This window comes from Cebus imitator, unplaced genomic scaffold (genome assembly GCF_001604975.1).
Source record: "Cebus imitator isolate Cc_AM_T3 unplaced genomic scaffold, Cebus_imitator-1.0 Scaffold78, whole genome shotgun sequence".
Lineage (NCBI taxonomy): Eukaryota > Metazoa > Chordata > Mammalia > Primates > Cebidae > Cebus > Cebus imitator.
The window spans coordinates 5,172,160-5,316,338 of NW_016107393.1; the positions used below are offsets into that span (position 1 = coordinate 5,172,160).

At 35.7% G+C, this 144,179-nt stretch overlaps 2 protein-coding genes, 1 long non-coding RNA gene and 1 pseudogene across 8 annotated transcripts in view; 2 read left to right on the top strand and 2 right to left on the bottom strand.

The window, feature by feature from the left end:
• Window positions 1-33,184: 33,184 nt before the first annotated feature.
• LOC119471905 lies at window positions 33,185-51,016 on the bottom strand. Of its 3 annotated transcripts, XR_005201007.1 has the most exons (4): window positions 50,887-51,016; window positions 49,686-49,800; window positions 42,033-42,213; window positions 33,185-33,555 (listed from the first exon to the last, which is right to left on the bottom strand). It is a non-coding gene; the product is annotated as an uncharacterized LOC119471905 (long non-coding RNA). The 3 variants fall into 3 exon arrangements; XR_005201006.1 differs by lacking the exon at window positions 33,185-33,555 and having other exon boundaries at window positions 41,976-42,213; XR_005201005.1 differs by lacking the exons at window positions 33,185-33,555; window positions 42,033-42,213 and having other exon boundaries at window positions 49,040-49,800.
• A 1,428-nt stretch (window positions 51,017-52,444) lies between these two features.
• ITPRID2 (ITPR interacting domain containing 2) lies at window positions 52,445-89,865 on the top strand. Of its 3 annotated transcripts, XM_017532756.2 has the most exons (18): window positions 52,445-53,001; window positions 53,340-53,385; window positions 56,704-56,753; window positions 57,586-57,642; window positions 59,555-59,594; window positions 59,681-59,779; window positions 61,329-61,537; window positions 62,391-63,091; window positions 70,553-70,625; window positions 74,134-74,222; window positions 75,496-76,710; window positions 78,941-79,018; window positions 79,098-79,225; window positions 79,614-79,764; window positions 80,913-80,978; window positions 81,953-82,417; window positions 87,863-87,980; window positions 88,959-89,865. In XM_017532756.2, the coding sequence occupies exons 1-17, from the start codon at window positions 52,791-52,793 to the stop codon at window positions 87,965-87,967; spliced, it is 3,783 nt and encodes a 1,260-aa protein (XP_017388245.1). In that variant the 5' UTR covers window positions 52,445-52,790; the 3' UTR covers window positions 87,968-87,980; window positions 88,959-89,865. The 3 variants fall into 3 exon arrangements, with proteins under 3 accessions (XP_017388245.1, XP_017388246.1, XP_037595979.1); XM_017532757.2 differs by lacking the exon at window positions 87,863-87,980; XM_037740051.1 differs by lacking the exons at window positions 52,445-53,001; window positions 53,340-53,385; window positions 56,704-56,753 and adding an exon at window positions 57,207-57,296 and having other exon boundaries at window positions 88,959-89,451.
• Window positions 89,866-118,084: 28,219 nt separating this feature from the next.
• Window positions 118,085-119,433, bottom strand: LOC108307306 (annotated as a pseudogene).
• A 22,032-nt stretch (window positions 119,434-141,465) lies between these two features.
• The window catches only part of PPP1R1C (protein phosphatase 1 regulatory inhibitor subunit 1C), a 142,140-nt gene continuing 139,426 nt past the window's right edge, over window positions 141,466-144,179 (top strand). For both annotated transcript variants that reach the window (XM_017532759.2, XM_037740052.1), the window contains exons 1-2: window positions 141,466-141,971; window positions 143,608-143,668. In XM_017532759.2, coding sequence (XP_017388248.1) covers window positions 141,891-141,971; window positions 143,608-143,668 — 142 coding nt within the window. In that variant the 5' untranslated portion in view covers window positions 141,466-141,890. The remainder of the gene's footprint in view (window positions 141,972-143,607; window positions 143,669-144,179) is intronic.

Below are 144,179 nucleotides of genomic sequence, written 5' to 3' on the forward strand. Positions count from 1 at the left end.
AGCAAAATATGATACTAAAATGCCCAATACCAGGACAATATCACACACCACTGGTTTGCTAAAACTACCTTTTACTTTTCCAATATGTTTCTGCAAAAACAGATGCAACTATTTGGGATTGGGGTTTTAAGTGAAGAATATGCTACAAGGAAATGAGAAGGTATGTCGATAGATGTTCTTAGCAAAGAGGCAATTGGCCTCAGCAGTCTATTAATTAAAAATGCTTTCCAGAATGAACAAACAAATCTGACTTTCTTGATGAGTTATTACTAGGTTCCTTTTAGCTCTTAAAACATTTTCTTTACTCTGTGTTTAATGACAAATGTGGGCCAATTGCTGTGAGTTAATTGAAAAGGATTGTTTTCTAGTTGCCAAGAAACAGTGCTTTCTTACATTATGCAGGCCATTATGTGCACAGATCAAGCTTCCTGATTTTTCTTTTAGGGTTTGAGAATATAGGCTGCTGTGATTTAGTTGTCCCTTGAGAAGAGGAGAGCAAATCAAGAAGGCTTTGGGGAGTGTTGTTCTATTTCAATTTACCAGGTAGGATTTGGATTTAAAAGTGCTACCTTCTTTCTCTGCTTAACTTTTCCTAAATCACTTAAATGCTTTTATCTTGAGTGAATGAGTAGATCTAAAATGATGATATTACTTGACATAGTTTCATGTAAGATCACGCCAAATTGATTTTTTTTTCCAGTTGAAGATGTGAGAAAAAAGAAAGAGGTAGAAATAATAACAGACATCTGTGAGACTGGCTCTCGAGCTTGTTCTTCATTTCAGAGTAGTAAATATATGTAAAATTTCAAATCTTGTTTGACTGGTTCCAATTACAAAATGGGCTTTATAGCTTAACTTCAAAAAGATTAGTTGATCTTGTATCTAAGTATAATTTGGTTACTTCTTTCTCTTAAAAAAAACACACCTATATATATTTTCAGCTTTTTTCCCCCTCTTTCGGTGACTTATTTTCTTGATGATTTTTCCGTAACAATGAAGGTAAAATCAGGGTCCTTGCACTTAATGGAGTATACTAAAAGGTATGATACAAACCAAAAAAGTCATTTGTCATCCTCAGGAAGAAAAACAGCATTTCCTTTTCTTTTCTCTGTCTTTTACTTTGGTTCATTTGCATCGAAAGAAAAACAGCATTTCTTGATTCAAAGTTAGTAGCTTCCAGGCTCACAAATGCAGTGCTCACTGTGTATAATGTGGGGCAAGGTTTGAAAAAGACTCTGTGAGTTAAATTTGTTGGGTCAAAGCATCATCCCAATCTTGAATTCATGCTTTCCTAGGTTTAGGTTGAACTCTGCAAGCTCACGTAAACTTAGCATCACAGAGTTTACGCTGATTGCACGTTGAAAACAGGTCTTGCCAACTTTGCAGATGATCCTAGTTGAATGCTGTTACTGATCCTTTATTTCAAAGATTTTACCTCATGTATTGCATACTTCTGGGTTTCTTTAGGAACATATTTCCTTTAAAAGGAAGATCATCAAAATGGATACAAGTCAGGTCAAATATCTGTTGTCTCACTAGGTAAGTTTCCCTTTGTGCAGGGTTTGAGGCCACCTAAGTATAAAAATGACCTGTGTAATGAGAACTCTAATGCTGGAAAGAAATGATTGCAGCATGCCTTTATCTGATAGTATGATTTGGATTTTCCACATGTGAACCAACACTTTGGTAAGGAAACTATTATGTGAAATAATGTCAATGAAGTGAGAGTTGAATATGAACATGCAATCCATTCGTTTATTTTTAACTCTTCAAACTGGAGTCTCCTTTCTTGAATTCCTATTCCTATTTATGTTTTAATTAAAGACTCACAGGATCATCAGCTGTCACAAATACATTACACTGCATTTTTAATTCATGTAATAGTAAAATTGAAGTAGCTCACTTAAATAAATTCATAGTTTATGGCTATGTATACTTGGTGTGACATTACCATTTTTAGTTTTTGTTGGGATTGTGCATTTCTTTCCAAGTAAGATGGAATTAAACAATTCTGTTGCAGTTTACATTCTTCTCTTCACTTTTTTTCCGGCCAATAAGGGCTCTTTGTCCTGAAAATGTACTCTTGATATTATTGGTACTATGGTGCTCAAAATATCTATGCTGGTAAAAATTTTTACTTAGTCTTCTTTTTTTTCTTTTTTTTTTTTTGCCAGTGCTAGAGCAAGGTGACATGTGATTGTGTGGGATGGGTGGAGTGGTGTGAACATCAGCCTGAGACAGTATTTGTAAGTAGATTTCTTCCCATAGCTAGCACACTGCTTCTTCTTTGCCGGTATAGCAGAGTGATTGTGACATTAATAAAATACCTACATAGGAAATAATTTGTAGTGCAACAAAAAATCTTGATTTCACCTCTGAGAATTTTTTGTTTAATAAATATTAACTGATATTGACTTGCTTCTCTGTGGATTAAAAATTTTGTAAAAAGAATAATGTCCATCTAGGTTGGGATGGAAATTAGGCTATTAAATTTTTGTTCATCCTTAAGGAGATACTGAATTGCATTCATTGGTATTTTGTAGAACATAGTGACCGATATCCCATAAAATCATAAGGGCATTTATTGCTTATTGAATCTAATGGCTTTAAAACTTTATTTTGAGGAGCCTTAGACATCCCCAAAAGCATTATAACAAATATGGATGTATAGAAGAGGGGGGAATGGTCAGCTCTTGGTGTAAAGCAAATAAGCCATATTTCAACAGCCCACGGTTTTTAAGTTTGTCTGCAAGAACACAGATAGCCTAAGAAGCGTTGTCAACTCATTCAGTTGTCATTTACTCATCAAATACACTGGATTCACTCTATAGCATTACTCTGATCAACCATTCAAGAAATCCAGTCATGTATGAGGTTAAGTTGACATATCTCATTTATTGTGAACTCAAGATGCTTTTTGATAACTAGTTATCAGGCACTTGGCATTTCTTTCATTGATCTAGAACTTAAAATTATTTCAGGGATCCTTACTAAGTAGTTTATAAATTTTTTAAAAAGTCAATCTTCTTTTTTTTTTTTTTTAGTAGATACAGGGTCTGGATATGTAGCCCAGGCTGGTCTTAAACACCTGGCCTCAAGCAGTTCTGCTTGGGTCTCCCAAAGTGTTTGCTTACAGGCATGAGCCACTATGCCCAGCCTATGGTACCTCTTTTGAACATCATTTCAAAGATTTCTGAAAACACTATTGTGCTTTTGATTGCTAATTTCCCTCATCATCTTTTGGGATGAAATTTTCCTAAGTTTAGAAATTCAGAATAATATATATCTTAATAAAGTGTTTTCTTATTATCTAGTTTCCTAAAATTGTTCTCTTTATAATATTAGATCATTCACCTACATGAAGTAGATATAGGCAAAGTATTCCAGCAATTTTAATTGTTCTATTTTTTATATAAACACAATTACTACCAACCTTCAATCTTGCTCTGATAACCATAGGGACATTCCTTTCCTTTTGCCTTAAAATTTTTGTTATACTGAATTTTAACCCTTTCCTCAACTGCTGTGGTGTTATTTTTGAACCACTCTCATATGTTCCTATTTCCATGTTTTCTGTAGACATTTCTAAAACCTGAGAGTGCTTGCTCTCTCTTTCTCTTCCCTTTGAGTAGTTCTCAGTTTGGCAATGTGTGAAGATGTTTTTTCTTTTGGTTGTCACAACAGAGGAGGCAGAGCACTCCTGGCATCTCATAGGTAGAGGCCAAGCAGGCTGAACATCCTACAGTGCATGGGACACTTTCCTACAACAAAGTAAAGTGTTCAATTTCAAATGTCAATAAGAAATATCTTATAGTGGCTAAACACATAATTATGGGTCAGAATTTTTGTTTTGAGAACATCTTGAAGTCCCATGTAACTTTATTCCTTTTATTCATAATATCGGCCTATAAGATCACACCTATTTGTTAATTGAACTTTCTGGAATCTGCTTATTCAAGATCTAGGAATCATGATCCGACTGGATTATCCAGTTTTCCCTTCCTTGATTATTACCAGTACTAAAATGACAATGGTCACATTATCTTTATGCTGTGCATATAACTAAATAGTGCTTTGTCTGAATGACTTGTGGATTATTTCCCTCATTGCTTCTAAAAGCAATGGATAAAGAAGGATTCATTAAAGCAAGACAATAATCATCTGTTGAATCATTGTGCGCCTGGATTTCCATGCCCAAATCATTTTTTAGTTGTCATTTACTCATTCTACAGATATTTCATTCTATAGCATAACCATTTGTTCATTCTACAGATATTTCATTCTATAGAATAATCATTTGCTCATTCTACAGATACGTAATTCTATAGAATAATCATTTGCTCATTCTACAGATATTTATTGAGCACATATAAAACGTTAGGATTACAGGTGTAAGACACCTTGACCAGCCTTGTTTACTTAATATATGCAGAAATGCATGCATCCTCCTGTTAAATGTTCTACTAATGCGTTAAAATATGAGGAAAAATTTGATGCTCTAAAATTTTCAGCTTGTAAAGCTATCATTTAAAATAATCATTTACTTACTGCAATTTTATTTACCAAAAGATGATTCCTTTTCTCTTCGAATTAGAAATAAATTGAATCTTGCTCACTAAGAGTTTATTGGCATACAAAATTCCAAAGAAACAATATAAATGACTATAGAAAATCTTTAAAATTTGTGTGAGTATATTTTTGGACTTTATTGAAAAAGAGGGACATTCAAATACTTTTCCTTATAATTTTCCAGTGATTTAATTTTATCTTAAAAGTCTTAGCAGTAACTGACAGATTACAATGAAATAACCTTTGTTATACAAGCAAAACAAAGAGGAGTTATTTGTTCTATCAAGTCCAGGCTTTGCCATTCATTAGCACTCCGAATGTGGGTAAGTTAGTCTTCATGATTCTAGATTTCTTCTACTGTGAACTGGGTAAAAATATTTATCTCACAGTGTCATTATGGAAACTAAATGCAACAATATAGTTTAGTGCTTGTCACAGAGAAATTATGCAATGACGTGAAGTTCCCCTTTCTTCATAACTTTAGGCCTAGGCTATCACAATTCATAGAAAGATTTTTAAAGGACCCTTAAAGATCATCCAGTGCACCACACGTGATGCTTGCATAATTTAATGTTCCCCTGATAAATGGCTTATACTTTATTAGCTTTAATAAAATAAAAGTGTTTACCCCCTAAGGAAACAGACATTTATAAATATTATGTTGAAACTTATGAAATTGCTACTTCTGTAAGCCACAACAGCCCAATATTGACCATATGAGTCAACCCAATAAATATAGCATAGCCAATCCTATTTCTGCAAATAATTCTCTATTATGATAGACTGACGTGCATTTATAAGGCTATAATGTAGATACAGTTCTATCAGCTGTAAAAACCTAAAAAGACATGACTAGGGAGAGACAGAATAGTCATTAAGGCTTAGAGCAGAGGTTAACAAACTGCAGTCTATGGGCCAAATCCAGTCCACTAACTGTTTTTATATAGCCTGTGAGGTAAGAATTGTTTTTACATTTTTAGACAGTTGAAAAAAAAAAGAAGGACAATACTTTGCAAAACATAGAAATTATATGAAATTTAAATTTCTGTGTCTATAAATGAAGCTTTATTGGAACAGAGCCATATGCCTGCATTTACATATGATCTAAGTCTGCTTTTGTGCTGCAGACACAGAGTTAAATAGTTAAGATGGAGACTTTATTGTTTATAAGCCTAAAATATTTACTACCTCACCCTTTACAGCAAAGGTTTCTTGACCCTGCCCTAAAGTCAGACTGCCTCTTTCAAATGCCAGTGCCAACACTTCTGGGCTGTGTTATTTAGTTAAATTACTTAACTTTTCTGGGCCTCAGTTACACATTTTAAGATGATCGTAACAATAGTTCCTACCTCAAGGATAATTGTAACTGCCTAGTATATCATAAGTACCCTTTAAATATTACTATAATTATTAATATTATTCTGGGGTACCACTGTAAATGATTTTTGAAAAGCCCTTAGACTGTAGTCCAGCTTCTGTAGTCCAACTGTCGTATCGCCATATTATGACATGAAGTCCAAACAACAGTCACCAACATTCTGTGAACTTTAATAGTAAAATGTAACCACTTGCTCACATAAATGATTTTAATATTTACATCTCATTCATACCAAATGGATCATTTCAAGTTAAAAATATTTAAGCTTCTAAATGTGCAATTGCTAAGCTGCAAAGTAGGGGCTGTTTTCTCCATGGGACAATGAACATCTGTTGAAACAATTTGTCCAACGGAGCATTTGCCTCTGCTGGCCTTTTCTTCTTTCTTTCTTTTCTTTCTTTTTTTTTTTTTTTCTGAAATGGAAAAAGGATCATTGTTTAACTTCAACTCTTCTAAACCAAGAAACAGTTTCTCTTGGGACTAGATGTTTCTAGGATTTGAAAAAGTAAAGAGACCTCAGCTTTTTATTTATTTTATCTTATTTTCCAGTAAGGGTAAGTGGAGTTTTACTTAGAATGCATATTCCTTTTTCCCTTTAATTTCAATATTGTTTGAAAGACCACAGGCCTTTCTAGATGATCTCTGCAGCACTTTCTAAATCTGAGAGTCAGGTTTTAAATTAGAAAGCCTTTTGAGAAATAGCTCAGATCTATTATTTTTTGTATGCAAAGTCAGAGAGGTTTGGAGGGAAGATGATCCAAAATCTTGAAAATAAAATAAAATCCTCCAAAGCTAACATCTAATAGCATCCCAGAGATAATGGATGGGTAAGTAGAACTGCTGATAAACTTCAAGTCCACTACTTATCAGTCAGGTTTCTTCTCCAGCTTTTCTATGTTGATTTCCCCAGGGAAAGTTGAAGAGAGGACACTTAAGGCATTCAGCTTTATAATGCATACTTAAGAAGTCAGTTGAATAATAACAACTAGAAGTCTTTGGGTAAGCCAGTTTGAATTAAAGATGCTTTTCCTTTTGTTTCCTTGCTTTAAAGCAGGGGTTCTTGGTCTTTGGAGGTTACAACAGCAGTGAGTCATATCCAAAATGAGGAAAGGAAAGTGTTATCAAATTTCATGTTGATCCATAAGAAGGAACATAAAGTGTTATTCACAGTGTTGGTAGGGGCCATAAAGGAGAGAGCCAGGAATTAAATATTTGAGCATTTAAAATTTCTATTTGCTATAAAAAAAAACTGATGAACTTTGTTATTTCCAAATAGAATAAATTTTATAATATATAAATTATTTCTGATTTTTAAATATTCTACCTAGTACTTTTTGCTGATAAAATTGTCAAGTATGTAAATCGAAAAATGTATAGCTACCAAGTCCAAAATATTTTGCCACTTGATTTGTATTTTGTTAGTCAATTAAAATCTTTAGCATTCTTTGTTACAGAAGCTTAAGATGCTTGCAGGGTGGAGGGAAATTTTCCTCTGAGTGAACTGTTAGAATCTTTTGGATGATAGTCAAACACTTCTGAATTTCCTTCACCATTTTTAGCTCCTTTTGGCATCACGTATTTCAAGCATGCCTCTGGAATGTCAAGAAGATGCCATTATTTTAAATGTTGTGTTTTAATATAATGTCAAGCTAAATTTGTTCCTAAAGAATTCAGAAATAAAGGTAGAGTACTTTTTTCCTATTTTTAGCAAAATGGAAAACTTCAAAGACCGAATGGAGCCTTTGATCAATCTCCTACCTGTAAAAGTAGATTAGAAAATAATTTTTATCCTCTGGCCACGGGCAATACAGATTTATGTGTGGTAGGAAAACGAACTGAGTCAAAGGGAAACTAGAAGCTACACCTTTCACTTAAATTATCAAATGGTCCAAATATATGGCTCAAAGTCAATCGAGTTGTTCTGTCCTGATATTGGTTTTGAGTGTTCTTCATTGAAATCTTTTAGAAGAATAAGTTTGGTAATACTTTGGCATAAACTTCCTATGGTTATTTCTGAAGTTAAATATACCTACAATCCAAAATTCTATCATTACTGGCTACTGTAATTCTCTTAGCCATACATGTGAAGTTTGTTGTGCTGACACCGGTAGGCACAGGGAAAGAAAGAGCCAGGAGGGACCTCATTAAATCATCTAGTTCATACCAAAATCATTCAAAACTGAGTCAAAGGTTTCCAAATAATTTGTTACAACTGCAATTGCAATATAACTAGGCCTGTAACAATAAAAAAGGCTTGCTTACCTTTCTGATCAAGAATCATTACAATATCAAACAAAAGATGAATTCTTTCCTAAGAAGCTTATGACTAATTCAGGTCTCTACAAGCACTCCAGAAACAAGATTCTTTTTTGGTTACCAAGATCATAATAAGTGTGATTTTGGCCCAAAGGCTTAAAAAGCAAAGCACATATGATGTGTCTCACTTGTTCTGTGGGCTATTTCTCTTTTCATTCCTGTGCTTTAGATTTTTTTCTACCTTTGTTATACTGAGAAACAACAAGTATTTTTAGCTGCCTTACCTGAATTAATCTCTTGTAGGGCTGACATATTTGAACTAGCAACAACAAGTATTTAACAGAGAAAACTCTCCCTGCTCTTAATTTCCAGCTCCTATCCCACTATATTTAACTTTGTGACTTTGTGGAAGTCATTTAAATTCTCTGGATCTCAGTTTCTCATTCTGTATAAAGTAAGAGAATGAATCTAGATGACTAAAAGAATCTCTTTTAGCTCTCACAGACTATACTCCAGTCTAACATAAAGCTAAATTGAAACAATTCTGTGACCTTTATCAGGAAGAAAGGACAGTGGGAGGGAGACATGTTAGGAATTTTCTCTCATTTCTCCCACTCACACAACTGCTGCTGCAAAGGGCTCAAGTTGGCGACCCCAAATTTTATTAGTTATGTTAATTATTTGCATAGTTTCATGCAAAATTTATATATTTGAAGCTGAAGGGGAGAGAGATTCTAAGCTGTAATCTTTAATTTTTAAAAAAAATTTTTGACGAATTTTAAGGCTTGAAACTCCAAAAAAGTTCAAAATACTCACATTCTAATAATAAAATATTCCTAAAGATGTACTTTTAATGAGTTTATTCCATGCACAGAAACAAATAGTTTTTTTCTCCTAGAGTCTGACTCCTTATTGTAGCTTTGAGTGGGGAGAGAGAAGGAGAAAGTTTTATTCATGAATTTCCTATTGTTCCTTTTGAAATTTTCTCAAATGACAGATACATCCAGAGAGAACCATGGCTATAAGAAAACTGCTGGAGAGATCTGATAATTGTAAAATAAGCAATTTCAGTCAGACAGTGTAATTAACAGACTGGGTATAGGAAAAGGAGCTAGTTATGTTTCATTTCCTGAATTTTTATGTCTAAAAACAGAAATGTTTTGTCCACTTCCCATTTTGTAAAGCTATTGCAAAAATTTCCTGCCATCACAATGTTAGAGATAGTGCATTTTATTGAAAAGTTGTATGTGAAAAGCCTACTAAATTTATGCCAATGTGTCACTGTAGACATGGTTTATCATAAATAATCAAGTAGTATATCTTGTTTTTTTGTTCTTAGAGACAGGATCTTAGATGTTGCCATGTTGCCCAGGGTGGTCTCAAACTAGAAGCATATCTTTTCTATTAGATGATGTATGAACCAGTCTTAGTGACAAGTTAAATAATCTTTCAAAGACAAAAAAAATTTTTCATTTTAACTACCACCTGCTTAGAATGTCAGGCTGGTAAAGGTACTTTAGTGACACTATTGAGTATTGTTTCTCATTGCAAGTAATTGTACATGCCAGATAGTAGATGTAAGAAGAGTCAGTGACCAATTACGATGCTCAAATTTGTATTTTCCTGTCACAACTAAAAAAAGGAAATGAATTTAATTTTAAAATTTCCACAGAATCTATAAAACCTAATTTATGTAAAGTTAAAAATAGATCCATATTATGAAATCAAAATAATGTAAATAGTTGTATTCATTTTAATGGAAGAATATACAAATCCAGAGGAGACTCTGAACCAAGCACCTACAGCTCTTTCACTTTAAAAACCCTGCATTTTCCAGTTTATTTTCAAGGTTGATTCTATTAGATCTTATTTGAAAATCAAAAGTAGCCTACAGATTTAATTGATCTCAACAGGGGGAGAAAATGATCTAATTTTTCATTAGAGTTCCTGTGGTAACCACAGAGAGAGCCAATAACTTGGTAAATACATTTATGTCTCTATGGGCCTGTGAAAATCAGAATGAAGAACATGATTGTATAAAGGATTAACCCATAAGGATAATTTCCAAGTACATTATTTATTTTCTAAACTGCCCTGCTTCAAGGAAGCCTCATTAGAGAATAATTTGAACAATAAGCAAACAAGCTTTAAAAGATTAGATAAAACATTTTAATATATTTTTCTGAAACAATCTATTTCACAGGCTCAGTACGCATTCCAGGTAGAAAGACACTAGCTTTATACTGAATTTAGGCTTTTTCATGAAATCAGAAGTCTTAATTAAGAAAATTCTACCTAATGCTGAAGCACTAAGAAGAGATTCATAAGATTAACAATTTTCCAATATTATCTCTACTCCAGACAATATTACTTTGTTGTGTTCCAACACTCAGCTCTTCTATCATTTAACTGGTACATTTCATACATGATACAGATCATAACTCTTTTAATACTCTGAATCATTAGATATTTGTCCCAGATAATCGACATTTAGAAATAGAGGAGTACTTTCATTTTTACACAGAAATGAAGAATACAGAAATTTAGAAGTTAGAATTCTTAAGAAAGATAATTGAAAAGATTCTGTTAGATGTTTATCCATGTATTGGCTGTCTTGGTGGCTCTAATCGTCCAGCTTGCTCAGAGTTTTATAGCCCTATAATAGTAGAATAAAAAGGACCCCACTTTTGCCCCTACCCTGGGTCTCATGAATAGTGTGAAACACATCATTTTCTTGTTTCCCCTGCTGCCATCCTCACCCCCCATTTCACTTCTTATTGCTATCCCCTTCTATCCATTCTGCATGGACCCAGATGTGAAACATATGGGTTTTCACTTATTTCCATAAAACACATTCACAGCTGGCAGTTGGGTTGAAGACTTGTTGTGTGTCTTGGAATACAAGGGTATTATATTCATAGCACAGCACTGCCCATAGCATTAACCTAAGTATCAAACATCCCTGTTTCTTCAGCGGAACTGGCCACCAGCCAGTCCATTTTCTCAGGACCTGGCTCTGGATGTCTTGCTGGGGCCATCTTCCTCACCTTCTATCATCTCCCACTGCTTTCCCTAGTCTTGGAACACTTGACCCATTGATCTCTAGCTGAAGCAAAACATTCTTATTTTATTATGCAAGCAATATAATGTTATTTATCAAATTACTAGCTCATCTTACACAACTTCCAAACGTAGAACCAAAGATGGCTCACCAAGTTGTTTTTGCTAAACCAGAAGGTTTTTCCATGAGAAATTCTTTCACCTGCTTTTAATCTGTTTGCCACCTCCTGTCTATCACCAGACCCACACAGATCCCAACACAAGGTTTTATAGCACATTCTACCTGTTGAAGGCCATTCAGCCAGCAAAAATTTAGACTTTGAAGGACACTTGGAAGAGACCTGGGATTCATTCCCATTACTTTCTGACCATAGCCAACCCCAAGCCCTGTTGATTCTACAGTACTTGAAATACTTCGCTGTCCTTTGCTGCTACCCTAGTTTAAGCCAGTATTATCTCTTCACCAGGATTAGTGCAACAGCCTCCCAACCTATTTTTGGGAGAAAAAAAAAAAAAAAAAACTTTTCCTCTACCAATTTTGTTGGTTGGTAGTGGTTGGGAGGTGTGGGAGAAGCTGAAAATTAATTGACAATGACAGATTAAATGGAGAAAAGTTTATTTTCCCATGCATGAGGGAGCACCCCATAAGAAGTGACTCTGTAAACAGCTAGGGGTAGGGGTTTATACACTAACTTAATAAAGGGAGAGTTTAGAGTTTCAAATAACAGGGGTTTTAATTAGGATTTTTTAAACTTTGTTTTTTGGAATGTCCCAGTGCTGAAGGCTCAAGTGCTTCTCTTACTAGATACCACCCAGGAAGGGTGATTTGTGCCAGCTGACTCTACTTTTGTCAGATAAGGGAAGTTTACATAAGATTTTTTTTCTGTATTTGTTATAGCTCAGGCATTTTCACTTTGAAGAAATCTTCATATTATTTTGGTGGGTTGCTGGTCCCTGCACCATCTCCCTACTTCCAGTCTTATTCCCCACAAATCCGTTCTCCACATTGCAGCCAGAATGACATTTCTGAAACACCTGATCATGGCACTCTCCTTCTTAAAAACACTTCAATGGCTTTTCACTGCCAAGGATTATGATTTATAATCCTAGATTTACCAACTTGCCTAATAAAGCTTAAAGAACAAAAGGCTAAAATTGTATAAATCTAGCCTAGTTGGCTAAAGTTGATTTATGTGGCAGGAGAGGTAAGACAAGGTGGATAAATTATGATATACAAAACGTTAGTCTTTAGTGCCATCCCACATTTGTATTATTCCGATTTTATTTCTGAAAATCACTGCTTTGGGCTATCTGCCAGGTATTATTTTTTTCTCTTTCCTTAAATTTTAATTAGCACTTCATTCCTTCAGGGCCTTATCAAAATGCCTGGCTAAGTTCATAAGCTTATTCTTATGAGTGTTAATAAGTTAATGTACTATGAATTTCCACATGCAGTGTTTCTATTTCACCAAGGCCCTTTATGACTTACTCCACAGGGTGACTGTAAAAGGCATTTCAGCCCCTGCAGCAAAATAGTGAGAAGAAAATTTGGGCAATAGGAGAAAAATGTGAGCACCTTTTAAATTAGAGGCTTTCTGCACTGCCTATGAATATAACTGGTCCTGGAGGGAAGAATTCTATTGCCTTAGTATAATCTGAGCCCCTCTAGGAGAACAGCTCATGCTCTTCTATGTAGGACAACTTCAGTGACTATAGTGATATTTTGCTAAGCATCTTTGATTTCTGCTTGAATTGACCATATATTTTTTAATAGCTTTATTTAGATACAATTTACATGCCCTAAAATTTGCACATTTAAAATGTACATTTCAATATTTTTTTGTATATTGACAGAGTTGTGCAGCCATCATGACTATCTAATTTTCAAATATTCTCATCATCCCAAAAAGAAGCCCTATACTCATTAGCAGTCATCCTCTATTTCTGCTTCCATTACCCCAGCCCAGCACTGGGCAACAACTAGTCTATTTTCTGGCTCTATAGATTTCCCCACTCTGAATTCTTCATATAAATAGGCTAATATAATATGTAATATTTCTTTTGTGACTAGCTTCTTTCATCTAGCATAGTTTTTCAAGGTTCATCCATGTTGAGCATGTATTAACATTTCATTCCTTTTTATTGCCAAATAATATTTTATCATAAGAATATACCACTATTGTTTATTCATTATCAGTTACTGGACATTTGGTTGTTTCCACTTTTTGGCTATTATGAGTAATGCTGCTATGAATATTTATATACAAGCTTTTTACAAACATGTGGACATGATTTCAGTTCTCTCGTGTATATACCTAGTTGTGGAATTGCTAAGTCATATGGTAATTCTATGTTTAACATTTTGAGGAACTGCCAAATTGTTTTCAAACCCTTATACATTGCTGATGGGTATGAACTGGTGTTCACATACCCATCAGCAATGTATAAGGGTTCCAATTTCTCTGCATCCTCACCAATGCTTATTATTGCTATCCTAGTGGGTATAAAGTGGTATCTCATTATAGTTTTGATTTGCATGTCCCTAATAACTAATAAGATTGATCATATTTTCATGTGCTTTTGGCCATTTGTATATCTTCTTCAGAGAAATGCCTATTAAAATCCTTTCCCAGTTTTTATTTTCTACAAAATTATATAGTTACAAGTTCTTTATATATTCTAAATACAAGTCCCTTGTCAAACACATGACTTGCAAATATTGTTTCCTATTCTGTGAGCTGTCTTCCTTTCTTGTTGTTGTTTTTTGGAACATAAAACTTTCTAATATTGAAGAAGTCCAATTTATCTATTTTTTTGTTGCTTTTTAATTTGGAGTCAGATCTAAGAAACCATTGCCTAACCCAATGTCATATTTACTCATGCTTTCTTCTATGAGTTTTATAATTTTAACTTTTACTTTACTTCTATGATCCATTTTGAATCCATGTTTGTATAGAGTGTGAGGTAGGGGTCTACCTTAATTCTTTTGTATGTAGATATTCAGTTGTCCTAGTACTATATTTTGAAATTAACTGTGGTTTTAAACCACTAGCAAGGAAGCTATAACTTTACTAATTATGTTAGTTATCTGTCTGAGTATCCTAGCAAGCAAATTCAATTCTGAGGGCTTTATGTTTCAAATTTGTTTTGTATATTTGTACACATTGTATACTGTTCTTGCTTTTGAATATTGTGTGGGTATTGTTCTTTTAAATATCCCAGATGTTTGGACGCATTTCTTACCTCCAAATATTTTTTACTATATTTAAGGTGAAAATGGGTGAGAATTTTCAAAAGGAATTTAATCTTGACCTACACAGAACTTGGCAATTCATCCATTTATTCCCTTCACACTTACTGAGGAACCACTATGTGCTAGGTATAGAATACTGAGGATATAGTAATCAACAAAACATAGTCCCTGTCCTCACAGTACAGTTTGTAAAGAGAAGGGGTAAAAAATTTATGAAAATAGGTATATAATCAGTCAGATATTAATATGTGCTATAAAGAAAATAAAAGAGTAAGAGGATAGAAAGTGATACAGAAAGGGGTTACTAGTTTATGTAGAGTGGTCAGAGAGGATCTCTTTGGTGAAGGTAACAAGTTCCTGAAGACTTCAGGAACTAGTTATAGTATAGCAGATTTGTTTTTATTTATTTATGATAAATAAATCTTTATGTTATCTATAAATAGCATAGAATTTATATAAATCTTAAATATAAATTTATATAAATAGATGTATATAAAAAGTTACCTTTCTTTAGGTAAATAGATAACTATTTAGACTATAACTATTAATATAGCAGATATACTAAAAAAAAGTATATCATACAATGGGAACAGCAAGTGCTGAGATCTGAGATTGAGAGTGCTTGGTTCAGCTCAATTTTTTCCCCTATTTCTAACACAAATGGTATAATTTCCATACTAACTCCATTTACTACAGTTTCTTTTCAAAAAGATTTTGCCATAATAGATTATAAATTGTATCATACCTAAGATTTATTTAATGTTTCAAAATTCAATACATTTACAAACTAAAACAACTAACAAAACAAAATATTTTACTATGATACATTTTGCATCCTTGCAGAAGCACTATTTATGATGTAACTTCAATCCAATTCAACAAACTTTATTGAGTGCCTATGGTGATATTTCCCAAGTCATAATCTGTGGATCATATTGTGGTTTATAACTTCCACTAGAGACTTAACAATGGTTTAGGTAATTAGGGATAGTCAGGACCTAGTAATTTATAATAGCTAGATTTATATTTTAACAATGCAGAATGTAGTCAACATTGTCACTGGAATGACTTAATTCCAAGGAGCTATATGTTGAGGAATCTGTATGATTTATAAAATCTACCTTGAGCATCATCAGTTATCACACACTGGGTGTGTACAGTGGGATCGGTTCATCACTTATGCCATATATGGCTCTGGTGATTCAATGACACACTGAAGTACATGTTGGAAATCAGTTGTTGTTGCCTATGTACTATATTCCCACTAAATATTAATATCCAAAGAAAAAATCTACTTGCTACAAAAAAGTTCAGTGCATTTTACAGCCATTACTGTCTTCATTAGTCATTACTTTTCAGGAACAATACCCTGAAAATCCATGTCCCACTTTTCTCTGTTCATCCTTGCCCATTTGTGATCTCTATTTTAGATTACTTTGGGCAGCTGGCTAATCTTCTGTGGCCTAGATATGTCAAAGCAAGATGATATAATACCGTCCACATGTAGACTCAAATATTCCAAGGTTTCCCCAAATCTTCACATTTACTACATGATCCTAGGTGCACTCAGACTTGCTCTATTTTGGCAGCTAAAGCAAACATCCCTTAGTTTCAATGTTTCCAAGCAGTAGTTGGTCTATGATTGAGGCATATACACAGTAAAAAAAAGTTAAATTAAAAAATCAAAATGCAATTATGGAATGCCCTCTTGCCTTTACACCAAATATATTCAATTCTTATCTACTGCTGATGGTAAAATAATCCTTCCTGACCCTGTTTTCACATTAAGACTCTTTTATCAACTAGCATTTGTTATGTTCTATTTTCCACATTAAGTTGTGTATGTGTCCTTTGACTGCCATGATCTAGAAGCATATTTGTATTCTGCCTGTAAAGGGTTCTCAAAAAGTATTTACTAATTTATTATTACTATGCTTAGAAGTATTAGGGAGATAAATAGTACAATGATCCCATTGGTTTCAACTTTGTTTCTGTTTTGGGTTTTGGTTTTGGTTGTTTAATTGGTAAGATTTGGGTTTTGTTTCTTTTTTTTTTTTTTTTTTTTTTTTTTTTTTTTCTTGTTTTATCCACCTTCTAATCAGAAATAGAACTCAACTTAAAAAAAGATTGTCTTGAGTCCTAATTGCTGTTTTCTTTAAATGTGGCTGAAGTGACAGTCTTTAAAGGGTGTTCCAGATTTAAGCTTTGCCAAGTAAGGAAGGTGGAGCTGGTGTGGGAATGAGGCTTTGTTTAATCAGATTGTATAATATTTTGCTGAGACATGTTGGGGAAAGCAAACCAATGTGATGTGGACTTAGTATGAAATCACAGTCTGAAACTCACCTTATAAAATATAGAGAACTTTTGCCATTCTCTTATGAAATTATACAGCAGTAATGCTAGGAAAATGAACTGTTGATTTAATATATACATACAAGCCTCTCCCTAACATTTGTGGGACTAGAAAAAAGAGTACAAATAGAGGCCCACATACAATATGCTGAGTTATAAATCCTACTAAATATCTTTAATAAAGTGTGTTCTATCCTCCTACCTTAGAAAATATACCTAAAGGCAAGGTTCAAATTTAAAATTCTTTGATTCCTTATAGCTTTATGTTGAAGAAGTAGAGATGCCGGATGATCCTGCTCTACAGCACATAGCCCAAGCCCCTCCTTGCACCTGTTCCCACCACCATCTCCCACAACCAGTTCCTCCTTGCTAGATGAGAAGTCTTAAGAGTATGCATGAAGCCACTTCTGCCGACATATCCAAGCTCCATCCCGACTCCCTAAAAACAGCTGCCACTTGGGCATTCCTCAGGCCTAGAAGTGTTTCATACCCATGGGACAATCCATTCCAGGAACAGACCTGTGGAAGAAGCTGAAGCAGATGCATGGCCATATGTGGGTGGGGAATAAAATTCAGGGATTTCAAGTAACTACAGAAAGCAAAGCAGAGGTTATGGCTCAAGCTATGGGTGGGTACGATCCTTTGATTCCAAGATTCTTTGTCCTGGTCTAGGAACTGTAGCCAGAGGAAGGACAAAGAGATTCTCTGAAGCATGAGGCCCACAACAAAGACCCTCTTGCCTTGGATAAAGAGTCACACTCTGTAGTGTGTGTGTGTGTGTGTGTGTGTGTGTGTGTAAACTCACATATGTATATCAACGATGACAAGCCCTGTATAATCATGTATTGATTATCTTATCTAAGGGAGAGCTATAATGTTATAAATGATCCAAAAGAGTAATACAACACATTTGTAATTGGGTATACTACAATGATTAGTTGATAGTAGATGTAGAAATACTTCCTTTTACTTTTCAAAAAAGACTGAAACCCCTGCTCAGAAAAGTTTGGAAAGCTACAAAGTTTCCCTAATTTATACACTGAAGTATCAACTTCATCTTGTGCTATCCCTTGATGCACTGCACTGCCCTACCTGAATAAGGCACATTTCTGCTGAGCAGTATAGCAAAAAGCTGACTTGGGGATGACCACTTCAGCTAGGTTTCTCCTCTCTCACTGGTGGCTTCACATTCTCTTCGAGTGTCCTTGCTCTTCTTGTATGCATGCTGGAGGGGGTTCTCTTAAAAGTTCATAACACTTTAATCCCCTAAGCCGCCAACTACCTTTGGCAAAGGAGAGAATTGAAGCTCAATCTTCAGTCTTTTGAATAAAAAATATTGAAGGCTTAACTATATTTACTTTTGAGATGGGTTGATATAGAGAGAAGATAATTAGAAAAATGGAGCATATGAATATGAAACAATTACTTTATTATGTGTGAATGTGAAGTGTTTTTTTAATTTGTACTTTAGGTTCTGGGGTACATGTGCAGATCATGCAGGATTGTTGCATAAGTACATACATGGCAATGTGGTTTGCTGCTTCCATCTCCCCTCACCTATATCTCATATTTCTCCCTATGTTATCCCTCCTCAACCTCCCCACCCGCTGCTGTCCCTCCCCTAGCCCTCCCCAACAGACCCCAGTGTGTGATGCTCCCCTCCCTGCATCCATGTGTTCTTATTGTTCAACACCCGCCTATGAGTGAGAACATGCAGTGCTGATTTTCTGTTCTTGTGTCAGTTTGCTGAGAATGATGGTTTCCAGATTCATCCATGTCTCTACAAAGGACATGAACTCATGGTTTTTTATGGCTGCATAGTATTCCATGGTGTATATGTGTCACATTTTCCTTGTCCAGTCTATCATCAATGAGCATTTGGATTGGTTCCAGGTCTTTGCAATTGTAAACAGTGCCACAATGAACATACATGTGCATGTGCCTTTATAATAGAACAATTTATAATCCTTTGGGTATATACCCAGTAATGGGATTGCTGGGTCAAATGAAATTTCTATTTCTAGGTCCTTGAGGAATCACCACACTGTTTTCCACAATGGTTGAAATAATTTACACTGCCACCAACAGTGTAAAAGTGTTCCTTTTTCTCCATATCCTCTCCAGCATCTGTTGTCTCCTGATTTTTTAATGATCACCATTCTAACTGGCATGAGATGGTATCTCAATGTGGTTTTGATTTGCATTTCTCTAATGGTCAGTGATGATGAGTATTTTTTCATGTTTCTTGGCCTCATATATGTCTTCTTTTGAAACGTGTCTGTTCATATCCTTTGCACACTTTTGAATGGGGTTTTTTTTTCTTGTATAGCTTAGTTCTTTGTAGATTCTGGATATTAGCCCTTTGTCAGATGGGTATATTGCAAAAACTTTTTACCATTCTGTTGGTTGCCAGTTCACTCTAATGGTTGTTTTTTGGGCTGTACAGAAGCTCTGGATTTAATTAGATCCTATTTGTCTATTTTGGCTTTTGTTGCCAATGCTTTTGGTGTTTTAGTCATGAAGTCCTTGCCTATGCCTATGTCCTGAATGGTTTTGCCTAGGTTTTCTTCTAGGGTTTTTACGGTGTTAGGTCTTATGTTTAAATCTTTAATCCATCTGGAGTTAATTTTAGTGTAAGGTGTTAGGAAGGGTTCTAGTTTCTGCTTTCTGCATATGGCTAGCCAGTTTTCCCAACACCATTTATTAAACAGGAAATCCTTTCCCCATTGCTTCTTTTTGTCAGGTTTGTCAAAGATCAGATGGTTGTAGATGTGTGGTGTTGCCTCCGAGGCCTCTGTTCTGTTCCGTTAGTCTATATCTCTGTTTTGGTACCAACACCATGCTATTTTGATTACTGTAGCCTTGTAGTATAGTTTGAAGTCAGGTAGTGTGATGCCTCCAGCTTTGTTCTTTTTGCTTAGGATTGTCTTGGCTATGCTGGCTCTCTTTTGGTTCCATATGAAGTTTAAGGTGGTTTTTTTCCAGTTCTGTGAAGAGGGTCGTTGGTAGCTTGATGGGGACAGCATTGAATCTATAAATTACTTTGGGCAGTATGGCCATTTTCACAATATTAATTCTTCCTAACCATGAGCATGGAATGTTTTTCCATCTGTTTGTGTCCTCTAATTCTTTGAACAGTGGTTTGTAGTTCTCCTTGAAGAGGCCCTTTACATCCTTTGTTAGTTGTGTTAGTTGTATTCCTAGGTACTTTATTTTCTTTGTATCAATTGTGACTGGGAGTTCACTCTTGATTTGGCTCTCTGTTAGTCTGTTATTGGTGTATAACTGACTAATGGTGTAAGCACTGGTGTAATGCTTGTGATTTCTGCACATTGATTTTGTATCCTGAGACTTTGCTGAAGTTGCTTATCAGTTTCAGGGGATTTTGGGCTGAGACAATGGGGTCTTCTAAATATACAATCATGTCGTCTGCAAATAGAGACAATTTGACTTCCTCCTTTCCTAATTGAATACCCTTTATTTATTTTTCTTGCCTGATTGCTCTGGCTAGAACTTCCAATACTATATTGAATAGGAGTGGTGAGAGAGGACATCTTTGTCTAGTGCCAGATTTCAAAGGGAATGCTTCCAGTTTTTTCTCATTCAGTATGATATTGGCTGTGGGTTTGTCATAAATAGCTTTTATTGTTTTGAGATACGTTCCATCGATACCTACTTTATTGAGAGTTTTTAGCATAAAGGGCTGTTGAATTTTGTTGAAGGCCTTCTCTGCATCTATTGAGATAATCATGTGGTTTTTGACTTTGGTTCTGTTTATGTGGTGGATTATGTTTATAGACTTGCATATGTTGAACCAGGCTTGCATCCCCGGGATGAAGCCTACTTGATCGTGATGGATAAGCTTTTTGATGAGCTTTTGCAATCAGTTTGCTAGTATTTTATTGAAGATTTTTGCATCTATGTTCATCATGAATATTGGCCTGAAAAGAATATTGGTTCTTTTTTGTTGCATCTTTGCCAGATTTTGGTATCAGGATGATGCTGGTCTCATAAAATGATCTGGGAAGGAATTCCTCTTTTTGTATTGTTTGGAATAGTTTTGGAAGGAGTGGTACCAGTTCCTCTTTAAATGTGAAGTTTTTAAAGAGATAATGTTTTAGCTATAAATACAGACATATTTCAGGAGCAGAGAAGTCAAAGACGAGTGTGGGGCATAGGAGAAGCTATCAAGGTACATCAAATGCAGTAAAGTAATTCTTAATAAAATGGTAGCAGATATCTAAGCAAATATTACAAATACATGTATGTGAACTATTCTGCTATAATGCTATATTTAAAAGTCAGATAACTTGAAATGGTGAATTTAATATGTCGTGATCTGATTTGCCAGAATTTGCAATGAGACAAGGTATTTTACTAATATTTTAAGTGATCCACATCCTGGATTATGATGGTTACATTTTTGGGTTTCCTTATTGCCTAATCATGTTCTCAAATATTTTATTACTCTGTGAAGAAGAAAGTGGTTAATATAAATAAACAGAGCAAGTAAGCAAGATTGCAAGCTCCCTGAGGACAAAGATGTACTATTTGCTTACCACCCTATTTCCAGTAACCTAGAACAGCTTATATGTAGTAGGGTTCTCAGTAAGTATTTGTTGGTTAACAAAAGAATAATATAAATAATAAGAGAATAATATAACTAATGGAAATAATTTATATCAAGTGCCCACTCTGGCCTGAGAAATAGTATTTTAGTTGGATAGTGGTAGGTTGATTAGTGTTTTCTGTACTGTATGGCATTGAATCTTCTGGCACAGATGAAGAAAATGAGGTTCAATGAGGTTGTATATCTTTCCCAAGATAACACAGCTTGTGAAATGATGGACTCACCTATAAATATCATAAGTGATCAAATATTAATCTTGATATAATTGATTAATATAATCATCAAATATGTGAATGGAAATAAATAAGAGCAGTTTATAATAATTAAACAGCAGTTATAATATATATATATAAAACAGTTATAATATTTAGTCTTACAAATTTAAATCTTGTTAGTTATAACTGTCACATCAAGAGCATAACAGGTATATATAGCCAGTCACTTCTTTCAAAGCTGGAAGCTTGGAAATAGGGACTATTAAAATAGGGAAGTCAGCAATATGGGATCTAAAATCACAAAACTCTGTGCTCTAGGTTGTCCTTGTTCCTCTGACTCAGTGAGAGCAGAATTCCCTTTTCTAGTAGTAGTTAGTGGTCAAGGGCCTATCATGACCATGCATGGTGGGAAGAACGAAGTAGGGTAGAAACCAAATGGCTTCTGCCCTTTGCTGTCACTTGTTCTCCTGAACCTTTCTTTCCAACTCACTGCCTTCCTGGACTCTGGGCTTTGGTTACTCAGAACAATGGTGCTTGCCAGCTTGCAGTTGGCCTTACCTGACTTTCCTGGACTCCAGCCTGAAGTATAACAACTTCTTGCCCCTCCCAGCCTTGTCTCTGCCTCCCATAGCCTTCCCGAGTCTCAGTCAGTAACTGCCAGAACCTACCTGGCTAGTTAGACTTGTATGCATTTTGTCTTATTCTGGGTAACCTCATAACCACCTAAGAAGTGAATTGCATAAAACCATAGCAATTCTTAATGGAAAATAAATTAGCTCTTATTCTAAACTATATTCTCTGTTACTATAATATAGTACTTATATGGTCTTTTCTCTATTCATAAAGGCCTGAAAGATAAATCTTTAAGGATATAATGAGTTTCTAGTGACCATTTTTGTTCATCTGCAGGTATCTGGCAGTTGCAAAAAGGCTGGAGTGTGTTTTTGTATGTGTGATTTGGGTTACTTCGAGTTGTTTTGCTAAGGTGTTGTTAATGTTAGTTAGAGCTGAAATAAAATTGTCTTGCAAAAAACAAAATGATGCCTTAACTGTAAATACTGATCAAACCAAATAAATTCACATCATATGCTGTTCCTACCATAAGCAACAAGTACTTTACATGGGATTACATAGTGACTACTAGGGTTGAAAATGCTTAATAATATCACATATTTTTAATATCTTTAGGAGATTGTTTTATTCACCAAGGGCAGAGACAGAGTTCAAGAAGAGGGAAAGAGAAAGAGAGAAAATGTTAACTGACCTTATCTAAAAAGAACTGAGCTAGTGTTATCTATACTGTTTCACTATAAAATGATGTGTCTTCAAAAAAAGTCTGTTCTTCAATGTGAATTGTATTATCATAAAAACCTTTTCAAAGTCCTAATGGGAAAGGTTATCATAGTGTGTTCTCATTTCTAACCTGAGAAACTAAAGAATAGCTAGATAAAATCTGGGAAGTTCTTCAACTGAACTAATTTGCTTAACATCTGATATTAAATATTTGATTAAAATTTTGCTTCCCAAAACTCAGTTTGGAATTGTAGATAATGTTAATTTCAGAATGTCTCAGAGTAAAGGTATTTTTATGTTGTCACTAGATTGGCCTGTATAGAAAAAAAATATATATGTATATGTAAATTTTACATATAATATATATATAATTTATAGTTATATATTATATATAAATATGTAAAGATATATAAAATAAATATATATACATTAGAGTATGTCTGATGTCTGAGCTAAAACTGTTGCATCTGTAAGTTTTGTGAATTCATTTGAAGATGCAATGACATATAAAATGAGCAATGGAATGGGAATAAGAATTCCACTGGCTTCTGGTTCTATTAGATTTGTCAATAACTAGTTTGGTGAGCTTGAACACGTCATTTAATCTCTACTGGCCTTAAAATTTTTCTTTGTAAATGAGGGACCGAGCTTTGATCTCTAACGTCAGTTAAAGCTATGGAATCATGTGACTTTTCCAGAAGTTTCTTTCAAAATACACATTGCTTATTCATTTATATCTGAGCCTATCTTAAAGGTTTTATTGGACTTTATCCAATCATAGCTTCAGCAAACAATACTGCCACAGAAGGGCTACTTGCGTCACTTGGTTTTATTTTTTCACACTCAAACAATACCTGGCAAACAAAAAAAGGTTTCTGAATTGTGATTGGCACAATGATACATGGTCAGCTGCACTGAGAATTTAGGCAAACTATATACATACAGTACAGAAATGAAGGTGAGGGCTGATGTGCAGTTACTTGCATTTGTGAACCAAACAAATGTTGTAAATTGTGAGGGTGAGATGAATGCCAAAACCCAGCAATTTCACTCCTCTCCTGCTCATTTGGCTTTTCCACTAGAATGCACACATATGCAGCAACTTGTTCTGGCTGTCTCTCCTAGATCTTCCAATGAATGTATCATCATAGTCCAGACTTATTGTTTGCACTCCCTTATTTCTGTGACATTCTACAACCTTCTGCCCCTGCTCTCCTTTTCATATCTTACATTTAGTTATACTACAAACATATTCCTAAATCTTTTGGTCTTCTGTATTGGATCTCACTTCCTTTGCATTTTCTCAACTTCAGTTGTCCCTAATATGTGCATAGCTCCGTAATAGACTTTATCTTTGATCACTCTTTTTCTTTTTTTTTTTTTATTATTTGATCACTCTTATATAGTTTAAAACTAACTGTTCACTGGCTAAATTCTTATTAATTTATTTATTCAATAGACAAGAGTTATACTATGAAAGGATTATTTTAGGTAAAATAAGGTGCTTGAGGGACTGCTTTTTCAATGTCACCTTTCAAGAAACAAGTGGTATATGATGTATGCGAATTCTTGCTGGATGTTTAGAAGGCATTCACAATTTTGCATAGAACTAAATTAGATATCCTATTTTTATTTTTTGAAACAGGGCCTCACTCTGCCACCCAGGCTGGAGTGTTGTGGCATGATCATGGCTCTGTGCAGCCTCAGCCTCCCAGGCTCAAGCGATCCTCCCACCTCAGCCTCCCAAGTAGCTGTGAATACAGGCATGTGCCACCACACCTGACTAATTTTAAATTTTTTTGTGGAGATATGGCCCCACTATGTTGTCCAGGCTAGTCTCTTCAAACTCCTGTGCTCAAGCAATCCTCCCATCTCAGCCTCCCAAAATACTGGGATTACAAGTATGAGCCACTGTGCCTGGCCCCCAGTATTTTTAGAAAGTCAGTAACTCATGGTCTTTAATGATTTAGAAGTTATTTAGAAGAAAGAGAATTCAAGAATAAGACTTTTGGGGCTTTAGAATGTATTAATTTCTATTTCAAAGAAATCTTGCTATTGTTTATAAAATATAAGATGCTGAGGTACTGCCATTACATGAAACATGACTATAGTCAAATTATTATTCCTCTTATTTTCCAGCACCCTAAACTCCTTTCCACACCTGTGGTCCAAATCAGGATTCCTCATCTCTGTTCATGATAATCATCATTACTGGGGTCACCCAGCCTTAAAATATTAATGAAGCCCATGGGTCTTCCCTTTCCTTCTTCCCCATACTCCGGTATCTTGTCAGACATCAAATTCTATACATTCTTGCTTCATATTATCTTTCAAAAGCACCCTTTGTATTCCCTTCTGCCCCAACCCAAGTCAATGTTCTCACACTCTGCATCTGCAATACTGCAACAGTCTTTTAGCTGCAGTCTAAATTCCTTAACTTCCTTCTAAATTCCTACTGAAACCCTCCAGTTGAATCTTTGTAAAGCATTTTACCCAACTCATTGTCATCAGTAGCTCTCCAATGACTACAGAATAAAGTCTAAATACCTCACTTTTAAGACCTATCACAAACTAATCTTTTCAAGAAAAGTTCAACTGGTATGTTTAGAAAAAGGAGAGAGATTGTTCATAACTGAGAACTTAATGTAAGGTAAGTTTTGATTTTTAGTGTAGTTTATTTGCCTAATCTCCTATCTAAAATGAAAATATAATAACTGTGAAAATAGATTTTTTTAAGCAAATAAATTGACAAAAGGAACAAGAATGCAGAAAACAGGGGGATCTAGGATTCCTGTCTAAGCGAACTTGGGGGCCTCCTAGATACCACCAGGATGCTTTAGAAGCTTAAGGAAGTAATATATTGAATGAGAGCATTTAGTATCAAGGTTAGATGAGAAGTGAAGCAAGTATTTAATGTGTTTATATATTGAAGCCTATGAGAAAGACTTATAGGCTAAAGTAAGAAAATTATAACTATTCTAGATATTTGATATCTTTCCTTAATTTTGAATGAGGCACTTTAAAACATATTTTAAGAAGGAATTATACTTAGTAAGATCCTTTCTGAATCCATACAACTTACTAAATAGCGAGAAAAAAAGTACTGCCTCATAAAACCTTCTGAAAGCTGAAAATACATGAAAATAAAGATCCTCAAATATAACATCCTTATTTTATCTAGTAGAACTAGTAGCTCAATCCAATTATTTGAACAACACTCTAAAAGTTATGCAACAAAGTGAAATGCAGTATAGAACTTATGAGTGCTCTGGAATTAGACTGTCTGGTTTCATATCCTAGTTATGTCCTTATTAGCTGTGTATCCTTGGACAAGCTACTTAATCTTTCTGTGTTTTATAAAATATGGGTAATAACACTACATACTTCATAAAGTTTTGCTGAGCAATAAATGAGATCATGCATGCAAGGTGCTTAGAAAAGGCACCAAGTACATATTTGGGTACTTATTAACAATCCTACAAGGTAAGCAGTGTTATACTTATTTTACAGATAGGAGCCAAGCCATGGAGAGATTGAGACTTGCCCAAGATAATACTACTACTAAGTGCTCTGCCTCCACAAGGAGATACAATAATGGATAAGACACAGGCCCTGCCTTCACGGATAACACTTTAAATAGAGAAAAAAAACAAGAAGTGAATGGAGAATTCTGTATAGGTGTTCTGGGAGCACTGGTAATGAGGCATTTAATCCAGCATTGAAGGGCTGGAAATGGCTTATGTAGAGTTTTGCAAGTAAACCAGGTCTTGAAATGAGTGTAGGAATTAGGTCATGGGTTTGGGTGGAGTAGAAAGTATCCTAAGCAGAAGAAATGTCAGGCAAAGGCATGGAGAGGATGCTGTACATGCAAAGGGGCAAAGGCTATAAGAGGGCACGGGACAGTAATGCTTGCAATAGCTCAGGGAGGCTGGAATATGGAATTTGGCATAGGGCTGAGGACTAATTTCAAAGGGATAAGGTTAAAGAAGTTCTCTTTCACCAACCATGGAAATACAAGTCAAGGAGAAGAGTACAAATGCATGTACACAAGGATGTATACTCTGGAGCCAAATAATCAGTATCCTTAGATGTATAGGCTGGTGCTCAGAGATATTGAGGCATAGGCTAAAGTCCTTTTAAATATAATGTATGCCACAGATTTGAGGAAGTCAAACATTGGTATTGGTAATATATACTTCAAACAAGTCTATTGGTAATATATACTTCACAGGAAAAATAACTTCATTAGCAACTGAGAGAACTATTCCCTACTTTCTGCTTCTAGGTATCCTTTCCTGAGGAAACTAAGCTATTATATATTCAAATTCTTATATTTCTAACAGAAAAGCATCTTTCTGACTTGTGTGAAAAATATTATTTGTAGTGTTTTACTCTAACCTTTATCATAGCAGTAGATCAACAAAGTTACGCCTAGTAACCAAGTTACACTCAGTGCTCATAGATGCGCTATAGAGGAGTGTTGAATTAAGCATCTACTCCTAAATACATATTACCTCAAGATATATTAACAGTGGGTTTCAACCATTGTGGAAAGCAGTATGGTGACTGGGCTAAAAGCAAAACTACCATTCGACCCAGCAATCCCATTCCTGGGTATATATCCAGAAGATTATAAATTATTCTCCCATAAAGGCACATGTACATAAATGTTCACTGCACCTCTATTCACAGTAACAGAGACATGGAATCAACCTAAATGCCCATCGATGACAGAACAGATAAAGAAAATGTGACACATATACAACACAGAATACTATGCAGCCAAAGAAGAGCAAGATCATGTCTTTTGCAGGAATATGGATGAAGCTGAAGGCTATTATCCCTTGCAGGCTAAGGCAGGAACAGAAAACCAAAGACTGCATATTCTCATTTATAAGTGGGAACTAAATGATAAGAACTTATGAACACAAAGAAGGAAACAACAGATACTGGGGTCTCCTTGAAGGGGTAGGGAAAGAGGAGGGAGAGGAGCAGAAAAGATAACTATTGGGTACTGGGCTTAATACTTGAGTGATGAAATAATGTATACGACAAATGCCCATGACACATGTGTACCTGTGTAACACATCTTCATTATGTACCCTAAAAGCTAAAATAAAAGTTTAAAAAAGTGGGTTTCACTAGTCACTGCAAGTTTACTATTGAAAACATTTATCAAGAAGTAATTAAAATATAAAATGAGTTGGGCACCTTAAAAATTTCAACATAGTAATTTTTAGCTATGAAAGACAAACTTGTACATAGAAAAAGTAGTTCATCTAATGCCTCCCTGTATAGTTTGTGAAAAAGTTATTTGTATGGTGCCAGAATGTTGAGAAATCATATGTTAACAATATTAATATCAGAGTCAGTGAAACTTTTTGTGATATCATCTTTAACTCAACCAATAAAGTGTGTGCTAAGTGCCAGGGACTAGGGATACTGTGAGTAATATATACTTGTCCCTACAAAGAACTCATTTTATATGGATTAAAAACAGAAATATTCACAACGTAATATAGTAAGTACAAAAATAGAAATATGCATCAAATTCATATAAGACTTGAGAATCAAGAGGGGATATCCCAATCCTGAGGAAAAAAATGATATATTAAGCAATTTTGTGTTTCTTTCCTCCAGTAACTAAATGTGGGAGGGTTGAATCATTTTATGTAGGTCAGAAAAACATCTGATTAGCACTAACTTGTCTAGGGTTTGCTCCTAATTCAAATAAGTGATAAATTTACTGGAATTGTTAGTTCCCTTGTCTTTTAAAACACTCTGGTCTCCCTTATAAGCGCTTTAAAAATGCAAATCTTGTAATGTGCACCTGGTTAATTAGAAATGTTTCCTTAGATTATGTAACATATAAAGTATTTTTTAAAGCCATGTCACTAGCTAACATGTGAGTGCTCCTAAGGACACTGAGTGTGGATATCATAATTTATATAAAGATTCCTCTGAGACTGAAAGCTATAAAACACATTTTTCTCTTTTTTATTTTTATTTTGCTTTCTGCAATTTCAGTTACAAGTCTGTATTTCTCTAAAAATGTGAAGGAATTTTTTGTTGTTGTTGCCTTTAAAGCAGGAAAGTTTTAATGAATCTGTGAGCTAGTTGATGTAACCTGAATTATTTAATTTATAACGGATAAAGCATATTTTTTAATCTGAACAGTCTATACATTATGTATTTTAATGTATATAACTAGCTTGGATCCGAGCTTATATTTCCCCATATACACAGAGAAGTTCTTGTTTAGTATCTCCTTGACTTTTCCATGAAAAGTTGGCCTCAGCTTCCATTGTCAATGAAGCTGTTAATTTCTTTTGGCTGTTACAAACAAAGTAAGCATCACTTCTTCAACTTGTTTCCTTCTTTCCCAAGTTTCTCTTCCTCAATAATCACATGGCAGTAATGCTGATTTTAATATCAATCAGAAGTATTATTGAATATGGGTCATCTATTTTATTTTAAAAACTAGTTTCTGCCTATTTTTTAAGCTGTAGAAAAGAAACAGTGCCAGTTCCACGTAGTTAAACACACCATGTTGAAATGTACCAAATTAATTTTAAACTAATATCCTAGTTATGATAGAACTAACCATAATAGAGAGTCACAAATATTTCCAGGCCTCCCCACATGTTAGAAACATAAAATAATTTTCATCTATTGTAATATTTAAAAAGGCATCCTAGTATATTTGAAGGTAAGTAATACCCATTTTACATATTATTTGACTATTTCATATTTGTAATCAGAATCACAGTTCATATATAAATGAAATGCTTCCAGTTTTAAAGTGCTTGTATTTGCTTGCTTCTCATAATCCTCATAGTAACTCTAGAGTGGGAAGTGTTTTTCAATCATCTTTGTTAATCAGCAAAAATAAAAAATGGTTGTATGTTTACAATAGCAGTCAGCAAACTATAGCCTGAAGGCCAAATCTAATCTACCTGTTTTTGAAAATAAAGTTTTATTGAAAGACAGTCCCATGTTCATTCATTTACATATTGCATTTGGCTGCTTTTGTGCTATTATGGCAGAATTGTGTATTTGTAATTTAGATTAGAAGGCCATAAAGTCTACTAAGGCCTGGAAATCTATTAAGACTATAAAACTAAGACATAGGCCAAGACGTCTACTAAGGTCATTAGGCCTACAAAGTTCCTACCTGACCTCTTATGAAACAAAAAATTTCTGACCCTATTCCACAGATATTTGTTCTTAAGAACTGTATTTTAAGAAATCAATTTAAAATTATTTTTCTCACTTTATGATGTCAAAATTTATAATGTGCCATGCTATATGTACATTTTCTATGAGAAATCTGCATACTGCAAGAGAGGAAATACAATTTTATAGTGATTAATGTTGATATTTTACAATAGAGGTATATCAAATAATGCATGTTAACAAAATAATTAGAAGAATTTTGGTTTGTTGGTAATGATATGACTAGCATGAAGTACTCCAAAAAAGTCTCATTGTAGAGTGAAACTAATACGGTTCTAATTTAGTATGACTTGCAATTCCATTCATATAGATACTTTAAGTTAGCTTGCACTAAGCTTGTTCTTCATAGAAATAATTACAAACAGTTCTTGTAGCCTTAGACTATGCAGTAAGGCTGATTTAGCCTTACTTTTGGGCATCTTTTTATTTCAGGAGGTTTTAAACTTGAACACAAATATCTAGCTCTTACTTTAGAAACATCATATTCAGACTAGATGTGCTACACTTCTATGATATATAAAATTTTATCAATGATAATAAATTCTTACCAGTTGAACATAAAATGAACTGAATCTATATTTGCTAGTAGGGACACATAATAATTTCAAATTATGAGGTTTGCCTCTTGCCTTTCTCCCCTTAAAATACTTAACTTTGGAGAAATTGGAAGAAACAGACTTTTCTTTACTATTACTAAAATTATGAGGAACATTTGATTTAGCGCATAAAGAACTGATATAGATAAACAGTACACAGAAGTATGGTAAAGTTAGATTTTCAAAAAATGAACTACAACATTTTAACCACCAGGACACTTTTTTTCTTGGTTTTTATTTTGATGTATTTGAGTTATTTAAAAATACTGGGTTCTTTTCCTTAAAGCCACAAAGTCAACATCTTTCTAAAAAGGAATACATAACCAATTTTCAACTTTTTTTTTCATGGTCTTTCTATTCTTGTGGGCCTTATCACTAGCAATTATATATTCAAGTGTTTATGGGTACTATCTATTCAAGAAACTTATTATCTGTAGTATCTTCTGAGCATCACCTTTAATTTACTCATTTTTTTCCTTATAACTTTCAGATTAATTAAGCCAAATAAAAACATTGATGAACTACTAAATCCAAGGCACTGACAGAGTTTGAGAGAAAATCTTACTTGACATTCTCCATTGTTTGATGCTAAGTAGTCCTCTCTCAAGAAATGGTCAATTGAGACAGAGCTGAATGTAGCCAAAATAAAAACATTACATCTTATTTGTCCTAGTTGCACTCCTGCTTATGCCTCAATGTATTCAATAACTTTATAGTTTCCTCTAAAAATAAACATACTTTCATAATAGACAGAAAAGCCCCATACGTCCCTTTCTTATCTAGCTTCTTCACCTTTTCCTTCCCCTTCAGACTTTCCCTAATCAAAATCATCCTTCCTGCCAAACATTTTTTTTTTTTTTTAATTACAGTGCTTTTAAAGCTGGTTGATGTTAGCTGTATGGGAAGGAGGGACAGTAAATGTGACCAGGAATTCCTTATTGCTTTTCCAGGCAAAAAAGTTCCCCTTTGATTCACCTCAGACCTCAAATGTGTTTTCACATTCAAAAAAGTGATACTAAAGCAATGCCTTTATAATTAAGATGATAATTGGCTTATACCGCACTTCCTTATCATTATAAGGAAGTCCTTATTAGTGTGCAACTTTCTGGGTATCAAATTTAGTACTCAATTCATATTAAGTTAGGTAAATCATCTTGTATGAATGGTAACACAACATTTTATTGAATGGGAAAAATGTACATGAACTGAATATTATTTTAAATTATTATTTGTAATTGACACAGAATTGTACATATTTATGGGCTAAGTGTGATATTTCAACACATGTATACAATGTGTAATGATCAAATCAGAGTAGTTAGCATATTTCTTATTTCAAATAAGTATCTTTTCTTTGAGTTGAGAACATTCAAAAAAACGAAATTCTAAATATTCTCAATTTAAGCATATTTAAATTATTTATATAACTTTTTAATAGTAAGGGCACTATGGTGAAAAAAATTTTCACTAAATTTTGTAAGTTATACATACAATTTATTTCTAAAGTTTAATTCATTAGAAATGACTTTAACAATAAATGTTTATAAAATTATATGCATACACACATATACGCAAATACATACATACACATAGAAGAACTGTCTTTTCTATTGAGATTTTCATGTTATAAATCTATTTTGTAAACTAGAATATTTTGGTAAAAAGACTAACAGCAGTATCAACAGTTGTGATCAAGCCAAATAAGGCACTTTTTTATTGATACCTAAGTCAAGTTGATCTGATGAGAAAACCAGGCATTCTAAAAAATTTACAGATGTTGGCAGTCACATTAAAGTATGCTGCAGTTAAAAGCAGCAACCGTTTATTTAACAGGTTGCCTGAATCAAGAGGAACTTACTACATTTTGCCTGCCTTTTTTTCTCCATTTACAAATGAACCCGTCCACCATAGAAATAGTTTTTAAATATAGCCAAGCTGAAATTTTGGCTGAAATTTCACCACTACATTTTATTAACTGGAGTGGCAGTACTTTTTAGTGGTATTTGCCTGACACTGGGTTTGTGTATTTCTTCACACATTCTGTTAAGTGAACACATGCCAAAGCAAATATCTGAATGATATTTATACCAGATTGTTTCTATGTAGGAACACTATGTTACACTGCTTGCATCCTTGAAGTAATACAGAAGATTAGAAGTTGTGAATATTGAATACAAACTTTGGTTACTTAAAAAAATGCTACCTTAAAGTAGAATTCTTAAAACTGAAATTTACTTTTAAAAGGTAATCCGCAAACCAGAATGCAAATGAAACACAATTGTTCAAACTGTTAATCAATCCTAGATTCTTTTATCCAACATCATAAAACAATTTTTTCTAAGGAAACATAAAAAATTATTCGCCTAATACAACAACAAAACATTGAAATGGCATAGTCATGGACATTTTTTTTTAATTGTCTTGACTACTGCTTGCATTATAAAGCTTTTTAGTTTCTGTGTATTACCGCTGACAGCCAAGTTTATTGTTTTTAAGGTTGAGGAAAGAGATTTGCTCAACCCTGCACAGACAGAGAGTGGCAGAGCCAAGACCAAGGTTTCTGCCATTTCTACAAAGTGTCTCTAGAATTCCCTGGAGCAACCAGAGGAGCTACCTAAGGAAGGGTCAAGCAGGCAATTCCTCACCTCTTACCTCACACACTGCAGGCTCTTTAGCAAGGGTTTCTCAATTGGCATCTCTTCTACATGTGTGAAATTCTTCCACATGTGAGTAAGAATGAGTTTGAGAAAAAGAAATCCTTGTAAAAACCAATTTTTAAAACCACTGTACTACCACCTGCACTATGGAGAAAAAAGACTGTCATGGAGACCTAAATCTGAAATGATGTCACTATTGGTAACTCGCATGAGAAATGCCTAGAAATTGTTCTCCAGAGTAAGAGGAAAGGAGTCCTGCATGTATTTTTTAAAACAAGTAAAACTTTGTTTTTTTCTTTCTTATTTTTTGGTCATTAACTTTAGTGTTTCTGGCAATTCAGATTCACAGTATGAATAATGAATAAACATACTTTGGTAGAGAAATTTCTAGTATGTTTCAGAATGCAAGGGCAGATGGAGGCTATAGCAGAGCATTAAGAATAAACCAGTGAGTTAGTAGTCAGAACAATGGAATGCTAAACTCACATACTGAGAGTAGAACACCATATGGACTGGAAAACTCAGACAGAGCTTTCTGGAAAAGGTAGATGTTGAGAGGCTCAAGCAAGAGAGGAAGAGAAGCAACAGGGATGAAGTGGGGGAGGGGCAGGGAGCACGTTCACTTAAGAGAAAGAAGACAGATTCGAATGGAGAAAAGTGTTTCTGTAAGTGGATGGGCTTGAATTCATACATGAGGTCATATTGAAGAAGGACTTTTTTAGTCCTTTGTGTGTGTGTGTGTGTGTGTGTGTGTGTGTGTGTGCGCGCGCACGCGTGTTTGTTTGTGTGACAGAGTCTCATTCTGTCTCCCAGGCTGGAATGCAGTGGTGCATAAATTGAGGTATTTTGCTTATGGTAAGCTGTATTAGTCAGAGAAATGCTATTTGAAGTAAAACAGTCTTTCTTAGGGTAGTATAGAAATATTACTTGACTATATTAGAAAAACAATGGATATTACCAAAGGTTTGAATTAAATGATGCGGGAGAGATATTCTTTTCCATTTTTCAGTTTTATTTCTGTTTTGTTGTTGTTTTTATGCAAGACATAGAGACAAAATTTTACCTAGTATGAATAAATAAGAAAAAGAGAATCACTGAACTGGAAATATCTTTCCAAGGTAAATTTAATGAATGATGCTTAGAGTTTATTGTGTGATTATTAATTTTTAAGGGGGAGCAAATCCATTATTTTTAAAGAAGTAACAGATCTTGATATATAGGCTAAAATGAATTCCAAACAAAAATCATCCTACAAAAAGATTTGTCTTCTAAATGTATTTCTCCCACTGTCAATGTTTTTAGACCAGCTAACTAAAATGTTAAATATTTCTGTGTCTCCTTCCTTTTTCTTCTCTCAAGTTAACTGTTCTTTGGGGTATGCGTGTTTGCATGCATGTATGTACCATGTTTTTTGTTTGTTTGTTTCTATGTTCTGATACAGAGGATATTATTTTTTTTCTAAGGAGCAATTTTTTTGTTCTTTTTGGGACTCACTTGGTTTTTCTGAATGAACACTAAAATATGCTTGTTGGGGGGTGTATAAGAGATGTCTGTCAAGAAGTATGTTTAAGTAAGAACAGTGGTAATTGGACAGCATTTTAACATGAATGTTTTCTATAATGTAACTGCAATATTTCTGTTTTTCCTAGCTATGCAAACTTGAAAGGCAAGCTGAATTTAAGTAAGATTGTGTTAGGAGACAGAAGAGTGATGAGGTAGGTAGAGAGATCAGAGCAGAATTTGAGGAGTGCTGCTATGTCAGATGACAACGTGTACTGTAAACTTCTTGGTGTTCGCTCCTTCCATTTCCCACTCCTGGAAACATTAGTAAAACTGATTTTACTTGTTCTGGTTTCGTGAGTCTTGATCTGCCTTAATAATGAGCATGGGGGAAAGAGCAGAGAGAGGTTTCTTGTGTGGGGTGGGCATCCACCTCTGGGCCACTCATAAGCACACATGTGCACACATACTCACAGATATGCACACATGCACACAAATGTATATCATCATTTGTGATATACATTTGTATAAGCTCTGTAAGCTTAAGCCATTTTCCCCACTGACCATGGGAAGTCACTTCATGTAAAACTTCCTCTGTTCTAAAATCACTGTAGTTGATACCGATGATAGAATTTAAAGAGTATTCAAAAACCTGGTTTTGGCTTCTGGTAAATCTTTGGAAATAGATGGAAAATGTCAACTTCTATTGCTTCCAGGGCCACACAGCCTGTAAAATTATCTAAATATTTTCCATTGTTTATCTTGTTTTATTTTGCCTGAGATTACTTTGTTCTTTTGGGATATTAACAGGCAAAACTATAAACTTATGTGGATAAAAGATTACATTCTTTTACTAATAACTCAAGAAACACCAGGTTGAAGTTACTGAATTACTGCTTTTCATGATGGTGGTGTTATAAGTATTGTCCTGTTAATTCTTAAAACAAGTAGCTACTGTCAAAAAACCTTTTATCATATAATTAATTTTAATATTGGATAATCTCTGCGGTATGGCTTAATCGTTAGGTGCTTTGCCAAGTAAGAAAGTATCTGCCCCACCTTTACATCTTTATATCATATCGTACATTGTCCTATAGTAACAATAATATTTTCTAAACTACAATAGATCTTAGAAATCACCCAATCCAGCCAAACCATACAGATGAATACATAAACATGTTAGGTACTTTGCAGAAATAATCTTTATGAGGTGATACACAAAGACATAAAATTATGAATTCTTAAAAGATAGATGTATCTTATATTGAACAGCCTTCACAGAGACTTTTTGAAAATACAAACTAGAATCTCTAAGCTGATACTTAGGGATGAATGATATGTTATTATCATACTCAATGTGAAAGATGATAGAACTCTAGCAGTAAGTACACTTAGGGCTGTAAGTAACAGTAAATGCAGAAAGAACTGGCTTGACAGCAAAGAAAATTTGCCCAATATTAATGAAAATGTTTTGAGTTAGACAGTCCCAGATTTGGCTAATACAGCAACTCAATTACTTATTCTTTGAGTTAGAGTCTTTCTTTCTCATTTTTTATCCCTAGCATCTAGAATTGCCAGATTAAATACAGTACATACATCACTGAAATCTTAATTTTGGAAAAACAATGCATATTTTTAAAGGCACATCCCATGCAATACTATTTGTTATTTGAAATAGGTATTTAACTGGATGCCCTGCATTTCTGTTTTCCAAATCTGGGAACCTTGTCAGCATATTGGTTTATCTTCTCAGGCTAGCCTTTCTCGTGGTCACAGGATGGCTGCCATAGCTCTTAGTATTATGTGCAGATGCCAATATCCACTGGCATAAAAGTGATTCTTTTGATAAAGAAGAAAGTGGAGGAGTGGTGGTTTGATAGCTAACCAACAATATAAATCACCAAGGCAAATCTGACTTTTTGTTGATTAAAACATAGTTTCTGCCAATATTAAGTAAGTAGTTCTGTAACAGGATGTAATTTACCCTGCCTTCTGATTCAAGGACAGAAAGTTATCGACTGTCATATTTATGCAGAAGTTTCTGGCCTTTATTTTTCTTCTGTGAAAATGTATACTTTATTTTGAGACTCTGTTACAGCTGAGAAATTGCATTACCACTAAATCTGAAATAATTTTTACTGAGACTGAAATGAGGGAAGGAGATGGCTCATTTGCAGTTTCCCCTTTCTCTCAATATTCCCGAGGCACATAGTAAGTAGTTTTCTATGTTCACCACCATTCTTTTCTTCTCCCTTATGTTAGCTGTTCACATTATCCTATCCAAATTCCACCTTAATTTTTCATGTTCCCTTCCTGCTTCCACTAATCCTCCTTTTAAAATGTGTCTTTATCTTCAGGCCTCTATTTGTACTTAAGTGATAATGGTTTTAAATGGGCTAGACAAACTAATCTGTGTTAATATTGCTATATTCATATGACTGTGTTAATATTTACTTTGCTAATGTGTTGGACCTCTGGGGTAATTTAAGCCTTTTATCATTTCAAATGTTCAGCCCCTTTAAAAAGCTCTTCAGGAATGCTGCCAGTTTGGGCACCTCAGTGGCACAGCACTTTTGGCTTCCCCAACATGCTCAGAGAGGTAGGTGGCTAAAAGAAAGAGTGGCCTGTATGACTGCCGTCTGCAGTCTGTTCATCATGGCTATCTGGTCTCTTAACTTACTCTGTCTTTGATCATTCTCTCATCAGACTCATTGCAATCCACTGGTCTCTGAAGTCCTTTTCTCCACCCCTTCCTGTCTCATCCTGAGTGATTCATACGTGACTTCAGTATTTATAGGGATGCCCCACCCAACACCCTAGACTCATCATTTCTTGACCTCCTCTTCTACAAGGGCCTTTAATGCCTTTGGACTTCAGTGTTCTGCCAGTGCCACACCCCAGTGCTACCTAGTCATCCAGCAATTCTTCACCTCCCACAATTACACTTCAACATCATGTTGTTACAATCTGAGCTCCTGCCCCTTTCAACTATCTTGCTGCCCCTCACTTCTAACAAAGTGGCCCACTGACCTCATAAGGAATTTAAAACCTTAGGAAAATAGCAAAGAATCAAGTCTTTAAGCCTTTCTACAAGCCCGCATGCTTCCCTCCTGCCCTCTCTCTTCCAACTAGTCTGCATTCTGTGGATTATCTCAACAACTAAGCCCTCATTTTCCTTCATATTTCAAACTTCTATCACACTCAACCTCTAAATTCCTATCTTGGATGAATCTTAAACATTGGTCTTTTGAAATTCAACACCTATATACCTAAACCTGGTAAATAAAGTCATATCACTGCCAGGTGAGCCTTTTCAAATGCTGAAATATTAGGAGGTAGCATTGCAAAATGGTTCAGAGCATGAAGCTCAGTTCCTGGCTCCTCCACTTACTAGCTGTCTGCCTTTGAGAAAATAGCAATGACCACTTTGTGCCTGATTTTCATCTGCAAAAGGAGAATAATAATTGAAAGCATCTCACAGGTATGTTACTATGAGCAAGCGAGCTAATCTTTACAGGTGCTTAACTGTTGAATAAATGAATATTTGACTTCTCCCTTGTAGTTTTATTTCCATATTGAATAACAGCTATTCAAAATCTTTACCCTTTTAAATTATCCAAATAGCTCAGGCTCCATCACTTCAGCAGATTATCTGGCCTAGTTCTTACAGTACATATAGGACATTAGGTGTGAATGCCTTTATATTATCTCCCCCTGAAATTTTAAGTACACTGGTGCATTTATACCTCCTTTCCATCTAAGAGAAAGAAATAACCTTCTAAGATTAATTTTTCTCTTCTTCTCAAGATCTTATCTTTTCAAATATCTAATCTTTCTTTTTCTTTCTTTCCTTCTTTCTTTCTTCCTGTCTTTTGCTAATAAGCATGTTATTCCCATGTATCCGTGACAAATAAAAAAATCATTTTTCAATCATACATTTCTTTTAGCTATTTTCCTATTTCTATCCTTCCTTTTATCATATATGTGTATATATGTGTTTGTGTATGTATATATGTGTGTATACACATACACACACACACACATATATATATGCATGTCTACATTTACTGTTTCTACCTTACCTCTCTCATTACTGTATTAATGAGAAATTATAGTACTTGTAAGAAGGCCTAACACTACAACTAACTGGTAATTAACTCAGAAGTGTCAAAACTTTAGAATTTTGCTTTTTTCTCAGGCTTAGCCAAGCATAGACATCTGTGATTCTGAATAGCCACATATTTGTATAATGACTTTCCTGCTCTTTTGTTCTATGTTAGCCAATTAATTGTTTTATTTTGAATACCACTGCTATTTCCTATTTCTCTCTCCTAAAAGGAACCAGCCAACAGATTCCCACTCTAATCAAGGCATCCTTCTTCATGATTTCACCACAATTATTGTTAAAGTCAGCAATAACATCTCTATATTGCCAAATCCAGAGGTTAATTCTCAGTGCACATTTTAACTTCTCAGGAAGATGGTGGAGTTGATCATTTCCTTCTCTTTAAAACCTTTTTGTACAGTCACCTTCTGGACACCACTTTCTCTTGGTTCTCTTCCTACCTAACTAGTTGATTTTTCTCAGCCTCCTTTGCTGGGATCTTCTCATTTATCTACCTCTAAATTGTGGAGTATACAAGATCCTTGGACATCTCTTCTTTTCATTCTTCACCAACACCCCCCTCAACCCCAGTGGCCCCAACTAGTTTTCAGCTTTAGATACCCTCTATATGCTTATGACTCCTTAATTTATATTCCAGTCCAAAATTTTGCTCATAACTCTGTATTTGTATCCAAGTGCTTAATCAGTATCAGTATCACTACTTGAATATCTAACAGGCTTTTCAAACTTAACAGTCAACAAACTTTTTTTTCCCCTAAAACTGCTCCACCGGAAGTCTTCACCATCTCTTCTTACTCTAGTCTTCTAGTTGGTCATCTAAAAAAAAATTCTTTGTTTTCCTTTTTCTTTCTTTGACATACCACCTTGCAAGGATAAACAAATCCTATTGACTTTATCTTCATAATCCTCATCAGTTATCATCATTTCCGTAACTCCCACTCTGGTACAATCCTAGTTTATTTCATAATTCTCTTTTTTCTCTACCTCTATCTCTACTCCATTAGTCTATTTTACACACAGTATTTTTAGTCTTTTACAATGTAAGTCAGATCATGGCATCCCTCTGCTAAATATCCCAAATGATCTCTGTTTTTTCAAGTGGTTCTCTTCTCCCTTGCTTACCTCCTACCACTCTCTCCTCATCCAAGAAGAGTGTATGAACGTGAGAGAGAGCTCTTCTCAGAAACGGAACAATAAAGCTCGTAGAAGAATAACAGCCAATGGAGGAGAAAGAGAATAGGAGAATCAGAAAATGTAAGGTCAAGAAAGAAATTAGATAAGTAGTCAATCCTACCAAAAGCTATAAGAATAATTATAAAATCCACTGGATTTGGTGTTTTAGAGGTCATTGATGATTATTGCCTCAGTAGGTTTGGAATAGCTTACTTGGAAAATAGGAATAGGGCTGACCAAGAACATATAGAAACATGGCTTCTGGCATTAATGGTTCAAAACACACACACACACTCTCTCTCTCTCTGTATATATATAAATATAAATATATATATAGATTCCATCTATATGCTTATGATTCCTTAATTTCTCTCTCTATATATATTTAAACCAAACTTTTACCCAGAGTTTCATCTCTGAGTGGCATTTCTGAATGCCTGGGGCTACATTTCCATCTGCATGTATTATAAGCACATCATAACAAATATGTCCAGTAATTAACTAATTTTCCTTCTTGTATTTTATTCTCCTTACTATCAAACAAATTAACCCCAAATACCCAATCCTTGTAAATTGTCTAGCATGTAGAATTACATGACTACCTACCCATTGACCTAAAGGAGAAAACAAATCTTAGGGGTCATTCTAGTTCTTCCTCATCACCCATTTTAATCTGTCAAATCTCACTGCAGCTTCTGTCTCCACTGAGTCTTTATCAACCTCCCTCCTTCTCCATACTAATAAGCTTCCTAACTAGTTCTCTTGTCTGAGGACTTCCCTTGTCTTACTCCTTCAATTATTCAGTTGCTAATTATCTTTCTATAAAACACTTTAGTTACAAACTGCAGGCTGCTTTCTACTTCCTACTGGTAATAAAACAATCCCTTAGAATAGTGCACTAAGATCTTGGAACCTGGTTCTCACCTACCATTCCAACCTCAACTTATGACAGTTTGCCACTTGTCTTAGTATAATCAAACACTACATGAAATTAAGTGCATGCTTCTGTACATTTTAGCACTATAGTATGATATGTCATGTTTTCAATATTGTTTGATTCACTTCTATTGTATTCTTTCCAGGCCCCTAACTACAGTAGTTCAATCACATGTGGTGACAGCCTTTGGCATAGCTATGACCAGAGGAAACATCACTTTCTGCTAGCCCTCACTTAGCCATTTTATAGATAGTAGGGGTGAGGAGTGGCATGGTGTGGCTGTGGTTAAGGGAGGAGTGAACCAACTCTGATGCAGCCTATTATGCTGGTGCCCACAGTGCAGATGTGGGTAAAATTTACTACAGATTTTCCACACAATTTATGACAGTTCCCCATTTGATTAGTATAATCAAACATTGCATGGAGTGATGCACATACTTCTGCACATTCTTCCTGCTTTTGGAATAAGTAACTAGAGCTTTCAAAGTTCAAATAACTTTTCACCCCTAAATTGCAAATACAATTTCAAAAAGTTTGAAAAAGAAAAAAAGCCAGCCATAGTTTGCCATTCAACAGAACGTATTTGTTCTTTTCTCTTCTAACATTCTTCTATGAATATACACATTTGTATGGTAAATATAAAATTTAGCATAATTTTCTCATATGTTATTTAGCTATTCCTTGTCACTTTGCAAAAAAAGGAACATCAAAAGTAACAAAATATTATTTTGAGAAAAGAAGAAAGAATAAAACAAGGATGGGGACCAAAAAAGATATATGAGTAAGGTTTAAGATGTCTACCATGATGACCTACTCATTAGATGAGCTCCACATTTGGGTCTCAATTTCTCCAGCAGTCAATGTGAAAACAGAAACTTTGTTATCCAATACCCAGTATCCATGTGATGTAAAAAAAATGTCCTGGTAATTTCGCTCATTCTTGGAACAAATATTGTCAAAAGAAATGTCTCTTGAGGTCCTCCTAAAGAGAATACAGGGTGACATACCATCAACGTTCAGGTAGATAGATTCCTTCTTAGAGATAGTAATTTTATTTCATGTCTTTGCTCATGTTGATAATCAGAACAGGCAAGTGCCATTGCACAAATCAAAGAATGACTTTTGTAAAAACCACCTTCTGGAAAATCATTTAATACTATTAAGGCACTCACCTCTTATAGTTATAATAGTAGCTGAATTGCTATCCTTTAGAAAAATGTTCTGAATATTATTTTTCTTAAACATAGAGTTTTAAATGGTTTTAATATTTCCTACATCAAATCTTAAAACTCCAGGTTTTATATCTGGCAGTTGATGCTTCCTCGGAAGGCCAGAGTTTAGGTTGAGAAGCAGAAATCCTCACTTTCTGATTATGGTTCCCTTTAAGGAAGCCTTCTAAGAATGCGGCTGGGCAGAGATGTTACAGTCTTGGGCTTTTTTCTCTTGTGGAGAACAGGATGTCATCCTAAGAGGGCTAAAACACAAGCTGAATAACATACTCAGGTTCATAGAGGTTCTATTGCCAGTCTTGAGTCTTCTCCAGAAATGTGGCTAGATAGCGCTATAAATTTTGGACCTGAAGTATCAGCTTCACTGAGGAATGTTAATAATGCATACTGGTAAGAAACTTGGATGCTAAAATCTTTATTTTTCCATTTTTTGAGCATTTGAGAAGGTTTGTTAAGATAAAAGCAGTTTTAAAAATCTTGGCTTTATGTTTGTAGGGCTGTTCAGATAACTTGTTCATATGAAAGGAACATCCTTCTGACTACAACCTAGATTTGATTTATCTCACACATACATTTTCTCTGCTGAAATGCATGTAACTTTAGATACATGGTGACATTTTAAACATATTTTAAAAACACTATACATATCTCAAGGCAGATATAATCATCTGACGGGAATGGTGCAGGTCTAGTGCAGTGCCTTCCAGAGATTCCCAGAGGGGAACAGGATGATTACTTGACTCTTAAATGGCTATATCTCTACATGAAGTGGAAGATTTTTCAAAGAACCTACTTATGAATAAAGGCTTGTGGTATTGCATAGTACTGCGTGGAAAATCTGGGGTAAATTTTACCTACATTTCCACTGTGGGCACAAGCATAATAGGCTACATCAGAGTTAGTTCACTCCTCCCTTAACCACAGCCACACCATGCCACCCCTCACCCCTATCATCTTTAAAATGGCTATCTGAGGTCTAGCAGAAAATGATATTTCTTCTGGTTTAAAATCTGGTCAGAGCTACTCCAAAGGCCATCACATGTGATTTAACTAGTATAGTCAGGGGCCTGGAAAGAGTACAGTAGGAAGGAATCTTTCAAATGATATTCAAAAGCTGACATATCATACTATACTGCTAGGTTGTCTGCAAAATTTATTTTTTAATGGCTACAAAATATTTCATAGAGCATCTATATCATAATGTAACTACACCTTATCTTATTTATTTTGATTTTTATTATATAAATAAGACTAGAATGAACATTTTTACTCACAACTTTTTCCTTCTACTATATGAGCCACACTAAAGGTTGGAACATAATTTATGGTAATACAAAAAGCACAAACTAGCTGTTTCATATTAGGAAGATAAAAGGCAAAATCAGAAAGTAACAGGAAAGGAAAAAGGTGAAGGAATGAAGAAGAGGAAGAAAAGGAGGAGGAAGAATGAGATGAGCACCCAGAAAGGCTTCCATTGTAGGAAGGAATGGCAGCACAAGCCTGTTTTGGTCATTATCGTAACACAGAGCCTTCACAGTATCTGGCATATTCAATAAACATTTGTTGAATGAATGAGCGAAAAATGAAAAATATAAATGACATATATCCAGTGAGCAGAACTATGTTCATGTTGGCATCCCATCAGTTCATAGCTAGATTTGGACCCGTGTGAAAATGCTTATACGAGGTTCCTAATTTCTTTTAATTTGTCAAGGAGAAAGTAGAGACATGTCCTACTTGCATTTAACCAGAACTTTCCTGATCACAAACCAACAGATAATCCTAAGTCTCCTAAAAAACATTTTGAGTGATTGTTGAACATATTCTGAGAGTATGTGCTTGGTATAAATGATTTTGGTTTATAATATCATTTATTTCTAGATTAATGCTTTAAAATGTATTCATTTTATCTGCAATGTCTTTGTTCTTATCAGGTTTCTGTAAAAAATATATATATATATATATATATGAGAGAAACGTTTATGATATACACTAGTATGTTCACGTTAAGGTGTTGACATTTTTATATAATTGTGCATCATTTAGTGACTGGGATACGTTCTGCAGATGTATCCTTAGGCGATTTTGCCTTTGTGTGAAAATCATAGGGGGTTCTTATACAAACCTAGATGATAAAGTGTATTGCTCTGAGGCTACAAACGTGTACAGTATGTTACTCTACTGGATACTGTAGGCAATAGTAACTTAGAGGCAAGTATTTGTATATGTAAACATTGAAAAGGTACAGTTAAACTTCCATATTATAATCTTAGGGACCACCATTATACGAGTCCATCATTGAACAAGACGTTGTTATGTGGCATATGACTCTAATTGCTGCCCACACCTTCCTGATGAAAGTATTGTGTGGTGGAGTGGGAAGCACACTGAACTGATGATGTGGATTCTTGCTCCTAATTCTCTCACTAACTAGTTGGCTGACCTCAGGCAGGCTGCTTAAAGTTTCAAGCTCAGTTTTCCTTCTCTGTAAAATGGAGTTGTAAGGGGCCATAAAATGGAGTTGTAGGAGGCCAACCCCGTTCCTAAGATTCCATTCACTTGTGGGTCACATTGACACTCTGCCCATCAGCTATAAGTAAAGAATCCTTTCAGTATGATGAGATTAAGTGACTGCTAATACTTCTCTAACAGTGGGCTTGAAATACTATGAGACAGTTGCACATGGGAGGTGGCAGCAATGGGCTTTAGGGGTAAAGTCCTGGTTCTTCTCTGCCACTTAGTAGCTTTAACGTTTCAGAGGCTCAGTTTTCTTATGTATAAAGTGAGAATAATACAAACACATGTAGTTTTTTTATTAAATGAGACAGTGTAAATCCAGCCCAAAATACCACGTCTGACACGATGGAAGTGCTCAGGCAAAAACATCCATTTCTAACACTGTTATTTACTTGGCTCCACTGAAATAATTGCTCTTCTAGTAGTACTTCTCCAAACTGATTATCAGTAGTATTGTAATTACAGTATTTAAAGGATTTTAAGGTGCCAACTTGAGCTGGCTTGTTTAAAAATAATTGGAAAGACGTGGGCTCAGGGGATCTTTAACAATTAAGCAAAAACAATCTGTGTGCTGACCTTTACCCTGTGGTTCTTTTATTTAATAACAGTCTATTAATACACAAAGCTTTAGTTCTTTAATACTAATGTAATCCAAGCCAAATATGCTACCTAATAGCTATAATAAATTTACTTGTCCCAAAGAAATTTTGATGAAAATTTGCTTCACTTTTCAGTTTGTTTTGAAACAAGATTATGGAGAAGCTCTTATTTTGAGTTCCTATCAATAAATATTAAGTCCCCTTAGTTTTTGATCATATGTAGATTGCATTAAATAAAAATAAATGAGATAAAATAATTCCTAGATTGGTGAGAGAATTTTTGAAGGCTGTATAAGTTATTTTATAATTTAAAAACAATTACTTAACCATAAAAGAAAAGGGAAGGAAAAAAAAGTCCCCAAAATGTAGGAAACCAGAGTACTTGCTTTGCTGTTAATTATAGCAGGAAATATCTGTCTGTTTATTATGACCCTGTACTTCCATAGTCACATTAATTTACAAACAGTTTTCATTCCCTTTACCAACAATCGTCAGCCTGCCTTATGGAAACTGATCATTTGCAAGGGAGTTCAAGGAGATTACTTGCATAATTAAATGAGTAGTAACTGGCTTGTTCCCACAACCTCAGGGTGGATCATTTGTAAACAGGCAACATTTCTAACTGCAGGACCCTCTATAGCACCTGTTAATTGACTCACAATAATCTTCTGGGTCAACCTACGTTAAAGTATTTGAGGACTCCCAAATTTTATAGCAAGTGTCCTATGTTCCCATTATGTGTTTAAGGATTTTTTCTTAATGATTCTAGGTTTCTTTCCATTCATGAGATGTGAGCCTCAACTGATCTGTAGCAGGTTGTAGAAAAGTAATCACTTGTATTTCTGCTAGAAAGTTATATGCAGGATACAGGATAAGTCATATGTTCCATAGACAAGTAAGAATCTACATGGATACATAAGTCTGTAATAACCTGTGTGTTAAATATCTAAAATTCAACAAGCCATGGTATAGACTTTTATTAATTATAATAATTCAATTTTTAAAGTTTCTTAAAAACTAGCTTATTATTTTCTGTCTCCATAGCTCTGTCTCCTTTTGTATTTTATTTGATTAATTCTGAGACCTCTTTTAAAAGCAATTTGAAAGGATTGCATATTGCATTTATATAACATTTTCTAATGGCCTGAAGTCACTATTAGTCAAATATTACTTTAACAAAAAGAATGGGGTTATTAAATATGTATATTTTATAGTTTCTGAATTAGAGACAAAAAGGGGGGCATAAACTGTTGCTAAGCTCTTATATGTTTGCTTACCATCACAGTGTTAAATGGAGAGTCTTTGTTTTGAAGTCCTACCTGCTTAAGCTAGTATTTTTTAGTTGGTGATGGGATTTGGTGGAGTTCAATGTAAAGAAATAGCCAAAACTGGTTTACCAGAATCCTATCTGAGTCTGGCAGAAGACCTGTTCTCTCCCCATTTTGTCCACCCTCAAACTTGCCAAGTCTTGTTCGCTTTGGCTTTATTTTTAAAATGCATTTCTGGTGAGTGAGGAAAGGTTTTGTACTGTGTTTTCAATGACTCACCCAAAATAACTCCATTCAACTTGTAAACGGTCCTGTTCTGAATGCAGATTGTATTTGTCCTGAGATGGGCATAAAGGAGCTGCAGAAGGGAGATTAGAGAAGGGAAACGTGCTGGGAGAGGCCGGTAGAGTCTATATTTATTCAGGTTCAGGCACATACCACACTTATTTCTTTTTTCAAAGACGTGTGTGTGTGTGTATGCTAAAGAACCGTTATAAGGTGCGTACCATTTAAAGCTCTCAAAAATACGTCAGTATTAGATAGATGGATGGTTCATCTAGTCATGAGCCTTCCTTTTCCTGGTCTGCATAAAATATAGACAGAGAGATTTATATGAAAATATATAATTTCAAATATATGCAGAGTGAGCTGTAATTTCTTTTTAAATTCTAAATGGCTCCAAAGAGAAAGTAATCATATACATAAACAAAAAAGCTAGAATATAATCTTAAATATTGAAGAGAAATTGACTATATAATAGGACAGTGCTAACACTGGGAAACTCACTAATGAGATCCTCTTGTTCAGTAACGTAGAAAAATTCTTAATATCATCTGGCATGGGTATAGACTGTGCATTTGATATGGACAGATATATCTTTTTAAAAGCTTTTATGATTCAAACCGTCAGATAACTTTTGAAAGCAACATTTTAGGACAGGGCTGAGAAGAAAATGTAAAAGGATTGATTCAAACTTGAGAATTAGGCTTCACAGATAGAAAGCAAAATGTTTGTAATTCATGTGTAACTATGTTCAGTTAAAAGGTTTTCAAAACCTCCTTTGAGTTGTTTTATGAATTTGTGAAACAGACCAAATAGTCTATTCTGTTACATAATCTTGCTTCACTTCATTGTTGATTAAGAATGGATGAGCCATTCGTACCTGTTGCTCAGAAACACCAGAGAATTGAGCCACTAAAAAGAAAACAAACTGGCCACAAGGTTTCACTGAGAAAAGAATAAACTTAGCATTATGTGGCAAACTGAATAAATGGTGATCTGAGAATGTGTGATAAATCTGACAAGCCTTTAACATGTACAAAATCAGAAAGTATGTAAACTGATAACTTCCCAGATTGTATAAATAACTTGCAAGGCAAAATTCTAGTGGTATTAACATCTGCTTCTCCTCCTTATATGTACTTGGGAAAATAAGAGAAATCAAAATAATGGACTATTCTACATATTAATGCTTCCTTATGAGGAAAAGTAATCTAAAAATCCTTGGATTTTTGCTAATGTGGGAGAACTCTAAGAACAATCGAAAGGTTTATAGGCTTTAAACATGCAATTTTATTGCCTTAACATAAGATACAATAACCAGAAATACTATAGTCAGAAATACTCTAATAATTAATAATGGCTTCAATAATAGAGGAATATATCAATGACCCCATTTCATTCAGACTAACCAGCGTTCCTCATAGTTCAATTACATGATTTGTAAATAAGTCTCTGAAAATTTTTAAGTGTTTACTCTTATTTATTATTTTTCTTTTGTTCTTTTTTATGCTGTTGCAAATCCCTGGAAATGTTAATGGATACACTGAGGGGCCCAAAAAGATTTCCTGTTGATATGAATTTTAGAACTATTGGATTTAAAAAAATAATTTAAAAAAAAACGGCCGGGCGCGGTGGCTCACGCCTGTAATCCCAGCACTTTGGGAGGCCGAGGCGGGTGGATCACGAGGTCAAGAGATCGAGACCATCCTGGTCAACATGGTGAAACCCCGTCTCTACTGAAAATACAAAAATTCAGCTGGGCATGGTGGCGCGTGCCTGTAATCCCAGCTACTCAGGAGGCTGAGGCAGGAGAATTGCCTGAACCCAGGAGGCGGAGGTTGCGGTGAGCCGAGATCGCGCCATTGCACTCCAGCCTGGGTAACAAGAGCGAAACTCCGTCTCAAAAAAAAAAAAAAAAAACAAGTTTTGAAGACTTCACAAGTCTTTAACATTCATTGTGACTGCGCTGGGGTGGAGGAAGGGGGTGGATATAATATGAAGTGTTTTCCATTCTTATTTTACATAGAATTTTTTTTAATCCAGGCAATACTATCAAAATATAAAATGCTACTCTGTTCATTTAACCTGAAATTCTACTTACCTTATACCTCTGAGCCCCCTTTTGTCTTAACCAAAGGTAAGAATTTGAAGAAATAATTGCACCTCTACCACTCTCTAATCAGATTCTAGATAATTAAGATTTTGATGCACAAAATAAAATTTTTGATTATGTAAATATTGAAGAAACAATACCATAACTAGAACCAAAATGGCTTAGCCTACTCAATAGTAAATCTTGTTTTATAATTTTAAATATCTAGAGTAATTAAACCAAGAACAATGTTTCCCTTATGATTTAAGCTTTTTCATATAAAACTGCCTGATTTAACCAAAGTATGTTTTCTGTCCTTTCCTGAACTTATGCCAATTTTTAAATACACCTGCACAAACATAATGCTAGATGCCATTTACTAGTATGAGAATTATTCCCACATATGAAATTGATTTATTTTTGCTTTCTGCAACATAATAATTCTAATAGCTATACTGAGCACCTACATTATTTCATGTGAGATTCACATCAATTTGGGAAGGTAGTTATCATGATTGCTATTTCAAAGACGAGAAAAGTCATGGACCAGGGTTATTAGCTGTCTTGCCTTATACCATACAGCTAGAAAAAGAGGGAAACATTTCAAACTTCAGTCTAACACCAAAGACCACATTGTTTCCACTATGTCATGCTGGATGGAATTATCCACATTTAATGTAAATTTATTTCTTTTTCCACCTTGCAATCATCAGTGATTCAGACAATACTCCGTAGCCCTTTGCAATATGTATTTGCAGTTGATCTATAATATAGTACTTGTTTGGAAAAAAATCCTTGAAGAAGCAAACATGTAGACTTTCCTCATGGGAAGTATTCATTATAGAATAAATGAAATACATTGGGCATTTTTAAAAACTCTGTAAAAGTTGACAAAACAATGAAAAAAACCTTACTTTTCAAGACAATAGCATGCTATTTCAAGGATTTCCTTCTCTATAATTCTATGCCATTAACATATTCCATTACAAAATGCCATGTAGAAGAAAACATACATTTGAGCTACTGGAGACTCATAATGTATATATTCTGTTACCTGCTTGTATTTTTTCCCCCTTATTATTTGACTCTGGTTGTTTGACTTTTTTAAAACTACAGTTCATTATTGCCTGTCATGATAATTATTTATTGTTGTCATCTGAAAGTGTATTTAAACAACTGCAAAATTAAATATAAGCATTATAGAAATAATATAAAGCAAATAAAAAATCAATTTAAGTGTCTCTTTGAAGAACATAAAAAAACAGAAACTACCTCAAGAAGACTCATTATCCCTTGTGGGATCAGCATTTAAAAGTGTAAGGGGTGCAAGAAGAATGCTGAAGAATGTTCTGTCATCTCTCACAGTTTACAATCTGGCTAGTAAGCCAAACATACCTTCCAGGGCCAGTCATATTATTTACTGTACAATTCAGTCCTCAAATAAATGATGTAGACATGCTGTTGTATGTCAGGTCCCTGTGGGAGAGATGTGACCAGAAGTGGTGGAATGGAGGAGTCAAAAAGTTTTGGCTTAGCTAGATTTGGAAAGTCATGAAGGTGCTGGATAGAAAGAACAGGAATGAGTTAAGAAGCAAAGACAGAGTAGGCAACAGCGATTACATATGATAGAATTGAAGCTGGGAGCAGCAGAGGGACAGGGTGGGTTACATGAGAACCCTAGATAAAACTGTGAAGGCAGTGTATTTGGTGGCACTTGATCGGCCCTTTCAATGCCTCTTCCTAGGTAGCTTCTTTTTTCACTTTTTTTCATCTTCCACACAGGCAGCGAGACTCTGGCCTATTTCGGAGAGCCATTAAACTGTTAGCGGGATCCTACTACAGGACCTTGGAAGGCTGAGAAGTCCTATAGTTTCAAAGAAAAGATTTGCTAGTAGTGAAATTTCAAGCCATAGAGGTATTAGCATCACTGTTCTAACTCCCCTGAAATTTGGCAATACATATTTAAGGCTCAGCAGAATATTTTGATGGTTCTGGAAAGCTAGTCTGGATTTTGGATTTGATCTTGGGGATATTAATAAACCATTAGAAGTTGCTGACTTTGGTTCAGCCAAGAGAGGGATGTCCTGGGAATTGTAAATCTGGAGCAATGCACTAGAAAGGAGATAGGAAAGAATGAAGGCAGGAAAATCAGTGTGCTATTTTAGTAGTCTATGACTTATGTGTAAATGCCTGGACAAAAACTAGGCACTATTTCATCTTCAGAGCATTCTTCATTCCAAATTCTCCAAAAGTTATGGTTTCCGGTAGCTATCAATGACAATGCACCTAGTTACCTTGTAATTCGAATGCTTCCATTAGGAATTTTACTATGCTCTTGAATTTAACTTCAAATAAAAAATAATTCCTTCCTTAAAATATTACGTCTATGCAAAATATTCTTTTCAATCAGGTTAATATTTTAAAAAGTGTTCTAACTTGTTCTCCAGCTCATAGCCAAGTACAATAAAATACTGGAAGCCTTACTTAGATGTACAGTTTAGATGTAACATCTAGGGGGACATTGTTGCTTGATATGCCCTTCACATTGCGTCCCATTTTGGATAGAATTTGAGGCTCTTTGCTAATGAGAATTTAAACATAAGAAAAGGGAATGTCGAAGCTGGCCTTAGAAACAGTTCTGAACCCTGACATCATTTGTTTCTTGCAGCATGCTGTCTCACCAAAATCCAAGCAACTATCTCCACATAGTCCCAATTATTCTTTCCTCTATTCTCCCTCACGTTAAGTCCAACCTCAGTGTGAAATTTCCAGCTTAAATATCCTTTCACAATTCATTTTCATTCATAACACAACCACAATAAATAACTTTAAGTGTGAAAGTAGCACTCCAGGAAGCCTGGTCTTTTGCAGTTTTGACATTTTGGCAGCACCAATCAAGCACCTCTCTTTCCGTCCTTACCCCAATTCCTTGGACACTAAATAGTCTATATTCAGGCGATTCTTCCAACTCTACGTTTCAGGGCGCCCAAGCAGACACTTGTTTTCTCGCGGGGGCGTTTTTTGAGACTTGGCCTCCCCACTTTCTTTCTATTTTGGGGTGAGGGAGGAGGAGTTGAGAGAAGGAAAGATTATTAACAAACAAATCTCTCCCATTCCGCGGGCAGCAAGAGTGGGCTGGCCCGCTCGGCTCGGCGCTGGGCGCGCCCCGCCCCGCCGCGCCCCGCGCGCCCCCGGCCGGAAGGGGGCGTGGGCCGCCGCCGAGGGAAGGCGCGCAGACGCGCAGCTGCCGGCCAGCTCGGGGAGCGTCAGGCTGGGGGTGGGGAGCAGGGAGCTTGCCGGCGCTCGGCTCCCAGCCGCGCTCCCTCGGGCCACTCGCGCTCCCGCGCCGCGCCCCGCCGGCTTCATGTGAAGCGCCGGCCCTCCGCCCCTTCCCTCCCCTTCCTTCCCTCCCTCCCTCCCTGTCCCCTCCTCCTCCTCCTCCTCCTCGAGCGCCCGCTCCTGCTCCCCGGGGCCCCCTGCCCGGCCGGGCGCTGACAGCAAGGGCGGGGGTCCCCGCCGCCGCCGTGTCTCGCGCAGGGTCCGGCTGGGGTAGCGGAGCCCCCCGTGCGGCCATGGACCGGCCCCTGACCGGGTCGGCGGAGGCGGAGGAGGAACTGGAGTGGCAAGTGGCGAGTCGCAGGAGGAAGGCCTGGGCCAAGTGCCGCAGCTCCTGGCAAGCGTCGGAGACGGAGGATCTGTCCACAGAAGCGACGACGCAGGACGAGGACGAGGACGAGGAGGAGGACCTCCCCGGCGCGCAGCTGCCGGCCCCGGCGGGAAGAGGTCGGTGCGCCCCGCCGGGCTGCGGTGGGAGGCTGGCGGGCTGGGGAGAGCCTCGTGCGCCCTGGCTCCTGCCGTACGTTCTGGGAGAGCCTCAGGCACTGTAGGCCGAGGGGAGAGGGGACACTTCCGACCTTGAAACGCGCGCGCTGGACGAGGCGTTCCCAGCGTCAACAGAGACCACTGGGTGCCATCCCATTTCTCTGCCAAGGGACACTGAGACGTGTCGCTTAGGCTGCATTTGCCGTGGTAGATTTTCCTATTTGGGAGGGTCCAGGGTGACCCCGCCGTCGGAGGGCTCCTGGTCCGTAACGTGCTGTCCCCTCGCTCTACCCCTCCAGGAAACGTGCCCAACGAGAAGATCGCGATATGGCTCAAGGACTGCCGGTGAGTGCTCCCCCTGCCGCCCGCGTCCCGGGGGAGATCCGTGCGGACTGGACGCTCGAGCAGAGCCACTCGTGCCTCGTCCCTGTGGGTCCCGCGACCGTTGTAAGATACAAACCGGAAAGTGAGCCGACGGATAGCTTCCTCCTCTAAGTGATTAGAAATGGAAGTGCTGTGACCGCTGATTATTTGGTAACCGTGTTGACTTTACAGTTAGGGCTTCAGCTGCCCGCGAATGGTGTCAGCATCAGAGATCAGAAATCCAAAACAGATAATCATGCCATATTGTTTGTTCTGTTTTTATTTGAAAGAATTCTCACATTTCACAGGATATTTTATTTTGCTTTAGTTTTGACATCTGTACAACTGGCACGGAATCATTTTCCTTTCAAATGTGTTTTAGACGAGTTTAATTTACCTAACTACACTAAATGGGCTTTAATTTTATTTCTGTTTGGGGAGCTATTAAAACTAGCTAACTTTGTACTTGTAGTTTACCTCTTGAACATGGAGTTGTCAGATGGCACTGGAATTCTCAGGGAATAGAACTTTAAAAGCATTCAGACTGCATAAATCTGTTTAATTACATGCTTTGGCAACTGGTACAAAAATGTTTGATAAAATACAGAGGAGATGAATCACATCGCAAGTAAATCTGACTACCGCAAAATGTGCTAATCAAGAATGTAGCGTTTAAACTTTCGTTGGTGTTCGCTGTTGAGCATATTTTTGCCTTCCCAGTTTAGGCTTTCTTAATATTTTCTTCAAGTGCTAGAGTTAGGATCGTTTGTTTTGTTTTGTTGTGGAAAGTGATTCTTAATATATGCCAGTTTGCCTGTAAACACAGAATATTGGCTACCATGATATTAATGCCCTGTTTTGATTAATCAAGTGGAACCTGTTGAACACTCTTCATTACAGAACTCGTACCCTTTATTGAAAGAGGCATAGACCCTTCTGAAACATTGTGAAATATATGGAATAACTTCTCTTTAAAGATGCACAGAGGCAAATAAATACACTGCTTGAAGTCCTTGTACCCCATATTTAGAATCTAGCTGTAAATCAATCTCCTGGTTTTCAGAGAAACCTTAGATATTAGGTACTTCACTCAAAGTATGGATCAATAAATTGTATTAATATACTACTGTTTCATTTAATTGTCAAATACCAAAATAGTCTACAATTTAAACGTTTGAAATTTAAATATACATGTTCAGGACCTTTTGGGAGAGATCTGATGATACCAGTATCTTTCAAGTTTCCTCTTAGAAATGTGTCTAAGAAGTTGTTTTGTTACTTTTACTCAAGTCTTTTAAAGCCTCCCGTAAATACAGTATTGGCTTACTTTAGGTTTCTTAAAATAGGCTTAGCATTACAAATACATTTATAGTGTTTCATTGTTTAAATTCAAGTGCATATTCAAGAGAATTTTAAAAATTAGGAACAAGAGAATTACGCTATATTTTAATGAGGTATAGGACTTAAAATTGTGTAAGAGATCGTATCAAGTAGACAGTAAATAAGTGCTTTTTTTTTGAGATAAATGCAGTAGGTGAATGTTGACTTTCCCCAGGACACAGTCAATCCCTGACAATTTCAGAAGTTTTGTTGCCAATACTGATTTATATGGGCAGATTCTGTAGTCTGCTGCCCTTTCTCTCATGGATTTCCTTCTTGTTCTTAAAATTGCACGTATTTACACAAGAGTGGCATTCATTTGTATCCAGGAAAGCTAGAACAAGTAGTCTTTTAACGCTGGCTGTATTATCACAGCTTTGACTTAGGATATGTTGCAACTGTATTTTTATCTTAAATAACAACTCAAGTTTCTTCCCAGAGTTGGTCATCTATGTATTTTGTTTATTATGTACAAATGGCCTGACCATAGTATTTTACTCACTTGATAAGTTCTCAGATAGTCTTTGTTTTTTAGTGTGGTCCATATCCTGAATAAAGATACCATGTTTTCTTTTCTTAAGGGGAGTCTATTTTGATAACCATTTGTGGGGGGGGGGGAGAACTAAATAAAAACTTATTGAATTAACAATTAAGAAATGATAGAGATTTTGATAGAATTTGGAAGGGAGCAAATATAAAAGTGAGATATTTATTTTTGAAGGAGAATTCCTGTTATTCTGCTTATTTGCCATTTTCTGTAGCGCATAGACCAGTAAAGACATCTGTGGACAAAGTAAAACAATGTTTACTTCTAAGAAAGTAGCCTTCAGGGAAGAATGGTTTCTTAAAGACATTCATTAGAATTTTATTAAAATATATACAAAAATCAGCTTAAAGATTTTATTAATATATTTATGGTAATTGCTTGTGATTTCTTTTACATTTCAAAAGCACTGATTTTTAAAGAGCTGCCGTTGCTTGTGTGCTTGTGGAAAGTTCTAACATTTAATCAGCATTTCAGTAACGTTTCTTTGAAACTGATATTTTCATGATTGATCCCATGTCTCGTGAATTTTTAACAGATATGAATTGTTACTGAAGAAAGGTTTGTATCACAAAACAGACCTTCCAAAATAAAACAATGTGTTTCTTACTGTAACTTAGTTTTGAGAGAATTGTGTTTATTTTTGTATTTGAAAAAAAGATATTTCTGTCATCTGTATTTGAACTACAAGAATGAAAAAACTTTAGCAATGGCTAATCTTAATGATGATTCTTAAGTCAACTTTTTAGTAATTTTCAAAGTAAAATGAAGAATATATGTATTTTTTAGCTTGAAAACAAAGCAAATCATAAGCCTCTACATTTATATAAAGAAAAAGATAGTTGGGGTAAGGGAGGCACTAGGTGATACTTTGAAATGCTAGTGATAGATTAACAGACGAGGTTTAAGGAAACTGTTGAGCCTTATTTCCAACTATTCTTTACTTTTTAATTTTATTAAGTTAAAGTTATCTATGACTGAAGATTTGTATTCTTCTAATCGTGTTTTCTTTTTTGATGGAGGGGGTTGAGAGCAACAGACATTTTCTTAATGCTTTTATTGTCAGTCATTCTCTCTCTTTTTTGCAAAGAAAAATGCCAATTCACATCATTTGTCATTGCCATTCTTGCTCCTAATTATTGGCACATCAGACATGATTAAATCATTCCTGCTGAACTGACTTGATGACAGGTATTTGCTTAGTTAGTGAATATTACTTAACGTAACCCACTTGCATTCCTTGTCTGTTTTAGGGGGAGAGTTTTAACTGTGATTAGAAGCTTATTTAGCTAGAACTCTTTAAGTAAGGCTGTGTAATGACAACTTTCCAGACAGCCTTTCACAAGACTAAGGCTAGTATGTTTATATGGTTTCAGTACACCTTTGGGAGCCTCGCTGGATGAACAAAGCAGCAATACACTCAAGGGTAAGAGAAGGTTGCCTTTCTAAATCTGTTCTTTATGACAGTTCTGCTTCTTTGTTCTCTGGGTAAAAGTATATATATGAGTTGTGAAAGTGATATTCATGGTTGTAATATATGCTGTTCTGAGCTAGAAGCCAAAGGGAGAAACTTTGTTATAAACTGTAAAACAGTAGTGTGTTTAAGCAAATTGCCTAGCCTTTTCACAAGGTGAAACTTACATCTTTATTGTCCAGTTAGATATTATAAAGACTAATTAATTATAAAAATATGTTATGCAAATATAAGGAAAATACTTATTGAGTGAACAAAAGTTGAGTCAATTTTAGTGCAGCATTTCTTTGCTTACATTAACTGAAATTGCCACACCTGAAATTTTACCACCTGTTCAAAACAGAATTCTAAAGTTCAAAGTACAACAGGCGTGTGCAGGTAGAGGCAAGGCATATAAAAAGCATTTACAGTGTCAGGAAAATCCAGCTCCTGACTTTATATAAGATGGGTAAGAAGAATATTTGCTCCAGGATCTGCTTTTCCATGAAACTCTTGGTATGTAGTCTAATTGAACATCTTCAAAAATCTAAGTTTGAAACAGCCTTTAGATTGGCTTCTGAGAACTTTATGTTGCTGGAAATGTGGTTTCTTTATGTTAAAATAAAAGCTTTTACCTGCTTCTTGAAGTTATATAATCAGAATAATGTCTGAGTACATTCAAGTCTGAAACGTTTTACCGTATAAGATATTTTGCTTGGTGAATTTGTTTTAACTAAAGCAGTGTTTTTATATGAGAGTCAAGAGGAAAAGAATACCAGGATGAGTTTTCAAATGTTTCTTTCAGGTGTGCTTGTGAGAAATGGAGGAAGTTTTGAAGATGATTTGTCATTGGGAGCTGAAGGTATGTTTGTTTGGAAGAACTGTGTTTTTATATAGTTTTTAAATTTAAAAAAATGAGAAAGTTCAACGCTTTCAGGTTTATGATCCTCAAGCTAAATTTAAAGGTCTTGAAAATGGCTCAGGCACATTTCACATTACCTTTCTATGTTAGTAACTAGTCATAGTCTGTAGGATACATATAGGGATGACTCTGAAAAACCATTGTGAAGTGTTCATCTGTCTTCCTTGGACTAAATGCTTAAAGGAACAGTTTGTAACAAACTATGGTAATATAACTGAGGGAAGAATTGTCCTGTAGAAGGAAGGACACTTAAATATTTACACATGGGAAAACGAAATTGAAGCTTATTTTTAGCACAAAATAGACTTATGTCATACTTACAGCTGCAGCTTGTCTTTCTCTTTGTATTGATGTATCTCCTGCCTTTTCCCCTTTTTTCTGATTTTTAGAAGATTAAAGGAGAAAGACAAAATAGCAGAGTTAATAGAATTTTATTAGAAATGATGCTGGTGTTTATTCCAGAAAGCATTAGATTTTAAAAAAGTGTGTTGTGCTATTTAAAACATTTTTACAGGTTATATAATGTTTTCCAGTAGATTTGTAATAAAGCTTTATCATATATACAATTAAAGATTTTAAATTATTGGTATTTTAAAAGATATTTTGTAGCTCATTGATCAAACTGAATAGATTATTCATAGCTGTATAGTTCAGTTACTTATGTGTACTTTTTTTTTAAAAAAAGCAAGGATTTTAAAAAATCTTTAAAAGTTATAAGTTGATGAATAGTGAATTTAAACATTGAATTTAATATCCTTGGTTTTTTGCTCTTTAAATGCATCTGTAAGGTAAATTACTTATTTAGAACCTTCTAATATTTAAAACTCTGAAACGTGAATATATTAGTTTTTATTATTTCTGTTTGTACATTTTCAGACTCTATAAAGAGCTTAAAGTTACTGCTTTCCAGTCAGTACAATGGAACATGTTGTCAATCCCTTATTAAAATGTACTTTAATATTATTTTAACTAGTAGTTTTGATATTTGCCTTGGTAGTTTGATAATATTGAATGATTTTTTTTGGAAAACCAGAACCTAAAAAGGAGTCTTATAAAAGAGTAAAGCTCTTATGTTGTTTTACTGAAAATTATTTCAAGGCTATTTCCATTAATTAAATAATTACTGAGTGCTATGAGTGAGGCACCTTTCTGGTGGAGGTGCAAAGAAACAAAATAGCATGACTTTACAGGTCGGAAATGAAAAGCGGTTGAAGTATGCTGAAATGGATATGTTTATAATTAAATTTCTTTGTATTTGTCTATAAAGGTTAAATGATGCAAATTTAACTCTAAACATTAACACTTATCTGTTTAGAACTTTAAACTAAAGTTCTGTTATAAAGTTGAAAAGGCAATTTTTAAAAGAAAATTTATGTTGAAATAAGTAGTTTTTAAGTTGTATGTGTGAAAAATCAGTTATAACCTTAAAAAAATCCACATTAGAAATTGACGTATACTATTGCCACACTTAAATCATGTTTTCCTCTTAAGATAGTCTTCATTAATAGCTTTTAAATGTAATAATTAGCACCACATATATGCTACATAACTTCCTCATTACTTATTTTTAACCGGTTAAAGAAACTTAATTGGTTACCTATACATTTTTTTTTATTTTAAGTGCTAAGGAGAGCATTTAGTTTTATGTTGCCAAAACAGCCCTTCAAAAGCTCTTGGCCCTGTTCTTATCTATCTGTATATCACTTTTCATACTGCAGATGTAATGGACCAAGATTAGTGTTTAATATATTAGGCATTTAATTGTAATATTGTAGGTAATTTGATTTTTTGATAATTGTATCATAGTATAGTCCTACTAACAATTGTGCTCAACATTTATTCTTATTTGTAGCCAACCACCTCCATGAAAGTGATGCTCCAATTGAAAACTGGTATGTAGCTCTTTTGTTCTATTCCTTTTAAAAAATGAAGACCATTAATGAAAATAAAGTTTTATATAATCTGATTTTTTTTATAGCAATAATATCTTGGCCAAAGAGAGAAGACTACAGTTTCATCAGAAAGGGAGAAGTATGAATTCCACTGGATCTGGGAAAAGTAGTGGGACAGTCTCAAGGTAACTTATTCTGAAATTGTTGGAATTACATTGTGTTACAGATGAGGTACCTACTCTTACCATTTTTTTCAATCTTGGATTTGACCTTGATAGAATGAAATCATAAACTACACAAGAAGAGTGTTTCCTGGAGCAGCGCAACTGATAGGAGCTTCTTTTTCTTGTTTTGTTTTGTTTTGTTTTGAGATTGAAAAAAAGCAACAAGTAGGTTTTTAATGCTGCTGGAATCCATAAATGAGTATTTTGAGCCTCTCAACAATCTGAAAGAGGAACTCCATAGTGGAGTAACTTCTAGTTGCAGAGAACCAAAATTCATTCTGTTAAGGACTTGAGTTAACTCTGAGTTAACAAAAATCAGAATAAATTTTTCTAAGTTACAGCTTGATATTTAAGCAGAATTTTTTTCAACATAGTAAACCAAAGATTTTTCAAATATGTAGTATAGCCAGGCACAGTGGCTCACACTTGTAATCCCAGCACTTTGGAAGGCCAAGGTGGGTGGATTACTTGAGCTCAGGAATTCAAGACCAGCCTGAGCAATATGGCAAAATGCTGTCTTCACAAAAAATGCAAAAATTAGCTGGATGTGGTGTGGTCCACCTGTACTCCCAGCCACTTGGGAGTCTAAAGTGGGAGAATCACTTGTACCCAGTGAGCTGTAATTGTGCCACTCCATTTCAACCAGGGTAACAGTGAGATGCTCTTTCAAGACACACACAGACACACACACACATACACACATACACACACAGAGTATATTAAAATACATTGGTACATGTGCCTGTGGAAACCAGTTTAGACTGTTATCCAAGTTATATTATTAAGATTTAAGCATTTTCTTTGAAAGAAATTGAAATGTCTCTCTGTTGAAGTTCCATCTCCAACTTTCCTGTTTTCTTCAGTGAGTCTTAGAAAACTTGGATTATCACTGGTATGAGAGAGAAGGGATACTAAATGTTTAATTCCCAATAGAATTACAGTAGTTACCTTTGTGTAACCCATACACTCTGTATCTTACTCCTCCTACTTCCTGAGTGGAAGTAGCTGGAGAGAAGTTGAAAGTAAGCTCCTCCCTCACTTCTCTGAAGTCAGCTTGTTACCTGTATTGTCCCTCCTAGCACTGTTGCCACTCCTAGGACAAGAATAGCAGAAAAGCTGAAGTTTTACAGAATGGCCCTCAGATCCTTTTCATTTCTTCTTTAATCTGTTTATTCCTTATTCTCCATCATCTGTCCTCTACTTGTTTTAGCTGCTTTACAGGAAATCTCTTAAAATGACAAAAAAAATAAGGTGAGGAGTCATGTAGGGAATCTCTGAATGTGTTCTTTGGGGTTAGCTCTGTTCTGCAATTCTAGCAACTTGAGACAATGAATCCTTTATAATAGCTGTTTATTCCTTAGTACACATGTGTAAACATGGTAAAATAAATAATGATTTAAGAGCTGAGAAAAAAGATTTTATCACAGGAAATCAATAGTATGTATTTATTTATAATGTGTGGACTATCATTTTATATTTTCATGTTTCCTTTTTGCCCCTTTTTTTGTAGTGTTTCAGAATTGTTGGAACTTTATGAGGAAGATCCTGAAGAAATTCTTTACAATCTTGGATTTGGACGTGATGAACCAGATATTGCTTCTAAAATTCCTTCCAGATTTTTTAATTCATCATCCTTTGCCAAAGGGATAGATATTAAAGTATTTTTGAGTGCTCAAATGCAACGGATGGAAGTAGAAAACCCAAATTATGCTTTAACAAGTAAGGTTTTTAAGTGTTAGCATATTATTTTCTTAAATTATAGCATCTACAACAAGATGATCTCATTCTAAGCCTTCATTTCAGGAATAGCACTGGAAAGTAAAGAGATTAATCAGCACAAAAGCTATTTTTACATATTAAAATTTAAGCTATTTTATTACTCTATTTATGGTGGTTAGTTCACTTATTTTTCCCTTCCTCCCAATTCTTGACTCAAGTTTTACCATAACTTACTTGCAGAACCTTATCCTTATCTACAGATTGCTTTTGCTCAAGAAGAAAAGAAGTAGGGGAGGAGCCTTGTTATTCTTAAATGAAGTCAGTCAATTTCAGGAACTAGTCTGGCTAATTTGATCAGTTTAACTCATATCTTTGCTTATTTTCTTTCTATTAGCCAAAAGTTCCCAAAATAGGATTCCCTGCATTGTTCATGGATTAGTTTTAAGAGATTAATAAATCCCTCCCCCTGCAAATTAGGTATAAAATATATCCTTACTATTTTCTTAGGAGAATTTTGAAAGAGTCTTAATGGAGTTCCAGAGTTAAGAATAGAATCACAGCTGTGGATCCAATAGCTAGTTCTTTCTGTTTTATTCAGTGTTGCTATTATGCTTTGTGCTTATTTCTGTTTTTTAAAAATATAAATGCTAGTACTTAGGGTAAAAATCCTGCTCCGTCGAACCCAATAAATGTAGAGAAGGTTTAAGTGTTAGATAAGGAAAAAATAGGGTTTTATAATCTTTGTGATCTAAGTGACATTTTTGAAATTCTGAACAATATATACATTTAATACATGTATATATGTATATATAAACATAAACATACATATAAATAATATTCTTTCTTTTGGTAGGCCGTTTTCGTCAAATTGAAGTGCTTACTACTGTGGCCAATGCATTTTCTTCTTTATATTCACAAGTCTCTGGGACTCCCCTGCAGAGAATTGGAAGTATGTCCTCAGTGACCTCTAACAAGGAGACAGACTCACCTCCACCTTTAACTCGAAGTAACACTGCAAATCGTTTAATGAAAACACTATCAAAACTAAATTTATGTGTTGATAAAACAGAGAAAGGAGAAGGTAGTAGCCCTGCTCCGGCAGCTGATAAGGGAAAGATTCTAAATGTTTCAGTGATTGAAGAAAGTGGCAATAAAAATGATCAAAAGTCTCAAAAAATTATAAAGAAGAAAGAGTCATCTTCTATGTTGGCTACAGTTAAAGAAGAAGTCTCGGGTAGTTCAGCAACTGTTATGGAGAATGCTGATAGTGATAGAATTTCTCATGAAGCAAATAGTAATTTTAACCAAGAAACTGAAAATGAACAAAGTAAAGAAACTCCAAGTTATGAGAATAAGCTGGGTGAGGAATCTGATATTACAGAATCCAAATTAGGTAGTGATTTCAACATATCCAGCCTTAGTGAGCTGGAAAATAGCAGTGAGCTGAAAAGTGTGCATATATCTGCACCTGAAAAAGAGCCATGTGCACCACTGACAATTCCGTCCATAAGAAATATAATGACACAGCAGAAGGACTCCTTCGAAATGGAAGAGGTAAGTAAAAAATTACTAAAACTGTTTTCAAGTTGCAAACGAGAAAAAAAAAAAAAAAGGTACCAAAATGCTTTTAAAATGGGAGGTAGCTAATAGATTTACACTAGAAAAATTTATCCTAATTTTGACTTTGCAAGTTTATGTTTCACAAACCAGGAATTGGTCTCAGGATTATGTGATGTCGAGGTAATGGGACAGTTCAGCAGCAACTCCAGATACTCATCCACTAGCTGATATTTGAGCCTTAACCTCTTTTTCTCTCTCAAGGGTAAGATGTTGATGCTCAAGAAAGCCCTGAGAGAGTATATTTAAATTCAAAGCAATATTGCATAATAGTTAAAAACGCATGCTTTGAAATCAAACAGGGGTGTGAGTTCTGTCTGCCACTGAATTGCTGTGTGCCTTTAGGCAAGCTTTTCTTAACATATCTCAGTGGTAAGGATATGTGAAGAACGCTTTGGGGATAGGTATTGGTATATGACTGGAAAGAACATGAAGATACTACATACCTGCATGGGGAGGATAGGGACCCTTGAACGAGGAGGTTTGAAAGGCCACTGAATAGGGTTTCTGCAAGCCCAGAAGACCAACGTTTGGTTATTTTGTTTGTGTCCAGTGATGATATACCTGCTAGTTAACATAAATTTTGGATTGGACAAGATAAAGATACTTATTTTGAATGAGGTTCAGCTAAAACTGCTTCTGAATAGTAGAAACTGATACTTTTGTGTTGAAGTTATATATAGCTTGGGGCAGGAAGACTGACGTTTATCAGGCATCTACCCTGTGCTGGGTACTGTTCTTGGCTCTTGAAGTACTTCATTGCAGTCTGTGAGGCATGTAGTAGTGGTCTCATTTTCCACGAGTAAAGTGCGGCATATGTGTGCTGGTGAAAAGTTGTGGCTATAAATTATGTAATGTGCAATTTGTCTTTTGTGATTTATTGCATTAGATTCGTTTTAGTAATAGTTCACAGTAGTGTTGACATTACACACCATTATTTTAGGGAATTAGAAAATGAGATGATTGATTCAGCTCATAAATGTCCTCTTAGGTGAGTCTCTCTCTCCCACATTAGTGAAGATTTTTCATTTTTTGCAAAATTTCAGTTAATGATACGGATTTGTACCTTTTTGTGGTTAATACTTTAATTACAACTGAATAGTGAAATAAAAAGTGAGTAGGAGCAGCACCTTGGAATGTTTTACATTTTCTTTTGAGCTTTTTTCCTTTTATTTCTTTATATAGATAGATAGATAGATTTTTTTTTTTCTATGTTTACCTCCTGATGTAGTTTATTTCTCATCATAGTGAGTGTGGAAGATGACTACTTTGTGATGACCACATTAAAACCTCGGTTCTATTTCACTCCGATTCCTTTTTGACTTTGTTCTGGTCTAAACTTGTTCCAGCACTCATAATTAAAGTGTAAATTTTTGCCTACCATTAGGGCTCCTCTTCTATGATAATTATATATGTCAGTTAATTTCCTTGTTTAATACAATAGCAGGGCATAAAGATCTATACAAATTATGTTAGGTAATTTCATATCTAATATTGGTGACTCTGAATGAACAACACTCATATTTTCAAATAAGTCACTCTTCAAAGAAGTCAAGGAAGTTTCTTTTTAATTTCTGAAACTCCTGAAGTCTAAACTATAGTTTGTTAGTGTTTAAAATTTTTTAAGATAGCATATACAAAAAGTTTTTAAAACACTTACATGAAGTGCTAGATGTACTTTTGTGGCAAGTTAATTTTTAATTATAGGCTGAGTTTTTTTGCCCCCTCTACTGGCAAAAAAAGGTTAATGAAGAAAGTAATGTGGCATTGATGTGAACATTTTTTTGAAGCATAAGATTACATGCATTGGTGGTTGAAAAATAATGGAAGATTTTTTTTTTTCCAAAAAAATATATGGTCGACCACAGCTACATTGTAAATATGGGGAATTTTAAAGAAAATAATGTATCTTCAGATACATTTAAAATACGGATAAAAACCTCCTGGAATTGTGTTTTCATCCCTTAGGGAACTTTAAACAGAGCTTGTAGAACAATGGATAAAGAAAGGAAATAATGTGTTACTTTAATTTCCTCTTCTCCCAAGCATTTGAATCATATTGACAAATAAAGAGAACAATCTTGTTGAAGCTGACTTTTAGATCCTATTCAGTGTAGTTTGTTACTATTTTTCTTTGGGGCCTGTTTCCACTGAGGTTTGGTTCCTGCTGGGAACCTTCTTGCTGTGAAAACAATGAGTAAATACGAGTTAGAGCGCTGTCTCTCTCTCAGTAAATCAGTTCTCAGATTATCTGAGCATGAGCTGCTTTGGGAAGCTAGGAAGGAGAAAATGTTGTAGACATGTTGACTGCATGAAGCTGCCTAATCCATCTGAGACAGGAGGTAAGATCCCACAGTCACCAGCAGCAAAGAGACAAAATACTTAAGTGTAAAGAGCGCTAAATAGATGATGAGACTGATCCTGGCGTGGTACAATGTGAGTTTCTATTTCTTATGTTAGAAAAAGAAAAGGCCAGAGACTACTTTCGCTTAAAAGTCAACTTGCCTTATAAAGTGTCTTGTAGACTATTTAAAATAGTTATAAATGTTTATAACTATTTTTTTTCTTTTCTTTTTTCTTTCTTTTTTTTTTTTTTTTTTTTTTTTTTTTTTTTTTTTTTTTTTTTTGAGACAGAGTCTTTCTCTGTCACCCAGGCAGGAGTGCAAAAGTGCGATCTCGGCTCACTGCAGCCTCCACCTCCTGGGTTCATGCAATTCACCTGCCTCAGCCTCCCAAGTAGCTGGGATTACAGGCACACACCACCACAGCCAGCTGATTTTTTGTATTTTTAGTAGGGAAGAGATTTCATTGTGTTGGCCATGCTAGTCTCGAACTCCTGACCTCGTGATCCACCTACCTTGGCCTCCCAAAGTGTTGGGATTACAGGTGTGAGCCACCGAGCCCAGCCTATAACTATTTATAAAAAGTTGTAAAACCCTATCTTGAATTTCTAATTCTTCCAAATGATTTGTTTCGTTAATTCTTGTGTTCTTCTTGAATGGCTTATTTTGAATACATCATGGTAACTCTCTGAAGCCATAGATTAGTAGTATGAATGATTGACAAGTTAAACCAAAATGATTCTTCTCAAGCAGATGTTCATCTTTTTAGGTGTAAAGGAAAAACTTAAGAAGAAGAAGACCTTTTATCTCTGTATTTCTGTAAGCAGTTTATTGTGTGGTCTTCTTGCCCTATAAATGAATTTTTAATTAAATATAACCATTATTGGATATATACATAATCTTTTTAAGCTACTGATGTGTGAGTAATTGTTTCTAGTCCTGTCTTCATACTAATTATTGATTTAACTAATATATCTCACTACTCATTTTTACTTGTTAGGTTTTAGGATTTTTCTATGTTTATTGGTCTGAGTTAACCCCACATCAGTCAGATATTTGACAGATAGTTAAGTTGTTCTTTTGGCCTTTCAAATTTAACTGTATGTTTTTTTAAGATAAGTCTGCCCTAGCATATAAACTCTAACATATGACATGTACAGATGTCTGCTACTCCAAAGTCCAATTAACCCTGTTTTGTTATGTGATACTTACCTAAAAAACCTGTTAATTTTTATTTTAAAAAGATTTACCTGACATTAAAAATAAATGATACTTTTTGTGTATGTGTAAAACTCGAGAGTATTTTTTTAAATAAACATTAGCAAGTAATTTATAGAATCATAAACTAGTACGAAAAGAGATCTTTTAATTCATTTACTAGTTTCTTCCCTTTACAAATGAGGAAGCATCCTCTCCATCATTTGATACTGTTTTATAGAAGTGGTTCTTCATCATCTTTCTGAGGGCTATAATATTCCATTTGATATCAGTGCATCACAGGGGGAAGGAGCACAGCGAGTGTCAGTGTAGGTTGGCAGAGGAGGATCTCTTGTACATTCTTACTACTTTACCGTTTCAAAGTACTTTGACTTACAGTCACATTCGATCACTCCAAGGACCTGTGAAGTAGAAATTTTAATTTTAATTTTGCAATTAAAGTTAATTTCAATTTTGAGGCTGGGCATGGTGGTTCGCACCTGTAATCCCAGCACTTTGTGGGGGCTGAGGCAGGAGGATCACTTGAGCCCAGAAGTTTGAGACCAGCCTGGGCAACATAGCAAGACTTGTCTCTACAAATGGTTTCACAGTTAACTGGGCATGGTGGTGCATGTCCGTGGCCCCAGCTTCTCTGGAGGCTGAGGTGGGAGAATTGCTGGAACCCCGGCAGTTGAGGCTGTAGTGAGCCATGATTCCACCACTGCACTCCAGCCTGGGCACAGAACGATACCTTGTTTCAAAAAATAAAATAAAAAAGAGAAAAAAAAATGGATAATTATTGCAGATAATTGTCAGAGGCCATTAGCCAGTAAGTGGCATGAATAAAACTTGAATTCAGGTTCCTTTTAACTATACCATACAATTTGCTAAAGGTCAGATGTATGGTCAGCCATCATACAAGAACTCATCCTCTGATGTGCAGCACCATGCTATGACTTTGGAAAAATAATGGTTTCCTTTGACATTTTTTGAGCTGTCATTAGAAATTAGACAGAATTATAATTTCTAAAGCTCTAGTTTTGATTTTCTTTGAAAACCATTTTTATATACAATGTTTATACAATGACAACAGCTATACAGTCTTTTTAAACTTTAGAGAAAGGGTTATTTGAGTTAGAACATACACATGTTGCTGTTCTATGGAATACAATACACGTTGTGCCTAGAAGATCCCTCTTAGTCGAGGCTAATGTGACAGCCTCGACTGTCACAGTTAAGACACCAAAGTGGTTCACTGAAACAAAAAGTACATTTTAAAAAAAGAAACCAAAGTGGGTGCCTGTCATATTAGCTGAACATTGATTAAGATACAGTCATTGTTGCATGAAGACTTTTTTAAATGAAGTAACCCAAATGTGTGGTTTATTCTAAAGTTGTTTTTCATGCATCTTTAAATCCGAAAACATTGAGACCAAGCAATTTTATCACTTTGGTTTAGTGGCTTTTGAAAAAAATTATGAAACTGTTTTATTATGAAAAGTTTCAAACTTACCTGAATATTAGAGAAAATGGTATAATGAACACCTGTTACCCATCACGCAATTCAGTTTTATTTGGCTATTCTTGTTAATTATGAAAAGCTGCCTGGAGCAAAATGACCAGAATTCTGTGGAACATTTGAAACCATTGAATAGGGAAAAGCTGTTGTGTAAATCTAAGTTCTGTGTTCTGTATTTGCTTCATAATTCTCTGTGGTGTACCCCATCTCAAATTTGACTGCCTTCTTTTCCACAATTGTGACCAGTAATAAAATAAGAAATTCACCCATTATCACTGGCATGTCTGTTTCTCTCTTCAGCAAGTGAGTTCTCTGATTTTGCTGGGTAAACAAGAAGAAGAATCCCAACTTTAGTAGTTTTATTAGTAAAATATGACCCTCTCAGCTTTTTGAAGTGTTCCTTTCTTGCAGTTAATTATGGAGTTTGTAGTAAAAGGATAAGAGTAGATTTATTTTTGCCACAGAGTAGCATCTTGAAGGATGGTACACTGAGATAGGTGTTTATTAAAGTCATGTTATTTTGTGAGTAATTTCATAAGTCTAAGGAAATAGAATATGTGATAATGCTATATTTAAAAGTAAACACCTGGGTGCGGTGGCTCACACCTCTAATCCCAGCACCTGGAAGTCTGAGGCAGGTGGATCGCTTGAGCCCAGGAGTTTGAGACCGCAGCCTGGGCAACATGGTGAAACCTCATCTCTACCAAAAATGTAAAAATTAGCCAGTCTCATAATGGGGTCTCAAAATAAATAAATTAGATTAATTTTTTTTAAAAATCTGAAAGTGAGAGATTTGGTGTATTAATGCTGTGCCTAAGCCAGAATTCCTAGAACATAAATGAAGAGGCATTTGGATTTCTGTAATAATTTTTTGATCTGGTTGATATTTACTTTACAGAAAATTATTTGAAGTAGGTCTAGCCTGAATAGAAGCTAATAATAGACATTTTGTTGAATATGAAAAGAAAATGCACATTGTTCCCTTGCATACAAGACAATGGTTTTCCTGTTGAACATGTGTCTGCTGCTTTGAAGAATATATTCTAATTTTAAAATAATAACAATAATGGAATCTATTTTATATTATCTGATTTACAGGTGATGGTTTTGAGCAGTGTGCTTTCAGTTTTCAAAAGATTCACAAACTTGGGTTCATGGAGCTATATAGAGCAAAGATACCACACAAATCAGAGCAAATTTTAAATTGGGTAATATATTTAACCTTTGGGCTTCCTTTGGAATATTTCTTATAATGGAGTAGCTTCTTAACTAAAAACTACCAGTTTTTCCTAAAATATGTTAGCTATTAGCACTCTGATTTTTTTTTCAAGGTTGAAAACCCGTACGTTGGGCCAGTTACTACACTGTACTAGGATATTCTTTACTATTTAAGAACCAATCATCACAAAATGAAGTGACAGAAAATATTGCACATCTTCACCATTCTGCATGTATTTAGTGTTGACGTAGAGTTAACTGTTAGAATAGACAGAGTGTTTGTGGGGTAGAGGTGGTGATTTAGGAATCTGAAAATTCCTAAATTATGTACTTGTGCAGATAGAAAAATAAAGCACAAAAAGACAACTTCTGGGTTTGATACGTTCTTTAAACAGTGTTTCAGGGAGGATTTATGGTTAATATCTTTGATTATTTTAGTTCTGTCATGAAACCTGCTTTTCCATGTACAGCTCCCAAATTATGTCTTGAAAGAACATTTTTTCAGTCTCACACATGAGCAATTTTTGATACCGGAAAGTTTGGGGGAATTTAGTAATTCTGCAGTGGTAGCACTGTGTTCCATTTTCAAAAATGCAAGACTTATAATTACCTCAACTGTGTGTTGGTCATGATGTGCTGCAGTGAGTGTATTAGAATTTCTCCTGGAATTTACCCTACTTTGAAGTTTAACATTTAGAGAACTTTTTCTTATGGATCTGTTTTTCATGTAATAGCAACATTTTTTTTAAATGAAGTAGTTATTAAAATTTATTTAAGGTTAAAAACCCATTTGGGCTAGTTTTCACACTTGACTAGGATGTTCTTTAGTATTTAAAAGCTAATTGTTACAGGGTAAAATGATGGAAGCTAGTGCACATCTGATGCACTCATTTCCATCAGCTATCTTTGCTACCAACTTGAGTGCTATTGTTAACTGGAAAATAGACCAGAAAATTCAGTTGTGGAACATTCTAATAATTTTGAGATCAGATTTCTTTAAGTTTAAATATATATAATGTTTTGGTGCACTCGAGTTAGGTTGATTTGTTTAACAGGTGGTTATTCAAGAAGTTAGTTTGTCTTAGATTCATTTAGTTTTAACTACTTAAAACTCTTCTTTAGGTTCAAAGTACGGAGGGAGAAGCTCCTCATGTTCCAGCCACTTACCAGCTGGGTCTTACGAAGTCAAAAAGAGGTAAGTGGACCAATATCTGCTAGTTCTCAAGCACATTATCAAGTATTAGTTGATTTGCAAAAGGGGTTTATGTATCAGTATTTGTAGTATTTATGAGTGTAAAAAGATAAAGAACACATGATTCATTATTGTTTGGTTGTAGAAGTTTTTTGTATTTTTTTTGAAGACTTTTGAGCTTATAAACTAATTAGTGTGCTTTTCTGCAATGACTTCATTACACAGTCTTGTGTACTCTAAGTATTTTTCACCTTTGGGCAAGAGCTAGTTGAGAAGTGATCAAAAGAGCAATGGATTAGGACTACCTTTTACATTGTTACGATTGAAAAATATACTGGTATTATCTATCTTTGGTGTTTCATTATATAAATATAGCTCCTAGGTATAACGCATGAATATTCCTCTAGCAAAAACCACCCATTTTTTTTTTAGCAATAGTTAAAGCTAGTTAAATTCAAACTGTGGATCAAAGGTGAGTGGCTGTAGATATTGTTCCTCTCTTAATTATTAATTATTGACCAAAGAACCTTTGAATCCATTCCTTTCACTTTTAACTTGCAACAACAACAAAAAATGTCCGATCTTTGAATTTACTAAGTTTTTGAGCTTTAGAGAAAGGGAAAGAGGAAGAAGTGAAAATGACCACTGAAGGTAGGACTGTTTATTTTTAAAACTTTACACATGCTGAACCACCCGTTTTTTTTTTTTTTTTTTTTTTAAACAAAGATTTTTATGTATGTTCCTAGAATAGGAAATTACATGTCTGTTGCCTCCTGGTCTCTGAAATTACTTCACAGGAGACAATTTGCATATACTTTTTTCTTTTATTGCAGTACGGTATTAAGAAACAAGAGCTTCACTCTCACTAGGTCCCTGCAGATCTGGTTAGACTTAAAATGAACTTTACTGTTTAATTTTTTTCCCCTTGTAAGTTCATAAATGTATGTATGTGCTTCTGAGCCAAGATATCATGGTCATTAAGAAGTTCTTTCTTTAGATGGGTAGACGGGCTACATTGGAAAAAGCAGCTTGCCATGCATTAAAAGAAGGATAAGAAAACAATAAAGTTACTTTAAAGTGTTTTAAGAGCGAGATTCCTGTGGTATGAATGATTGGATATGGTTTATATTCATATCTGGGTTTTTTCCTTTTCTCAGTCAGATTTTTATAAATTAACAGTAAAATGGTTCTTTGTGTTTGTGTGCGTGAGAGGGGAGAGAGAACAACATAGTGTTTTCATCATTTTAAAAAGTAGCCTATATGCTATATAAGTATCTTAGCTTGATCATAACTGCAGAGTTAGAAACACTGGTAATATATTTACTTCAGAAGTTTTGTAAAAATGCAAATAGCATTAGTTATAGGAATTTTGAAATTAAAATTACCTTAATCTCAAATCCAGACCAAGATTTACATAGTGAAGCCCAGAGAGGTTTAGTGACTTAATGAATGTTACAAGGTAGCATTCAGTAAATATGTTGAGAAAAGTCCAACATTTTTCTTATTAAAAAAGACATAGAATATTTACTTTATAGAGAATGGACAGATAGTTGTTTGGTTTCTTTATGATGATACTAGACAAAATTTCCAGATTTTTTTCTCATTTTAATATTTCCTCTAACTTCCTAGTTTTTAATTAGAAATAATATCTTGTATCTTCAGGACAGAGATGTAATCTTTTTTTTAGTTCCACCTTTTTCTGTTGACAACTGTATTTTTGGAAACAGAAATGTCTGACTGAAGAAACTAGATTGTGATTTGTGGTTTATAAAACAGTCTCTCCTGTATTCTGCTTAGTTTCTGAAGTAGCCCTGTGAGATAGATAGAAGAATTATTATCTCATTTTGCAGAGGAGAGAAGCTATTGCTTATGATGATGAAACACAGCAGGAATTTGAACCCAGGCCTCCTCGTTTAACCCATTGCCCGAAACCTGCTCTGAAGCCTAAGCAGTCTACATACATTATGACCTAAACTGTATGTGTACTCAGACAGGGCTTAACAACTATGAGGTGAACTTGGCATAGACTGTAATCTATTACAGATAAAACAGACCTTAGCAGAAAGAACCAGTCAGAGCTGCTCACTCTGGCTCTCATGCGCTCTCAGGCACCTGCCCCTGCCCAGCCAGATAGGCAGTTTCACTTCTAAATCATTTAAATGACTGCGTTTGTTTTAAGGAAATAGGTATCATTGACTCACTTGGCAAACATTACTTATTGTCAGCATATTCTAGGTACTGGGATACAAAGAAGAATCGTTTCTGCCTTCAGAAGACTCACAATCTAGTTTAGAGACATGAAAATACATAATTATAGTGATAACTGCCATAACCTAAGACATTAATCATTTTACAAGTAACATAATGCCTGATCAGTACTGGTAGTAACAGCTTAGTTTCAGTTTCAGTTCAGTTTTACAAGTATTCCAGGTTACCTAGACTTATCAAGGATATGGAATAATTCCTTATATTTCATTTTGCAGTCTTGTTAAAGCCAAAAAAAAATTACAGAAGTATTGTAAATTTTTAATGGGAAAAATTTATGCCGTGGAAACTGAGTCTACAGTGGGATATTTTTCAAACCAAGTAGACTTTAATAGATTTTAGATTTTAATCAGTTATATTATTTGGCTCTTTCTCTGTGTGGTTCATATCTTAAATGAATATGGTTTGGTTTTGGTAAACACACTTTAGTCTTTTGCTTTGAAGTTCTGCAGAACTTTGCTGTCTCTTGAAGCTTCTCCCTTGGTGAATGTAAGAACTGTACAGTCTCTCCCATTGTGGTAGTTGTAGTGTGAATAGAATGTGATCATACTTGTAATGCTTAGTTGGCCTTTTTAGTTACGTGAAACATTTATAGGTTATACTAACCAGGATTAGAATTTCGAGGCAGAAAAATGAGCAGAAATATTCTGTTAAGATTAACAATATTATGTTGTAGTTGAACCTATTTTGTTGAGTTTCATGTAATTGTTATGAAAGAATTATTTCATACCTTACACATTTGCATCATTTAAAACATCAGAGACATTTAAGTATGCTTGCATTTCAGATTATTTAATTTACTGGCCTTAATTGTATTTTTTTAAATTGGAAAGATAATAGAAATCTTTACATACTGTACTCTCCATTTGAACTTCTAAATTTACCTCCTAAATATCTTTACATATTTACATAATGGAAATGGTTTACTTTGGGACTTCTGTTTTTATTAGAGCCATCTTTTACTTCATCCAGTTTTCCTCTAAGGATAAGACATTGATGGGATTTAGAGCTTAATTAACAAATGAATACTGAGAGATTCTGATAGAAGAGCTGATACAGTTTCTGTTTGAATTTGAATTTCCTCCTGTACTTTGACGCTATAATTTTGCATAAGTAATACAAACTTTTCTAAGAAGCAAATATTGTGTATTTTATATCTGCTGGGAATCTCATATCTATAGTAATACTGTTCTCAGTAAAGTCTTATTTAGTAGTTTTTTATAGCCATTTTTTTTTTTATTCATAGATCATCTATTACGTACGGCAAGTCAGCATTCTGATAGCAGTGGTTTTGCCGAAGATTCTACAGACTGCCCATCCCTTAATCATCTTCAGGTAAAATTTTCTGTTCTAATAGACACTACGATTAACTTCCTCATTTTAAGGTTATTTTTCAGTAACTACATATTTTAATACTGAGTCTGTGTAATCTTTATTTTTCAAATGACAGAAAAAAACTCCTGGCATGTAGATGTTATCTAAGCATTTGATTATAAACTTTAGATTTCATTAATTCTTCTCTCTGAATATTTTTTTTAAATCTATTTTTACCCTTAATTTTTGGACTACTAGTAGACAGGTTATTGTGATCATTGATCTGTTTTGTCTGTTTTTTTTTTTTTTTTAAACCATCATTGTGTTTCAGTATTTTACAGTAATTGTTTTGCCTCTTTAATAACTGATATCAATTGTGGACCCATAGCTTACTGAGTGTTATACTAATTTTTATGCTAGGCTGTGTGAGGTGACCCAGAGAACAGGTACATCTTTATCCTTAAGAAGCTTATAGTCTATATGTAGAGTACACAGAATGTACACAAAAAGCATTTGAAACATCTGTAAGCATATTTTAAAGAAAATTGGGATAAGAAAAAGAACACCAAAAGAGCCTTTAGGAACATAGCATTTAAGGGGTAAACAGAAAAGAAGTATATCTAAGGTCACTGAGAAAGAATAATCAAGTGGACAGAAACACTGGGAGATGAAGGAGAAACTTTCAGAAGATAAGGAAGAAAAGATAGGAATGTTGCCCCTTTTTCAAATAAGAATGATAGCTTCAGAGTGAGGGGTCTTTTTGTCTTTTTATAATAACATGGAATGACTTGGGAAAGTTGTTCAGCTAAGGGAAGGAACTATAAGAGAAGAATTGACTCAGAAAAATCTGGGATGAAACTGGAGAGATACCCTGGTCTTGGAGAGGATGTGATTAGGAACCAAGGCTGGAGGGCTTCGCTTTGAAAAAAAGAATGGCTTCCTTTCAGATTGGAGAGAAGGGGGAATGATGGAGAGAGATACAAGGAAGTTAATAGATGTTGGGGCAGAACGTTAGGAAATGTTTGTCCATTTTCGCTGTGAGTCAGTGTGTTGTATTCAAAGGAAAGGGGGAGGTTGTTGGAAAGGGAATTTTAGGAAAACAGTGAAGTTCTGAAATAATCTTTGAGAGAAAGGGGAAGGGGGACTGTGGTTGCTGCTCAGGGGCAATAAAACAATTTTGTTCAGCAGCATGGCCACAACTGTGCTGGAGACATTGAAACTATAGAAGCACCATGTCGGTTTGGTATTTTGTTAATGATTCTTCTTCATCTTTCCACCTGTTTCCTTTTCACAGGTTCAGGAGTCCTTGCAGGCCATGGGGAGTAGTGCTGATAGTTGTGACAGTGAGACAACAGTGACGTCATTTGGTGAAGACCTTGCCACACCGGCAGCACAAGACCAGCCGTATTTTAATGAATCAGAGGAGGAGTCTCTCATCCCTCTTCAGAAGGGAAGAGAGAAGGTGGCAGCAGCAGTTGCTGACAAAAGAAAATCAGGCAGCCAGGATTTCCCTCAGTGCAAGACCATTGAGAATCCAGGAAATAAACAGTCCACCTGTAGTCCAGGGGATCATGTTACTGAAATTACTGAAGTGAAAGAGTGTTTGTTTCCCGCAGAGACGGTAGAGCTACTGAGGGAAGCAAGTGCTGAAAGTGATGTGGATAAAAGCAGTGAATGTGAATTTACTCAGTACATCACACACCATATTCCGAAATCATTGGCTTCTATTGAAGCTAAATGCAGTGATATGAGCTCTGAAAATAAAACGGGGCCTCCCTCTTCTGTGGACAGAGTTAATACAGCTTTGCAAAGAGCTCAAATGAAGGTGTGCAGTCTGTCTAATCAAAGAATAGGGCGTAGCCTGCTAAAATCAAAAGATGTGTTAAAACAAAGGTACTTATTTGCAAAAGCTGGCTATCCTCTCAGAAGGTCTCAGTCTTTACCAACCACCTTATTGAGCCCAGTAAGGGTTGTGTCCTCTGTCAATGTTCGATTATCTCCAGGAAAAGAGACCAGATGCAGCCCACCTTCCTTCACCTATAAGTACACACCTGAAGAGAAGCAGGAATTGGAAAAAGGGGTAATGGAACATGATGGTCAGTCTTTAGTTAAATCGACCATTTTCATCCCTCCATCATCTGTGAAGAAAGAAGAAGCCCCTCAGAATGAGGCATCATGCATGGAGGACTGCCATCATGGAAGGACTCCTACCTGTTCACGGCTTGCTCCACCACCAATGTCTCAGTCCACCTGCTCCCTTCACTCCTTCCACTCTGAGTGGCAAGAAAGGCCCCTGTGTGAGCACACAAGAACTCTGAGCACTCACAGTGTGCCCAACATATCAGGGGTTACCTGTAGTGCCTTCGCTTCCCCTTTTGGGTGTCCTTACTCACATAGACATGCCACCTACCCTTACCGAGTGTGCTCTGTGAATCCTCCTTCAGCCATAGAAATGCAGTTGCGAAGAGTATTACACGATATTAGAAACTCACTGCAGAATCTTTCACAGGTATGGGAAAAAGTAAATCTTTTATTAGTTTTTTTCTTTTATTGCTCTGAGCACTTCTTAATTCACAGAGAACCTAAGACTCATCAGGTGTGAACTACCTCAGCTTTATTTTCTGACATGCCCAAACTTACCTGCATTTCCCCTCCTTTTCTACCTTTCCTCCTGTTTCAAGAGAGAAGCTGTAACTAATTCTGATTGAAGTCGATTTCTCTGCTCATAGTCTCTCTCCTTTCCTAGAGGAGAGATTTTGTTCATTAGTTATCCTCCCATTTTTAGTCTGTCATCCATTGTCTTTGTTTTAGTCTACAATCTTGGTCAAGTTGTTTCTATTATTAAGAAATCTTCCCTCTCAAAGTACTTTCTCTATTTTTCTCTGCTGTTTGAACATGTTGACTACCGTTTCCTTTTCTAAGTTTTCTCCCTGTTGGCTTCTGTGGGACCACGTTCTCCTGGTTCTGCTCGTAGCTCTCTGACTAAGCTTTTCCCTTCACCTACTGACCCCCGATGCTGTGCACAGAGTTAGTCTGCTTCCACTGGACTCAAAGACTGGAACTACTCCAGACCAGAAAAAAAAATCAGGTAAAGTGTGAATTTGATTTAAAACGCTCTGTGTGTCTTGTCACTTTTAAAGTCACCATTCTCATATTTGTTAGTGGACTGGAAATAATTTTTTTTAAAAATCTTTGAAAATAAGTGAGTTGTCTTCAGTTTTGCCTTTTACATTTTCTTGAAAATTCTCTCTGAACACATCATATTTAGACAATTGGGGGACTGAAGAAAATAGCAATGTAATATAGTCATGGGAGCATTCAACAAGGAGTCAGGAGGCCTAGAGTGAATGTAATAGATCTCCTACCATCACGACATGGTAGACAGGAGCCACTTGGAAAGTAAAAATCAAAGGTGTAACTTCTCAAGTTATAGTGAGATACACCTTCTCTTAACTGTAGGTTTTATCCTCATGACAGTTGTCCCCAAACAGTTTTCTGTTTAACCAGAATGTGGGTGTTTCTTGTTCCTCCTTAGAAAATGTTGTTCTGTCTGTGACAGAGATGTTTAACCTTGCAGCTATAATTATGTCAAGCGGGGGATTTCCAGGGCCCTGTCCACCTGCACCCTCGTGGTACATCTTTCTTTCTAGACCACCTTGTTCTTCTGCTTCAGCTGTGGTCTCTTTCTCCTGGATGTCCCAGCAATAACTCAGCTAGTAAATCTCCCCATGCCCACCCACCTCACACTAGAAGACAGAAGCTTTCTGTGATGTGGTCTCTGACATGTCCAGCCTCATTTTTTAGCTGTGTGTTCCACCCATCCTGGAGAACTATGCACAGGGCTCTAAACAGTGGTGTTTTCTTAGGTATCTGCACATGCTGTCTTTTATTTTGTTTTGTTTTGTTTTAAATAAAAAGATGAAGTTTCTGTTTGTCACCCACATGAAGTGCTGGAGACAGTGGTGTGATCACAGCTCCCTACAGCCTTGAGCTCATGGGCTTAAGTGATCCTCTTGCATTGGCGTCCCAAAGTGCTGAGACTACAAGCCACCCCCCCCACTTTTTTTTTTTTTTAAACCTGAATCACCCTGCCTTTGCTTTCCTTTGAATAATCAAGCCCTACTTACTGTTAAGGCTCAGTTCAAGTAGTGTCACCACTTTTGGAAAGTTCATGTAATCTGAATTTTTGTGTGTCCATCATAGCACTCCTTCTACAGTATTATAATTTTTTAAAAGTTCCCTTTATTTTTCCTTACACTGTGAGGACACCTGAAGGCTGGAGTACCTTTTATGTTTTTATCTTACTGCTTAAAATAGTAGGATATAGGAAGTGCTCAGATGTCTAAGAAAGGCGATGATGATTGCATGCTACTCTTTCCAGCAGACTTAATAGTCACTGTAATCTCATGATGATATTTGCAAGGGCTTCTACATTTTTGAATTTTGATTTTTTTTAAATCCAGGTAAGAGGGAAGCCCTGAAAGAAATAGATCTGAACTATGTATGTTCCTTCGCCTCCTCCTCCCACATAGATTGGCTTACACTTGGAACTGCTAGCAGTAGTAGATGTCATTGAGGACTGATTTCTTTTTTCCTGCTTACAATATGAAGGATTTTTGGATCCTTGCGCCTTAAAGAAAAAAATATGTATGCCCCAAATTCTGCATTTTTAACCTCTTAAGTAATTTGGAAGTAGCCACTTTAACATTGATTTTAATCCTACTTTTACTTTTTTTAAGTACCCTATTATGAGAGGACCTGATCTTGCTGCTGCTCCATATAGTACTCAGAAATCATCTGTTCTACCTCTTTATGAAGTAAGTTCTTACTTACATCTTTGTTTTCTAAAATAATTTGTAGAATTTAGAAGTGTAATTTTCTTCTATTACATTCTAGAATACTTTTCAGGAGCTCCAGGTAATGAGGCGGAGCCTGAATTTGTTTAGAACACAAATGATGGATTTAGAATTGGCAATGCTGCGTCAGCAAAGCATGGTTTATCATCATATGACTGATGAGGAAAGGTAAAAGTTCATTTTGTCTTAGCACAGCTCAAAAAGCTTTTCATTCAAAGTCTTTTCAACTTATGTTTTTTGAAATTAGGTTTTGATTCTACTGCTGTATCTGTTTTGTGAACCAGTGTAGATAAAATTAGTCATACATAGTGTTTTACTAAGTAAACTTGTGTGCCTTCAGTATCCTCAGGGTCCTGTGTTTGAGGTATTTGTGAGAGGATAAGGGAAGAAAGACCGATGTCCTTGTGGGTACACCTATTGTAGTTGATGTTGTACTAATTTACAGAACCTGAGATGTCAGCACCTTCTGTTAGCATATAGCAGTTGTTGAAAGATTTGTGATTAGGAATCTCCCAACTGCGTTTTTCAAACTTTGTGCCCTTCACCATACCAATAGGTTTGAAGTTGATCAGCTCCAGGGCTTGAGAAATTCCGTCCGAATGGAACTTCAGGACCTGGAACTGCAGCTGGAGGAGCGCCTGCTGGGCCTGGAGGAGCAGCTTCGTGCTGTGCACATGCCTTCACCCTTCCGCTCCTCCGCACTCCTGGTACGCTACCTGGAGGGTGGTCAGAGTTTTCACCCAAGGTTTATTTATAATGTTCCAATAATTTAGGACATGTGCCTTCATTTCAAGTCATTTATTTTAATGGTATTAAAAGCATGCATACTCTTTAAGGAGCTTTCCCACATATCGGTTGATTGTACAATTTACAATTTGTAATAATTGTCATAAATAGTATGTTTAGAAATATGGAGAAGTTTTAATGATAAATTTTAATAATTGGAAAAAATAAGGGTTAATACAAAAGTTGAGGGTTTCTAAAGGAAAAATGACAGTGAATTAAAATATGACTAATGTAAATTTTACTAGCTGCATGTAACTGCAGAGAACTCAAATACATATTTTACTCATTTTTTTCTTTCTTACCATTAAATAAATATGTGTTTAAACTTTTTCTTTATTTTGTATTCTTTTCCATTTGTTTTTCAAGGAATCAAGTGGTACATAAATATTTTCTTATATATGTATCGATAGATATATATTTTCCTATATATGTAGATAGATCTATATATCCAAAAGAATAAAAAGAAACACTTTTTGTACCACTTTTTATACTTCTAATGTTTCTTTCCATGACATTTGAACTTCAACAGTTGCATTTTTATTTTTGAGAATATCTTTGAAGTTGTAGAATATATTGCTTTAAGATGCTGAAACAGTGAATTAGAATAATTCACAGTGTATTTGATGTTGTTAAAATGAAAAAGATGAATATGCACACATACACTTATGTGTGTATGTACTACAAATGAAGTAGGGTAAACCTGTGTATACACACACATGTATGTATAGCATAGAATAAGAATATCTGTATTGCTAATGAATGTACTTTTCAACATGGTTTTCATCTATCATTCTGAGAAGTGTGTGTTGGTGATAGTGGAGAACTAGAACATCCTCTGTGCATATTGTATCAGTTTTAACTCACAATAATGTATTTTATGGGATCTGTGACACTTGAGGTAACTTACCTTTGTGACATGAAGGGATGCTTCAGGCAATAATTAGTCAATTAATTTTATTATGAAACTCTTGCAATTTGAAAAAATATATATGTACATTATAAATATATATGTGTGTGTATATATATATGTGTGTGTGTGTATATATATATGTTTTTCTTACCTTTTCAGGGAATGTGTGGCAGTAGAAGCGCTGATAACTTGTCATGCCCTTCTCCATCGAATATAATGGAACCAGTAAGCTTCTTTCCTTTTAAATCACTGGGGAAGGGAATAATACAACATTTCATAGACACATAGTTTCCCTAATTTAGATGAAATGTATGTGTGTTTTAAATACATAATTTGATAAATTATAGTTGATTGGAAGTGAGTTTGGCACTCTTGAAAGTCCACTGTGTCTTAAGCCACTAGAAAGCCATCTTATTTGAAATAGTGATTTATCTTTCTGAGGTAATGGACCATAAAAAGCATGTACAGTGCCTCGTGCCCATAATCCCAGCACTTTATTTAGGTGGCCGGGGTGGGAGGATTGCTTCAAACCAGGAGTTTGAGACCAGCCTAGTAAACAAAGTGAGACCCTTTCTCTGTAAAAATTAGCCGTGCATGGTGATGTGTGCCTGTAGTCCCAGGTACTCAGAAGACCAAGGTGGGAGGATCACTTGAGCCCAGGAGCTAAAGTCTATAGTGAGCTCTGATTGTGCCACTGCACTCCAGCCTGGGTGACAGAGCAAGACCCTGTCTTTAAAAAAATTCGATTTTTAATTTACACTTCAGGATAAATGTGCTTTTGTGGTATGATCCTGGGTTCTTTAGGTAGCTAGAACTGTAATATGACTAAGTTTTTAACAGAAACTGACTTTTATTATGTGTTAGACAGACTGGTTCATTTGGAGGCAAAAGCACTATGAGTAGCTATTTTTCACTTGTTACTCTTCCTTACAAGTGATTTGGATGCCTTGGTGGAACAAGTAAAATTTCATCCTACTGTGCATTCTGGTTACCGGTTTTGTTGCTTGATCTCAGTAGGAACTTAAATTTCACTTACTGTTTTTACAAATTTGAGTAGTTACTAAGTTAATGGAATAGGTTTATGTCTTTACAAATTATGTGATTTTTGGCAGTAGTAACAACTACAGGACTTTAACTTTCTTTTTAGATAGCAATCTTAATTTCAAGAGAGAAAAATAACATTTTTTTATAAACTCCAGGTCACTGAATTGATACAGGAACAGTCATACCTGAAGTCTGAATTGGGCCTAGGACTTGGAGAAATGGGATTTGAAATTCCTCCTGGAGAAAGCTCAGAATCTGTTTTTTCCCAAGCAACATCGGAATCGTCTTCTGTATGTTCTGGTCCCTCTCACGCTAATAAAAAAACTGGAGTACCTTCTACTGCCTCAGTGGGCAAACCGAAAACCCCATTAGTGGCGAGGAAGAAAGTGTTCCGAGCATCGGTGGCTCTAACGCCAACGGCTCCTTCTAGAACAGGCTCTATACAGACTCCTCCAGATTTGGAAAGTTCTGAGGAAGTTGATGCAGCTGAAGAAGCCCCAGAGGTTATAGGACCTAAAACTGAAGTGGAAGAAGGGCATGGAAAACTCCCAGTAATGCCAGCTGCTGAGGACATGCATAAAAATGTGGAGCAAGATGAGTTGCAGCAAGTCATACGGGAGGTGGGTAGAATCTGTGTTTAATTCATTTATTTGGAGATATGTGTTAGAGGAGATTTTGATTGACTATTATAGGATGTTCTGTTGAGTCACTGTATTCAGTAATTTTCACAGAGCTTTTAAATTAACTTTCCTATTGATCCAGTTTGTGTCTGTTAAGATACATTTGGTAATGGCATTTCTGCAAATTTCATACTCTAGTGTGAAATAATTACAATTCTCTGTGTTCACTGTGGTGATAAAGATGTATGTGGGACTCAAACATAAGACATACCCTTTGGACCTCTTGTTTCCACATCTACAAAAGGAATTACAGTTTAGGTTTCTTCGAGAACTAAAAGCTACATTTTAATAGCTGGGCACGGTGGTATATGCCTGTAATCCCAGCTACTTGTGAGGCTGGGGCAGGAGAATCATTTGAACCCAGGAGGAGGCAGAGGTTGCAGTGAGCCAAGATTGCACGATTGCAGTGGTCCAGACTGGGTGACAGAGCAAGACTCTGTCTCAGAAAAAAAAATAAAAATAAATATATATATATATATAATATATATAACATATATATTATATATATATATATATGCTTTTATATATATGCTTTTTATAATTTCAATTGATATGAGAAAATGATTGTGATATTAGTAAGTATAAATAATTTGATTGATTTGGTGTGGTGTTTTTGGCTCAAAAATCATAATATGCTAAGAAAAGAGGGTTTGCCCTAGGTGATAGCAGCATAAGAACTTGAAGCATTACCGTAGTTCTGGATGACCAAAAGAACTGCAAAAAAATATTACACATGAAGGTTAGTAGTGAAAGGTCAAAGGTTGAGTAAATTAGTAAAATAAATGTTTTCAGCACTGAGATCAGGTAATAGGAAGGAATAGAATATATAATTTTAAAAGCTCCCTTTTAAACAGCTCAGTGCAGTTATCTGTGTTTACCTAATATTATTCTGTGGATTAAATTGTACATAAGGCAATGTGAAATTTGTAGTATACACAGTTTTCTAATATTTCAATCATGTTGAAACAAATCACATTTTCAAAACAAGTATTACAGCAGAAGACTTCATGTCTGTAATTTATTTTCATGATATGACTCTACCAACTAAAAGTTTAAAGTTCTTAATTCTTTAAATTTATTTTTCCTACAAATGTAATCATTTTTGTATGTTGGTTGTGGCTGCCTAATGTTTAGCAAACTCAGCATTCACCCTACTCAGGAAGCAGGTTTTAAGGTAACTTTTTTTAAATTCTAGAAATGTGATGTTTTTGTTCCCCTTAGCTTGCTTTGGTACAAAAATTTTCTTTGAAAACTTTATGTGCTCTTTTAGCACAAATACTACATTCAATGCACACTTGAATCCTCATATTTAAAGTTTTAATGGCCTGATATGTCCTGTAGGTGATTTCCTAAGAATAAAAGTGTTCATTTTACACTAGAATGTTGATTCTTTAGCTTATAAAACATAGCATAGAGAAAATTTGGTTATTCCCATTAGGCTGCCTTGTTCCTAGAGAATTACGTAATCATTTAAAAGAACCTCTCATTAAATATGAAAGATTTTATAATTTGCAGACATTTAAACTAACATGCAAGGCAAATGTTCAAAGAATTTTTCAGAATTTGTTATTTAAACCGTTAATTAGAAACTACTTAGTTCTAAATTTAGCATAGGCTTAAGTAAGTTGGGTTCAACATTTATTCTCTTACTGTCTACAAAGGACTTACCAAGCAAAATATGTGTAGATCAAACAAGGCATAAGAGGAGTATTGTTGTACTTAAGAAAGCAAATTATTTTGAAGTACTTTAAAAGCACATTTAATAAATTAGTTTAATGCCAGTTATAATTTAAAAAATAGTTTATGTTAATATTATCTTAGTTACAATGCTTTTCTGTTTGTTTATAAAGTATTTAAAATTCAGGTTGGTTTTTATTCCAGTCATTCAAATTGGTAACCTTTTTACCTAACTACATATTGTACTAAATTCCAATTTTTTAAAATCTTGGTGTACAGCTACCAAGAAAATTAAATTAGATTCTGTCTTCCTAGCAGTTCTGAGCCCCTAATCCCATTAACAAAGCCACCATTCAGGAAGGCAGGATTTAATCTTGGGTTGAACAGTTTTTGCAGGTGAGGATTAAGCATGTTTGGCAGGCACTTTGAGGAAAGTTTTCTTACTGCATTCATGGATGCATGAAAACAGTGGTATCTGTCAGGCCTTTGTTTCTTTCATTGTACCATTAAGTGAGGTTTTTAAGAAAAATGTTTTCATCATTTATAATGTGTTAATACAGTAGAATTCCTTTTTTTGAAGGACAACATTGAACGTGTTTTCAGACAAATATTTAACATGCTCATTAAATAGCTAAATTTTTGTCATATTGAAGATATTTCTTTTCTGCATGTGCATTGTATCGTAGTAGGAAAAAAGTACATATTGTCTTAAAATTTGCCCAAGTCATCTGTGATGTATGTTATAGTGGCCTGAAACTGTTTGCAGTTGCTTTAAAAATGTATAAATGTGTGTAAATAAAAGGATTACTTCATAGAATAAATGAATATATGCCCACAGAAGCAAACAAAAATTATGTGTCAAAGAGTAAACATAGATTGCTTTGTGTTTAGCGAGTTCTTTTGTTAATTGGAGTTTATAGACTTGGTTCATGCCTTTTGGGATCTTTACCACAGAACATCTGAGATGTTTTACCCATGTAAATATATTTTGGTAAATATATAGCTTACTCATGTGTTCTTACAGAAGCTTCTTTTAGGGATCATTTGTAATAGCTGCCACTTATGAGGCACTCAGTAGAGCACAATAAGTGGATGTGTTGCCCCATACTTCAGACTTGAATTCAGTCTTTTTGTTTTATCAGTGAGTATGCCTTTCTCAATCTCAGGTAGTCTGTATTTAGCCTACTTTTTTTTTTTGAAATTGTGCTTATAAAGGTAATTTTACAATCCATTCCAGGGGAGTTTTCTCACTTCGAATCCTTCCAGCCTCTCCGTAGCATGGGAGACGTTAGAACTAAATTACTGTCCATACATGTTTTCCTTCAATAAATTATTAAATATATTGTGTTATTTTCAGGGCTATTCTATCTATAGCCTGCTTTTGTTTTTCTGCTTTCTCTTCCTTTTTGTGTCTCGTATTGTCTCTTGCTCTTGTGTTTTCTCACTCTGTCATCAATTCATTCAGACACTTACTGCGTCTTTACTGTATGCTGAGATACACTGATAAATGAGACCTGATCCGCTCACTGAAGGAGCTCACAGTACACCTTCCATCTGACCTCACCATTCCTATTCTTATTCCCTTCCGCTCTCTAGAGGGAACTGTGTTGGCAGTTAAGGCTCCATTATGTGCCCCTCTCATTTGAGACCAACTTCTTGCTACAGAAGAAGAAGTAGCAAGATAGTGGACTGTCTCCACTGTCATCTGAAATTGTTCTTTCCTTTTTGTGACATACCACGTAAAAGCTGCCATTCTCTGGGAATTCTATCCCATACTAGTTTCTCATTTATCAATTTTTTTTTCTGTTTTTATGCCATTAATGAATTAATAAATTAGTTTTCCTTAATATTTTATGAAACTGGCTGGGTGCGGTGGCCCACACCTGTAATCCCAACACTTTGGGAGGTTGAAGCGGGCAGATCAACTGAGGTCAGGAGTTCAAGACCCACCTGGCCAACATGGCGAAACCCTGTCTCTGCTAAAAATACAAAAATTAGCCGGGTATGGTGGTAATCACAGCCACTCGGGAGGCTGAGGCAGGAGAATTGCCTGAACCTGGGAGGCAGAGGTTGCAGTGAGCTGAGATTGTGCCATTGCATTTCAGTCTGGGTGACAGAAGGAGACTCTGTCTCAAAAAAATTAATAAATAAATATTTTATGAAACAGTGTTCATTTTGTGTCCATTGAAATTATGACATGCTTGATAGTAGAGCACTTTACTCCAGTAATGTCTGTACTCCCAAAAAAGGTTGGCACACATTTTTGGTTTGTCAAGAATACATGTTGGCTAATTTGTTTTTTTAATGATGAAGAATAATGAGATGTAGTAAGATGGCCATATTGCATTGGTAGCAGGACTGGAAAGACTATACTCATTGTTTTGTGCATATGGATTTGCAGTGGTTCTAATTCAGTATATTTTATTTGTTTTTATATATTGTGACTAAGATTCTGGTTTTTATAATACTTGTATCTAACCCATACTTGTTTGAAAAGTAAATCTGAAGTGCCATGTGCTTCAAAAATCTTTTGATGTTTGAAGTTTAGAAATACTGATAAAAGGTAAAGTGAAAAGCTTATATTATTTAAATATATTCTAGTACAGATGGTTGGTTGGTAGCTAATGTGTGTTTTGTTTCTTTGAATAACTATGTATAACTATGTATTGTGTACCAATCTTGCATGATGGACAAATACAGCGCCATTTTTGGAAAGATTTCAGTTAAGATGTGTTTGAGATGTACTTAGGAACATTTTAGGAAATAATTTGGCTGACAGGAAACTGGAAATGTAAAATTTTTAAAAGCTTGTTGAGAGTATCTCGAATGCTTATTTGGAAACACATAATCATTTTATTTCAGGAAATACACATTTATAGCTTCCACAAAGGGCTATTTAAAAGTGATGCCTTGTCATTAGAGAGAAAAGGTAGAGATAGGCATATCTATGTAAGTGTTTAGACATCATCTGGAAAAGAAAATCCTGATGGAATTATCTTTGCCTTTTCCAACAATAAAATGAGATGTATATCCTCATAACCTATGTGTATATGGTAAACAAAAGCTGGAGACAGGTGGCAATCATACCATGTAACTAAAGAAAAAGTTACTTTTTAGAGTATGGTTGTTTTGAGGATATTTTTCATGTTTTAAAATAAATTTTACTAAATAATTTCTTTTTCCCATTTAAAATGTATGTATTACATTAGAACAATATATACTGTCTTTAGATACTTTGCTGTCAGTTGGTATAAACAGGTAGTATACCTGTATGTTATTTTTCCTCTAAAGGATTTTCTCAGCAATGAGAAGACTTGTGTATCTGCTGATTACCTTACAAAGGTAGACAATACTAAAAGCATTTAAGAAGTCCTTCCAGATTATCTTTTTGACGTGAAGTAAAGTCTTTATTTACTACAAGTTTTTTAATTTATGAAATAACATTTTCTAATATCCTCACCTTATGAATTGTGATATTGGTAATCTAGTTAGCTGAATAATTCTAGACCAGCCCTCAGAGTCTGATCTGGTCTGGAGGATAGATGGACTCAATTCCCCACTTTCTCTCTGTATTACAGGGAGATTCACATGAAGGTGAAATTAAGAAATTGAATGCTATTTGTTTTTTTTTTTTTAAAAAAAAAAAAACAGGAAAAAATGGATTACATTCATGTTGGTAAATTTTTATTTATTGTTTTTCCAATCTAGATTAAAGAGTCTATCGTTGGGGAAATCAGACGGGAAATCGTAAGTGGACTTTTGGCAGCAGTATCTTCAAGTAAAGCATCTAATTCTAAGCAAGATAATCGTTAAACAGAAATTATAGGTAAATTTTTCTGAATTTCTTCGTTGAGCTAATGTAAATTAGTAATTGGTATTTTATTCTTTGTTTTGTTAGTATGCAGGTCTGGCTCTCTAGTTAAATTTTGAGTTTTAGAAAGTATGTAATATGTTATTTTACAGTGTGAAAACTTCACCCAAGCCTATTTGAACTATAAGTCAAATCCCTTAATACAATTCTTCAAGAATTGCTTATATTGGGTCATTTTACTAAAATTTCATTATAGTAACAAATCCTGGAATTGAACCTTCAAACCTGAACATTATTTTGATTTTAATAGTATTTCAAATGTACAGTTTTAAAGAACAAGATTTTGTGAATTAATCACAATGTCTAAGTATCTTTCCTAATTATTTTTATCTTTTAAAGAAACATATCCCATAGATTTATTTCTAATAATTATTTATTTCAAAAAACTGTCTTACGTTTCTTACTTAGTAAAATGAATTACTTTCATTTTATCTCATAGCTCTAATTACATTAAAAAAATTTTTTTATAGAGATGAGGTCTTGCTATGCTGCCCATGCTAGTCTTGAACTCCAAGCCTCAAGTGATCCCGCCTGCTTTAGCTCCAATTTCATTTTATATAATATATATAAATAATAATTCTTGGTGAATGCAAAAAGAAATAATACAGTTGAGCAGAATAATACTTTTAATAGAACTAAAATACTCATTGAATAAAACATGAGAAACAAATGTACTTTGAAAGGTATAATATACAATTTTAGGTATAGGAAATTGGAAAGTATTTTAATAAATTATGTCATAAAGCAATTAATAGGAATTAACTTTTTAAAGCCACAGATAAAAGAATTAACTCAGGAAGATGCATCGAGGTTACAGAATAATCATGTTTGTATGCATATATATTTGCATAAAATTCTCATCCCCCTTTAAAGACGCTTTTAATAAGAGTATTTGAAAGAGCTTTAAAGTTGACTTCTCTTTTCTTTTTTAAGGTTGGCATGGATCCTATTAGCTGTGTAATACTGGAGTTACCAATGATAGGCACTGGTGGAGGTGTTACTTGTGCTTTAGAAGATACTTGCTGCTGAACTGGGCTACTGTATACAGTGTACAATGTGTATTTCTTCAAGTGTATCTTTTAAAAAAACATACATAGAAACTTAGGCACTTTGCTATTTCTTTTCTAAACTATCAAAAACTGTAGCAGTTTGAAAAGGCTAATATTTATTTGTATGTCAATATTTTTCATTTGATTCCCTATTAGAATTAATTATAAAACTTGAAGACTTCCAGACTTATCCAACTTATAAATAACATATTTCTTCATACTAGCTTCTTAAAACACTGACCTCTATGAGGTATTTACTGTGCAATAACTGATTCATTTTTTGAGAGCTTGAAGCAACCAATTTTTCCCTCCACTGCTGTTACTTAATGTCACTACCAAGAAGAAAAACTGTTCTGTTGTTAAAAAAAAAAAAAAAATTGCTCTTAATTCTTAAAGAGGTTACTAATAGCAGTAGGATAGAATTATATGAGGTTACTTGCAACTACTTAATGTTCTTACACTGTAAGCCTTGTTGCTTTACTCAAGACAAATGTAATTTTATCATTTCTTATGTAGTATTTTTCTTTCCGAAATGTGCCTTATGTTAAACACTATGTACTTTCAGTTTTTGCATTGTCCAGACTTCTTTATTATATGGAGATGTTTCTTCTTCTGTCTTTTAGACTAAATAGTAGAGTATCATCCAAATAATGGAACCCATGACTTGAATGAATAGAAATGAATAAGCTGGTGTTTGTTTTTTCAAAATGGAAGTAATTTAGATTTGTTCTCTTCCATACATAAAATGATTTTAGTTCAGTTTTAACCAGTGAAAGCTATCTGTTTTTATGGAAAAAAAAAAGGAAAATGTTTTCCTATTCGGTTTTATATGTGTTAAATAAATGTGTAAAGTAACCACCAAATGTTATTAGAATTATTCGTCTAGCATTTATAATTTTTCAACTCCTATTGTGTTTCTTTGTGTGTGATATATTAATCAAAAGTGGTTGAGTTGTTAACAGTGTTCTTTGAAAGAATCTAAAAGGCTTGTAAATGTTTGAAATATCACACAAAGGCTGATTTCTTTAAAAAAAAATTAAAACAATAAAGTATTTATTTTGCCTAAAATGTTTTTAGTGGTTTCTTAAACTGCAACATGAAAATTTTGAATTAGATTTGATAGGTAATAAATGAGGTCCAAAAGAATTGCACCTTATAACCCAATAGGGTGATACTGTCTTTTCCTAGGGAAGTGTCTATGATGCTTTAAAAGATGCAGTTTAGGAGTAGACCACCCTGGAAAGAGGGAACAATTGAGGCCTCTTTGGCTTCTCTAGTTCTGTGGTCATAATAATTACCATCTGAGGACAAATAAAACTTCTCTTTAAAAATATGCTATTAAAATACAAATAATAGATATTAAAATATTATTTAACTGTTCAATAACAGCAGTAATAACATCTGTCAACCAAATTAATATATAGTAATCAATTATTTTAACTATTCAATTTTGAAGTCACTTTTAGTTCATTTTTGACAATACAAGATACCCAGATTTTGATAATCAAAATTAGAAATATAACAGTTGTGATAATAGGCTGAGACAGTGCTCAAATTACCTAAATAGTATATGAATGAAAGGAATCTCAACAACTATCAGAGTTTTAGTTCCTTCTCCCCATTTTATTGTGGACTTAATATTTGAAAACTATCATATTCAAGCTACTGTGCTGGCTGCTATGTGGAAATGAAAAATGAAAAGGTCTAAAAAAAAGAAAGTGAAGGCATCTTTTAATTTATGGGTAGGTTTAGAAGTATCAAAGAGTAATTAAAATAATTTGAGAGACTATAGTCTGGGTGGTCAGAGAAGTCTACCAAGGATGTGATTTGAGTAAAGTCTTAAGTAATGGGAAATGCAAAGGCTGGGATTCAGGTAGTCAAGAACATTAGCAAAAGTTATCAAGAATACATAGATTGAGTTTGAATTACTGTGTACATATTGAAAGCAATTTTTTTTAATGCCAAGTTCATAGTTTGTGCGTATTGTGCTAAGAGCTTGCGCAAAGCCCAGAAGAGAAAGAATCTTGAAATGGTGATTTTCGTGTTTGGAGTTGCTGTGAATGATACACCATGAGAAAAATAGGCAGATTTTGAAGTACATTTCAGATATAAAGTACTTTTCCTCTAAATATATTCAGTTGAATTTCAGTACATTTAAGAGTGCATTATCTCGGTTAGGAATATTTGCTCAGCTGGCCATGTTCAGCCTTTCCAGAGGAAAATGAGAATGCAGTGAAGTGTATATAAAAGAATGTAAAGAGAAAGTAAGTTGGGGCAGTTTCTGGAGAAATGCTGTATTGCCCATGTTCTTCACCTGTACAAATGGGACTGTGGTCTTAAGGAAGGAATTAAGCAAAACTGAAGTATATGTTCTCTTAGAATTTTTCCTCTCCTGGAAAGAAGGAAATTACAGCACTTCTAGGAAGTGGGAAGAGGAAACATTCTATCACCTTTTAATTGAAGCTGAGGGTCTATGTTTTGAAGCATGACTTAGAATCTTATTCATATTGAAAACATTTAATTAGCATTTATTCTAATTGCATTCTAAATGTTAAAATGTCATATCTAATTAATAACTCCTATACAGTTTTTTCTATTTATTGCTATTGAATGAGGCCTTTTCTCTTTTGTTCTCATTTCCACAATCGATGTTCTATTACTCATATTGAGTAACAGTCTACATACAGAGTGTCAGTGTAATAAGTAATACTGTCATAAATCATAAGTAACGACTTGCATACAAAATGTCAGTGCTCAGCAGAGAGTTACAAATATATTAAAAGATAATGCATATCAGACAAAGAGTCTGTTTTCCTCACAAGGGTTTTTTTTTTTTTTTTTGCACACCCAAAGGAGAAAGACTAAATTTTTGTGAATAACGAGCTTATTTGCTCACTCAGTAATGGTAGTATTTGTGCCTATTTCTCAGTTGTTAGCGAAGAATGTAAATGAACTTAGCACAGCACTTGGCACAGCTCAAATAAGTGTTAGCTGTTATGGTGATAGTGGTGATCGGTAAAGATAAGTGACGGGTAGATGAGTTGACAAGTTGAAGCATTAAATGGGAAAGATGGAAGATGAACTTATAGATCCAGGACTGACCTTTTCAACCTATTGTGTTCTTTGCAGCACAATAAAGATTTAATTTCTGCATTTCAAGAAGCTCCTAGGTGAGGTTGATGGTGCTGCCACGAACTGCACTTTAGTAGCAAGGACTTAGGATAGTAGGTCTTAACTACCTGTCTGCTAGATGCTTCACAGGAAGGAATTTGTTAAGCAGGAAAAGTATTTTAATCTCCAAGGGGATGTCATCTTACAGGCCACTTCAAAAGACTTTTCATTATAGCCAAAGTTCAAAATGAAGAACAAATGTAAGCAAAGCACATAGAAAAGAGACCAAAAGAGGGCCCACCTATGGCATTGTGGAATTATACAATGGCCAAGGAAGGCTGTGTGACAACAATGATCACAGTAAAAGAAAAAACAAAAATGCTGATTGCTGTTGATGGCAATGGGTAATAGGTCCTTATATTGTGTAGACTGGATATTGAGAAAATGCAGAGACTGTCTGAATGCTTTGAGAGTCAACCAGTCAAGAACCAGAATGAGACCCAATGAAGAATTAGTCTAGAGATGCTGCAGAAAGAGATCGGGTCTGCGATATGGAATTTATTTATAGCCATTGGAGTTTGAAGGAGCTAATCATTCCTTTCGGAGAGAGTCATATTTCACCTCTGCACAACACACTAATTTGTTATTTGTGTTCCTGAGTTAATTGTTTAGTAAATTGTTTAGTAAATTTAGTTCATTGTTTAGTAAATCCATGTACTGATGATTCATGGTTTTGTTTCAGTACATCTCAAATAATTTCAGCAGTCCAAGGTGAAAAAAAACAACAAAAAAAGCCTCTGAAGTGTTATAAAGCAGATATCTGATGAGTAGATTCACAAATATCTATTAGAACTCTGTCTCTGGGCAGAGACGGTTCTTGGTAGAATCACCAGGGTCATCAGTTGAATCTCAGTTGTGAATGTCTTGATTTATGTTTAGTCAAAAAGGACTTATGTTGTTATTAACCTATTGATGTTTGTAACATAAAGACATTACAATAAAATGATGTGTTCACCCAGTCTTCTTTAGTCTGTGATGACAAATGGGAATGCATTAATGACTACTGATATATTTTTCTTTTTTTCCATCATGTGCTGAAAGATAGTTTCCTCTCCTAAATCTCATCCATTAATATTGGGGCTCCCAGAGAGTTATTCATACATCTTCACGACAGTCCTAATAGGTCAATTCTAACTCCTTTACTCTTCTCTTGCTCTCTCTATTGAGGGTTCCAGTGCTCCCCTGCCCTTGCACTGGGGTCATCAATTGGCCTAGGTTAGATGATAGCACACTGCAAGTGTATGGAAGTAGAGAGAGTGCTTCTCTTGCTGAATCACCCCTCACTACATTGGTAGCATAGCAGCACTGCTTATAACCCAGCTTTCTCACATGAATCCCTTGTGAAAGAATCTTTGGTCGTTTTTGCTTTCAGGCACACCCCTATGGAAATTGTGGGTGGAAGTGCTTGAGACAGACATTTTGCTGTCCTATCTTCTTTTTTTCTTTAACACTGGAAAGCTCTCTTGCTGTCTGCTAAAATGCCCCCACTTAAATAAACTCATCTAGATCTACCTTGGTTGAATCATAGTAGGAACAGAGTGTGGACCCAAACTGTCCCCCCACTGCCTTTTAGAAACAGACATGCATTTTAATGACAAATATTGAGCATTCATATTTTTATTTTTCTATTTTGAAATCTTGCCACAATTACTTATTCGACCAACATTTAATAAACAACTATTGAGTATAAGGAACTGACAAAATTAATTTTTAAATGACCTGATTATACCATTTACTAATTTCCTAATTTTACTAGCATTTGAGTCATCTTTCAAAATTCACAAAAGTGAGTTTTTATTTTGATATAACTTATTGTTATTATTGTTTTTCAATTGTATAAAAAGCTGAAAGCAAAACGCAAATAACATTATGATTCCATTAGGTATATTCCTAAACCATTTTTTAGAGTAGGTATTAATTCTCTAGATGTCTTTTGTTGGTCCGTTCTGCTCTATAGGAAACAGAAATAGGAAGGGGAAATGAATGAAATGGCCCATAATTCCCTGGATTCTGGATACATGGTATGGCAGAAATTATTTTTAGAGGGGCATAGAAGCATTGTAGGAAACTTAATTCATCATCAGAAAGTGTACATGGATTATAGTATACAGTTGTGATCATTACTCAGGATTTTAGGGCTATTTTTCCCAAACAGGGTTAACCTCCTAAAGGTTTTGAATTTGTGCCTAACAGTCCATTTATATTATTTCTTGGTTAATGGATTAGCTGCATTATGGCAAAGCTGGCTGCAAAACAAGTTTCTCTAAAATACTTATATTTTCCAGTTAATAACAAAAGCAAAGGGAAAAGAGGGAGAGGCAGCTGGGAGAATTAGCATTAGCCTAAATTTAGACCTTTTCATGAGAAAAATTTGTCTATGATAAAAAAATTCTAACCACTGGCACTCTCAGGAAATATGTATTTTTTTTTAATAGCGCGGTCTCAATTTCAGCATTATCTTTCTGCTCTTTTCTTCTTTTCCTTCAAGAAATTCCCTTGAGAGTTTAGGTTGTGTTGGAGTCTCTGTACTGAGCTTGCTAAATACTAAAGACATCTGTGTTTACTTTGTTTTTAAAAAAATATTGTTGAAAATATACATAACTGAAGGGAGTAGAAAAATATAAACATTGAGGGGTTCAATTTAGAGGCAGATAGGCCTCAATTCCAGACCTAGCACTGCCACTTTCATAACTAAGTCTCACCTTCCTGTAAAATGAGAAGTAACAATTGTAGCTACCTCTTTGGTTTATTGGGGGAGATTAACAAGGTGTAACACCACAGGAATATTTAGTTAGCTGCCTAGTATATGGTAAGAGTTCCACAAATATTAGCTATTAGCAAGAGATAATAATAGAAGAAAAATACAAAATATCTAGCAGTATATTAAAATATCAAGATAACACACTGTATTGGTTATCTGAGTCAAACATGGGTGAAAATACAGTTAATTTTATTCCAACTTGATGTTAAACCATTACATGTAAAAATCGTGTAATTAGTCCTGCCTAATCTTCATTTAATTTAGGAAAAGTTCAATGTGAGATATATTTTTCAGAAGTCTCTCCAACTATTTTGAAGCATACACTTAGTTGGCACCATTAATTGGCATCATTAATTACGGTAGTTGCCAATGATGAAATACATCATCTTGTATTACTTACTTAAAGGATTTGGGGCTTCAGAAAACTGGCATTTTTAGTTCGGTTATTTGTAGCCCTTTAGTATTTTTTTTTTTAAATAACAATGTCTTTATACGAACACTCTCAGGATTATCTTGTTTCTGTTCTCTGTTTCTTATTTTTAAAAATTAATTAACAAACAATTGAACTGAGCTTTTAAAAACCTTCTAGTATAGTGATTCTCAGTAAGGAGTGGGCAGTTACCAGAGTATGTGTTGTGTGTGTGTTTGCATGTGTGAATGTATACATATGTGTATGGGCATTTTGTTTTTATTCGGGTGTGTTTTTTTTTTTTTTTTATTTGGGAAATATTCTTTTGAAATGCAAACTATAGAAAAGAGCCTTTTAAAATTTTCTAAGCTGGTGAAGATGAGTTTTTTTAAAGTTGAGAACAAACTTTCTGACAAATTAAGCCATTTATACTTGCTAGCACTCAGAATTAAATGGTTTCATTTGTTATCAACATAGAAACATTACAAATAAAATATACTCTATCCAGAGGTCATTGTAATATTTAATTTTGAAAGGTTCTGCTCTTCAGAATATTAGAATTCTAATGGATGTTTGATAGCCAAGTGATTTTCAACTTGATTTAGCTCTGAAAGACATACAATCTAAAGTTGAATAAATATTCAATGGCTAGATAGTGCAGAAAATTTGGACAACAATTTTTAAGATACTACCGTGGAACAGGCAGCATCTTCCTGCTAGCGGGAAGAATGTACAGCTCTGGGTCAGGTGATTGCTGAGGGAGGAACATTTACTTAACTATGACTTGTGTATCTTAAGAGACAGAGAGCCAGGAAGTATGGACATCTGTATTTCGTGAAGTTGGCATGTCATTACAAGCAAGAAAAAGAAGAGGAGGAGTGACAGCCACTGCCAACTTTTTGTTTCTTATTCAAACAAGGAACATTTAGGCATCTCCAAAATATTCTGGTACAAAGCTAGAAAAACGTTCTGTATGCAGCAAGTGCTTCTTCTTGGTCCATCTATTTTTATGGTTGATGGTGAGAAACTTCATAGCTATCCCCTTAAAAATAAAGAGGCTTTTAATTAACAGTGCTGATCTATAAACACCTATAAAGAAAGCTTCACAACATCCATAAAAACCCCCTGGTTTGGTGGTTATTTTGTTACTAAAATATATATTTGGCTTCTCCTCGAGAAGAAATGTGTGAGTGGTTTTGTATACTTGAGCCCCTCTCTACAGACTCTAAGTACATAAAAGTATATTTATAGATTATACTGTACATCATTTCTTTCCCTTCAAAAAGATATTATATACAAAGATCATGCCATCTGAAGCATCAGCCATTTTAGGTTACTTTTTACATTTTCCTCCTGTTGAAATAGCTAAGTAAAAGTTCCACTAAGATCCAATTCCACTAAGCAAATATTTATTGTCTATTATATGCCAGGTACTTGGCTTCTTTTCACCAAATCCTGAGATTGTATAATAATTCTTTCATATCCAATTGTCTCTACTATTAATGTCTTAGTTTCCACCCTCTTACTTCTTCCTTGAATTACAGCATTATTTCCCACCTCGGCCTTTCTGCCTACCAGAGTTTGCCTCTAGTCCATATTTTTCCATTTTGTTAGAGTGATTGTTCTAAACGCAAATATGATCCTGTCACCTCCTCACTCTTATTGCTCAGAGTCATCCATGGATGTCTCATTCTTTTCAAGTTAAAGTCCAAATGCATCTCTTTCTTTTTTTTTTCTTTTTATTGAGACAGGGTCTCACTCTGTTTCCAGGCTGGAGTGCAGTGGTGCAATCACAGCTCACTGATGCCTTGACCTCCCAGACTCAGGTAATCCATCCATCTCAGACTCCCAGGTAGCTGGGACTACAGCCATGTCAAAACACACAGCTAATTTTTGTATTATTTTTGTTGAGACAGTGTCTCATTATGTTGCCCAGGCTGGTCTCAAACTTTTGGGCTTAAGCAATCCACCCTCCTCAGCCTCCCAAAGTGCTGGGATTACAGGTGTGAGCCACTGCGCCCAGCCAAATGCATCCCTTTCCTTTCTCCAAGCCTCATTTCTTGAAGCCCTCAATATGCAGCTGTGCTTCAGCCATGCTCAACCATGCTGCTCTATGCGTCCCTGTATTTGCTAGTTTTGCCCTCTCTGCTTGAAAGTCCTTTTCTTTTTCTCCAATGCCACCCATACTTCAAACATCAATTTTTCCATGAAGCTTTTTGTGACCCACCAAGCAGAAATCACCACTTTGTCTGTGCTTCCAATGTACCTGGTACATACACTTAAATGTGTGTATGTGTATAAAGTGTGCATATGTGTGTTTAGACGCATATTAACTTTACTGAAATTACAATCCACATATCATAAAATTCACCCATTTAATAATACATACAAATCGATGGTCTTTAGTATGTTTATAGAGTTCTGCAACCATCATCACGATTAATTTTAAACCATTTTATTACCTTCTAAAACTCCCAGTATCCACTACAAGTCACTCCTTATTTCTCCTCAACCCACACCCACCATAGCCCTAGGTAGCTACTAATCTGTTTTCTGTCTCTATAGACTTGTCTATTCTGGACATTTTACATAAATGGAATCATACCACGTGTGACTTTTGTGACTGGCTTCTTCACTTAGCATAATGTTTGCACAGTTTATCATGTTGTAGCATGCCTCAGTACTTTGTTCTTTTTATTGCCAAATAATATTTCCTTATATTGATATGCCCACATTATATGGATATGCCCTCATTTTGTTTATTTATGTATCAGCTGATAGACATTTGGGTCCTTTTCGTTTTTTGTCTATTATAAATAATGCTGCTATGAATATTTATGTGCAATTTTTCTAAAAACATCTGTTTTCATTCCTTTTGTGTAGACAGCTAGGAGTGGATTTGCTGGGTCATATGGTAACTAACTCTATGTTTAACGTTTTGAGGGTTGTCTTCTAAAGTGACTGAACAGCTTTACATCTCCACCAGTGGCATATAGGGTTAGGTATTTCTACATCCTTGCTAAACTTGTAAAAGTCATTTTTTAAGTCTAGCCATCCTAGTAGGTGTGAGGTGGTAGCTCATTGTGGTTTTCAAGTGCATTTCTCTAAAAGATGGTGAGCATCTTTTCGTGCATTTATTGGCCATTTATATATCTTCTTCAGAGAAATGTAGATCTTTTAACCATTGTTTTTAAAGTGAGTTATTTGTCTTCCTATTATTGAGTTATGTGAAGTCTTTAAATTTTCTAGGTGCAAGTTCCTTAAATATAGGATTTGAAACATTTCCTATTTCGTGGGTTGTCTTTTCACCTTCTTGATGGCGTGCTTTGAAACATGAAAGCTTTTAGTTTGGATGAAATTTAATTGACCTATTTTTGTCTTTTGTTGCTTCTGCATTTTGGTGTTATAGCTAAGAAACCATTGCTTAGCCCAGGTCATAAAGATTTACTCTTACTCTATTCTCTTAAGAATTTTGTAATTTTAGCTCTCAAATTTATGTCTTTTATTCATTTTGAGTTAGTTTTTGTACATTGTGTCAGCTACTGGTTTAATTCTATTTATTTTCATGTGTGTGTAATACATATATTTTAATTTTTTTATTCTTATACTATACTGAAATTAAACATTTAGTCTTCCCAATTATAATAAGACAGAAACATGCCTTATATGCTATCATATTGCTAGCATAGTGTTTGGCATGTAGTAAGTGTTCTATAAATATTTGTTAAACGGAGTTGAACCAGATGAAAAATATTGACTTTTCCCCCGTTATTAAAAACAACAGGTTATTCTAATTGAGATACGTAATCATTTAAATTTTAGTATGATAATGTTTTATAAGAGTATGTCCACTTTATGAACATAAGGATTTCCAAACTCAGCTCTATAATCTATCTAGATATATTTTGTTTACTGTCAGAGAGGAAAAAGAGCTATATTATGAAGTGTTTAATTCTTTTCCATAATTTTGACATCAGTGATAAAAAATATATCCTATAAATTACTGTCTCTATGCAAGTCTTTGTTTACTTAATGTGGCAGATTATATTTTTTAAAGATGGGTCCAAAAATATCTTCTATCCCAAATAGTCTTCTAAAACTTTGCAATTTCCTCATTTGAGAACCGCAGTCTATATCTTTCTCCTCTTGCAACCAGTGGCTTTCTGTGACTGCTTTGAACATAGAGTGTGGTGAAGGTAATGACCTGTGACTTTCAAGGTTAGAACATAAAAAATGGCATGCACTTTTATCTGATTCTCTGAATTCTTGGTCTTGGAACCCAGCCACCATGCTGTCAGGAAGACTAAGAAGCCTGGGAAGAGGCCTGGTCTTGGTGTCATAGCTAAGAAACCATTGCTTAGCCCAGGTCATTAAGATTTACACTTACTTTATTGTCTAAGAACTTTGTAATTTTAGCTCTTAAATGTATGTCTTTTATCCATTTTGAGTTAATTTTTGTACATTATGTCAGTGGTTCAATTCTATTTTCATGTGTGTGTAGTACTTATCTTTTAATTTTTTTCATTCTTACACTATATTTCAATTAGCCATTTAGTCTTCCCAATTATAATAAGACAGAAACATGCCTTACATACTATCATATACCTAGCACAGTGTTTGGCATGTAGTAAGTGTTCTATAAATATTTGTTAAATGAAGTTGAACTAGATGGAAAATACTGGGAAAATGTTTGGGAAGACAGAAGCTTCTGGCCTTTGGCCCTGGGGGATCTCCCAGCCAACAGACAGCACCAAATTGCCAATCACATGAGAAAGTTATTATGAATGTAGATTTTCCACTGCTAGTCAAGCCACCCCAGGTGATATCATGTTGAGTTGAAACAGGTTGTTCCTGTTAAGCACTGCCTGAATTGCGGATTCATGAATAAAATGAATGATTGTTGTTGCTTCAAGACACTAAGCTTTCAGGATACTTTATCTGCCCATAGATGCCTGTTACAAATTTTGGTATCTAGAAGTAGGATGCTGCCATAACAAAACCCTATATTTGGCGTTGGCTTTGGGTCTGGACTGCGGGAAGAAGCCAGAATGGCTTTGAAGAGATGCCTAGTGAAAGCCAAAGGCTCTTAAGCAGAGGGTTAGTGGCAACCTGAAAGGCCTTGAGGAGGCTCTCAGTGAAGGTTTAAAGGAAAGTGAGGACAATGGTATTGGAAGCTAAAGAAAAAGGGAATCCTTGTTGGATGATGGCACAGAATTTGCTAACATAATCATTTGTGGTAATGTGGCAAAGTGGAACTGTAACTGTTAAACTCAAAGATCTAGTTAAGATTTCCAGGCAGAATATTCAAAATGGCACCTGATTTTTTTTATCACCTATGATAAAACGTGAGACAAGAGAGATGAGCTAAAAATAACCTTTAAATATAAAAGACTCAGAATTTGCCAGGTTTGAAATACAATTGTGTCTTATACTCAGATCCTTTAAAAACAAGTACTAAATTAAAAATGACTCTGGAAAAGATAAAATCAAGGGTGGATCTATAAGATTTTTGTTAATACTTAAAAAAGGTTTGAAAGGGTGTCTCACAAAACATTTCAAACAGAAAAAAGTATTTTTAAGAATCTTAAGGCTGCCTCTCCACCTCTTCTCTGTTAGATAATTGGGTGTCCAAGTGCCCAAGACTCCTAAGGTTATATTCCCATAGCAGTCTCAAGAAGACCCAAATAGATAAGGGCTTAACTTGAAGAACTTTGCAAATTTGGTTTTTGTCTAATGGAGTTGATTATTAATTGATATGTATGAAATCTACAAGGATTTTTAAAGAATTTATTAACCTGAACTGAAGGTAGAGGAAACAATATAAAACAAAGAAGGCTTTGGATCTTCAAATGTTTAGAGTTTGGAAGCAGGCCAACTCACGCTACTGTTGTGTAGCATCAGATTATGCGTTACCTTGCTTGGGTAAAACATTCTCCTTTATGTGTCTTAAATCTTTATGTTTCTGTCTTCAAACAGCATTTCTTATTTCTAATATGACTGGGATTTGAGGAACAAGGTGTTGCTTCCAATCCATTACTTTGGCAGGTTTTAAGGTCTTCAAATAAACTGTCACTCTGATTGAGATTGAAAAACACTAGACTTTTTTTTTCTCTCAGAATGTAGTTTCTTCCAAACCACTACCTATTATCAACATCCCCTTTACAGTTTATGATTCCTCTGTATCTATTTTCTGGCTTTATTTTGTATTTCTTTTTTTTTTTTTTTTGAGACGGAGTTTCGCTCTTGTTACCCAGGCTGGAGTGCAATGGCCCGATCTCAGCTCACCGCAACATCCGCCTCCTGCGTTCAGGCAATTCTCCTGCCTCAGCCTCCTGAGTAGCTGGGACTACAGGCACACGCCACCATGCCCAGCTAATTTTTTGTAGTTTTAGTAGAGACGGGGTTTCACCATGTTGACCAGGATGGTCTTGATCTCTTGACCTCATGATCCACCCGCCTTGGCCTCCCACAGTGCTGGGATTACAGGCTTGAGCCACTGCGCCCGGCCTATTTTGTATTTCTTAAAATGCATCAGCTAGAACTATGCCTAATGCTTCAGAACAGATGTGCGCTGCTTTTGTCAGATAACAACGTTACACTTTTGTTTACCACAGTAGTACTATTTCCCGTGATCATGGAGATTATATTGTTTTACTAAGTATGGTATGGTTGAAAGATTACATAAGTATCTTTGACCATAAATCTCAGATCAAAGAGGTTACCATTTTAACTGCTTAGATTAGGAACAGTTCAAGGATCATGGGAAATAAAGTAGGAAGCACATATCTTACCAAATGTGGTTGGTAGAAACATTAAATATTGACAGAATCCTGTTTGAATAGTGATGAAGGATTATTCTGTGTTTTCTATTATTCACTTCAGTGATGTTGAGTTTGAGGAGGTGAATTGGAGCCTAAATACATCTGGAACATTTCCTTTTGCATTTGGCATTTGCGAACTGGAAGGTGGTGTTGCAGCAGGTACATATTTGGAATTGTCTCGGACCCTGTGTGGAGTATGTCTCCCCTGCTCAGCATGCATTTGCAGTGTCAAGAGTAACTAAGTACCAGTCGAGCCACATTCTTCACGAAACAGTCTTATGGCAAACCTAAACACCTTAGCTCTGGTGATAATTTCCAGAGTGAAATGTTCATAAGATGAAATGGAAAAACATCAGCAGCCCATCTTTTTCTTTGTCAACCTTGTTTATGAAAACCTAAAAATGTGAATGAGCTTTCCTTGTTTGTGTTTCCCAAGCTTCATAGGGACATACATGGAATTTGTCACTGTGAGTTAACAATTCTACGCATGTTCTATATAAGTGGCTTTCGGCTGTTTGAACAACCAGTCACTTTTGCTGGATTCAAAGATATTTACTTACAAAGAAACAAACCCAATTTGCTCCATTTATTAACTAAAGACCTAATGTTGACTGATGGTGGAATCTCAATTTTTAGCTCCTTGTCATTTAATTAGTCTACTTTTGTACTGAATTACAGAGTGAATGTCAGGGCTTTATTTCTGATTAACTATGGCAGGATAACATTTTTTCATATTAGTTTACGTTTGTTTTCCTAGTATTTTTCTCAGTCCACTTAGAAGACAAAGACCAAGCCTTACACTTGCTCGCCTCAGGAATGTGATGCAGAACTGATTTTCCAACACCAAAGAAAAATAGGCTGCTGTCCTAGACTAGGCGCTCCACAGCACTCCACTCTGACCTTCATCTTTTGACTATTATTTGAGAAAAACCACCACCCAACAGATAGCAGCAACAACCTTTATATGCAGGGTCTCTGGAGAATCGGTTATGGTATAGGCTGGGTATTCTCAGATGAGACACTCTCTGTTCAACTGAGATTACTCTTACAGAAAAAGAACTTCCTGTAGAGAGAAGACCACACATCCTATGTTTAAGATAGTTCTCAGGGAGATGAAGGGACAATCTTTTGTGAACTTCAAGGTTCATTTAAAAGTAAACAATCTAACAGAACTTCCTTTCACTGGATTAGAAGGAAGCTAGGGACTCTAGATAAAAGACAAGGGACAAAAGAATTTTGGGGGCTTTCTTACATTTGTAGTTTTACCATTTTTTTTTAAATGTCCAACTGCTTTCCTAAAATGATCATCAGTGATCAGCATACATTGAAAAAGATCTGTGCACAGCATTGTCCCCCCTTATTCATGGGAGATATAATACAAGAGGTCTTGAGGATGCCTGAAATCCCAGATAGTACTGACCCCCATATATGCTATGATTTTTCCTGTACTTAGACACCTATGTTAAAGCTTGGTTTACAAATTAGGCAAGTAAGAAGTTAACAATGATAACTAATAATAAAATAGAACAATTATGCCAATATACTGCAATAAAATTTATGTGAATGGGATCTCTCTCACAAATATCTTACTGTACTCACCTTTCTTGTGATGACGTGAGATGATAAATGCCTATGTGATGAGATGAAATGAGATAAATGATGTAGGCACTCTGACATAGAGTTAGGCTACATTTGGATCATCTGCTTTTGGGTGATCTTGCATCATGGAGCCATGGCAATGTTGATGGTTGGATGTCTGGAGCGGACAACATCAGTGACTAATGGGCAGGCAGCATACAGCGTGGATACTCTGTACAAAGGAAAGGTTCACATGGTGGGCAGGACAGAGAGAGACATCTTGAGATTTCCTCATGCTCCTCAGAATGGCACACAATTTAAAACTTGTTAATTATTTCTGGAGATTTCCATTTAATAGTTTTGAATCACCATTTACCATAGGTAACTGAAATTGCAAAAAGCAAAACCATGGATAGAGGTGTCAGGGATGGGCTACAGTGCTTTTCTCGGGGATCAGGTAGTGAGACTGTGTCCAGTGTTTAGACACTGTTGGGGCAGAAGCCCAAGGAATAGTACAAAAAGATGACAATCTGTTGATTCTTTGCCGTTTGACTGATCCTACAACACAAATGAGGTGGGTATTTAATTGATTCATTATGAAGTGAATGTGCAGAAATGAGATTTTTGTATTTCTCTAAAACTCAACTTGCTCATCATGTCCATTTGTATTTGGTGCTTATCAAAGCATAAATTTCAAAAAATTAAAAGCGTGACTCAAATATAAAATCAACAAATGTCAAAGACTGAATTAATAACTGAAGAAACTAGAGGGATAGTAAAGCTAATTGCAAAATGCACAGGACAAGCAGAAATATGATAATAACTGGAAAAAATACTGGAATAAGTTCATTACACTAAAATTTAAAATCTTGGGTTTTACTCTTTTCTATCAGAAAAAAACTATTTCTATCTCTATAGTGTAAAATTAATTTGAAATGTTATTGAACAAAAATTATTTGAATTTCTGTCAGCTTTCTACAAATTAACAATTTCTTTTTCAGAATTATAATAAATAATAGAAAATAGTAAGTTGAAAATTTTAATTTGAAAATATTAATTCCTTAATTAATAGAAAATAGTAAGTTGAAACAAAGCTATATACCCTTAGAGAATCAACATTTTGTGTGTTTTCAACTTTGGGATTTTACCTTTTAATGTGCTGATGTAATTAATTATATTTTCTCTCAAACTGAGAAGCACAGGGTGATTCTTCTGAATTATAATTCCAATAAGGCAGTACAATTATAATATCAATTATTTTGGCAATTATTTCATGCAAAATTGTGAACCAGCATTGATTTTAAAAAATTTTTAAAGTGCATTCAGAAGTCTTTAAATAAAATGATTAATGAAACTAACTGCTTAATGAATTTTAAATACAAAAGTTATGACTATATTACATAATATAAATCATAATTTATAAAAATATAAATGCCAAACACTATCATTCAATTATAAACCCATAAAACATTTAGAAAAACAAGGTATTAAATCAAAAACTCTAAAAGTGCAAAAAGTTTAATTACCCATAAGAAATAACATTATTCAATTTTAAATTAAAAAAAAAATCTGTGAATACTGATATGGTTTAGTGACAGGTTACTTTTGTGTAAATTGTTCCAGATGCTAAAAGAGGCTTTTTGACTTTAGATTAGTTAGAATAGTGTGACCTCTAATTCCAATTTGAGTATTGTGGAGGTTTAAAAGAGTTGCTTTCTAAATGAAGGCACCATTGTTTCATGCAAGGTTTTGAAGTGGTATAACTACCCTCTAGGAATGTCTCAAGATGTAATGATATAAGATGTAAATGATATGAATTCCACTCCCTACCCTTCAACTCTGGCTACTTTAAAGGTTTTCTTCCTAATATAGTAGTTCCCCCTTGTCCTCAGGGGATGTATTCCAAGACTCCTAGTAGATGCCTAAAATTGTGAATAGAAAAGAACCTGATGGCTGTCAATCAGAACACATTTCTGTTCATGTCTTCTGCACACAAATTTCATGTCTTTTCCAACTTAACTACGCACTTATCATACAATGCAGTAATAACTTTAATAACTTTCACAATTTGAAGTGAGACAGCAAAATGAGCACAAATTTCCTTTTCCTTCCCACTTTCATGGATGGAAGATTCCTTTTTAATGCAGATCTTAGCAACTTTAGCATATAATTTTTGCCTTTGTTTTTTTAAGTCAAGAACTTCTACCTTTTCACTTAAAGGATGCACTTTATGGCTCCTCTTTGGCATACCCAAATAGCCAGCATCACTACTCTTGCACTTTGGAGCCATTATTAAGTAAAATAAGGGTTACTGGAACACAAGCACTGTGATAGGTCTTCCGTGTTTAAATAAACCCTATGCCATCTCCACTATATGGTGCCCACCCTAGTCGGATATGGAGTACTCTTTGAGGCTGCCTCCAATTAGAATTCCAGGCCAAGAGTGAAGAAAAGTTGTTTCTCTCCATACATAAGAGGTATTTGAGCATTTTTATCATGCAGCTTACTGTCCAACCCACCCTTCTCCCCACCTGGGTTGGAAGCAGGGCAGGGGCCTCTCTGTAAACTCACTTATGACTCACTTACCTGTTCTACGCACTTTCAGGATTCGTTTCATATCTATGATTTTTTTTCACTGCATTTAAACAATACCATCTTTAGAAGTTATGAATCAGGATTCCAGCTAGTCAGTTTCTGCTGATTTGTGGGAGCAAACCAGATATATTCCAAAATATAACGCTAGAAACTTGGGGTGGCCATTTTTTATATGTGCACAGAGAAACAGAATGGATTGTGAGCAGAGTTAAGGTAGTATTTGGCCCCAAAGAGGCAAAGACAAAGAAAAGCATCCTTGGTTCCTGATGACGTTCACATTCATGGTTCAGCTGCACCTTAGGTCCATTATCTGTGCAGCAGGTTTTTCAAATGAGGCACAAAGATAAGGAACAATATAATAGATTCCAAGGAATAATTCCCTCCTCCTACCCAATGCCTCATAAGCTAAAGTGGGGTGCTAGACTGCCTGTGCATAATTTGCTAAGGGATAACAAGATGGCTCTGTCAGCATGGTCATGTACCCCAGCTAGTGTGAGAGGGGAAACTTGGAGAACAAAGGTTTTTGTGTGAAGTTTAAATGGTCTTCTCTCCCCCTCCTCATGGAACTAGCAGGATTCTTCAAGCCAATGAGTGGGGCTTCATGAGGACTCTGAGGAGATTTTGATATCTGTATCCTGGAAATTAACGGAAATGGACAGTAGTGTTTACTTAAGTCTGAAAAGTCTAAAGCCAAGAGATATAAAAGGAATCCACTGCGACACTGGAAGTAGGCTGCACTTTCATTCAAATTGGCTCCCAGAAAAAAAATTAAAAATATAAAGAGATCCTCTCCTCTCCTAACCCTGCAAAAGTGAGTTGACTTGGGGTTATCTGAAAACAGAAACTCTTAAACAACTACCTCAGTGGGTTGTATACATGAAAAAATACTGTATTATCGGGTGCCCAGAAGGCATTGCCAAGGTCAAGGAAACTGCATTGCAGATCTATAGCGAGCCGCTCCGAAGAAGCAACAAAAGTGTCCAACCAAGAGTTAGCAATGGTCTGCAGTCCAGAGAGCACCAAAGCCACATTTCATCAGCTCCTTTGCATAACCCAGCTCCTTACTCTGGTCCCTCTTTCCTTAGTCTGACTTTGGAGAAGCCAGAGCTGTGGCTGCTATGGTGCAGGAGGAGGCAGAGTTACAAAATTCTTAAGAAACCAGGCACATCCCCACTCCACCTTGGGCCTCCATTCTGGGAATGGGGAAAGCTTGACACTGAATAAGAGTTCAGATATTCTGTTTCTTTACTGAACTCAAGCTTGGGTATTATTGGACTAGCTGGTATGTTTAATGCCAAAACATTACCTAAGAATGAATACACCAACTATGGACGTTATCTATAACTTTATCTTTAACAGTGAGAAATAATACATTCATTTTCTTTTCACATTATCACTGATGGAGGTATCATAATCATATTAACATCTCTGCAGGGTAGATGTTATCTCAGTAGGAATTATTTTCTTCCCTCTGTAATTAAGGAAACTGAGGCTCACAGAGTTTGAGTAAGTTTTCTTAGGTCCCACAACCGACACTTAGAAGAACAAGGCTATGAAGCATGCATGTTTCAGCACAAGCTTCCTACGTGTTGCATGGAACCTTTGTTGGTCAAGGACCAGCAAAGAACTTGAGAATCTGAAGTGGGCAATGTTTTACCTAATTTGGGGAAATAAGGAGTATCCACGCAAGGGGAATGGTTCATGAAGTAGACTTTCCAGGATGAATAGGTTTTTAGCAAACAGAAATAAGATGAAAAGAATTCTAGGACAGAAGTGACTAAACTAAGAAACTGGGGCTGGTTGGGGTGCGGTCTACAAATTGTGGTAGTTTAATTTGGATACATATAAGGTCTAGAAAGGGTTAGGGAAAGATAAGTCTGGAAACACTGCGGGGCAATAGAATGGTAATTCTTTAACATTACTTGTTACCTTACTCCCTCTTCGGCAACTGCCTCTTATTCTTTGAGAAAAAATGAAGATATCCTTTTCATATAATTTGGAAAGTAGAGATTATGTGCTAGAATCTCACTTGGTATGGGGAAAACTGCAAGAAGTTTTTAAAGAGGTGGACCTAGTTTCAAATCCATTATTCTTTTAAGAACATACTACTTCTGAAACTCAATTTCCTTGTCTGTAGAGTAGGAAAATTACCCCATAGTACCACAATGGGAGATGGATAAAATAAGATGAATATGATACAGATATATAAAATAACTGTATGACCTTAAGCAAATTACAAATGTCATGTCTCTGTCCCTCAGTTTGCCCATCCCATTGTGTTGTCAATGACATATCAGTGAAGTATAACACAGGGAAATTTTCTTTTTTTTCTTTAAGGCAAAGCAATGTAGTCTTATAATTGCTCAGTAGATGTCTAGCTTAATTTTGTGTGTGTCCAAGATTAAGCCTTTCAGTTTAGTTACATAAAAAGGTCCCTTTAAGTGAGGGTAAGAGAACATTTAAACTGAAAGTTATATATACTAGGCCTGAAAAATTTTAATGGCCTTATTTAAAATGAATAGAAAGGTACTTAAGGAAGGTAGCAGTTGTAGGCTTTCTTGGGAAATCAATACTCATAAAATTCAAGGTTGGAAATGAGAATTAAAAACCACAGTGAGTTTATTTTAAAACACGTAGTCTGTCATCTTTATTTTCCCTTTGGATTACATAGTGTTTATACCCTGAGGTCTATTTATGTTGCTGCAACTCTCACTGACTTTGAAGCAAACTTTGTATGGTGCCAGAATCAGAGCATGAGGACTTAGAGATCATGTAGTCCAACCCTCTCATTTAAAAAGAATAAATTAAGGTAAGAGAGGAAAGTGACCTTGATATCTTTGTTTTCTCTGAGATGTGAAAATCTCCTGTTGTTCTTAGCCACTAGGCTAAGTTCAGTGGCAGCAAGAGTCATCCTACTTCATCGCCTCCCATGGCCCCTGCTCTTCCCCTTAACTTAGGCAGTGCCTGGCCCTTGGAAGACGCTCCACTCATAGTTCTGGAAAAAAGCACTAATCTCTGAGCAAAATATTTTGCTGTCATCAGAAACTCTCTGACATTCCTGGTATGGCCTAGGAGACTAATCATTGGAAATAAATAAATGATACATTTCTGCTGTTCTTCTCCCAAATATATGCCTCATGGAGTTGTCTATAGGAGAAACCGTTCCACAGCAAATCAACACCTGCAATTCAAATGATTCTGCTCTTGCTGGGTGTGATGGCTCATGCCTATAATCCCAGCACTTTGGGAGGCTAGGATAGAGGATTGCTTGGGGTCAGGAATTTGAAACCATCCTGGTCAATAGCAAGACCCTGTCTCTACAAAATATTAAAAATTTAGCCAGGCACGGTGGTGCCCACCTGTAGTCCCAGCTACTCAGGTGGCTGACACATGAGGATTGCTTGGGGGATTGCTTGAGCCTGGGAGGTCAAGGCTGCAGTGAGCTGTGATTACACCACTGCACTCCAGGCTGGGTGACAGGGTGAAACCCTTTCTCAAAAACAAACACACAAGAACATGGATTCTACTCTTGTAACTTCAAATCAACAAAAATAAGGATTCTCCTCTTCTAATTTCTCACCGGTAGATTCATGTAAAAACACTATTTCCTCTGTCCAGGGCATCCTAATACACTCAGCTGCTCTCATTCAATTGGCAAGCACACAGATTTGTTTGTCAAAGTTTAGTACTGGTTGGTCAGAGGACTGCCTATTTCTTCTGGGTATCTCTTCAAGGTTCCAGAAAACAAATTTCATTTATGCTTACAAGTCTGACTGTCCCAAACAAAGCTACTGTATGTACAAAAATCTGTGTATTTCTTTTGGTGTGATTCAGATGCAAGCAGAAATTAATTTTATTCATATTGTTATCTTTATGTGGATTGGGGAAGGATTCATAGACAATGAAACAGGAAAAGATTAAGTCAAACGAAACAACGTAGTGGGTTTGTGATTTTGGAGGCTTTTGTCTGAAGAGGAGATAGCTGAAGTTTGACATAGGCTTCCTATAAGTGACAAGTAGAAGAGACAGCTTTTTTCCCTTTTTACCGGGGCAAGCACAATAGTAATTAGATTTAAAAGACACCAATAGACCTTTTAATTAGGGCCAGAGAACTCTCTGGTGTTTCTCAAATGAGAGACGCCTCCATGGAATCCTTTTCATCTGTTTTCAAATTCTTTTTACCAAGACCAAGACTACCGAATTTATGTGTGATCTACAGCTGTGGTTTACAAACTGAATTCAGGTGGCCAGGCACAGACCCCACCCCACCCCCTCCGCTACCCTCCCCCCACACACACCCCACACAAATGCGCGCACACACATGCACACCAGGTCCCTCGACCCGCCACCACACACACACACACACACACACACACACACCGCCCCCCACCCCTCATCCTAACCCCCATCCTACCCCCCCATCGCCCACCACTCCCAAAGACCCACACCCCGTACACACACCGCCCTACCACCTCCACCTCCACTTACTTTCCCCCGACCGCCTACAGCTGTGAAGTCCAGGACCACGGCGGAATAATTTAAATTTTCGAGGGCAAGCACAGCGCCATCTGTCGGACATCACGCCAATGACTCTTTCTAAGTTGGAAGCCAACTGTTAACTTTATGCTTGGAACTGCTATGGACTCCTTTTGGCCTGAGGTCACAGTGAAAAATGTGCTGAGACCTTAGAGAGCCACGAACAAAGAAAATTCAGAAACCTCTGATCTCTGCTTAAGAGTTAAGAGACGTCAGAATCATCGCACTGACAAAAGGTTAGGAAAAAAATTCCAAGCATTTGTTTATTTCCTACAGACTTCCCCATTTTATTTTTGGCTGCCTAGGCGGAAACAAACTCCATGATCAGGAGCCGAGCTCGGCCAGTTATCATTTTATTGCCATTTTACTGGTTATGAACTCTTTTATTTTCTATCTATATAAGTAGATAGATGATATGTATCTGTATGTATGTGGATAAAGAGATTTTTTCCCCTAGGCATGTCTCCATCTGGGCGCGGTGGCTCATGCCTGTAATTCCAGCACTTTAGGAGGTCAAGGCGGGCGAATCACAAGGTCAGGAAATCGAGACCATCCTGGCTAACACGGTAAAAACTCGTCTTTACTAAAAATACAAAAAATTAGCTGGGCGTGTCCCAGATACTCGGGAGACTGAGGCAGGAGAATCTCTTGCACCCAGGAAGCCGTGGTTGCAGTGAGTCGAGATTGCACCTTTGCACTCCAGCCTGGGCGACAGAGCAACGCTCCGTTTAAAAAAAAAAAAAAAATTAAAAAGTAAAAGATGTGGGTTTCATGTTGCAAAATGTGCTAGGACAGGATCTGTGGAGTTCTCAAATTCTAATTGAGGGCTGTCATGGGGAAAGGTGCTGATACAAAAATCAATCTCATCCTAGGTGACCTCTGTCAACTTCATAAACTCTTTGATGACTTATTAGTCCATTTATAAAACAAAGAGAATAATACAGATGTTTTTGAGGTTCGTGTTTATAAAATATTTTAAGAAGCTCAGATGAAAGGTGTGACTCACAGGAAATGCCAAATATGAAATAAATCATCCTTCTGAGTCACAGCTAATACCTTTCAATGTGATAGAAACTTGATATTTGAAAACTCCCTTGATGAGATTCCTTTTTTCATCAGCTGTAACTTTCCTGTGAAATTTGTTTTCATATTTCCTTCCTCTTTACTATGCTTTCAAATTTATATACATTTATAACTTGAAGGGACCATTGAACAATTACTTAAGGGAGACCGACACAAATGTAATTATTTCCCCCAGGTAAAGGCCGTGTGTGTGTGTTTAAACATAATTATCCTTTCCCTTTTGATTTTTGTCAGTCAAGGAAATAGATGTTACTAAAACATCTGATTGTTGTATCTCATCAGCTACCAACAAAAACTTCCATTAGAGTCCGAGAGGCTTTCTGTTTTAGAATGTTTTCTAGGCAATATGTGGTAATTCAAAAAGATCAAAGTAAATGTCTACACCTCGATTCACACAAGCCTTTACATTAATATATTTTCGAAACTTGCCCATGCTAAAGTAACATTTATCTACTATGCCCTTTTTGAGGGAAATTTAAATTAGAGGGAGGACCTTACACATTACCTTTTCCATAAATAACACTTTTCTTGTTTATTAAGAAGTAAATAAAATATATTCAATTCTAGCACACAGAGATAAGCACCATTGAAATGTTGGTGTGCTTTGGTCTAGTGTTTTGTCTATGCATATTTTAATATTATATACTTTTTTTGGTTCATTCATTTCATTTTGTGTTACAGTTTCTTTTTTTTATTAGTATACTTTAAGTTCTGGGGTACATGTGCAGAATGTGCAGGTTTGTTACATAGGTATATATGTGCCATGGTGGTTTGCTGCACCCATCAACCCGTCATCTACATTAGGCATTTCTCCTAATGCTATCCCTCCCCTAGCCCCATAGCCCCCGACAGGCCCTGGTATGTGATGTTCCCCTCCCTGTGTCCATATGTTCTCATTGTTCAACTCCCACTTATGAGTGAGAACGTGTGGTATTTTGTTTTCTGTTCCTGCGTTAGTTTGCTGAGAATGATGGTTTCCAGCTTCATCCACGTCCCTGCAAAGGACATGAACTCATCCTTTTTTATGGCTGCACAGTATTTCATGGTATATATGTGCCACATTTATTTTCATCCAGTCTATCATTGATGGGCATTTGAGTTGTTTCCAAGTCTTTGCTATTGTGAATAGTGCTGCAGTAAACATATGTGTGCATGTGTCTTTACAGTAGAATGATTTATAATCCTTTGGGTATATACCCAGTAATGGGATTGCTGGGACAAATGGTATTTCTAGTTCTAGTTCCTGGAGGAATCACCACACTGTCTTCCACAACGGTTGAACTAATTTACACTCCCACCAACAATATTAAAGCATTCCTATTTCTCCACATCCTCTTCAGCATCTATTGATTCCTGAATTTTTAGTGATTGCCATTCTGACTGGCATGAGATGATATCTCAATGTGGTTTTGATTTGCGTTTCTCTGTTGACCAGTGATGATGAGCTTTTTCTCATGTCTGTTGACTGCATAAATGTCTTCTTTTGAAAAAATTATCTGTTCACATCCTTCATGTTACAGTTTCTTTTGGTAATTTTGATTACCATTCAATCCAATTAAGTCAGTCATATAATATTTAACATATTTTTGTGTGTGTTTAAAAAATGGCAATTTAAGATTATTTTAGCTACTGTAAGTAAATTGAAATTGTGAAGTGTAGATTTAAAATATATTATTTTTGAAATTTTCATCTGAAATGTTACATAATTTTATGTTTATTGAGTCACTCTGTAATTAATTCTAAAGCTTATGCTATGAGTTGTTCATACTGCATACTGTTAAATCTTAAAATTGATTTTGGGAAGAAAAATTTCATCAGTCGTTTTAATTTAAGTAAGTATGCATGTGCTTTGCCACTGAATAATTGTGCTAACTCTGGTCAGGCACAGTTGCTCATGCCTGTAATCCCACCACTTGGAAGGCTGAGGCAAGTGGATTATCTGAGGTCAGGAGTTTGAGACCAGCCTGGCCAAAATGGTGAAACCCCATTTCTACTAAAAATACAAAAATTAGCTGGGTATCTTGGTGCATGCCTGTCATCCTAGCTACTCAGGAGGCTGAGGCAGGAGAATTGCTTGAACCCGGGAGGCAGAGTTTGCAGTGAGCTGAGATAGCACCACAGCACTTCAGATGGGGAGACAGAGTGAGACTCCATCTCAAAAAAAAGAAGAAAAAAACAATTGTGCTAATTCTTACCAAGCAAGCCCTTGGAATCCCACTCAATTCACGGAGCCATCTCAGTCTTCTGGGACAGGTAGTAATTTACCCATTCTCAACCACTTAGAAATATTGTAAGCCCCTTTAACTTACTGAATCATAACAGACATTCATTCCATTGTTTATACATAGAATTACTAAATATTAATTCATGGGTAGTCCTAGATAAAATTTATGAAATTAGATTGTCTTCTGCTCAAAGCTGTTTCTGTTTTGAGTATTCTTTATTTTCTTCCTACCCAAGTAATCAAAATCCGATAATGCCCACTGCATACCTTAGGAATCTCTCTCCCATGCCCCACTTAGCTTCTCTTTCCTGGCAAGGCTTATACTTTGGACTTTTCTGAACACTGCTCCTTACCCCACACACATCAGCCAATGTTGAGTCTTCTGGTGGCTGAGGGTCTTGTTGGATGACAGCATTGCTAATCTTGCCATTGCATTTCCCTAAAGTGCAAATAATTGAGAAACGATTCATGAATCATGCCTCCCAGATTGTGTATTCATTTAATTAATGGAAGGCTTCGAAGGTCTAATTCCTAAGAGGGACTGAGCAATAATGAAACTAGATTGAAGTATTTTGAAGGTACTGGGGAAAGAAAGCTACTCCCTTGTATAACTAGGTTTCCAATATAGCTGTTTTCAGTCTGATTCTCAGAGGCTGACTTGGACATAAGAACATTTGAGCAGGAGACATGCTAAGGAAGTACTCCCAGGACAAATCAGTAGGGGATTAAGGGAAGCAGAACAAGGAAGCAGAAATAGCTAAGCAAGGACTGATTTCAGGTCAACTCCCTTTCTCAGCCTGATCCTGCAGGGAGCTGTGCAAAGGAAATGACATTTCTGAATTTGACCTGCCTTGGGGAAAGGGAGTCATTGTCCACAGTCTTGTGCTGGCCATAGCTCCTTGGCACTTCCTGCTCTGAGTATGGCCAAAGAGGCTGCAGTAAACCAAGGACAGTCTCCTGAAGATCACAGCTGTGAGCTGTTAGAAGTACAACATACAAAAGCTGGGGATGGGCACAGGAATCATAAGGAGTATCCATAGGGATATGGATGAAGCACCACCTGTATATACTGCTATGGCATGAACTTAACAGGGGAACACCATCTGTATACACTGCAATGGCATAGACTTGAAAGGGAACAGAGTGGATGAACAATGTCCATGCAGCTACTACTTGGGCAGTGGGTCTTTCTTCCTGAAGGTAATTACAGCACCAGTTCAAGATATAGAATAATACAAATACCCCAGAAGTCTTTCTTGTACCCTCTTCCTGTCAACAGACCCCTTGAAGAGGTAACCAGTACTCTGATTACACTTAGTTTTGCTTGCTTTGTAGCTTTATGTAAATGAATCATATGCTATGTACTCTTGTCTGTCTTGTATATTTGACTTATTGAGAGATGCATCCACATTGTAGCATCTAGAGGTTGTTCATTCTTTTTCATTACTCTGGAGTATTCAATTATATGACTGTTTTACAATGTATTTTGCTACTGATGGGCATTTGGGCTGTTTCCAATTTGGGGCTATTATGAGTAATGCTGTTATAAATTACTTTTAAGTGTATTTTGAGTCACAAATGTTTGTACTTCTGGAAGAAATGTGTAAATACCTGAGAGTAGAGTGGATGGCATTGACTACACATATGTTAAGTTTTAGTATAATAGATATTGCCGTAAGTTCTCCTTATAACTAAGTTCTCCTTATAACATAGCATTTTAACTCCCACTAGCAGTATATGAGAATTTCAGTTACTCCACATTCTCTACAATACTTGGGAGCCTCATTCTGTAAATTTTAGTCATTCTACATGCATAGTTTGTTTTTTAAACTGTCAGTAAATTGAAAGCCCACGATTAAGAATTTTTTAGAAACTTCCCTTGAAATTAGCAACCTCATTTTGAGAAACGCCAATATTGATGAATAACTATTCTCACCACACGGATAAGTGCTAAATATTATTATTCATTTACTCAACTGATAAACTTGTTTTCGTTATTTTTAATCATTTGGTTCAGAATCAACAAGATGTCTCTTATATTGTATATTGCTAGAAATTAAGGATTATGTCTGTTTGAACTTGCTTTATACAGAGCAAAGTTTAATGGTACATAACACATAAACTACTTAATATGTGTCTTTAAATAACATTTTAGGTTGGCTAGTCTTTAGCCTAGAACTTTCCAGCTCCAATTTAAAATGCAGGCACTCCAGCAAAAGTATGTGGGAATATTTTGACATCTCTGTGCACGTACATAATAGGAAATTAGTCATTTTAGCGTCAACTGAAAAAAAAACTACATTGTAGGTACATATGACTATTTTTAAAAATTGTAGTTTTCTATACAGTGAAACCTGATTGCAGGTGACAGAAAGGTGGCTGTCTGTCCATGCACGGACTGTAATTAGAGAAAGTTTTGAGCATTGTGCCTGTCCTCCGACATCATTGTCACTATACATCATTTTACTAGTATGACTTTATCTTTTTAAGTGTTTTAGTAGTCTGCAGTATACAGTTAATTATGTTTTTAACTTAGGTAGCCATGCTGAAGAATCAAGGCCATTGTAGGAGGTTCCAGTGATCTAAAAAAATTAGGCTTTTATTAGGTGGAAACTTGTTCAACCATGTAATTTTTACGTTAATTTTTCTCCTTATAACGAAAAAATGTCATACAAAATGAAAGGTAAATATTGCATCAAAAAATTGTGGATACCTGTATGAAGTATCTGCCCTCAATCCTTATCAGCTAACACCTGCTTTATCAATTAATGGCTTATCAGAGATTTGTAGAATTAGCTACAGCATAAATCATTAAGACGTAGTGGTTGAAAGAAAGAAAACCAAAGATTATAGTGGAGAGCTGCCTGAAGGGAAAGAAGATCTGCTAAAAAATTACAGAAAACAACAAAAATTTAAAAAATAATCAATTTTTCACAATTTTTCCAAAGCCTGGCTCTCCTCATTTTAGGATGAGCACAAACCATATGACTTCTATCTGGAGTCGCTGTGAGATCCATGGTCTGGTAACATCTGTTGATTTCCAGTATCAAGTTCGTAAAAGCACATAGTGAGTAAAAGAGAAAGAATCTTGGCAATCTTGTAGTTTTTGTTCTTTCATCCAAATGGGAGAACTGGAGCTCAGCAAAGAGTCAAGAACAGCCTCAATGTCACACGAGAAGTTTTTCATCCTCTGTTTCCATCATTTTCTCCAAACACTCTCTCCTCCCTCCTCCTTCAACAGTTGCTGTTGGTGTTTTCCATTAACAGAAAACTCAGAATTCTCTCTGCCATGGGCCATTTTGTTTTTCGATGTTTGTGTCCTTGTTTATGCAGTCTCTCTACTTACAGGCAACTGTGTCAGGCAGTGGGGAACAACTAAAATGTTCATGCTGCCATCTGGGAATCACTTCCTTGTGGGGGTCACTCACGTAAACAGAGAACACTTGCTGTAACGTACAATGTAATCAATTCATGAAAGTTATGAAACAAAGCATGCTCTAGCTCTCCTTTTCTGCCTGTTGGAATTACAGAAATTCCATTGAAATGCATTGAAATGATAGCAAATATTTTAGTAGACAATTCCATAATATACTCTGATTTTAAAAGATAAACTCAGACCAGAAATTTTGAGTGATTCTTGGAAGGTAAAGGGCAGATAGAATCACCTTGCTGGAGAAGTCAGAAGAGGGACAACTGCAAAATAAAGGCTGTAGCAGGAGCATGTGCCACATCATCACAGCAGTTTTCTTTTTTCTTTTTCTTTTTTTAAATTTTGACCTCTGAACTTTTTATTGGCCTCCTGCTCCCCAAAGGGTACCCTACTTCTGCTGGCTTAATGTCTCAGAACTTTGGTGCCACTGGTCTCAGGCAGCACTTTGCTGTCCACTATCCAGCAGGTGGTGGTCTTTGGGATGGTTTATGTGGAGTTGTTGCTGTCCAGGGCATCGCCAAGATTGAAGTCCTCAACATCTTCCCGCAGGCGGTGGTAGGTGGTGATCTCAGCCTTCAGCTTGACCTTGATGTTCAGCAGGGTCTCATACTCCTGGGCCTGGCGCTGTCCCTCTGCCTGGGTCTGTGTCAGCTCTGACTCTGGGTGCAGCAGGATCCCGTTGAGCTGCTCCACCTGCAGGGCGCAGTGGGCCTCCACCTCCCTCAGGCTGTTCTCCAAGCTGGTCTTCATATTTCTCATGGAGTCCAGGTCGATCTTCAAGGACTGGACTGTATGTCTCAGCTCCATGAGTGTCGTCTCAGCTCCATGAGTGTCATCTCAGCAACTCCAACCTTGGCGGACTGTGTGGTGACCACTGTGGTGCTCTCCTCAATCTGCTGAGACCAGTACATGTCTAGCTCCTCTCAATTCTTTTGAGCCAGCTCGTCATATTGGGCCCAAATGTCTGCCATGATCTTGGCAAAGTTCTGAGATTTGAGGTCAACCCAGAGCTGGCAATCCGGGCTTGTAGGCCTTTTACTTCATCTTTGTGGCTCTTCTTCATGAAGAGCAGCTCCTCCTTGAGAACCTCCATCTCTGTCTCCAGCTGCAGCCGAGTGACATTGGTATCATCAATGACCTTTCGGAACCCATGGATGTTGCTCTCCACAGGCTGGCCCATGGCCAGCTCTGTCTCATACTTGACTCTAAAGTCATCAGCAGCAAGACCGGCATTGCCAATCTACAGAATGATGCGGGCGTTGTCCACAGTATTTGCAAAGATCTGAGCCCTCAGGTCCTCGATGGTCTTGAAGTAATGGCCCCAGTCTCTGACCTGGGGTCCCTTCTTCTCCAGGTGCTCCCGGATTTTGCTCTCCAGCTTCTGATTCTCAGTCTCCAGGCTCCTCACTCTGTCCAGGTAGGAGGCCAGGCAGTCGTTCAGGATTTGCAAGGTCTCCTTCTTGTTCTGGATGCCTCCCATTCCTGCCAGACCCCCGGCCATCCCCACAGCCAGGCCCCCGACCCCCATGCTGCTCCGGAAGCTGGCGAAGCGCGTCACAGAGATGCGTGAACCAGAGCCCCTGGTGTCTGCATAGACGCTGGCCATGCTGCCAACCACTGGTCATGCTGCTGACCAGCTGGACAGAGCTCAGGGGCCAGTAGTTGATGGAGAAGGTGGAGCGAGTGGTAAAGTTGATGCTGTCCAGGGAGGAGAGCGAGAGGACAGGACTCAGGCGTTGCCGATGACCCATCATAGCAGTTTTCTAAGGAAGCTACAGAGAAACATCAAGTTCAGATCAAAGCAAGAGCCGGAAGGGCCCCTGGACCAGGTATCAGAGCAATAAATTAAAGACTTAATATGAAGCATATGGGCCCCACCCCCTATCCTCAATAAGCAGCTGTTGACCCCAGCAGTGTTTACTCCAGAATGAAGCCTAGAGGGATGTTTGATATGCAGTGAGTTTTCCTAGGAGAGTCCCTTGTAGGAGGCTGGGGCTGAAGATAAAAGCAGATCCTGAGCCAACTAGGGACCTTCACATCCACATTAAGGTGTCGGAAAGGAAGGAGAGTCACTGATTCCCTTTGTCCACAGGACACATTTGAGAGAGGGGCACTCTGAAGTAGGAATTCAGACACAGGATGCTCCCAGGGTGGACAGTATACAAGGTAATATACAACACACAGACGGGATGGGGATCCCCAAGACCCTAAATAAAAGTCATTTGTACATCGTGGAGATTTCTGAGTCTGGCTTCCTCTCAAACATCCAAGGCAAGTTTCTATATTCAGAACTTATATTCAGTGACCATAAAAGAGGCTCTCATTTGATCTGATGAAATGCAATATAGACATTATCTAACAATTCTGTTTGATAAAGATAATTATAAATATAGATAGCAATCCCAAACCACAAACTTACTGAAGAAATTTAGGATAAAGGCAATTCATTCAAAATATTTAAAAGATCCAAAGAATTTCTGAGTAGCATGAATAGAAAAAACACTATCCACATTTAAACACACCCTAATATAATTTCAGAATACCAAAGATAAATGTGAAATCCAAAAAGTTTTTCAAGAGAAAAAAATCAGATTGCTAATGATAGGGTTCCCATGTTGAAAGTGAAGAAATAATATTGAAGTTGTGGGGCAAAAAATTAACCTAGAGTTCTTTTATACTTGCTTTTATAAATTTTAATTTTTTTAATTTTCATGGGTATACAGTAGGTGTATATATTTATGAGGTACATAAGATATTTTGATACAGGCATGCAATGCATAATAATACCTAGAAGTAAGTGGGATATCTATCACCTTAAACATTTATCCTTCCTTTGTATTAGAAACAATCCAATTATAACTTTTAGTTATTTTAAATGTATAATGAATTGTTGACTGTAGCCACCCTGGTATGCTATCAAATACTGTATCTTATTTATTCTATATATTTTTGAACCCACTAACCAGCCCTATTCCCTCTCTCCAGAACCATACTTCCCAGCTTCTTGTAACCATCATTCTGCTGTCTATTGCCATAAGTTCAATTGTTTTAATTTTTAGCTCCCGCAAATAATGGAGAACATACAAAGCTTGTCTTTCTGTGCTTAGCTTATTCACTTAATTAACATAATGACTTCCAGTTCCATCCATGCTTTTGCAAATAACAAAATTTCATTCTTTTTCATTGCTGAATGGTACCCCAAAAAATCTGTACCACATTTTCTTTATCCATTGGCTTGTTGATGGACACTTAGGTTGCTTCTAAATCTTGACTATTATGAATAGTGCTACAATAAACATGAGAGAACCGATATCTGTTCAATTTACTGATTTCCTTTCTTTTGGGTATACCCTAAGCAGTGGAATTACTGGATCATATGGTAGCTCCATTTTTTCATTTTTTGAGGAACCTTCATGCTGTTCTTCATAGTGGCTGCACTAATTTACATTCCCACCAACGAGATAAAATGGTTCCTTTTTCTCTACATCCTCAGTAGGATTTGTTATTGTCTGTTTCTTGGGAAAAAAAAAACATTTTAACTGGGTGACATACATCTCATTGTTGTTTATTTAATTTAATTAATTTATTTATTGAGACAGAGTCTTGTCCTGTTGCCCAGGCTGAAGTGCAGTGGTGCAATCTCAGCTCACTACAACATCCACCTCCCGGGTTCAAGAGATTCTCCTGCCTCAGCTTCCTGAGTTGCTGGGATTACAAGTGCCTGCAACAATGCCCTGCTAATTTTGGTATTTTTAGTGGAGACAGGATTTCACCATGTTGGACAGGCTGGCCTCAAACTCCTGACCTCACGTGATCCACCCACCTCGGCCTCCCAAAGTGCTGGGATTACAGGCATGAGCCACCACACCCAGCCCAACATCTTATTGTAGTTTAGTATGCACATCTCTGATGTTCAATGATGTTGAGTGCCTTTCCATATACCTGTTTGCCATTTATATATCTTCTTTTGAGAATTCTGTATTCAGCTCATTTGCCCACTTTTAAATTGGATTATTAGATTTTTTTTCCTTTAGAGTCATCTGAGCTCCCTATACATTTTGGTTACTAATCCCTTGTCATAAGAATAGTTTGCAAATATATTCTGCCATTTTGTGGGTTGTCTTTTTACTTTGTTGATTGTTTCCTTTGCATTGAAGAATAGTTTTAACTTGATGTGATCCCATTTGTCCATTTTTGCTTTAGTTGCCTGTGGTTGTCAGATATTACTCAAGAAATCTTTGTCCACTCCAATGTCCTGAAAGATGTCTTCAATGTTTTATTTTAATGGTTTCACAGTTTGGGTGCTTAATTTAAATCTTTAATCCATTTTTATTTGATTTTTGTATGTGGCAAGAGATAGGGGTCTAGCTTTGTTCTTCTGCATATGAATATTCCATTTATCTAGCAACGTTTATTGAAGAAACTCTTTTCCTCAATGTATGTTATTGGCACCTTTGTTGAAAATGAGTTTACTGTAGATATGTATATTTGTTTCTGGGTTCTCAATTTGGTTCCATTGGTCCTGTCTATTTTATGCCAGTACCATCCATGCTGTTTTGGTTACTACAGCTTTAAAGTATAATTTGAAGAAGTCAGGTAATGTGATCCCTTCAGTTTTGCTTTTTTTTTTTTTTTTTTTTTTTTTTTTTTTTCTTTTGTTTTTTTTTTTTTTTTTGCTCAGGATGGCTTTGGCTATTCTGAGTCTTTGGTGATTGCATATAAATTTTGGGATAGTTTTTCTATTTCCACAAAGAATGTCATTGATATTTAGATACAAACTGCACTGAATCTATAGATTGCTTTAGGGAGTATGGACATTTTAACAATATTGATTCTTCCAATCCATGAACATGAAATAATTTTGCATTATTTCATGCCCTCTTTATTTTAATTCATTAGTGTTTTATAGTTTTCATTGTAAATATTTCACTTCTTTGGTTAGGTTTATTCCCAGGTATTTAATTTTTTGATTTCTTTTTCAGATTGTTTACTGTTGGCTTATAGAAACACTACTAATTTTTATATGTTAATTTTGTGTTCTGCAGCCTTTCTAAAGTGGAGTCTTTAGATTTTTACAAATATAAGATCATGTCATCTGTTAATAAGAATAATTTGATTTCCTGTTTTTCAATTTGGAGGCACTTTATTTTTTTCTTGTCTGATTTCTCCAGCTTGTGCCTCCAGTACTATGTTGAATAACAGTGGTGAAGGTGGACATCATGGTCATGTTACCAATCTTAGAGGAAAGCCTTTCAGTTTTTCTCCATTCAGTATGATACTAGCTGTGGGTATGTCATATATAGCTTTTGTTGCATTGAGGTATGTGTCTTCTGTACCCAGTTTTTGAGTGTTTTTTTAATCATAAAGGGATGCTGAATTTTATCAAATGCATTTTCAGCCTAAATTGCATTGATCTTAAGGCTTTTGTCCTTCATTCTGCTCATATGATGTATCATATCAATGATTTCTGTATGTTGACATCTTTGTATCCCTGGGAAAAATCTCACTGGGTCATGATGAATGATCTTTTTAATGTGTTATTAAATTCAGTTTGCTAGTATTTTGTTAAGCATTTTTACATCAATGCTCAGGGATATTGACCTGTGATTGTCTTTATTTGATGTGTCTGTCTAGTTTTGATTTCAGGGTAATAACACTTGCCTCATAGAATGAGTTTGGAAGTATTTTCTCCTCTATCTTTCAGAATAGTTTGAATAGCATTGGTATTAGTCCTTCTTCAATTGTTTGGTAAAATTTAGCAGTAAAGCCATGCAGGGGATGGGGGGACGGTGACTGGCTTTTCCTTGCTGGGAGACTTTTTATTACAGCATTAATCTTGTTACTTACTATTGTTTTTTTCAGGTTTTGAACTTCTTCAATCTTAGTATGTTGGATGTGTCTAGGAATTTATCTATTTTTTTTCTAGGTTTTCCAATTAATTGGCATATAGTTGCTTGTAGTGGTCTCTAATGATACTTTGATTTTTCATGCTGTTTGTTGTGATGTCTCCTTTTTCATCTCTGAGTTTATTGATTTGAGTCTTCTCTCTTTTTTTGTTAGTAAGTCTGGCTAAGTGTGTTGGTTTTATCTTTTCAAAAAACCAAATTTTTTATTTATTAATCTTTTATTTTTTTTTCAAATTCATTTATTTATTTCCGCTCTGATATGTTTTTTTCTTTTCTTGTACTAATTTTGGATTTAGTTTGCTCTTGATTTTCTAGTAAGGTTGATCATGTAAAGATTTTCTACTTTTTTGATGTAGGTGCTTATTGCTACAAACTTTCCTCTTAGTACTGCTTTTGCTATATCCCATAGGTTTTGGTACATTGTGTTTCAATTTTCATTTGTTTCAAGAAATTCTTCAACTTCCTTCTTAATTTCTTCATTGACCATTGGTTATTGAGGAGCGTATTATTTAATTTCCATGTGTTTGTAAAGTCCCAAAGTTTCTGTGGTTATCAATTTCTAGTTTTACTCCATTGTGATCAGAGAAAATACTTGATATTATTCCAGGTTATTTAAAAAAATTTATTAGACTTGTTTTGTGGCCCAATATGTGGTCTGATCTTGAGAATGATTCAGGTGCTAAGCAGAAGAATATATATTCTGTAGTTATTGGATGAAACATTTTGTAAATACCTGTTAGGGCCATTTGGTCCATATAGTGCAGAGTAAGTCCAAAGTTTCTTGGTTGCTTTTCTGTTTAGATGATCTGTCCAACACTATAGTGGGTGTTGAAGTCTCCAGCTATTATTGTATTAGCGTCCATCTCTCTCTTTAACTCTAATAATATTTGCTTTACATATCTGGGTACTCCAGGGTTGGGTTAATACATTTATTGTTGTTATATCCTCTTGCTAAAATGGACGCGTTTTTCATTAGATAATGACCCTTTTGTCCTTTTTATAGTTCTTGTTTTGAAATCTATTTTGTCTAATGTAAGTATATCTACTCCTGTTCTATTTTGGTTTCCATTTGCATGGAATGTATTTTCCCACCCCTTTTTTTTCTACCTATATGTATTTTTTACAGGTATAGTGTGTTTCCCATAGGGAACAGATAATTGAGTCTTGTTTTGTTACCCCTTCAGCCACTCTGTGTCTTTTGATTGGAGAGTTTAGTCCATTGACATTCAATGTTATTATTGATCAATAAGGACTCACTACTGCCATTTTGTTATTTGTTTTCTGATTGTTTTGTGGTCTTCTCCTTCCTTCCTTTCTTCTTTTTAGTGAAGGCAATTTTCTCTGCTTTCTCCCCTGCTTCCCTCCTGCTTTTTAACTTTCTGTTGTTTCTATTTATGTTTTATTGTACTTCTTATTCTTCCAACTTTGTTGTTATTATTTTTGACAGGTTTATTGTTTAGTCCTTCTATTCAATATATGAATAGTTTACACACAACAATTGCAGTATCATAATACTCTATGTTTTTTTGTGTACTATTACCAGTGAGTTTTGTACCTTCAGATAATTTCTTACTACTATTAATGTCTTTTTCTTTCATATTGGAGAACTCCCTTTAGCATTTCTCGTAGGACAGGACTGGTGTTGATGAAATCCTTCAGATTTTGTTTGTCTGGGAAAGTGTTTATTTCTCCTTCATGTTTGAAGGACATTTTCTCTTGATATACTATTCTAAGATAAATACATTTTTTCTTTTAGCTCTTTATATATGTCATACCACTCTCTCCTGGCCTGTACACCTGTGCGATTTCCATTGAGAAGTCTACTGCCAGGTGTATTGAAAATTCATTCTTTGTTATTTGTTGTTGTTGTTGTTATTGCTGTTTCCCCTCTTGCTAGTTTTGCAATTCTTTCTTCATCCTTGGCCTTTGGGAGTTTGATTATTAAATGTCTTGAGGTAGTCTTATTTAAGTTAAATCTGCTTGGTGTTGCATAACCTTCTTGTACTGGAATCTTGATATCTTTCTCTAGGTTTGGGAAGTTCTCTGTTATTTCTTTGAATAAATTTCTACCCCTGTCCCCCTCTGTACCTTGCCTTATAGCTAATAACTCTTAGATTTACCATTTTGAGTGGGTTTTCTAGATCTTGTAGGCATGCTTCATTGTTTTGTATTCTTTTTCTTTTGTCTACTCTGATTATGTGTTTTCAAACAGCCTGTCTTCAAGCTCATCAATTTTTTATTCTGCCTGATCAATTCTGCTATTGAGACTCTGATGCATTCTTCATTATGGCCATTGTATTTTTCAAATACAGAATTTCTGTTTGATTCTGTTTAATTATTCTAATCTCTTTGTTGAATTTATCTGATAAGATTCTGAATTCCTTCACTGTGTTATCTTGAATTTCATTGAAGTTGCTCAAAACAGCTATTTTGAATTCTGTCTTGAAAGGTGACATATCACATATCTCTGTGTCTCCAGGATTGGTCCATGGTGACTTGTGCCTTATTTTTTTGTTTGTTTCTTTTGAGGTCATATTTTCTTGGATAGTCTTGATGCATGTGGTTGTTTATTGGTGTCTGGGCATTGAAGAATTAAGTATTTATTGTAGTCTTTGAAGTCTGTGCTTATTTGTATCCATCCTGCTTGAGAAAGCTTTCAGGGTATTTGAAGGGACCTGCATGTTGTGATCTAAGATATTGGTCATTGCAGCCATATCTGCATTAGGGGGCACTCCAAGCCCAGTAATGCTGTGAATTTTCCACACTCATAGAGGTGCCACCTTGGTGGTCTTGGATAAGATCTTGAAGAATTCTCTGAATTACCAGGCAGAGACTCCTCTTACATTTCCCCAAACAGAGTCTTTCTCTCTGTACTTGGTTGTGCAAGGCCAGCACAGCCCTGGGTCCCTGGGTCTTGCTCAAGGTCCATGATAACCACTACTTGGCTATCGCCTATGTTTGCTCAAGGGCCTAGGTCTCTACAATCAGCAGGTGGCAAAGCCAGCCAAGCTTGTGCCTTTTCCTTCAGGGTAGCAATTTCTCCCTGGCCATGTGTGGATCCAGAAATGCTGTCCATTAGCCAGGGCCTGGAGTCAGGAATCTTGGGAATCTACCTGGTGTTCTATTCTACTGAAAATGAACTGGCACTCATGCCACAAGACAAAGTCCTTCCTACTCTTTTCTCTCCTTTCCATAAGCAGACGGGCCTCCTTCTGTGGCCACCACTGCCCCACTTCATGGAGAGTACTACTAGCTACCACTGATGTTCACTCAAGGCTCAAGGGTGGTTCAGCCAGCTTGTGGTGAATGCTGCCAGGCCTGGGCTCTCCCTTCAGGCCAGTGGGCTCCCCTCTGTTGCAGGACAAGTCCAGAAACGCTATGCAGGAGCCAAGGCCTGGAATCAGGACCCCAAAGGGCCCACCTGGTATTCTACCCCACTGTGACCAAGCTGTTTCTCCTTTACTCTTCTGTTTCCATTTCTCAAGCAGAATGAGTCTCTCACCACAGCCACCACAGCTGGGAATGTGCTAGTCACGCCTAAAGCCAGCACGTCTCTGAGTCACACCCAAGGCCCACAGCGAATACCGCTTATCACTGCTGATTATTCAGACCCCAGGGCTCTTTAATCAGCAGTTGGCAAATCCTGCCAGGACTGGGTCCTTTCTTTTAAGGCAGCAGGTTTCCTTCTCATCGAGGGTGTGTCTAGAAATGTCCAGTAGCTAGGTCCTGGAATGGGGGCCTTGGAACTCTCCCTGTGGCCCTATTCTACTGTGGCTGAGCTGGCACAAAATTTGCAAGACAAAGTCCTCTTTACTCTCCCCTCTACTCTCCTCAAGCAGAAGGAAGGAATCTCTATTGTTGCTACAAACTGTACTGCCTGGGGTTGGGGGGCTGGCACAAACGCTCCCTTGGCCACCCCAGCTGGTATCTGACTAGGTCATGTTCCCTGCAAGTTCCTGACTCCACACTTAGCACAACACCAGACCTTGTCAAGGAATTGCAGTCCTTGTGGCATAGATTGCCTTTCAGGTTTATTTAGGGCCCCAGAAGACTGTAGGCCATGGTCTGGAGGCTTGGTAGAACTCAGGTTCTGACTGCTGGCATGGATGATTCCATTCTGTCTAGGGCTCATATAAATGATCCATCTGTGGGTGCCAGCTGCGTTCTGCCTGATGTTGCTTTTTATGTGACAGGGCAGCACTGAGTTCCAATGCAGTTCCACAATCACTTTATTCTCTCTTCCTCAAGTGCACAGATTCTCTCTCTGCACCGCATAGCCACTGTTGGGGGATGGAGAAGGGATGGTGTCTGCAATTCAAGAGTGTCTTTACTATTTCCTTCAGTACCTCTTCCAGTGATATAAACTTAAAACAAAGTACTGTGCTTGCTCACATGACTTTTGGTTCCCATGCAAAAATCCTTCAGGATTTTTGTGTGAATAGTAATTTAATTTGGTGTTTCTGCCAGGAGGACAATTGGTGGAGACTTCTATTTGGCTATCACTCTCTGTCTCCTCCCTCAATCTGGAGTTCTTTACTCAGCCAAATTCACTAATGTGGGAGGGGAAAGAAAGTCATTTTTAGATATTGGAAGTCTTAGAAAGTTTAATACCTATGAATCATTTCTATAAAGCTTACTAAATATCATACTTCAGTAAGTCAGAGAATGAATCCAAGACAAAAATGTGTGATATAGGAAAATGGCAAACAAAAGATGATTTCACTGTGGCAGATGAGTGAAGCCTGTGGAAAAGGTCATGCTGAGCATCTTGTTTCTTTGGAGGTGGACTTGGATGTGGACAATAAATGTGTATTCATCACTTATATAAATTATTAGTGTAATTACTTTTTAATAGGACAAAAAAACTAATGTATCAACAAATTCCAGAGGATGCAGTAACAAAGCGCTTGGAGGACATTTTAGCAGAAGGGGCACTTGAACTTGGTCCTAAAAGTAGAGATGTTTGCTAAGCAGCAAAGGCAGGGTAGAAGAATGTTCTGAGCAAAGTGACCACATGTAAGAAGTGAAAGGGCTGCAGTTAACTCAAGACAGAGTAAGTTCAGTGGTGAGTATGGGGTACATGGCCTAAGGTGCACCTAGAAGATAAGGTTTTAATTTCTATATTCTATAAAGTGACAGATGATGAGCTAAATTGATTTTCTTATCATACTTTCTTAATTAACTACTTCTATCATCCATTTTGTTCCATGACTCATTATTTGTACTGGAAAATAAGACTTAGCACATTACAACCTGCTAGAAATCTCATGTTCTTTCTGAATTAAGAATTATCTGTTTGCTTCCAAGCTCATTATGCATATATTACACAAGCAGTTTAATGAGTCATATGTTAACACTTTTTAAAACTAGGTCATTAGGAAATTGTAAGAAAAGATGTATAACAGCTCAAATTTTCAAGAAGCAGAAATTATGGGATGACACCAGTGATCCCCAAAACATGTTGCTGTGGCATAAATATACTCAGTAAGCAACTTGGACTCATAGGCCAGACCAGACCCACTCCAGGTCACCATGACTAAGACACAGAGGCAAATGCTTGCAAACATTCAGTACAGGTTTCATGTTCTTACCAAGACATTTGCTTTTGCTGAAAGTGACTCATCCTAATCAGGAAATTATTTTATTTTTAATGTTCCACTATTTGTAGATATGAATAAGCCTACATTCTGCATGGAAACATAGACAAGCACTCAGTAACAGCTCTTTTTCAGAGTTTACTCAGAGCCAGAAGATTGCTTAACTGCAGCAACGTAAAGCCAAAACTTGAAATAATTTTATAAAGAACTTATTTTTGTTTAAATGGACGTTAGAACTCAGAGAACATATACAAAGTACTAAACGTGTATACACCATTTACGTGACAGATAGGGAGGTAAGCAGAAGAAGCAAGACAGGAGAGAGCTGTTTGTCAAATTTTATAGTGGTAATAAAAAAGGCAAAACGATGAATGTTTAAGTGTCAACTGAGAGCTGATCATTTGTTGAAGTTTAAAGACAGGAGAAAAGGGACTTTTGGCAAAGTAGATCTTTCTCTAACACTGTTAATACAAAAAACAATTGGCTGGATTTTGCAGAGATGTTCTAATCAAATATATTTCTTGAAAAAGAAAAAGTATACTCACTATGGATACAGCATGTGTTGTATGGCCCCACTGACATCTATATTCTATAAAACTTTCAAATTATATTTATATTTAATTTAAATTTACATCTCTGTTTTCTTTAAAAAATATTTTGAAAAGGTTGTCTAATCAATTACTGTTAGCACCAACTTTTTATTTCTGGGGATTGATTAATTAGTGAGTTATGCAAACATTTGATGACTTGTTTTTTCCTTGAATCTTGCCTTTTAAACATTATGTTAAATAGTAGCATTTTACTAAGATTGAGGGATAAGAGTTGAAATTTAAATCAGTTAATTATACTACCTTGGAGTATTTATAAGGCTTTATATATGTGTGGGTAGAGAGCCTTAGGTTAAAAAAAAATTAGGTTAAAAAAAATCATTATGGAAATAGAAGTGGAACCAATATCTAGAGTTGATTTAAATCATGTATGTGCTGTTTGTCACTCTTTCCTACAGAAATCCAAAAGATGGTTGTAAATATTAATTAAAATAACATACAGAAGATTATACTCAGAATATTTCTCACTTGATATTTATCTATGTTACATAAATTCTAAGTTGGATTACATAGAGTATATTTGCAGGTGCAAATGAGTTGAACAGAAGATGCTATTAAAACATTTCACAGAACTACCAGAAATTCAATGAAAGTATGCTTATCTGCATTTTAATATTATCACAGAATGTAGATTCTAGTCTTGTCACAAACTATAATTGGAAAAGACTGTGGTCTTACTCCCTTGCACAAAAATTTGGTTTCAACTCTGAGATTGGATTCTTCTAGAATTAAGATGAATCTGAAGCATCTCCATGTCAACCTTATATAGAGTGGGTCCATCTTGGAATTTAGGAACTCAGATTTTCCAATTGTTCTGTGTGGTTTTCAGAAACAATTTGAGAATGTTCAAGTGTGGAGGGATGAAATGGGAGATGGACCAAAACACCAGAAGACTGTCACTTTAGGTGGGAAGATACCCTTTGAGAGCTGTAAATCAGAAATCTCCCTGGTTTCCAGAGAAAGTGAGAGTAGTTAGGCAGCAGTAGCTGCCCGCAACTACATGATTTTCCACTCTCTATACCTGAACATCTTTTAGAAGATTATATGTATCTTACAGTGCTTCACTATTATCACGAGTGCAGTCTTTCCTGTCTTTGATCGTTTATAATGTCTCTCAATAAAGACAGTACCCAAAATGCTTTTCCTGATACCTGCAAAATAAATGAAAGGAGTCCACTAAAATTTTGATCACTGTCAAGATTGTGTCAGAAATCAATCTTATGGGATTACAAGACATTGACTTAAGGGACTCTTAAAACCCTGCTTTGAAAAACTATGAATCTGAAGTCTTGGGGTAATTTAAAGCAATTGCTCCTGATGAAATGTTTTGAAGAACTAAACTGGAGATAGTACATCCCCTGGGAGTTATTTGTTGCCTATTTCTTTGTATTTAGAGTGTGTTCTCTGTTCAACATTCTCTTTGGAAAGACATCTAAAAAGATAAGACTGGGCAAGACTTTGGGATAATTTGTTCTTTCAAGTCTTCCCTGATTGATAACTATTGCTAGAATATCGTTCCTGCTTTGCCTGCCTCAGTGACAGCAGTGATAGCGTATAATACTATTTACAGTTTGAACATTTCCTCTGAGTAGAAGATGTGAAGTTCATTCAAATTTAAGAAGCTTCATCTTTGACCATGTTTACTCTCTCTCTCTCAGCAACACATTTATTTATTGTTTTAACTATGTAAACAAAAAAAAAATATGTTGCACTTGTTATCCATAGCTTAAGGAAAGAATTAACAAAGATAAACCAAGAAAATAATAGTTATTTAACAGGAAACTATAAGAAAATATTCCCCTGACCCCTTCTAAAGTATGATTGTAGTTCCTTTCCATTGTATTACATATGTCAAGTACAATCCATACTGAAAGGCCCTCCATGTACCTGTAATATTGCTCTTATAGATAAATCTAAGAATGTTAGGAACAGTGTTCTTTTGTATTAAGCAAGGGAGGTAAATGCAATATATTTTTGGAAATAATAATCTCATCCAAAGTAGCTCGTCCTTCACTAGAAGACAAAGCATATTTTTTGAAAAAGTAATCTATTTTAATTTCTATGATTTAAGATAGGGTGTGAAAAATCTTCTGCATCAAAATGCAAAAGGATTTTAAAAAATTTTATTTAAAAATTATCTTTGTTGTTCTGGCAGTTAATTTGTTATTTAAAAATTCAAATGTGCTCATTGTACAACATAGAAAATCATAAAGAGAAAAGATATGACCTGTAAACCCACCACCCAGAGACAACCTCATTAACATCTCAGAATATGTTCTTCCAAACCTTTTCCACACACCACACACAAAAGTATAAGTAAGTGCATATTATATGTCAGTGTGTGTTTAATGCATGAGCATATGTGTGTGTATATATGGATACAAATCTACCATAAAATTATACTAGATACGGCTATACTATTTAAACATTATATAAAATTTCTGAAAATTATTTGGAAACCCTACCAACAGTAGGGTTCTAGAAGTTACTCCTGAATCCAAACTAAATAAAATCTTATTATGACATTATTTTGTTCCATCGTATTATCAAATTTTTTTAAATGTGAAGAATTTTGCAAATGATTTATTTATTTATGTATGTATTTATGTATTTATATTGTTGAGTAAGAGAAGCATACCTATAATCTCCCACAAAGGCTACTGTCCTCCTGTTCAGGAATCCTGAGTAATCTTCCTCACCTTTATATAAATTTTATCTATATCAATCTTTATCTACCGATTCCTCTCTCTTCTCTGTCTCTTGAGTATTTTAAACCTCTCTCCCTACTGGCTACCTCCTTGCAGCCTAGGAAATATTTACTCAAGTCTGATTCATCTGTAAAACAAATCTAAAAAGCTCCACTCCACTCTTGCTCTTGCGCTGTACTGTAAGGCTCCATGTTTAAAGAAGGCTTTCTTTTAACTGCCAAGGTGTTTTTTTTTAAAGAACTAGCCTAAATTATGGGCCACACACAGTGGCTCATGCCTGTAATCCCAGCACTTTGGGACGTCGAGGTGGGCGGATCACTTGAGGCCAGGAGTTCAAGACCATCCTGGGCAACATAGCGAGATCCCATCTCTACTACAAATATAAAAATCAGCCGACCTTGGTGGCACATACCTATAATCCCAGCTACCTGGCAGGCTGAGGAATGTGAATCACTTGAACCCAGGAGGCAGAGGTTGCAGTGAGCCAAGATTGCAGCATTGCACTCCAGCCTGGGCAACAGAATAATAATCTATCTCAAACAAAAAACAAAAAACAAAAAACTAAATTTTTTTTCGCCTACCTATTTCCAATCCTTTTTTCAATGTAACTACTAAAATTCAATGGATAATTTTTAGATTTTCATAATTACATCCTCTGTGGTTTTGACATGCTGATCACATGTTTCCTAAAGAAACTCTCTTCATCTTTATTTCCATGTTATTATTCTTTCCTGGTCTTCTTATTCCTCTAATTTTTGTTTTTTCCATTTTGTCCTCTCTTTTCCCACTTAATATTTGGGTTTATCAAAATTATATATATATAGTTTCACTGTGTTGAATATGTATAATTATATAAAACATATATATATATACATTATATATATGTTATATATATAAATTTTGTATATATATAAATTATACATGTGTATATATATATATATATATATGTATATATATATGTATGTATAGATGTATAGTTTCACTGTGTTGGCCAGGCTGGACTCGAACTCCTGACCTCGTGATCCGCCCACCTTGGCCTCCTAAAGTGCTGGGATTATAGGTGTTAGCCACTGCAACTGACCAGGTTTATCAAAATTCTCTACTTTGTCTTTGCATTCCACAAACTCCTTGGATTAATGTATCTATTCCCATGACTTCCAGGGCTTAATCTGACAATGACTCATATATTATGTGTATATCTTCAAGACAGACCACTCTTCTGTATTATAAAATAGCAAACTGTAAGAATAACACTAATGATTTTAAAAGTGTCCAGTAGGACACTTTAAAAAGTATGGTGGCTCATGCCTGTAATCCCAGCACTTTGGGAGGTCAGCAACCATTTTTCATGTCCACAGTTTCTGTAGGTCAAGAATCTAGTAAGATAAAGTGAAAATGACTTGTCTCTGCCCCACTATGTTGAGAATTTCAGTTGGAACTCTTACAACTGGAGCTGACTCACATGATTGGGGACTGGAATTACCTGGAGGCTTCTTCACTCACATGTCTCATGGGGTGGCTGTGATGACTCAAACTCTGGGCTCCGCTGGGGATGTTGACAGGAAGTGGCATGTGACCACTTGTATTAGTCTGTTCTCATGCAGCTAATAAAGACATACCAGAAACTGGGTGGTTTATAAGAAAGAGATTTAATGGACTCATAGTTCCACATGGCTAGGGAGGCCTCACAATCATGATGGAAGACAAAGAAAGCACAAAGGGATATCTTACATGGCGGCAGGCAAGGGGGCTTGTACAGACACTGCCATTTGTAAAACCATCAGATCTTATGAGACTTATTCACTACCAGAGAACTGTATTGAGGAACCGCCCCCATGATTCAATTATCTCCACCTGGCCCCACCCTTAATGTGGTGATTATTACAATTTAAGGTGAAAATTGGGTGGGGACACAGCCAAACAATATTACCTCTGCATGTGACTTAGGCTTTTCACTGCATGCCTCCTGGGTTCTGAACATTTGGAGAGTAGGCAGACAGAGCAATGCCGGAGTGTTTTTCTTTGGACCATGATGTCTGGGGTATGAGATCAGAAGACTCAAACAGCTGGAGGTGACTTGAATAGCTAGGGACTAGAATGCTCTGGAAGCTTCTGCACTCACATGGCTGACACCTGGGCAAGAGTGACTCACAGGTTAGGCTCAGTTGAAGATGTCCACTGGAGCACTCACATGTGATCTCCATGTGGTTTTGCCTTCTTCACAGTGTGGTGGCTGGTTTCTGAGATGGAGCAGTCCCAGCTGGAGGGACTGGAGAGGGATGTTACATGGGAACTGACTGGAATGACCATGGCCTTTTATGACCCAGCCTCAGTAGTCAGGAAGCATCACCTTCCCTGTGTTCTATAGTTTACAGATGAGTCACTTAGTCCAGCCTAGATTTGAGGGGAATTTGACTCCAGCTCTTGGTGGGAGATTAGTAAGGGCCATTTTGGAAAAATGTGTGGAATGAGAGAGATTGTTGCCTCCATTTCTGCAAAAATAGGTACCCTGATACCCCCAACTGAGCCTAGCTTTTGAGTCATTCTTGCCCAGGTGCCAGGCATGTGAGTTAAGAAGCTCCAGAGTGTTCTAATCCCTAGCTATTCAAATCATTCCCAGCAGTTTGAGTCACGATCATGCAATGTGCTGAACAGTTTTCATGAATTATCTCTTGGAATCCTCATATCAATTCTATGAAATAGTTAAGAATTTTATCCTTATTTTAAATTTTAATATTCACTAATTTTAATAATGAGAAAATGTAAGCAGTATTTCCATCTAGATGTCATGCGTGGACTAACCCAAGTCTAGAGTAATTGATTTTTTATTGTTGTTCTACATCTTATCCTTATATTTTATCTCTTAGTGAGTGATATAACTCCATATGCTAAGCTGCTAAATCTGAATTCATAGTTCATCATTTTTCTAACTCTTCCATTATTATCATCCAATTTTATTAAATAACCATATTTAGTCCATCTTCTTCTCCATTTTCACTGCTTTATTTTATCTGAGGCTTTTTTCATTTCTTGAGTAGATTTTTATGACATCCTCAGATAGCCTTGTCTCTGATTTTGACCCCTTCCAATCTACCTCTACATGGGCACCACAGTGATCATTCTTTAAAAAACCTAAATCAAATTACAATACTCTCTTATGTAAATCCCTCTAGGTCCTGTCATTGCCTTCATAGTAAATCCCACATTTCTTTACATGGCATACAATGTTGTCATTTCTTCTTCTAGGTCAGAGATTGAGTGAAGCTAACTGGGTGTGAATAGTTTGTACACAGAGTTAGAGGTGTTAGAGCCTGTCTCTATGTAAAACTCACTGCTTTGCATACAGAAGGCAGCTCTGTGACCTTGTAGATATGAGGGCCCAGCTTTGCAAGATTTTCTATTTTATTAAGAAGTGGAATATGTTTATTTTTGTGTATTTTTAAATGTTGTAGCAATTAAAAACAACAACACATGTAGGCAAATAAAAGAATGTCTGTGGCTCACAGTCAGACATCACCCTCCTACCCAGGTCCCCTTTCCACTTCCTATATCTCCTTCTGATCACAGTGTTGCCAGCTCTATGGTACTTATTTGTATAGGATTGCCTTCTTCCCTCAGCTATATGTTCTTTAAAAGTTGAGATCTTATTGTATTTTTGTTTATGTTACTGTGTCTGTCATAGAATGAGATAATAAATATTTGTTGGATGAATAAATACTATTTATGAAAGCATTTTGGAAAGAATGTATTTCTAGGTAGACTCAATCATTACAATGTCCAATTTCATTTAATTATCATCTCTGCAAAACAAAAAGCAGGGAAAAGCTAACATTAAGCTATGGAAATCCATAGAAGTGAAAGTTACCAAAATAAATGAAAAGGGAGATGGGTAGAGAGGGGGTGAAAGTGAATCCCAACTCTTCCTCTTGTTATTCTTGTGCCTTTGCTGGACTGGAGCTAAAGTCTTTTAAAAGTCTTCATGGTCTAAAATTTCTGACACTCCTGGTCCACATTGGGCTGTGATTGACTGTGTCATCATGACACTCCTATTCCTGGGCTGTCCGTTGAGCTGTCTCCCCAAGGGTGGCATCAATAAAGACCCACAGTGCTTTAGCTCTACAAATCTCTGGAGTTCCCTCTTCTGATGTCAACTCACTGCTATAGCATCATGGCTGATGTGGACTTGCTACAAACTCTTCATGAGGTTATGGCTTTCTTCAGTGAAACTGCCTCAACAAGACTAAAGATTAAGTGTAATTGAGTGACTACACAAAAAATTATGCATTAATAAAATAGTGTCTGTATGGCTAGAAGAAAAAAAATCCTGAGTATTTATGTAACACACTAGTAATTATTCAGTTCAATTCAACACTCATATATACTCCACTGATTGATATGAAGATTCTAGAGTAAATCAAAATTGTTAGAGTCAGTGAAGATGAGAACGTGCAAAATGATTAAAAAGAAGTTTTAAAGAATATAGTAGGCACTAAATAAATGTGGAATGAATGAATCAGTGATGTGAGCCTTTAAGCAAAATATAGATTGCAAGTATTTTTATACTTAAGTGCTGTGGGAATTCAGATTTAAATAGAGATTGCAATATAGTGAGCTTAGTCTGATAAAGCTTCTTATAGTTATAAATCTGGAAAAAAAATTAATATTTAAAATTACATGGTTGAACTTAGAAGACATTCTGCAAGAGTTAAACTATGGCCAATAATTTCCCTGGGGGATATTTAATTTAAATGAGTAATTGGAAAGAGTAGTCCATTTTATTTATATTATTGGGACTCAATCACATTTTATAGATAGGCCTCTTTGTCTCAATTAGGTATCAATGGTTCACTAATAATTTAATATTAATATGAAGGCTTTGGAGTTCTCCAATAGGTTACAATGAATATAATTGAGATAATTCTATGAAATCCCAATAATATTGTCACTCTCCCTTGAATTAGATAGGTTTTCTTTGATGGAGGAAGTAAATGAAGTTACAGCTAGAATCGAAGGAGGACATGCAAGGGGGTGCATTGAAAATGTGACTGCCAGCATTTAGGTGAATAAAAGAAATAGAAAAGCATTGACTTAGGGCTAGGAATCTTCTCAATGGACTCATCTCTAGATGCTCTTATATTTTTTCTGCTTTTGTTCATTATGGTACTTCCAGCATTTAATGTAGGCATGCTTAATAAATACTTGTTTTTATTTTTGATGGCATTTAGTTAGCCAACTAATTGTTAAACAAAGTAATGTCTCATGTATCTGCATATCTTTCAAGAACCATAAATTCAAGATATTTAAAACAAAGCTTTGAATAGAAAATACATTAAAAAGTTTAAAAATTTGCTTTCCCTCCCCACCCCTCTCCTCTCTTCCCCTTTCTTTCCCTACTCTTCCCTTAAATAAATCACTTGTTAATATCAGGTAACAAAAAACAAGTATTGGCAGTTATCAGCTAAAGAAAAAGAACTCTAAAAACAGTCATAAGAACTATGTATCTATGGGTATTTGGAGGCAGTTACTACAGCAAGAAATACTAATAGCAAGGTGTAGGGCTTAAAATGGTGAGCTGTGGTCTTTAGGAAAATTCAGTTTATTGGAACGCCTTATGTCTTTTAATAATATTAGATAAAATCTAATCGTACTTACGTAGCTGCTACTAGATGACCAGCATCTTGCTTGTTATGTTTATGTTTAAGAGAGAATGGGAAGGGATTTGCAGTCTAGGAGAAGAGGCAAAAGAAACACATAGGAAATTATTATAGAATGACATTAAACTATATATAATTAAATGTCAGGAGAGGAAACAAATTGAGTGACTCTTGTTTGGAGAATCTGAAGGTCTCTTCCTAAGGAGGTGGAATTAGAAGATAAATATAATTTGGGTTAAAAAAAAAGGTTGGGAGGAAGGCAGGATGGCTTCCCAAGGAGGTAGGGGAGGCCACAGAAGGACCGATGGTGGATGAACTATGGCCTGTATAGGGTATGGGGGTCTTGAGGAATCATGGAAAGTAGGGCAAGATAGATATTAGAGTGTAAAATTGGGAAGGCCTAATGGCCTCTTTTCCTAATGTTTTATCATCTTTACTCACAGTATCACTTACTTTGAAGAGAGACTGTATTATTTCTTGTTCTAGAGGCCTTTTTAATCTTTAATGATTGAACCCATTACTTTTAAAGAGAGAGAGAGAAGCTTCTTTTTCAGTCAGTTTGGTGGTACAACATCCAACTGTAGGGTCTCCATTCTATACTGATACCTAATTTGCAATGATTGAGTTTCTTGATTAATAGTATCTAGCCATGCTACTTGCTTTTCTTTCATTTATATGCCATGTCATCTTAAGATCTTTTACCATGGAACTGATGTGGTCAGAACCTCTAACCACTGTGGAGATTCTGTTGACTTCCACTGACTTCTCTAAAGGCCTTATATTACAGTGGCCATCATGATGTCATTGTGATTAAAAGCCCAAGTCCTGTGCAAAATTGCCTGGGTTTGAAACTGGGCTTTGCCATATATATATTAGTGGGATGACCTTGGACAAATTACCTAAACTCTCTGACTCCCGATTACCTAATTTTAAATTGAGGGTAGCAATAATATCTACCTCCAAGAATTGTTGGATTAAATAAATTAATGTAGATAAAGCGCTTAGAATAGTTCCTGGCACATAGTATTATACAAGGGTTAATTATTACTGTTGTCTCTAACAGGGATAAAAAATGTGCACCTAATATTTAGGAAAATTATACCCCCCATGCAAACTCTATATTAACATTTTTAAAGATTATTTCATGTTTAAGTTGCACTTTAAGTGGTTCTTGGAGTAACAATTTAGCTTTAAAAGGATTTCAAACACGTTTTCACCCATTCTCTCCTCTAGTGCCATAGCAAAAGCCCTGGTGTGGAGTAGACTATAGTATCTACTCAACAAATATTTACTACATGAATAAATAAAGTTGCAAAATACTAAACAATCAAAAGACATAGAGGTAGTTATTATGCTAAATAGAGTTATGCTTTGTTCTTTGAGAATACAGAGAGATGAGTTTAAACCCAATATGGAAAATGGTAAATCTACAAAGGCTTCCTAGAAGCAATGACACTCAACAGAATCTAAATGGATACACAGGAGTTGGCCTCATAAAAAACAAAAAGTTTAAAGTGTCTAGATAGCCCATTTACATACAGTATTGTCTCTGGTCAAACTATTCAAAATAGGGGATTTGGTTAATAGTTAATGAGAATCATTTTATTGGTATTTATACCAAACCCATATATGAAATTTTACTTTATCACCTGTTATTCTAAGTCATAACAAATTATTACAAGTAGATACATATTCTTAGTGATTCTGGTTGAAAATGTGTATCTTTAAGCCTTCTGAAAAATCCGGCTGAAAGAATAATAATAGTTATCTTTTACTGAGTAATTACATGCTGGCCTTTTAATGAGCTCTTTTCAGAAATGAAGTAATCTAAACCTCACAGGAAAAAAGTTCTCTTACTGCCCAAATTGATAAACTTGTTAAGTAGCAGAGCTAAATAAAGCTTGAACTCAAGGCTGCCAAGTGCATGTTCTTAATTACTGCATTATGTGAAGTTTTGGATTAACTCCTCACTAAAAATATTGTCTTATTTTACTTTCATGTAATTTGAAGATGTATTCAAAGAAATAACTTCATTAATAATATTAATTTATATTTTATTTCTGGAGACTTTTGTAAACTGTTACATAAAATGTTGTAATTTATAAATATCCCTTTGACACTACAGGGATGAACTCATTACAAGATTTCTTGCTAGTCAGCACTGTTCTCCACCTGAAAGCACTTTCCCATCCACATCATTGCTTTTTTCCCTAGTGAATATAGAAAACTACTTGAATAATGCATATTCCTTTCTATATTCCTTCAACAGAATGTTGCCTACTTAAATCATGAAGATGGATTCCTGTTACAGAATCAGAATTTAAAAAATAAAAATTTCAATTGTAAATACCTGGAATCATAGCTGATGTCTAAATATATTAAGCAAATCCAAAAAATATTTAAAAATCTGGTATTCATCACATAATGCCTCTCAAGAAAGTAGAAATCTTAAGCTCTCTGTTCCATTAAAACAGTTTTGTTTTCACGCTTTCTTCACGAAAGTATTTGAATGCATGAAGGCCATCTGGCTATGTTACTGCCTCCTCTTTGACATTCACTAATGTGGCAATCAGGCTAGTGTCCCACTGTTCCTTGACCACTAGCCTATCCTCTGAACATTACCTACTTCATGCTTTTTTCAAGTCCTTATCTTGCATACATCTCTATTATTGACAACAAGCCACAATGTTGATTACCATTAGCTTTCTACTAATATTTTCCAGTCATTTCTATATTCTTCCAAGCCAGAGAATATAACTGGCTCCACCAGGAAATAAAATAGAGGTCACTGAAGCAGCAGTGACTTCCAAGCTGTTTGCTAAATTTAGCAGTACAATACTTTCCACTCTAATGAAAACTGCGAACTACAATTTTAGAATGCTGGAACAGAATGGGACTTTAAAGGTCATTGAGTCCAACCCCCTCATTTTTCTGTTGGAGGTGTGGAGGCCTTAGACATAGCCACTAATTTTCTGGAGGCCAAAGAGCTTATTAATGTTGAAGGTGAAACTCGAACTAAAATCTGCTAAGCTCTGGAGTAACGCTGTCCTCACTATATCACAGATGCTCTGCCTCCTAGGATGAATCTAAACTGACCAGATCTTATAGCATAAATATAGCTGATATTATTGGTTGTGACTTACCCTCCATGACCATTCAACTGTTACATGGCTGAGTGTGAAATAGCAAAGGTGTCTGACTTATAAGTTGCTAAGAGAAATGATTCCACACCCAAACCCTGCCCCCACCTCTAAAAACTTCCTGCTTGATGTTCATCAATAATGAATGGCCCATCCCTGCAATACTCAGAGGGAGCTTACATTGCACTTTTGAGCAGCCGGTTAGTAATGTACAGTGGATAGAGCCTTTCTTTCAAATCCCAGGGCAGTGGGTCCTTCAAGGCTAGCATTGCATTTTCAATTAGCTGCTGAGTGAGTGCTTGGCATGTGTATTAGTGAAGAGGCACACAATTAGCTTATTGTTCCTTTCTGTATTGTGCTGAGAGGATCCAAGGGATTGGTGGGGGAACAGGCAAGCCAGGCATCACCGTGGATGTTGAAGAAGGGGATTACTCAAAACTCTGCATCTTCACTTGCTCGCTCTGGAATTACAGCTATTTATTACGAAGGACTCTGTGTGGCTTAGCAGAGTGTGTCTGAGGAAACACACCTCGGACACCACTTAGGGTTAGTCTTTCTGAGCTCTTCACATCTCTGACTAATTATCATCATTACCATGGAGCCCAACAGTCCCAAAAAGATACAATTTGCTGTGCCTTTATTCCAGAGTCAGATTGCACCTGAAGCAGCAGAGCAGGTAAGTGAAATTGGATGGGGAAAAATTCTTGTACATAGGGTAATATGAACATGCATTCTTGTTATTAATTGAAAGATTCTTTACCTCTTGATTTGGCTGTGAATTTCAAGATATGTAAACAAGAAATAAGTTGGTTTTTATACATACTTGTATTTAAATTGCATTGGGAGAATTATTAGCTATAACGTAGCACTTCACTTGATATGAAATTAGCAACTATGAGGGGAAAATGGCTCTGTAAGCAATTCAGATTTGGATTCATAAATCTGTTCATTTTTGCTCATTAAAATAACAGGTTCAACATTTAGAGCAACTTTTTAAGAATTCTTAAAATGAACAACTTTTTAAATTTTTTATAAACTAAAATGATTGATTTAGCAATAAAGTCATTAAATCCTGAAATAGTTTTAGACTATAGGCTAATATTTTATTTTCTTATATTTTTATTGTGAACCCACAGCAGTGATTATAAATTTATGTAACATATTGTAGTTAGGATTTGTAGCTTTTTGTATGATTTTAAAATCATTTTCTTCAGACATTACAAACAGTTTTTTAACATTTCCTAGATTCTTTCTCCATGTCTCATATTGGCTTACATCTGTATCATCTTTCATATTCAGATTCACTTCAGACTCTTGATGTAACAGCATCTCTTAGAACTGCACCTGTGAGGAGGCAAAAGCAAAGAAATTTATGAGGACATCAACCTAATCCATTAATTTCATAAAACTTAAATTACTTTTGAATCATTTTCCAAGTATTTGATATAAAGTCTTAAAAATCATTATTTAATCTGTAACTCACGGTGTTTCAGGATGTTTTGACTGTCTGAGGTAAATGCATCTAGACTCAGTCCAGGTAAATGTAACCTTGAACATATGTCTATGCTGAATCCCTGGGGTGTTTCTTCTATCTTGGACAGGATGTCATTGATACATTTTATTCTCTATCCTACTGACACTTACTTTAGAAATTTATCCATAAATGAATATATTAAACAAATAAAGGATATTACATTTCAGGAATTCTAATAATACTATGCTCCTATAACTCTTAAAATTAAACCCCAAATTTTAGAGTTTGTAATAACTTACATATTCTCATAAGATCCATATTTATTCTTCATTTGTTGATTTGTTATAAATATTATGCTAGAAAATTAAAAAGTTAACAAAATTAATTGAAATTCAAAGCTTATGCTGTTAATTTAACTGTGGTACCTGCTAGAAATAGGTTTTCAAGCTCTTCCTTCTCCTGTTTAAAAATAATGTTAATGGATCTTGAAAGCATCACCAATATTATGAGGCTCCAAGCCAGCCACTAACATTACCAGGTCATCTCCATACCTTCACTGTAAATTATTTTTCTGTTGTATCATTCAAATGCATATAATTATTTCTTTTCCGTGAAAATGTAGCTTTTTGGTCAAAGAGTGTGACACTACTATCAGACAGTTCAATTCTGTGGCTTTCTATTACTTCAAAATAAAATTAGGGAGACCTTATGTGTGCCCTCCAGAGTTTGCTTTTCTATGTTGGGGAAAGATGAGGATGAGACAGCTTTGCAAGCTGCAGAGTAACCTGGGGCAGTGTCTGATTCTCACTGATATTATCTGGGCTTTTGTTGTTCACAGATCAGAAAAAGAAGACCTACGCCAGCATCACTTGTGATTCTCAATGAACATAACCCCCCAGGTAAAGAAGCCTAATGTCTTTCACACTGATGGAACATAATGGAATTGCTTGAGTAACGTCAAAGTCCATGTCATTACTGAAAAGTCTCAATTTAATATTTCAGTTAGCAATATTCCAAAAAGCTAATCTATACAATGAATCATAAACAGAATCAGAAATAAATATTATAGGAACCATCTCAAGCAATACTATTTTGTCTAGAAATTTTCTCTGTATTTTCTCATCACTAATGATGATATGTTACGAAATGTTTTGCTAGCACTGGCTGTCATATGTTCGGGTGTTTATATGGAACATGGATGGCTGCTTATAAATGAGGCTGGTGAAAAGCCGTTTAATTAGGTTTCAAAGCTCAAATTACAGCCCTAGAGATGCTTATATCTTTAAAGAGTAGGTTTTTTTTAAATTTGGAAAGGTTGACATAGTGTGGGCAATGGCCCAGCGTTGGCTTCAGATTTGCTGCTGATGTCATCTCTAAATAATGTAATTGACAAGTAACCAGATCAATTTT

Excerpts from the sequence above, each read along its gene's own strand:
- ITPRID2 (XM_017532756.2), top strand. The coding sequence starts at position 52,791 with ATGGACCGGCCCCTGACCGGGTCGGCGGAGGCGGAGGAGGAACTGGAG. Across the intron at positions 53,002-53,339 it reads GCCGGCCCCGGCGGGAAGAG|GAAACGTGCCCAACGAGAAG; the intron begins GTCGGTGCGCCC and ends CTACCCCTCCAG. Across the intron at positions 70,626-74,133 it reads TCTTACGAAGTCAAAAAGAG|ATCATCTATTACGTACGGCA; the intron begins GTAAGTGGACCA and ends TTTTATTCATAG.